The following is a 144,179-nucleotide window of genomic DNA, read 5'->3' on the forward strand; positions in this document are numbered from 1 at the left end:
CGATCAGACCAACGGCGTTTTTATCAAAGTCTTAATGTGAATGGTGACACCAAAAGTGAAAAACCAGAAAAGCAGGCCACAGTTGAATTCTGGAAAGAATTGTGGGAAAATGCAAAGGACTACAACAAGGAAGCAAAGTGGATACATGACTTTGAGAAAAGCATTGGCAACAAACAAATGCAAGTATTAGAAATAACAACTGAGATGATCAAAAATCGAGTTAAAAAGGTAAAGAATTGGACATCACCTGGAAAGGACCAATTACATGGTTTCTGGCTCAAATATCTGACCAGTTTACATGCAATATTAGCCAGGCAACTGAATGAAATTTTACAAAAGGGCCAAATTGATGAATGGTTGACAACTGGAAAAACATACTTGATTCAGAAAGATCCAACTAAAGGAACAACACCTGAAAACTATAGACCAATAACATGCTTACCAACAACCTTCAAATTACTCACAGGCATTATTGCAGATAACATGATGGATTATTTGGAAACAAACAACATCTTGCCAGTAGAGCAAAAAGGCAACAAAAGAAGGAGCAGGGGCACAAAAGATCAGCTTCTAATTGATAAAATGATATTAGAAAATTGTAAGAACAGAAAAACGAACTTGAATATGGTCTGGATTGATTACAAAAAGGCATTTGACTCACTGCCACATAGTTGGATCATAAAATGCTTAGAAACAACTGTCATTAGCAAAAATATTACATCCTTTACTGAAAAGGCAATGAAACAATGGAGAACTGAGTTGGCAGTAGGGAATGAGAGCTACGGAATGGTTAATATCAAGCGAGGAATTTTCCAGGGTGATTCACTTTCACCTCTTCTCTTCATCATCGCAATGATCCCACTATCAGTAATCTTAAAAAAAATGAAATTAGGCTACCAAACAGCCAAAAAAGCTGAAAAAATTTCGCATTTACTATATATGGATGATTTGAAACTCTATGGCAAGTCAGAAATAGAAATCCAATCATTGACAAATACAGTCCGAGTATTCAGCACCGATATTTCAATGCAGTTTGGCATGGAAAAATGTGCCACTGTATCCATAAAAAGGGGCAAAATCACTGCATCTGAGGGAATTGAAATGCCCAATGGCCAACTAATTAAATGCAAAGAAAATGAAGCCTACAAATACTTAGGCATTCTGCAGTTGGATAACATCAAGCATGGAGAAGTAAAAACTATTGTCAGGCGAGAGTACACCAACAGAGTTAGGAAAATTTTGAAATCTAAATTGAATGGTGGAAATACAATCAAGGCCATAAATACCTGGGCAATACCAGTTATAAGATACACAGCTGGCATAGTTAACTGGACACAAGCTGATTTGGACCTTTTGGACCGAAAAACCAGGAAACTAATGACAATGCACTACAGTTTACATCCACGTGGTGATACTGATAGACTATATCTGCCCCGAAAATCAGGTGGCAGAGGATTATTACAAGTGAAGCAAACAGTTGAAGAAGAAAAACATGCACTGGCTGATTATTTAAAAGAAAGTCAAGAACATCTATTAATCGAAGTAAAGAACAAAAATCTACTGAAGGCCCAACAGACAAAACAAGAATACAGAAAAGATGTGATAAAATCAAGAATGGAGAGTTGGCAGAACAAAGCACTGCATGGTCAATTTCTGGAAAAAATAAAAGATAAAGTGGACAGTGAACAAACTTGGTTATGGTTAACAACAGGTACATTAAAGAAAGAAACAGAGTCACTACTCCTGGCTGCGCAAGAACAAGCTATCCGCACAAATGCCATTAAGGCCAAAATCGAAAAATCCTCTGATGATGCCAAATGCAGACTTTGCAAAGAAGCTGATGAAACTGTTGATCACATACTCAGCTGCTGTAAAAAAATCGCGCAGACTGATTATAAATTGCGGCACAATTCAGTAGCACAAATGATCCATTGGAATTTGTGCAAAAATTATTATATTAAAACAGCAACAAACTGGTGGGAACATCAGCCTGAAAAAGTCACCGAAAATCAGATGGTCAAGATCTTGTGGGATTTCCGTATACAAACCGACAAAATACTGGCGCATAATACACCAGACATCACACTGGTTGAGAAAAATAAGGTCACAATCATAGACATCGCAATACCAGGTGATAGCAGGGTCGCCGAGAAGGAACATGAAAAAATCGCAAGATACCAGGACTTAAAAATCGAAATTCAACGACTATGGCACAAACCAGCAGTGGTAATTCCAGTGGTAATTGGCACACTGGGTGCTATTCCAAAAGCACTGGAATTACATTTAAAACAGTTAAAAATTGACAAAATCACCATCAGTCAAATGCAAAAAGCCGCACTGCTTGGATCTGCACGCATATTACGAAAATACGTTACGACGTCCTAGGCCCCTGGGTGGGGCCCGACTAGTAACCAATGCCAAATCCGGCGAAACAACTGGCCGCTGTGATACAATTGTACAACAACAACAATAATAATAATAATAATAATAATAATCTGATGTTACCTTAATAGTTCCTAGGTCCTTGGTTAGGACTCGAGCTGTTGAGCTACCAACCAGCCCCAAAGCCTGTGAATCTCACCAAAGATTAACCACGTAATAGTAGTAGTAGTAGTAGTAGTAATGGCAGATAAGTTCCTATAAACTGAATAGTTGCTGAACTATTTTGGCATCGGACACCTCCAAGGGACTGCTGAGTGTACATTCCATATACATGGCAATAGTTCCAATTCAGTCAATGTAATGAAATTCACAGACACTTTTAAGTCAGAGATGCATAACATTTTGCACTAAGATAGCCATATTTGGCCATTACAAAGGTTGCCAGCTCCAAGCTCACAAAAAGTTAGTAATACCAGGACCATACCAATTTGATTTAGAATAATTGAAAAGTAGATCATGGAAAATAATCTTTTCCCCATTCATTACACTATATGTTATAATTTGGCAGCAACTCCTATGAACTTAGATCCATGGCTAGAGGACCACAGAATAACTAAATGTTCTTCAGATTGTTTTTTTCTGAAGCTGCCTGGATTCTAGAAAGTGACATTTGGTAATAAATGCAGGGAAGACTTCTAGATTGTGTAAAGCAAAATCTTACCTACTGAGGCCTTGAATTTCTGAACAGATAGCCTCTTTGGAGATCCAAAATTTTCTAGACCTTTTGCAAAGGACAAATTGGTGGTTGAAGTACCCTGCTAATTAAATACATACATGTTGAAATTAAACAATTCAGTCTTATTTGATTGCTAGTTTGGGGGTAAACAGTTTTTATATTTCAGGTGGTTATCAAAACAAATCCCAGTCTTGTTCTACTATCCTAATCCATTTATAATAGGAAATCATAATATGTAATTGTACTATATAATTATAATAGGAAATAATAGGAAAATACATTGATATAGAGGGCCTTTTCCTGAGATAGTTTTCAGTTTGATGGGCTTAACTTTCCTTATCTTTTTTTATAAGAAATGTAGTACATGATACAATTACATTAATCTATGTATAAAACAAAACAGATTCCTCTTATTATTATTTTTTGCATTACTAAACAGTCTCCCCTAAATGTTGCCTTTCTGAAATAGTCATTTTATTTTCTCAGTATTATTTATTAATTCTCTGATATTTTCTGTTGTATACAAATTAAAACATGAAACAGATTGTCAAGTCTGAAAATAAAAAAATAGCCCTTGAAATATACAGCGCATTAGTCAAAAGCTCCCTTAAAATAAATAAAGGAGTAACTTGAAATTTTCATTTTAAAAAATTAGAAGATATGCTGCATGCATCACACACTGGCCATGCCCGCGCCCGGTTTAGCAAAGAGGAAAAAAGTCAAGATACATCACATGACGCTGTGACAACACGAGTTTGACACCCCTGTTCTATACTATAGTACCAGAATGCCATAGAGCAGGATTTTTCATGCCAGCTGGAGAATTTGGGGTGTTAAAGTCCACACATCTCAAAGTTGACAAGTTTTAAATAGAGTTTATGAAGATTCTCAATCATCCATGTCATGGTTGTCCCAAAGGTGCTTTTTTTCAAGAGGCAACTGGACTTTCTGGTTTTTCTTTTCTTTTTTTTCTTGAAACAAATAAAACTCAGGGTGGCCTTACTGACTGTCTAAAAGATTGTAAATATCCAGCTATCTGCAAGGAGTATAAATCCTTCCATTCCCCACCATCCAGTCAGAGCTGAAGAAGCTTCTTGGATAAGAAGCGAAACGCCTTCAAAGAAAAACACCATAAAAGTCCAGTTGCCTCTTGGGGGGGGGGGGGAGCACCTTTGCTATAGAGCAATGTGTTTTTAATGCAGACTCACCTTTCCACTTGCTTTTTTATCATACTGCAGGTAACGAGATGGCACAATTCTTCCCCCTGGCAGAGGAAAAATAGAAAAAGAATCCACATTCAAATTTGCATTAAATTTGCATTTGTACCGTTACTATCCATGAGAAAAGAAACTTCTCCAGAGACTTTGGGGCTCTTAATGGAACAATGTTGAGACCAAGCACTCGATTCCACAGAACGACTCCCATGCAAAGCTCCCATATTAAGCTCGGGCAGCTTTGTGCAGCGCATCGGCTGCGGGCTACGGACCCTGAAATCTACCCTCCAATGCCATTACTCACCTCTCTGTTTCGGTCGGGCACCCGTCTCCATCTCAGTCGTTCCAGGCTCCCTAGAAAGACAAATGAACTGGGGTGACAGGGAAATCAAAACGCAAACCATCCGCCGCTGCCATCCATCCTTCGCTCCGCGCTCTCACCTGCCGAGCGGCAGCTTTCCCGCCATTTCCGCCGAACAAACTCACGGCTTTCCCCACCCATCAAAACAAATACCCCTCGGCGCATGCGCCTTGCAGCCCAGTTGGGAAAGGCCCGCCGGAGCCACCCGAAAGGCGGAAGCACGGAACCTAGAACGTCCCACTTTCAGGGAGCGCCTCGGGTTCATTCATTTCTGTCTCGCTTCATTTCGCAGCAGAAAATCCTCACTTCCGGCTTACTCAACTTGTCTGTCGGCGGCCAGGCTTGACGCATGCGCAGAGCACCGCTCTGTTTTTAAAGAACTTTTTCCATTTGCTTTCCAAGGCGAGCAGCCGGAAAATAACCGGTTAAATTATTACTGAACCCATTCCGTGAGTAACTGTTGCCTCCGCCCGCGGGGATCGAACCTACTTCCGCTCTAGTAGCTGTAATAGACTGGCGGCTCCGTACATGTGACTCGCTCTTGCTTCGCGCCGGCCGGTTTCGTTCGCCTCTTTCCTTCGCTCTTGGCTCTGTTGCAAAGAAGCGCAACCCTCCACTAATCGGTGAGCAGCCCCGACAAAGGCTAAGCTTTTGGGGGCAAGGGTTGAATCGAGATCTCCTTGCGCGTCTCTCCCTTTGGTAAGGAGCCGCCTGGTGCCCGGGACGTTTGGCCAAAGTCCGAATTAATTCCAGAAAGGTGGAGAGGGGTTGTCGCTGGCTACTTGTAGGTTCTTCTTCATAGCTGCATGTTTCCTCTCGCTCAGTGGGGAAAAAAATGTCCCTTTGGGCATGTCGCAAAGTATACAATGAGAGTCTTGTTCACAAAACCGGGGTGCCTTCCCATTTATTGTCTATTGCAGCGTCTTTTAGATTTATTTCTCTCAAAGCCCCTTTCCTCTTTTTAAAAATTACAGAGGATCCCCAAAGACCTTTTGTTTCTATTTATTGATATTTGTCATATCAGGGAGAAAGGGGTGGCAAAAAAAATGTAATAAATATATTACAATTTAAAATGGATGCACTGGCTGTCATGACTGCCTCTCTATCATTTGATGGGATTTTAATAATGTAATTTTTCAACCTAGCTGGCAAATAATTTTGATTTTTGAGGACCTTGAAAGGGCCTTGTGGATCCTCAGCAGTCCTAGGTCTACACTTTAAGAAATGTTGGCTTATTACAGTGTTTCTCAACCTTGGCAACTTGAAGATGCCCAGACTTCAACTCCCAGAATTCCCCAGCCAGCATTCGCCGGCTGGGGAATTCTGAGAGTTGAAGTCCGGACATCTTCAAGTTGCCAAGGTTGAGAAACACTGTCCTATTGGAATTTATAATCTGTTGTAATGATTTAAAGGGGCTTCAAAATCTGAAACTGTGTCCAGGAAGGTGTATAGTACATTATAACAAGATTAAATGGCAACAGTGTAGATAAATTTGAAAAGTATTGGAGATTGGAAAGCATGGGATGAATCCTTTCCTTGCTGTACAGCAAGTGGGGATTCTGGAGATGTTGCTCCTCCTAGCAGTCCCCGGAGGGAAAACTCTACCCATTGGTTTTACCTAAATCGTCAACAGATGGTAACAGCATACGGGTAATCCTTGTTTAGCAACCACAATTGGGACTGACAACTTGATTGCTGAGTCAAATGATCTTACTTCAACTTTCCTTTGCTTTACAGACCTGTGAGGTTCATAAATGCGAAGACTGATCACCAAATTACTTTTTCTTCACTGCTGTAACTATGCACGGTCGCTAAATGAGGACTACCTAGTGCAGGGGTGCCAAACGCGATTTCATTGAGGGCCGCATCAGGGTTGTGTTTGACCTGGGGGAGGGGGCCAGGGTGGACGTGGCAAGCTCAACCTCATTCATCAAGGCTCCGTTTTTGGCCATGATGGCCTCCTGCAGCCCTATGCCAGTAAAAAAGGAGCTTGGGGAGGCCTGGGCTGCATTTTCTCTGGCAGCGGGTGTAGGTGGCTGTCAGGTCCGAAAACTGAGTCCAGGCAGGTTGCATGCGGCCTCCCCGAGCTCCATTTTCATTAGCAGAGGGCTGCAGGAGGCCATTGTGGCTGAAAACGGAGCTCCGATGGGCCGTATATGACCGTCCCGACTTCTGTTTTGCTGGCAGAGGCAGTATGGGCAGGTGCTTCACTGTTTCCAGTGTAGGGCCTACGGGCCGGATCTAAGTATTCTGCAGGCTGGATTTGGTCCCGGGGCCTTGAATTTGACATCCCTGACCTAGTTCCTTTGGCAGTAGAAGGAAATCAGTCTTCAGGGAGCCCACCCTTAATCCTTTTACTCAGAACAAATCCTTTGGGGGATTTAATTCAGGAGAAGATACTACTTAAAGTGTGGAGTGAATGGGTAACAGACACAAATGTGCTCGGCCCTCAGAAACATAAACATGCTTTTTCCCCCATTTTGCTACAGTTCCCTTTCATCTCATTCTTGGTATTAGGAGAACAGCCATGCTTGCTCGGGGCAGAACAATTTTCTCTGGACTTTCTGTCTACTGGAAACCTCTCTTCAAAGGCCGCCTCCTACTTGTAACCAACACAGTCAGCTGCGGAGGGCTTCTAGCAGCAGGAGACGCACTTCGCCAATCCTGGGAGATAAAGAAGGATTCTAAACGGAAATGGGATCGTGCCCGGACAGGTCAGTTTAATGTCATATTAACTGCTGGTTTTACCTTTAAAATTCTTCCTGGCTTGACCCTGAGATATCCCTAGGATCACTCAGTTTCAATCTGCTTGAACGAAGAGATCTCCAGCAAAATCTATTACTAGACCCAGTGGCGGATTAAGGCTCACTGGTGCCCTAAGCACTGAAAAATCTTGGCGACCCCCTCCTTTGTCCATACTGTACAAATCTTGATTGGTTTTTTTCTTTCATTCTCAACTTTGTGGTGCCCTCTTGGGCCTGGTGCCCTAAGCATGTGCTTAGTCTGCTTAATGGTTAATAGACCACTGACTAGATCCCATTTCCAGTAAATCAGGAGGATGAAGGCCTCAAATGTTTTTCTGTAGTGCCAGTACCGACATGGAACTTTCTGCCCTCTGACATCCACTGAACGCCTACCTTGCTGGGTTTCAGGACATTTTTATTTATTTATTCACTCATTCAGTTAAGGGTTGTAAAAAGGGAGATTCTATCCAATTTGTTTTGCCACTTGTCTTACATTTATGACTCTGGCTCACATAATTAAAAGCAACACACACACCCCAAAGCAATAAATAGAATACAAATTAAATGAGAACAAATTAAAAAAACTGAATTAAAAAACACAAACCGCAGGAAACTATAAGTCATATGCCAGTTAATGCAAGCATTCCAGCAAGCTTCACACCACAACTAGATCCCCAAGCACAAGGGGCAAAACAGAACTGAATCTCAAGCAGTCCTGTAAGGAACTTATTATCTCCTTAATTTTAGCTGCTAAAATTATAATGGCCCAAATAGATAACATAATAAATGAGTTGTGGATTAATAAGGCCTCTTCAGTGAGGTACATTCGGGGGGGGGGGGAATCACAGAGTTAGAATAATGAAACATAAGAGGCAGTATTCACAATTCAAATTTGGATGGTTTAAAATTTATATAGTTTTATAGTAAATATAAAGATTTTATAGTAAATCACTATAGACTATAACATGGCAATATGTTAGATAATGTATATGGTGAATTTGTAAATTACCTGTCTCTAATGGAAGTCCTTGGCTTATGACCACAATTAAGCCCAACACTTCCATTGCTAAGCAAGACAATTGTTAAGTAACTTGCCGAGGTGGCGCAGTGGTTAGGGTGCATACTGCAGGCCACTTCAGCTGACTGTTATCTGCAGTTCAGCGGTTCTAATCTCACCGGCTCAAGGTTGACTCAGCCTTCCATCCTTCCGAGGTAGGTGAAATGAGGACCCAGACTGTGGGGGCAATATGCTGACTCTGTAAACCGCTTAGAGAGGGCTGAAAGCCCTATGAAGCGGTATATAAGTCTAACTGCTATTGCTATTGCTATTTTACAACTTTTTTGACCATGATTGTTAAGAGAATCCTAGCAGTTGTTACGTAAGTGAATTATGTGTTCATTACGGGAATTTAGCTTCCCGCAATGAGTTTGCTTGTCAGAAGCTGGCTGGGAAGGTCACAAGTGGTAATCACATAACCCTGGGACAATACAACTGTCATAAATATAAATTATTTGCCAAGCACCCAAATTTTGATCTTGACCATGGGGCTACTGCAATGGGGATAAGCGTGAGAACCAATATGCCACTTTTTCAGTGCCCTTGTACCTTCAAATGGTCATTAAATGAATAATTGTAAGTTGAGAATTACTTTTATTTGTAATAGATTTTTTAAATATTTTCTCTTATTGATGCATCACGGATTTTTGTTATTTGATGATGAATCCCTTATGTTTTACTAATGGAGCAAATGTCCTCCTTCAGCACGAATGTTCACCATCGGCTGCACTATGGGCCCAATGATGCACTACTGGTACCTGTGGCTAGACAGGGCCTTCCCTGCTGCTGGCTTCAGTGGCATCAGGACCGTCCTGAAAAAAGTTTTCATTGATCAGATCGTTGCCTCTCCAGTCTTTGGGGTTTGGTATTTCATAGGTAAGACTAAATTCCTGAAGCTGCAAGACAATTTCTATTCTTTTGAGGGCAAAAATGAATGGGAAAATATGTGGGCTTTTGCTACAGATACTGTGTGTGGGTAGAAGAAGCAGAGGGTGTGGCATTTCTGTTGTCCCTTCTGTGCTTGGCTTCCTCTGAAAAATATACAGTTCCTTTAGTTCCCAATAGCCAAAGAACATCCCCCATATTTCCATCTGCCTTGTTATTATCTGCAGGGATTGGATCTTTAGAAGGACAGACTCTGGAGGAAAGCTGGCATGAATTGGAAGAGAACTTTTGGGAATTCTACAAGGTAAACCTAATTTTTGTCCCCTATTTTCTGACCCAGAGTTTGTGGATGGAGTAACTAACTTACATTTATGACTCTGGCTCACATAATTAGTGTTTTTCTGTTTGCAGATGGACTGGTGTGTGTGGCCACCAACACAGCTGATCAACTTTCTGTTCCTGCCCCCCGCGTATCGAGTGATTTACATGAATGTCATCACTCTAGGATGGGACACTTACCTATCATACCTTAAACATCGTGTGAGTAAAACGCAATAAAATAATTGGCGTCAGAAGGACAGGCAGTCCTCAACTTGCAACTAGTGATCATTCGAAGTTATATAAAGTGACTTATGACTGTTTCAGCATCCTCATGGTCATGTGATCCAAATTCAGACCCTTGGCAATTGACTCATATTTATGACAGTTATACTATCCTGGGTTCATGTGATTATTTTGCAACTTTCTGACAAGTGGAGTTGATAATACAATACAATAGCAGAGTTGGAAGGGACCTTGGTGGTCTTCTAGTAGGCAGGAAACCCTATACCGTTTCAGACAAATGGCTATCCAACATCTTCTTAAAGACTTCCAGTGTTGGGGCATTCACAACTTCTGGAGGCAAGCTGTTCGACTGATTAATTGTTCTAACTATCAGCACATTTCTCCTTAGTTCTAAGTTGCTTCTCTCCTTGATTAGTTTCCACCCATTGCTTCTTGTTCTGCCCTCAGGTGCTTTGGAGAATAACTTGACTCCCTCTTCTTTGTGAGATATTGGAAGACGGCTATCATGTCTCCCCTGGTCCTTCTTTTCATTAAACTAGACATACCCAGTTCCTGCAACCATTCTTCATATGTTTTAGTCTCCAGTCCCCTAATCATCTTTGTTGCTCTTCTCTGCACTCTTTCCAGTCTCCACATGGTGGATCCAGATTCACATAACAACCATGTTACTAAATTAGCAACTGCAACGTGGCGAGAAAGATCGTAAAATGGGGCAAAATTCACTTAACAAATGTCCCACTTAGCAACAAAAAGTTTGGGCTCAATTGTGGTCATTAAGTCGAGGACCACCTGTAATTGAGATTAAAACATAGGATGGAATGAATGTAAAGTTGTGTTGAGTAAACCCTTTTCTCTAGCCTTTTTTTTTTTTACCATAGCTGGTAGCAACTCAATCTGAGCATCTTCGTATTCAGAGCCTGTGTTCTACCGTGTTTCCCTGAAAATAATAAGACAGGGTCTTATTTTCTTTTGACCCCCGAAATAAGCGCTTGGCCTTATTTTCGGGGAGGTCTTATTATTTTTGAGCTGCAGGAGGCAGCGAGCATGGTCACCTCATGGATGCTGCTGTGTTGCAATAATTTTCGGGAGGGCTTATTTTCTGGGGAGGGCTTATTTTAGCGCATGCGCTCAAAAGCCCAATTGGGCTTATTATCCGGGGAGGTTTTATTTTCAGGGAAACAGGGTACTATTAACATGCTCAAAAGGAATAGGTATCACTGGCTATGTTAAGGAGGCTTGTTAATTGGGCACAATTGGTCTTCCTCTGATAATCTCTGAAAAGATACCAGTAACATTTTCCTCAGCATCTCTATCCCCATTTTAATGGCTTGTTTTGTTTGGCTTAGAATGTGGTGTTGTTCTGACCTAGACTTCCTGATACAGTAAAATGCACAGGATTAAGTCCCAAAACCCTCCTTTATTTCAAAGGCTGTGAATTATATTCATTCACAGCCCGTAATGAATCCCAAATAGTAGTAAAGAGTTCTATAGCAGGCTTTGGGATAAGGCTGATAAGCACCCATCTTTATCTTCTTTGAAAACACTGCCAAAGACTTAATTGGCAATTAGCTTGGCAAGGCCACACAGAGCAAAGAGTCCAAAGAAGGTAAGCTGACCAGCATGAACCAAGTTGCTTCCTGCAAAGGCTCATGTGTCTTTGTTCCTACTTTATGTCCTATGGGAGGGGCCAATCACCTCCAAACCTTACTCCCGAATTGTCCTTCTGTTTTAAATGTTCTTGCCTTCTGGCAGCTCTGTGCATGCGCGCACTGGGAACAGGGGGAGCCTGTTCCTCTGCCTCGCTGCTGTCCAACTATGGAAGCTCCAGAGGCAGATGGCCCTGACCCCCTCTCTGCCTTCGATGCAGAGCCTGCATCCGAGCCTTCCCCAGACTCCAGGACTGGCCCATGTCCCTCCCCAACCTCCTCGCTCTCCGACTCTGCTGCGAGCTCCACCAGCGGCCACAACAGATGTAAACAACTACAGATAGTCATATCACAATTGGGACCATAATTTCCATTGCTAACTAAGGCAGTTGTTCAGGATGTCACACTCAATTCTGCAATGGTTGTTAAGCAAATCACTGCCATTGTTAAGTAAAATCATGCAGTTATTAAGATAATTTAGCTTCCCCCATTGAGTTTGCTTGCTGGAAACTGGCTGGAAGGGGCATAAATGGCAATTGCATGACTTCAGGACATTGCAACTGTCATAAATATATGCCTAAATTTTGATCATGTGATCAGGAGATGCTACAATGACAATAAGTGTGAGAACCATTTATAAGGCACTTTTTCCCGTGCCGTTGTAACTTCGAATGGTTGGTAATCAAATGGTTGTACATCAAGGATTACCTCTATGCTTGTTTTTAATTAGAAACATGAGTTCTAGCTTCATCTGGTAACAATGTTTTTAATCTAGTAATGATTTATTCAACAAACTAAGATTTAACTACCGTATTTTTCAGACTATAAGACGCACCTTTTTCCCTCAAAAAAGAGGCTGAAAATCTGGATGCGTCTTATACACTGAATACAGCATTTTTGGCCTCCTGAAACCCCACCCCCTTCACCAAAATGGCCGTGCATTGCCTTTAGGAGGCTTTCAGGGAGCTCCTGGGGGCTGGGGAGGGCAGAAATGAAAGAAAAACAGGCCGTTTTTTGCTCAATGTTGCCCCCCCCTCCCTGGAGCACTCTACAAACGCTCCTAATGGCTATTCATGCCTTTTAAAAAAATGGGCCCATTTTTGTGAAAAATGGGGCATTTTGGGGAGGTCTGCAGAGTGTAAAACTTTTTTTTTTTTAATTTGCCTCTTCAAAACCTCTTCAAAAAATACGGTAAGTGGCTTCTGAACCATTCCCTGGTAATGATTCCTGGACTATTCTGAATTACTTGTTCATAGATAGAATTTCAGAACTCAAAAATCGGGGGGGGAGGGGGAACCTCAAGTGGCTTGATAAACTTCAGGCTTACAAAGCTAAATGTATGTTAATTTTTGTTTTGTTTTGTTTAGAATAAAAAGCCAGTGCTCGACCAGGATGAGGACTCTAAACCTTGCACTTCTGAAATCCAGACTACTGGGTGAAAAGTGTGAATAACCAAACTACTTTTTAAAGACTCGAAGCACACCGGCATCTTTTCTTTCTTTTTCTTTTTTCAAAAATGCTATTTGAATTCTTCTGCGTAGGAAATGGTGCCTGAATTCTAATTTTCCTTGTCAAAAATTCTGTAACAAGAACGAGACTGAAAGCTCAGAGCACTTTTCCTTTGACAGGTTGGTGCGAGTTGAAGCAGCAACCTGCATCCAGGAAGCAGAAGTGCTGTCCCATAAAAGTGCCAAATTATAGATTTTTCTAATTTATTTATTTATTAGTTTTCTATTGCCTCAATCTCGTGATTTTGGATGGTGTGCAAGAATCTCAACAGTGATCTTAAAATCAACTGTGTCAGCAGAAACAGAGACAAAGAAAATACGTCCATCTTCCTTCCCCACTAAGCCTTGGAGTAATCAGGAAAGTTTTCCAGAGCTTCTTAAAAGCCAAGAATGAAGCATCAGGTGTATTTCCAGGGAAGGTTTATTCCATAGAGCAGTGTTTCTCAGCCTCAACAGCTTTAAGATGAGTGGAATTTCTACTAGAATTTCCCAGCCAGCAACGAGGTGTGGCCATATTTGAGAACCGTTGATGGTCTTCGGATTAGCAACTCAGTTCACTCTTTGGAGGATGAATGCATCTATTTTGGAAATCCTAACTATTTAGATAATGGGAAAGTCAGACAAGCTAAGAAAGGGAGAAGTAAATAAAAGAAAATTCATGTTGGTATCTGTAATCCCATAGCATCCTTTATAGAACATGCTGCCAGAGGGGATGGATTTGGGCAGCCTTTACATTTGATGAATATATCTTAAAAAAATAACAAGCTGAGCTTCATCCCATGATTGTGTTGGAAGATTAAATATGGGAAACTAGATTGTGTCCTTATTGTTATGCTCACAAGCAGTGCCATAGAGGGCTAGGATTTAAAAAAGGCCTTAAAACCAAAAGTGAGGGACCAAATGACTCTCAAGCATGGGAATTTTTAAATTCCCTATTTTTTCCTTCAGTGGATTAGAGGAATATATCAGGGAAATGTTTGCTCACAATATATCTAGACTTCTATTGAATTTATGCTTCATTCTATGTACTATATTTACTACATAGGTAGATCAAACTGCCAGGGGTGATTGCGTGGAACATTAGGGTTGCAATAAATATGATGATGTCTGTGGAAATTTTCAATCATGCATGTCATGGTCATCTCAAAGGTGCATTTCCCAAAAGGCAACTGGACTTTCTTGGGGTTTTTTTCCCCTTTGAAAACATTTTGCTTCTCACCCAAGAACTGAAGTAGCTTCTTGGAGGAGAAGCAAAAGGTTTTCAAAGAAATAAAACCAAAGAAGTCGAGTAGCCTTTTGGAAAAAAGCACCTTTTGGATAAATATGCTGATATTACCTAGTGCTCTATATCTTGCCACTCAACCTCAGAGAAATAGCATGGACACTTGAAGATTGCAGGGTGCTTGGTGCTCTCTGAGCTTGGTGGTTTTCATCAGTGTCCTGATGATGTTATCTAGTTTGGTAATGAAATGTCTGCAAGAAAACCAAGCTCAAAGAGCAGCAAAGGACTCAGCAGTTCAACCCTGAACTACAAATATTCTCTTCTATGGGTACACTTGAAGATTGCTTAGTCAGTAATTGGGTGGGTGAGGGAGAATATATTGAAATGATATGCAGAGAAGATGGGTGTGCGGTGGGCCAGAAGAAATACTGTTACATTCTTGTGATTTGGACTGGGTTGGATGGTGCTGCACTCCTTCCTAAACCAGCAGGTCCATAGTTTATGTGTGATTCCCCAGGAGATTGTCCAGAGAAATCAATGGTAAAAGGTGCATTTCCACATTCATGCTAAGTGTATCAATTGCAAGTGCTTGTTGGCCAGCTGTATTGGGCAACAGTTATCTACATTTTTGTTGTATTTCATCTGCTGTACACGTACCACAGTCCTTAATGTACAACTATTCATTTAGTTAACAACTATTTGTTGTTTCTGTTCAAAGTAACAACGGCATTGAAAAAAGTGACTTGATGTTTTTCACATTTACAATCACTGCAGCATACCAAATGAGGTTAAAATTTAGATGCTTGGCAACTGACTCATATTTTTGAGGTTTGCAGGGTCCGTGTGTGTGTGTGTGTATGTGTGTGTGTGTGTGTGTATGTGTGTGTGTGTGTCAGGCGATCACCTTTTGTGACCTGACAAACAAAGTCAATGGGGAAGCCAGATACACTTAACAACCATGTTACTAATTTAACAACTGCAGCAATTCATTTAAAAACTGTGGCAATAAAGGTCAGAAAATGGGGCAAAATTCACTTAGCAGTGAAACATTTGGCCTCCGTTGTGGTCGTAAGTCAAGGACTCTCTGTATTTGGAGGCCACTTGAAAAAGTTAATCAGATTTTAAAGATGATTTTGTAAATAGCCACTTGCAAGGTTCTCTATCAATGAACAGAAAGTCTCTAATGTATTTGTGAATAAATGTATTCCAAATCGGAATGTTTGCTGATATTATTGTACCTGTCTCTTCCTCTTAATAAATCTTATTAAAGACTGTCACAATCTTACCTGAAATAATTATTTTTGGTTGAGGCAAGTGCTGAAGAACCTGCCACAAGGGTACTTCTAAGGTAGGGGTGTCGAACTCAAGGACTGTGGGCTGGATGTGGCTCTTGGAGTGCTTATATCTGGCCCATGGGTCTGGCCTGGAAATACCAAAGGACTGGCCTACACTGCCTCTGCCAGCCAAAATGGGCTGTGTGTGGCTCCCTGTGGCCCGTTTTTGGCCTCCACAGCTTCCTGCAGCACTCCGCCAGCCAAAAATGGCCGAAAACAGGGCAGAGTGGGCCCTGCATGACTCCACTGGCCCCGGTTTGGCAGGCAGAGTGTTGCAGGAAGTTTCATCCCATCTCCCCCACTGGCCTGCGGAGTACTACAATGCTGATGCAGCCCTGGAAGAAATCCAGTTTTGACACCTCTGTTCTGTTCTCAATATTTTCACTCTCGAATTTCACCAAAGCAAAGCTGCAATTTGCTTTGACAACCAGCCAAAACTCCATGAAATAATGTGCACAAATCATAAATCCGTACTTCCATCTTACCCATAATTTTGATCTGTCAAAACAGTCCCAGCTCATGAAGGATATATCATTTTAGCAGTAACTGAATATCTAATGCTATCGTAAGCACCAATAATAATTGTGTTTGCTTTCTGTGCTCTTCCCAAATAGCTTCTTGGATACCTTCTGGATGGTGGGAATGGTGTCATCTTCCAGTAACCCCTCCCTCCCTCTCCCTCTCCCTCCCTCTCCCTTTCCCACTCTCTCTCTGTATTTTTGGCGAAGTTGCCATTTTTTCCCCTCCAGTAATGTATTGTTGGTTGTGATTCTTCATCAATAATCTGCCCATTGGGCAACGTTTCTGGGCATGAGAACACACAAAGGTATAGTACATGGCATCTCTAGGTTGTGCCAAGCCCCTCCTCCACAGCCAGCCCTTGACTTACAACCATTGAGCCCAGAATTATGGACATGACCTGTGCTAGTCATTAAGTGAATCAGGACCAGGTCCAATTTTACAACCTTTTTTGCAGCATTGTTAAGTGATTACTGGTCATTAAGTGAGTCTATTGTCTACTATGGTTACTTTTTGCCAGCAACTGGAAGTAAACAAGAAAGACTATAAAGAGCAGTCATGTGAATGCAGCAAGCAGCCATAAATGTGGGCTAGTTGCCCAGCATCCAAAGTGATTAAATGAGTGTGAAGAGGGAGGGAAAGAGAGGCCGCTGTTGGAAGTTCGTATCAGGGTTGGAAGTAGACGGAACTCTCTGCGGTAGGCTTGAATGGTTACTAAACAACCAGGCTGAAGATTACTTTTACAGTACAAGGTAATAATCCAAGAAGGGTTGCAAACTAGGAGTGCAAAATAAATCAGAAATCTGTCCACGAGCAATTGCAGATCCCAAAGAAAAACACAAATTTCCTTCTCCATTTAAAAGAAAAATAAAATGCTGCAGTTCCTCCTACTTCATGCTAAAGGGTCTCTTACTGTAGCTTGTGTGCAAACACCAGGCTTTGAGATTCCTCCTCCCCCACCCCAAAATGGGTTGAAAGCGAATGGTTTACTACAGTGGTGGGATTCAAGTTCTCTGCCCTAATGATTTCTTCCAACAACCAATTTTGCCAAACTGTTCAGAAAGTTAACAAACCGGTTCTCCCGAAGTGGTGGGAACTGGCTGAATCCCACCATTGGTTTACTGACTCCTGAGTGGTCGGAGATACAAAATGTATCTGCCAAAGGTATAAAAAGTATCCACAGCCTCCAACATTGCAAAAGAAGAGATCAGTTTGGCATGAAAATTCAGCTCTCAAAATGAGCCAATGCCACCTGAAGACACAGTTTCAGAAATTTTTGAGCTGGTGCAAAGTCCTTAAGTTGAGTTGTTCCAAGAAGCATCTCTTCTGCTTAGCTCCTTAATGGTTAATTTTTATATTAACATTAATATTTGTATTTATTTGCTGTTCCATCTCTATAGAGATTCTCAGTCACCCAGATCATTGTTGTCCCAAAGGTGCTTTTTCAAAAGGCAGCTGGACTTTTGTCTTGAAAACATTTCGCTTCTTACCTAAGTAGCTTCTTCAGTTCCAGCTGAATGGAAGCTTCTTGGATGAGAAGTGAAACATCTTCAAGTAAAAAACGATAACAACCAAGTAAATCCAATTGCCTTTTGAAAAAGCTCCTTTGGGTTTATTTGCTTTAGTCACCATAAGCATTTCATGTAAATAGGCAGGCAGGATATTAATTAAATTGAAAATATATTTTAAAAGGATATATTAGAAAAAAATAGAGGAATTCCCCCTCTTCCTTAAACCTGCTATCCTATCTAAATAGTTCTCGATTTATGACTAATAACTTTGTGACTGAAGTTTCAAGTTTATTAGAATTTGTATGCCGCCCGCTCCCATAGGGACTCTGGGCGGCTCACAACAGACAAGAAACATTTAATTTTAAAAAATAGAGATAAAAAAAATAAAAATATAGTATTAAAATTCATGTCACTGAAGCTCTGACGGACCCTGAAAAGCTACTTAAGGCCCAGATATTCTGGCATTCTAGCACATATGTGACTGCATTTTGGGTGCTCAGCAACTAGTTTGCATTTACAGCTGTTTCCAGCACCCTGTGGTCATGTGATCATGATTTAACAATTTTTATTGGAAACTGGTATTTACTTTCAGTTTCTGGCAAAAAAAAACCCATCACATAGAGGACAATGGATTCACTTAATGACTACTGCACGTAAGGTTGTAAAATCAGGCATTGTCACAACTTACAACTGTAGTTGTGGGCTGAGTTATGGTTGTAAGTTGAAGACCACATGAAGTATCAGGTATGACTCCGTTTCCTAGAATTCAGATGCAAAGGATTTGGCTTTACAGCTTGAGTCTTTCAATTCTACAAGAAGCTTCCAAAATATTCTTGGCTGATCTAGCCAATAGAACGAATGGGTCTGGAAAATAATTTCTTATTTGATCAAAGCCCCTTGTGCTGATATAGTAAAGGAGATCTGATTAGGGGAAATTTTTCTATGCGACTTTCATTTGTCAGATCAAAACAACATGTGGAATTGAACAGGTTGAGACTGTCTCCATGACACCTCTGAAAGGCAGTTTTGAGTTGTGTAAGCACATGGTTGGATCATTCAGTTAGTTATTAACAGATGCCTCTAGGAAGCTGGTGTTGGTCCCTCTGTCAGCTGCCTCTGACCAAAATTAGTTTACATAGCCATTGTTAGACAACCTAGATGAACAGTGAAGTGGCTGAAAATATTGTTGCATCATCTTGAAGCTGAGAGTTCCATAAACTAATTATACATTTTATAAGGGATTTATAATAAATGCAAGTGATTGTAGTCTGGGCAATTTGTTCATTATTTTACTATTTTCTGCCAAGTCCTGGTGATTCCTGGACTAATCCCCACAGTTTTCATGGCAAGACTTTGGAAGTAGTTTGCCACTGCATCTTCCTAGGACTGAGAGTGGCTGGCCCAAAGTCATCCATACGGCTTTGTGCCTAAGGCAGGACTAGATGGCACTGTCTTCTAGTTCCCAGCTGATGCCTTAACCACTACCCCAAATTATATTGTTTATGCTATTCCCAACTTTAGAAGTCCCTTTTCTGTCCTTCTTATTAGGCACTTTTAAAAATCAATATTCCAATGTTTAAAATGTTAAAGTGTTAAACTTGAAAAGAGAAGATGGATTCAAGTTCTTGTTTATGCTATTCCTAACTTTAGAAGTCCCTTTTTTGTCCTTCTTAGGCACTTTTAAAAATCAATATTCCAGTGTTTAAAATGTTAAAGTGTTAAATTTGGACAGAGAAGACTTGGGTTCAAGTTCTTGTTTATGCTATTCCTAAATTTAGAAGTCCCTTTTCTGCCCTTCTTCTTAGGCACTTTTAAAAATCAATATTCCAGTGTTTAAAATGTTAAATTTGGACAGAGGAGACTTGGATTCAAGTTCTCACTTAGCTACAGTGATGATCAGATGGTCTTGAGCTCCATCCTCAACCCAACATATCTACAGGGTTGTTGAGAATAACCTGGGAGATTTGCCTTACCTGAGATAAATGATAGGATATACAAATAGTCTTTGACTTACAACAGTTCATTTAGTGACCATTCAAAGTTACAAAACAGCACTGAAAAAAGTTACTTATGACCATTTTTCACAGTAACAACCTTGGCAACTTCATGTGACCAAAATTCAGATGCTTGGCCACTGGTTCGTATTTATGACGGTTGCTGTGTCCCAGGGTTATATGATCACCTTGTATGACTTTCCGACAAGCAAAGTCAATGGGGAAGCCAGATTCACTTAACAATTGGGTGACTAGCTTAACAACTGCAGTGATTCACTTAACAACTATGGCAAGAAAAGTCATAAACTGGGGCAAAACTTACTTAATAAATGTCTCCCTTAACAAAAGAAATTTGGGGCTCAATTGTGGTCATAAGTGGAGTTACTACCTGTAACTGCAATGTTGATCTATGTAAAGCTTGCCATCCTAATTAAAACTAACTTCTAGAAATGCTATGGTGGGCAGATTGACATGGCCCAGAAAATACATGGAAATTATTCCAGAGCTCCCAAAACATTGATTCTTCAGCAAAGATAAATTCTGCATCTCTCTAAAATGCAATCATAATTCGTAACTACCAAGTCTTTCTATCTGCCAGAAAGTACAACCAAATAACTCTGCACAAGTATTCTTCCGCACAAGATTATATTTCCTTATCAATGAATCTGGTGGATTGAATATGTATAATGTTAATGAGGTTCCACCACAAAACCGCGGACGACAAAATCGCGGTCGACGAAAGCACGTATGTGACGTCATCACAGCGCGACGAAAAAGATAGAAAAATGTAAAAATAAAGCGAAAACCTTACCCTAACCCCCCCAAACCTAACCCTAAACCTAACCCTAAACCTAACCCTTAACCTAACCCTAAACCTAACCCTAAACCTAACCCTTAACCTAACGAAAAACCTAACGCTAACCCTTAACCTAACGCTAAACGTAACGCTAACGCTCTAAACCTAACCCTAACCCTTAACCTAACCCTAACCCTTAACCTAACCCTAACCCTTAACCTAACGCTTACCTTTATGTGAATCGGCTTGCTGTAATTTAATTTTTATTTCAATTTTTCGATCTTTTTCGTCGCGTTGTGATGACGTCACATACGCGATTTCGTCGACCGCACTTTTGTGGAACGCGGTTTTGACGGGTCACGGTTAATGAATACCTCTTTGAATGGATCTAGACTGGGAAAACAGTTTTTATCTGCACCTCTGATAGTTTCCCCTGATCCTTAATTACCACTTTAGGACAACATATTTATTGTATTTCTTTCACAGGAATTCTGACATCAAACGCTTTTGTGATTAGCCATTTTATTTCTTCACAATATCTCCTTAGTACAGTGATTTTTGTTTGCTCATTTTAGGAAATTATTTATTTTGACACTTCTGACAGGTTTTGTTTTGTTTTTTTAAATACAGTACAGTATATATTTTTTCCATTAAAGTAAACTTCAAAAAGAGAGAGAGAAAGAAAGAGAGAGAGAGAGAGAAAGAAAGAAAGAGAGAGGGGGAGGGAGGGAGGGGGAGAGAGAGAGAGAGAGAGGAAGGGAGGGAGGGAGGGAGGGAGGGAGGGAGGGAGGGAGGGAGGGAGAGAGAGAGAGAGAGAGAGAGAGAGAGAGAGAGAGAGAGAGAGAGAGAGAGAGAGAGAGAGAGAGCGCGCAGATGGTGTCCAAGAATTTGTAAAACAAATGTATAGAACTTCATTGAAAAATAAATTAAGGATAGCAATGGGGAAGGGGAATAGTACTGGTAAGGAGTAAGGTAACAGTGGCTGTTGACAGAATTCAACCCCCACCTGCCCCAGTCCGTTCTAGGGAAAAAGGATGCTGGACTGAGGGGAACGTATGACATAAGGTTCAACTTAACCCCTGCAAACTCAGGTCTGTTTAGGAAAGGAAAGCAGTGGAGAAACCATTCCACAATGACAAAGAACCCTTTGACTTTCTCCTGTGGTTTTTAGATCAGCCAAGATGGGTTTTTCCAGCTGCCTCTCCACCTTTCTCCTCTTAAATAAATACATAGTTCTGTGAAAACCCGTCAGGTAGGGTGACTTATTTTAAAAATAACAAACTAAAAACACCAACACAAATCACGACACGGCAATGAAAGGTCCATACGCACATAAACATCACCAGCTACTTCTATTTACATGGAACTGGAGAGATTGCTCTTTTTTTTTTTCTTTTCGTTTTTGTTTTCTGTACACTGAGGAAGACGGGAAGAGGAGCAAGCAGGTTATCTAGACACTCGGCAAGGTGAAAGTGGGAGAACCGTCTTCTGCAGGGCAACTGAAAGGAAGCAGAACTTCTCCAATCTACTTTCACCTTCAGTCATGCCGGGCAGGTGACAAGCTTCGCTACACGTAGCCGAAAGGCCACCTCTTTGCTATGCTTCACTATTCCAATTTAGCCCTGTCTTTCTCAAGGAGAGAAGCTGGAAAAATCTGGGTGTGCATTAGGCCGCTGCAAGTAGCAGAGCAATCCCACCCTTACAAATTCCTAGCTGGTGGAGCAAAAGGATCTACTCTATCGTTTCTCCAAATATGGTCATCTTCTAAATACAGGAAGGCCTTCTTCCTCTTCTATCTGAATGGGAAACAAGGGATCTACTACCCGTGCAAGCCTCTTCTTGCTAAGTGACCGGATTCAACTAGACCTAGAGTGATCGTAATCCCTCAGAATCCAACGTGACAAGATCTACAGTTTTAAGTTGGAAATTCCTGCCGTTCTGTGAAAGAAGATATTCACCTTAAAACCTATGGTTTTCGTTCATGGTAGAGAGGATAAACAGCATGCAAGGAGCAGGCATGAACTGGAGGGAGCATTGCGGTTAATTAACCTCACTTCGCAGCATTACAAAAACCGAGCCCAATTCAGACCTGGTAATGGGATAGTTCCCAGATAGCTCAGTTTGCCTGAACAATATTATTATTTTCTCTCTACAGCCCATGATCAGTGGTCAGGAGGAAAGAGACAGATGCTTCTGACAGATATATATTTCCTTCCTGTGAAGACACAGCCAGATCCCCTTTGAATCTCGGGATGTTGTCTATTTTTGTCCATACCGAGTGCAGAAAAATGCAGTGCATGGCGCTTACGAAGCAGGGAGAGGGGGGGAAGGATGTTCAAAGGTGTCAATGGAAACATTATAAATATATAAATAAATAAAACCCCGCTAAGAACAGTTAAAAGTTCCGGCGTTGCCCCCGCCCCTTTTTTTCAAGCTCATCAACTTGGATCCCGTGGAGGGGAAGGGGGGCGCGTTACAGGAAGATAGAGCTTCTATCCACCCAACGATTAAAGGGAGTAACTTTTGAAGCATTCAAAGGCCCACACAGAGAGGTGGAGAAGCTCTGGGTTTGAGTCTCGACCACCCACCCGAAAAGGATAAGCAATGGGATAGCTAAATGGTATGTGTGTGTGTGTGTTGGTGGCGGTAGGGAAGACAGAGAGCACAAACTGTCAAGAATCTAGGGGCTCTGGTTACTGCAAGACATGAGGCAGGCAAGGTGGGTGGGACAGGTAAAGTCAGGGCATCCACACCAAAGTCTTTTAACAGGCACAATCCTGGTGGGGGGGAGCTTGTTGATCGGTCAGTTGTGGGCCCGGCTTGGCACCGGTCACAGCTGGATCAGCTGCATCCAGTGACTCGGACATCTTTTCGCAAATGATGTCGACCAAACGTTCAAAGGTTTGCTTCACGTTAATGTTGTCCTTCGCGCTGGCCTCGAAGAACTCAAATCCTGGAGGAAGGGAAAAGACAAAGTACAAAAAAAAAATGCATGTACAAGAACAGGAAAGAGAAACACAGGAGACTCAAAGGGCCTCGAGGAAAATCAAGGACCAATTATTTCCAAGAGGAGTAAACAAAAATAAGAAAGCCATCAGCAAACAGTGGAATGATTTACCAGAGAAGAATGTGTATTTTGTTAAGTTTTGCCAAACCAGCCTTTCCCTTTTTATCAACTTAGTAACTTTGTTGGTGGACTGTACAGGGCTGGGTTTCTCGCCCCGTTCCAACCGGATCGGTTGGAACGAGGCCGGCGGCGTCCTCGTGCACGCACGCGGCGTCCTCGCGCACGCACACGGCACGCGCATGCGTACTAGCATCTGCGCGATGCTCCAGCTGCTCCTGGAGGATCGCGCAGGCGCTGTATGCGTTCTGCGCATGCGTGGAAAGCGCAGAATTCGTAAAAACCGGGTAAGGAGCGGGCGCGGGTGTGCGGGCGCGCGCGGGCGCGGGGGCTTCGCCGTTCCCGGAAGTTACTTACTTCCGGGTTTGGCGACCAACCGGATCGCAGGGACCGGTGCGAACCGGTCGAAACCCACCCCTGACTGTGAATGATGTAGATATAGAATATATCCCGATTTCAGCAAAGCACTGAGAAATTAACTCATAACTTTTTTTTATTAACCAGCTTGTTAAGAGTAAGCTGAATAAACAAATGACTCAAAATCACATTGGACAGTTCTTATAGATTTATTGAACCAGAGAGATTTGTCTAATAAGACAACCAAGCTTCAGTCCTAAGCTTTATACTCATCATCTTTAATTCATGATTAGGATGAAGGGGCAGGATTCAATAATTACCGTATTTTTCGGATTATAAGACGCACTTTTTTCCCTCAAAAAAGAGGCTGAAAATCCGGGTGTGTCTTATACACTGAATACAGCATTTTTTGCCTCCCGAAACCCCGCCCCTTCACCAAAATGGCCATGCATAGCTTTTAGGAGACTTTCAGAGAGCTCCTGGGGGCTGGGGAGGGCAGAAATGAGCAAAAAATGGACCGTGTTTTGCTCAGTTTTGCTCCTCCCTCCACCCAGCCGCACTCTATAAGGTTCCTAAAGGCTATTCATGCCCTTTTTTGATAAAAAAATGGGCATGTTTTAGCAAAAAACGGGCTGGTTTTTGCTTGTTTTTGCCCCCCTCCCCAGGAGCACTCTACAAGCCTCCTAAGGGCTATTCATGGCCCTTTTTTGGTATAAAACGGGCCCATTTTCACAACAAATGGGCCATGTTTGGGAGGTTTGCAGAGTGCAAAAAAATTTTTTTAAAAAAAAAATCTGCCTCTTCAAAAGCTTGGAGCGTCTTATACTCCAGTGCGTCTTATACTTTGAAAAATATGGTATCTAATTTGCAGATGACACAAATGAGTGGGAAATTTAAGTAGCATGATAGCAAGATGGGTGCCATATAAATACTATAAATAAATAAATAAATAAAATTATTTGATCCGTTAGCATCATGGGTTGAAATGGAAAGAATTAAACTTAATAGAGACTAATGCAACATTGTTCACCTGGAAAATAAATAGCAAATAGCGAGATAAACCTGGTTTGGCGGTTGTACCTGTGAAAATATATTGGAATAGAAGTTGATTGCAAACTGAGTAGGAACAAACAGGGCAATTTAGCTGCCAAAACCATAAGTGCTAGTTTAAGCTAAATCTATAATAGTGTAGATGTTCAATCATGAAATTTTACTGTTCCCTCACCTTAAGTATTGTAAAATATGGGCACTATATTTAAGAAGGGTTCAGGGAAACCAAAAGAAGTTCAGGGAAAAGAGTGAATATCAGAGGATTAGAAATTAAGTCCTGTGAAGAGTAACTGAAGGACCATGAAATGTTTATCCTTGAGAATGGACAGGCATAATGGTCTTCTTTAAGTACCCGAAAGGACGTCATTCAGAGAAAGGCCAAGACTAACATGTATTTATGTTACATGAAGGAAGATGCTAGCTGAATGTTTGGAAAAATACCCAACATTAAGAGGAGTACAACAGCAGAGTCATTTATCAGAGACATGGTGAGCATTTCAGTGAATGTGTTGAAATGGTGCCTAGACAGCCATCTGTCACCAATGTTCTACCTTCAATTTTTGCACAGAGGGGGAGTTGGATTTACTGGCCTAAAATATCTCCCTTCTATTATAAATATGATTTTATGAAATCCAAAGTATCAAGGTAGGTTAATCAAGTTCAGCATCTTATATCTAACTAGCTGGATATCCATGCTCCGCTAGGAATCTATGTGATCGGTCTTGATAAATCAGTTTGAAAATTAATAAGTAGTTACGATCAGCCTCTCCTCTCCCCTTCCCTCCCTCGGGCTTGCCCCATAGAATTCTCCCCTATCCTAACCTCTTCTCTCTCTCAGCCTTGCCCCACGGAATACCCCCCATCCTATCCCCTTCTCTCCCTCAGGGTTGCCCCATTGATCCTCTCCAAACTCCCACCCTGCAGGCTGAATTAGTCACACACTGGCCACACCCAAGGGGCAGTTGGAACAGAGATATTTTCAGGTGAGGAGGGGGAGTAGAACTCCTTAGCATCAGAGCATATTAATAATAATATAAGAAATAGTAATGATCTAATGGTCATTTAGAAAAATCCTTTCTATGCGAGCACCTGGAAGCCAAGAGGAATATACGTGCCACATTTCAAGTATGTAGGCTTTTCGATTCTGGAGATTTCATGATCGTGGTGGGAGTGTTTTCACTTTTATATATATGAATAAGGATTCAGCCACAAACAGGTCTTGAAAGCAACAGTGTCAGCTAATAATTTAAAGACAATTTCAAACATTTCAAAATCTCTTTTACAGTATATCCCATTTATTCCCTGTACTTCCTCTGTTAATTTATCTACTCTCCTCTTAAAGACATCTCAGCAACCAACCTTAGAAATGATTGACAGATGTTGTAACAAATGTCTTTTTTTTTAATCCTGAACCTGCATCTAATCCATTTAATAATGGCTTCCTATCTAAGGTTCCAAAAAGATTAGCCACCTACTTTTTTCTATACAATGTGCATATATTATGCAAATGTATCTCTTATATAAATCTGTTTTGCATAATTTATTTAACGCACACTAGCTATATAAAGCTCTAAAACTCATTTTTTCCTTGAGGCCAAAAGACTTGAAATTCCACTTCTGTATGACTTTTCAAACTCATCTTTATAGCTCAAATACATATCATTCCAATTGTTGTTCCCTTACCCAAGTGCTCAGCAAGCTGACGTCCTCGCTCTGATGACACAACCCTCTCATCTTCCATGTCACACTTGTTGCCCACCAACAGCACCTGGGCATTATCCCACGAGTAGGTTTTGATCTGAGTTGACCTGAAGTAAACATTAGAGAGACAAGCTCAGTCATATTTGACCAGTACTTCTTAACATAGAGAGAAAAACAAGAGTGTATTTCAGGTGTACTCATAAACGTCGTAACAAGCATGTTTGTCCCAGGCGGAAAATGTCCATAGTCAGGCAAGTGTTTTTTTTGGGATCCAATAAGATGTCACAAATGAGTGTACAAATTTTTAGAGTTCTGGAGAAGTCTTCATGAGGCACAATAAAAATAAGATACGTAAGAAGCAAAGAAAGTCTAAAAAATAATGACAGATTTTATTTTCCTGGGCTCCAAGATCATCGCAAACTGCAGCCAAGAAATTAAAAGACGCTTGCTCCTGGGGAGGAAAGCTATGGAAAATCTAGACAGCACACTAAAAAGCAGAGACATCACCCTCCCAACAAAAGTGCGCATAGTCAAGGCAATGGTTTTCTCAGTTGCAATGTATGGCTGTGAAGTTTGGACCATAAGAAAGGCTGAGCACCAAAGAATTGGGGCATTTGAACTATGGTGCTGGAAAAGACTCCTGCGAGTCCCTTGGACTGCAAGGCGATCAAATTGGTTAGTTCTAGAGGAGATCAACTGCTCTTTAGAAGGCCAGATCCTGAAGATGAAACTCAAATGCTTTGGCCGCCTAATGAGAAGGGAGGACTCACTGGAGAAGAGCCTAATGCTGGGAAGGACTGAGAGCAAAAGAAGAAGGGGACGACAGAGAATGAAGTGGCTGGATGGAATCACCGAAGCAGTAGGTGTGAGCTTGAATGGACTCCAGAGGATGGTAGAAGACAGGAAGGCCTAGAGGAACGTTGGCCATGAGGTTGCAATGGGTTGGACACGACTTCGCAACTAACAACAAATTTTATGTCATTTCGTTGGACCTAATACAGGTATCTTCTACCTAGGGATTCATCATGAAAATATATTACTGAAACTTCTGTTCAATCAACAGGAATGCAATTAAAAAATACTGCTATTCCTTGTTTAGCAACTGCCTTGGACAGCAATCATTTGCAATAGCAATAGCACTGTTGACTTATATACCGCTTCACAGTGTTTTACAGCACTCTCTGGGTGGTTTACAAATGTCAGCTTATTGCCCCCAACAATCTGGGTCCTAATTTTACCAACCTCGGAAGGATGGAAAGGTGAGTCAACCTTGAGCCTTGTCAGGATTGAACTCCTGGCTGTGGGCTGAGTTAGCCTGCAATGTTGCATTGTAACCACTGCGTCACCTCGGCTCAATTTGGAGGCATGACAGTGGCAAAAAATAACTTTGCAACCAATGTCCATATATAAAACCTTCAAGGATCTCTCAGTCACCTGTTCACCATTACAGCCAGTTAATAAGTATGATCTTTTGCCTGTTTTTCCCCCTCAAAGAAAAGAGAGATTGTGTCAGCAAGGTATCTCTTCCTGAGCTGCTTTCTTCAGAAGCATATTACTCCCCTAGAAAATACTCACCCCAAGTTAACATGCTCAGCTCTCTGACCTTATTTAATTGATTAAAACTCTGGACTGGCTGCCAAATGCTGCCTCTAACTGACAAGGCCCTAATCAATTTCACACTGAATATTTGTTTTTGCCTCTTAAGCATTTGGCTGCATACAGACCCAGCGCACTAGGCAAACAGCCACCGCTGGCGCATTCCTTTCATTGTGTGTGCCTGCTTATTTCCTTATAACCCTTTCCTCCCCAATGAATGTAAATGCAAATATTAATCTTCTTGCTAATTATCCCAGCACTGGGGAATGCATTGGGGAATGATTCTCGGCGAATCAGAAATCTTCGCTACCATTTAGGCTCACCTGGGTGTTTGGGGTCATAGCCTTCTGACACGATAAAAGCAAAGGAAAGTTTAAGGAAACTCATAAGCACAGTTGCAGTTTTACTTAGCAACCACTTCCCTTAATGACTGAAATTACTGGTTCCAATTGCAGTTGCTAAACAAAGACTATCTCTAATGAGCATTTAAGGCATTTTATACTTTTCTATTCTGTCCTACCTAAATTGCATAAGAATAGAGAGCAAATGTAACTACAAGACTTCCTTAGAAAGATGTAAGTAACTCAGAAAGAAAGCCAGTTTGGCCTAGTGGTTACGGCACCAGGCTGGAAAGCAGGAGATCATGAGTTCTGGTCCCGCCTTAGCCATGAAAACCAGTTGGGTGACTGTGGGCCAGTCCCTCTCTTTCAGCCCAACCCACTTTACAGGGTTGTTGTTCTAGGGAAAATAGAAGAAGAAAAGTGTGTTGGATATGTTCACTGCTTTGAGTTATTTGTAAAAATAATAAGGATGGCATGCAAGTAAAAATACACTTTTTGGTGCTTGCATATAAAGCAATAAGTAAACATACTGAAAACGTCAATTTGATCCATGGGTTGCTCAAATATCAGCTGCATTTGTTCAAAAGAATCCTTGGAGAACGTTTGAATATTAAAATTATTATAAGTTTCAGAATTAATTAAAGCTAGTCATAATAACTTTGACTCACCAATCTTGGACAGCATTGAAGGACTCTTCATTGGTGATGTCATACATCAAAATGAAACCCATTGCCCCTCGATAATAGGCAGTGGTGATAGTCCGGTATCGTTCCTGCCCTGCTGTATCCTAAAAAAACCCCACAAAAATGAATTTGAAGTACTTTTTATAGCATGTACAAGTATCCTTTGGAATTACAATACTCTATATCAATGTTTCCCAATCTTGGCAAATTGAAGGTGTGTGGACTTCAGCTCCCAGAAGTCTCAGTTACAGCTATGGAATTCTGGGAGTTAAAATACCTGGAAATTGCCAAAGTTGGGAAACCCTACGCTAAATCTTTTCCCCTAACTGTGATCAGTTATTATATGAGGAATATTTCTTGTGATGGTAATTAAAACTCAAGCATTTTAGGCTTTAATATTGCTGCATTTGTGTTCTCTCTGTTTCTGTCTCTGTCTCTCCCTCCCTCCCTCCCTGATGGACAATCTGTGACTGGGTTGAATTTATTTTAAACTTCACCTTCCAAAGTTACAGGACAGTTTACCGAATGCCACTGATGTCATGCAGAGTGGTAATATCAAAACATCAAAATTTCCAGTCCACATTAGGAGAGTTTGGGGAGATGATATTGCTTCAAGGAGAAGAATGTGTGCCTTTTAGAAGCTGAATATACTTTATTTATTTTCACTAAAAATGGGGATAACTGAATTTCAGAAAATTAATAGTCTGGCTGCCAAATATTGGCCCTGCTTGAGGCTGAAAAAAAGATGCTGGGTGCTTATATGCACCTCATGGATCACCACAGCTTGTCTAGAAATACTTTAGTAAATTAATTATATTATCAAAAAAACCATCACTTTGTTGTACCTTGTAAGAAATTGTACTTTGGCTTCATAATAAACTGATTTTATAATGAGGAAACATTTATCAAATGTCTTCATGGCCAAAGTATACTTTTGTTTTCCAAAAAAGATGTTTTTTTTAAAAAAAATATTTAAATTCATTAGCTATCCAACTCCAGTGGACTCAAAACTTTCAGAGTGTTTTGTAATCCTTGTAAGAGCATTGGAAGGAAACCCAATATTATCTAACATGAACCTTAATGTAATGGTATGTAGGAATGACCTTGAGGGAGGGAGGAAAAGAGATACTGATCAGATAGGAGAGGGGAGGAACCTACAGATACTTAATCTTCAGAGAAAGAAACTTAGGAAGGACTTGTCCTAATTGGTCAGGCTTAAAAAGAGACAGTGATTTGTACTTTCAGCATTGTAAGATTCTATTAATGAAGTCTTACAATAAAGTAGAATTAGCTCCTCTGGTGTCAGGCCCAAACCCAAAAACAAGACAGTAAGAGCCAACCAAGTTCAATCCTTTATTTGTTTACAGCTAATAGACAGAATCTTGCCAAACTAAAGCTATAAATTTCTCAACTATTAAATAGTAATAGCAATAACACTTAGACTTATATACTGCTTCACAGTGCTTTACAGCCCTCTCTCTAAGCAGTTTACAGAGTCAGCATATTGTCCCCAACAATCTGGGTCCACATTTACCAATCTTGGAAGGATGGAAGGCTGAGTCAATCATGAGTAGGTGACAATCGACCTTGGAAGGATGGAAGGCTGAGTCAACCTTGAATTGGTGAGAATTGAATTAGCTTGCAATACTGTATTAACCACTGAGCCACCATGGCTCTTTATCCTGAGAGATTCTATGGTGTGGTTACCCTGAACCAGGGGTGAAATTCAGCAGGTTCTGACTGGTTCTAGAGAACCAGCAAATACCACCTCTGGCTGGTCCCAGAGTGGGATCAGAATGGGATTTTGCAGTATCCTTCCCCTGCCATGCCCACCAAGCCATGCCCACAGAACCGGTAGTAAAAAAAATTAAATTTCACCACGACCCTGAATCTCTTATCTCCCCCACAGCCAGCTCAGGACTGCTCAGTCTCTATGTTTTTCTTTCTGGGAAAGCTCTGAGTGGACTAAGTCCTTTCCTCCTGCAAGTGCACATTCTTTCACATATGATCATGTTCCTTATCTGCTTTACCTTATCTGCTTTACCTGATACTTCCTTGAACAAAAACAGAGCACTACTCCAATTATATTTATATTGTTTAATCCAGCTGGCAGGGTCTTTCACATCTTCAAGCTCTTTCCCAGCCATGCCAGGGACCCTGATCCTTCTGCTGGCAGTATATTTTCTCTCAGAAAGCAATTTATTCTGGTAACCCTTGCAAGCAATCCTGCAAGGCAATTTTTCTCAACTTTAAGACATGTGGACCTAAACTCCCAGATTTCCCCAGCCAGCATAGGGAATTCAGCAGTTAAAGTCAGGGGTGGGATTTAGCCGGTTCGAGCGAAATGGTTGTTATGATTTTGCACAGATTTTGCGCAGTTCGGAAAACTGGTAAAATCGAACACCGGCTGCTTCTTCTCTGTGCTGTGCGCTTTCCAGATGGGACTTAGAGGAAAGTGGCGGCTCACAGCTGCTAAATTGTACAAGAGACACTCTCTCTCCCAGGAAATGTAGGAGCGGATAGAAGCAGCCGCTGCCCCGGATAGCAGAGATGGAGTGGAGCAGGCCCCGAAAGGCTGCTGGGTTAATCCTCGTTGCATGGTGGAAGCTCTGCATGTACGGAAGCCGTGCATATGCACATGCGCGCGCACTCACATTTTCGGTGAACCGGTTGTTAAATGGGTTGAATCCCACCACTGGTTGAAGTCCACATGTCTTAAAGTTGCTACGGGTTGAGAAGCACTGCTACAAGGCAAGACAGCTTCCCCTTGCCTCCTTACCCAGATCTGCAGTTTAATGCGCTTGTCATTGCGATAGATGGTTTTCACTTTGAAGTCGATGCCAACGGTGCTGACAAAAGCCGGAGTGAAGGAGTCATCGGCGTACCGGAAGAGGAAGGAAGTCTTCCCAACACTGCTATTGCCAATGATCAGGATCTTGAACATGTAGTCAAAGTTCTGGTCTGAGGATTCCTTCTGGCCATAGCGAGGGTCTGTTGCAGAAGCCATCTGGGGAAGAATTGGAGGAGGGAGAAGGAAAAGGATGGGGCACAAAAACACCACCCAGTTTGCAACTTCAGAAGAAAACCACACCCTCTGATCCTTTAATGAAAATTAAAAGGCTACCATATTTTTCGGAGTATAAAACGCACTGGAGTATAAGATGCACTGGAGTATAAGATGCACCAAGATTTTGAAAGGCATTTTTTTAAAAAAGCACTTTGCAGACCTCCCAAAAATGGCCCTTTTTTTTAAAAAAAAAAGGGCATGAATAGCCTTTAGGAGGCTTGTAGAGTGCTCCTGGAGGGTGCCACCCCCAAATGAGCAAAAACAGTCTGTTTTTTGTTCACTTTTGCCCTCCCCAGCTCCCAGGAGCCCTCTGGAAGTCTCCTAAAGACTATTCACGGCCAATTTTGCAGGATTTCAGGAGGCAAAAAATGCTGTATTCAGTGTATAAGACCCACCCAGATTTTCAGCCTCTTTTTTGAGGAGAAAAGGTGCGTCTTATATTCTGAAAAACACGGTATTTTCTTCTCAAGTTATTGCTCAAGCTATTTATGGAATCTGTCTGAACTTTAGCCCACCGCAGACTTTTAAAAACATTTAAAAGAAAAATCCCTGCTAATTTTCTTAAAGTACTTTTGATAACTACCCTCGACATTCAACAATGTTATTTATTTATCTTGTTATTTTACATATATAGGCATATTTAACATTGTAACCTAGACTGAGCTAAAAATGAATAACACATAGTCCTTGACTTACAACTAAAATTGGGACCAGAATCCCCATTGGGGTTGTTAAGTGAGTTGTGCCTGATTTTAACACTTTTTTTTTGCCAGTGAATCACTGCAGTTCTTAAGTGAACCACGTGTTCATTAAGTGAATCCAGCTTCCCCTATTGGCCTTGTTGGAAACCAATTAGGAAGGTTGCAATGGATCATGTGACTCTAGGACTCTGCGACCATTCTAAATGCAGGCTGGTTGCCAAGTGATCGAATTTCGATCATGTCACTCTGGAGATGCTGCAACTGTTGTAATTTAAGGACCAGTGCAACTTCAAACGTTTGCTGAATTGAATGGTTGTAAATCAAAGACTACCCATTCAGTATTTTAGTGGTATATGGGACAGGGATCAAAATACAGCAGTTGAGGCATTATGATTCAAGCCAAAGCAGAGAGGTTGGATATTGCAGTGCCACCCCCACCCTCTGGCATATTTTGACACTTTTGATCAATAGCGTAACAGTTCATAATCCTTATGGAAGTTCACAAATAGGATACACTAACAAATCAGGCAGAGAACTATCTTCTCCATTATGAACTATTGATGAAGTGGTTTCATTTTTCATTTACTGAACAGTTTATTGCAATGTGATTTATTAAAGAGTCTTTCTTTTCTTTCTTTTATAATTTTGCATTATAAATTGTTTTGCTTATAACACAACATACAGTACAAACCGCCCTGGTATTTTACGGCTGTTTGAATTAAGAACCAATTTCCAATGAACACATTGGTTCATGACACATTGTAGATGTTTATAAATTCAGAGTTTATATTTTTTTTAAAAGGCTACTCCCACCATTTTTTTTTGGTTCTATCGTGATATCCAACCAAACAGTTACTACATTTAAATCCACCAGAGATCGTAGTAATTTCTTATAAGTATGGTCTAGACCAGAGCTTCTCAACCTTGGCAACATTAAAATGTGTAGACTTCTACTCCCATAATTCCTCAGACAGCATGCTAAAATACACACAGCTTAAAGTCGCAAAGTTTGAGAAACATTGTTCTAGAACAGGGGTGTCAAACTGGTGGCCTGCGGGCCGGATGCATCGCACGCAGGCCACACCCACCACAGCTCCGTGAAGGGAAAAAACGGTGCGAAATGTCATGTGATGATGTGATGCAGCGAGTTGGATACCTGTATTCTAGAACCAGGCCTAGTTGGTTTTGGCAAGCTGTACTGTATAAACACACCTTCTATTTTCTTATCACAGAATATATACAGTATACCAGGAAAGGTAAATATATAATCAAATTTGTATTATAAATCAAGTTTCCTAAATATGGGCTACTTTCTGAACTGTGGATTGCAATTCCTAGAATGCACATCAATAGCCATGCTGCTGGAGATTTCTGGAAGCTGTCTTTCCCCCTGAAAAGATGTCCAGGTAAGCAATGTTTCTAGAAGAAAGCCCAGATTAATCTATCCAACTAAAATTGATCTGAAAATATAACCAATAGTACAGTATGGAGAGAACCTATATAGGCAGCTCCAATCCCCCCCTCTGTGGGAAATTAAATTAAATTTTAATGAGGTACCATCGCAGTTAATTGCAATCAAGGGACAGAAACCAGGATGGAAACATTGAGGTGAACATGGAATTTGCAACATTTTAATACCATATGATAATATAATTTGCAGGGACGCGGTGGCTCAGTGGCTAAGACGCTGAGCTTGTCAACCAGAAAGGTCCGCAGGTCAGCGGTTCGAATCCCTAGTACTGCGTAACGGAGTGAGCTCCCGTTACTTGTCCCAGCTTCTGCCAACCTAGCAGTTCAAAAGCATGTAAAAATGCAAGTAGGAAAATAGGAACCACCTTTGTTGGGAAGGTAACAGCGTTCCGTGCACCTTCGGTGTTTAGTCATGCCGGCCACATGACCACAGAGACGTCTTCAGACACCGCTGGCTCTTCGGCTTTGAAACAGAGATGAGCACCGCCCCCTAGAGTCGGGAATGACTAGCACATATGTGCAAGGGGAACCTTTACCATTAATACAATTTGCATTTGAGATTTTTGATTGCTGTTTTTCTTATTGTGTGCATGCAAGCTACCTTAGGGGCCTGAATCTTACAAGATAGAAATATTTCATATATTGTTTTATGAATTAATCTCTGTGACATATGCAAACATTTGGCTTGAGAACACAGACCGACAAGGCCATTAAGCTAACTAGACATATCATCTCTATGGGATGAATAATTAGTTTGTTCATTTCACTTCGAGATGATTTGCCTAGTCCTTCAGTTTGCACCAGTCTCAAAATCATGCTACACCCAGCCAGAAGACTCTCCAAAATATAGAGAAGACTTGCATCCACCTCTACTTTGGACATCAATTATCTTATCTTTCAAAGAATAATTCTCTTTTAAAAAGGGAAAGCAGTCACAGTTATTCCCCAGTCCATCAAGGACAATCACTTTAGCACTATGGCAGGCAACTTTTCAGCAGTGAAGGTTGCAACTCAGCTCCCTGATTGGAAAGCCAATAATTCCTATTTCAACCCTCCTACTCTGCCCCCAAGTTCCCCAAAGGGGAAAAAAACCACAGTGATGAATTTCAGTGGCCAAATGGCAAATCTCCGGAGGACTGGTTTCAGGCTGCTTTGGGAGGTGCCCAAGGATTAAGACTAGAAGTTTGTGAATGATCTGTCTCTGAGAGTCCTCCTGCTCTTACTCCAATCCTAATTTTCAGGAAAATAATGAAAATCATAGGGGTGGTGCAGTGGCCTTTCTCCTCGCAATCAGGAGGCTGTGAGTTTGATCCTAGGTAGAGGCAGAATATTTCTCTCTCTGGGTACAATGAGAATATAACTGCTGAACAAAACCGCATTGGCGACAGGAAGGGCATTTGGCCAGTAAACACTCAGCTCCATTCAGTTATCCAGACTCCATCCCGCATGGCATTATGGGATTGTTAAATGCAGATGATGAATGAAAATCATGGCGTAGATCATCAGCCAGTTTTGCTGCAGAATTGTATTGATATTGGATCAGCATTTGGTCCATGAGTTATTCAAACTGATACAGCTCATCAACTGGAACTTCATACTTAAATCAGTTAAGATGCATTGCTTTCCTTAACTGGTGCCATCACCGTTGGTGACATAGATTCCCATCTTGGAACAGTGCCTTTTGGGTAAGAGAGTCATTTTACAGCGCTCCTGTCTCTGAGAGGTCAACTAAACCACATAAATGGAAAAATTTCCGCAGAGCATCAAGAACTTCTTTTCCCTTGGTTTCCAAAGGCTTTCAGAACAGATTATTTAAAAGTGCATTGTGTTGGGTTTTATTCATTATTTAAAAGCACGCTGACTGCTATTATTAAACTGAATGCACTTTATTTCTGTGTCATCTGTGCAGCTGAGACCACAGAGTTGGCCATTTTCTTAGCACCGAGCAATCGTTCCAGCCTCGTTCACAGAAAAAGATATAAAATTGAAAAAACACCAACGTAACGTTGCAAGCTTCTTGCCCTTGTTACACTACCCAAAGAGCTAAAAGCTTGTTTTGTGTGGGAATTTCTGATTGGGCATGGTAGCAAACAGAATGCCAGATGCAATGGGAACATTCTGACTCACCTACAGACTTTTCTTACGTCCCTGTTGACAGTGGTAACAATTATTTCAGAGGTCTACACTTCCCCCAGTTCCTTGGGGAGATTTAAAAAAAAAGATCTTTAAACTGCTTGTTCTCATATGCTGCATCCTAGATATGCCCTACCTTCTAATTTCCTCAGAGCAAATATGCCACCCAATACAATATTTTAGCTCAGTGGTTCTCAACCTCTGATCCATGGACCTCCGAGGGGGCCGCAATGTCATCACAGGGGGTCCACAAAGGCTTTAAAAATGTTATGATTTGCATCTTAAGTCTTGGGAGTCCGTGGCCATGGTCCGTGGTCACAAAAGGTATTTAAGGAGGGTTCATGGTGAAGAAAAGGTCAAACCCCACCGTATTAGCTAATTAAACAGCCCATGGTTTACTTGCATTACACAAAGCAAAGGATGGGGTTGGAATAATTCCTAGGGCCTAAGAAGGATTTAGCTGGATTCCTCTCACATCTTCTTAGAGGCCAATCTCAAATACGGGTTTCAGCTACAGCTAAACAGATCTCAGTTTTGTGCAGCAGGGAATTGCTAAGCAATGCTTGGTGGTAGCAGTAGGAAAGCAGTCTCCATTTTGGCTCTGAGTCAGCTGTGTTTTTGCCCACTGAGCTCTTTGTAGCAGATGCTCCCAGGATGAATGCCTCATCCTTGGCTTTGGGTGTTCAGCGATGAAAAAGACAAATCCAAAAGGGTAACAAGAAAACGAGATTAAAGAAGAGCTCAGAACTCAGGGCGTTCTATTGATTAATGCAAAATTGAATTTTAGAGGTACACTTTCTGTCTTGTTTCATCAAAAAAAGGGGGAGGGGAATGTGGGAGGCCCAGTTATAGCAAAGCAGTCCTAAGATTGCTGGCTACTCATTTTGCCCTTTGCTCGGTCCCTAGTGACATATAAAACTGAGTCAAATAACTGGATTGGAAGATTTTTGGAAATTAAAAATGTATTGATTCTTCTGTCACCTTGGCTCACTGTTAAGTTTTAATCTGGCAGTGAATTTTTTTCAATGCGGGGCTCTCTTTCCTTCTATTTGTTACACCCATTGCAATGCAGGAGTGACTCAGGGTATGATTTAAAAAGGTCAGTGTGGCATACATTAAAAAAAAACAGATGGATTGCACCATTATGGCCAGCATTTTGAATGTTTTTAACCATACCCTATGGGCACCTCAGATGACGTCTACAACACACAGGGAATACATGCATAACTTCTCATTAAATGCTTTTTGAAAGCATTTTAAAAGGAAGCCTCAGTTTTGATTTCTGCAGAACGGGAGATAGAGCGCTCCCTAAATTATGCACAGGGAATGTTCTGTTTCTGAAAAGCTGCTTTTTCAAGATGGCTTGAATCCAATCTTATATGGTCTACTTTTTATGAAATTGGAATTCTAGCATTTTACCAAAGGACACCAAATTGGCAAGCATTCTTATGCATTAAAGAAGATTGCAATTCTTTGCTTATCTGGCTGGAAGTAATTCCCAAATAAAATGGTGCTGAGGCTATTCCAAGAAAAGAAGTAACGATTGCACTGTATCTCATTCTGAGTCTGTATTCCGGTTTGGGAATTAAAACACCTAGACAACAGGAAATTTTAGCAAAAGGGGAGGGCAGAACTGATAAAGTCTTGAGTTACATTCTTCCAGAATGATATGAGTGCTATGGTGCCATCAACCTAAAAGTCCATCCAATCCAGTATTGTGTTTCAAAACAGGGGCAGGTATTTTGGGAAGCATGCAATTACAATCAGGATGAAAAGCCATTGTTCTTTCTCTTGAATCATAGGTAAACTACTTTAATACATAGAGATTCTAGCTACCGGTAGCTCTAAGGTAGATCTCAACTTGAGACCTTTTCATTTATCAATGGTTTATTACGATGACCTTGGGAAAAAAATGACTTAACACCTGATCTGTTACAACTGTCACACCACTCCTGTAGTCACAATTTGGGCACTTGGCAACCAACTTGCAATTCACAACCATTGCAGAGTTTTGCAGTCACTTGATCACGATTTGTGACCTTCGCAACTGGCTTCCAACAAGCAAAGTCAGTTGGGGAAGCCGGATTCGGTTATTCGCTTAATAACCGGTGTAAAATAGTTGTAAAAATTGGGTGTGGTCACATGATGACTTGCTTTAAATTATGACTGCAAAGACTTACAATGTGAATTCTGGTTCCAATTAGGGTTGTAAGTTGAGGAGTACATGTACTAAGTCTCAAAGACATCACCTACCAATGCAAAAGAAAGGACCAATAAATCAAACAACCTTTGTAAGAATATTAGCAGATAAAAGGATGACCAATCAGTGGATTGCACTGAGTGGTCATCCTTTTATGTGCTAATATTCTGATATTAGCAGTTACTCAGGGATTCATTCCTTGGCTGCATAACTCATCATTTTTCACCAATACTCAGACAAAGGCATGTAGACATACAGTCACTATTTATTACTGCTGTTTCTAAGATCCAAGTGGGAAGAATTCATTTTAATCAGTCATAAGGAACTCATTGCATTTCCAAATTTAGTGCTACCTCCATCTCATCTCTTTCCTCCCTCTCTCTTAAGAAAATACGACTCTTGACCTCTCTCCCTACAGTATCTCTGAAGAGATGCTGGAAACAAGGTGCAGCCTTGTTTTGCTTTGCATCCAAATCTTTAAAAGTTAACAGAAATAAAGACAAGGGGAAAGCTAACTCTGGCTCGTAAAAGACAAGAAAAGAAAATGTAAGTAAAGAAAGAATACCCATTGGGTTTGGTGACAAAGAGAATGGATGTGAAGAGTTAAAAGCTTTATCACCAAGTAAGGCCTGGAAAAAACTCTGCTCCATCTGATTCAGTGACTTGGTTCGCACAATGTACTAATTCATAATTACATTTGTTTTGATTTTAGCAGGTTCTATGAACATGACCACTCAGGTTTGTAAACCATAGCTTGTGATGAAACTTGGCTAACTCATCCTCATCTTCTTCTTTTAACGACCCCATAATTCCTTGCATCTTGGGAGTCTGGGCAACTGAATGGAGCTCAGTGTTAACTGGCCGGATGCCCTTCCTGTCGCCAATGTGTTGCTTTGTTCAGCAGATATAATCCCATTGTGCCCAGGGAGAGAAATATCTGTCTCTACCCAGGATCGAACTCACAGCCTTCTGATTGTGAGGCGAGAGCTGCACCTCTATCTAGGCCACCGCACCACTGATGAAACTTGGCTAACTGATAAACCAAAAAGCTAATTTAATAAACCAAGACTTTGTCCCAATGTGAGATCTCACCTTGCATTAGGTAACTTCACATGGTCCTGTTTAAATCACTCTTTTTTATTATAAGGATAGGGATTGTATTAGAATAACTATTTTTAGAATAGCTTTTGCTCATCGGTGCTGCACATGCTGAGGTGCAAAAAATAAAATAAAATCCTAATTCATTCTCCAAATGGAAATGGTTAAGATTCTTTTTGGTCTGAAAATCAACAGAACTTGTGTCACCAATTAATAAATACTAAATTACATGGGACATGGTTGGAGTCAATGGAAGAGATTGGGCTATATCATGTTATGCTTTCTACAACTTGGTTGTAGAAAAAGCAACAACCAATTTGGTTCATGCCAAACAAATCATATTATGGCTTAATGTAATGTGTGAATCCAGCCACAATGTTCCATGTTGGAAAACTACCTGTTTATAGGCTGTGATTATACATAATCCTCAACTTACAACCACAATTGGGACTGATAATTCTGTTGCTAAACAAAGCAGTCATTCAGTGAGTTATTTTGCCACCATTGTTAAACAAATCTCCATGGCTGTTAAGTGTTAACAACTGTTAAGCAAATCCGTTTCCCCCATTAACTTAGCTTGTTGGAAGCCAGGTGGGAAGGTCACAAATGCAACCACTTGATGATGCCAGGAAGCTGTAACCATTGTAAATACATGCTGGTTGCCAAGCACTCAATTTTTTTTGTGTAAATGTGTTTTTATTTTCCATTTTCATTTTCGTACAGTCACATATATACTGTGCAGAACCGGGGCCATATAACATTAAACAATAAACACAGCCATTCCTCTTGTCAATAATACCCCCCAAAATAGAAACCCAATGTACCTCTTCGACCCTCCATACACCCTTTCTTTCGCCCCCCTCCAACTTTCCATCTTCCCTCCATCATTCCTCTCTACCCTACTTCCCCTCCCCCTCTACCACTCCTCTCTCCCAATACACTCCCTCCCTTCCTTCTCACCCTCCCTCCAATCCTCTCTCCCACCCTCTCCATCCCTCTTTCTTCTATCCCTCTACTCCTCCCTTCGGACCAAGCACTCAAATTTTGATCACATGATCAGGAGGATGCTACAACAGTGTTAGGATGTAAGTCGCTTTTTTCAGTGCCATTATAACTTTGAGTGGTTTCTAAATCGATGGTTATAAGTTGAGGACTATCTGTATATGCACACACATGCATGGGTTGATCTGTGAGGGGAGAGATGTCAGATGTTGATATGACCATGAAATCGAAATCTTACACTTTTTTTACACGCATCATGACTTGCCCGCATGATTTTCTGTCCCGTTAGCCAAAGATGACTTTGGGTTAACCAAAAATAAATAAATAAAATTCTTTGCTCTTTGACATTATCACATGTGCTCAAGACACCTGAAAAAGTTGAGGAGGATAAAAATGAAATGACTGATTCAATTTTACCTGTCTTGCCACGTACCTGCTCCAGAACTTCCAAGCACTAAGAAAACCAGAATGCCTAAAATGTGAAGATCTTTTGGTGCAGAATCAGACAAACCATTGAAATGCAGATGCTGTCTGTCCATGCTGCATTGTTTTCAACAGTATATGCAACTCCTTTTGCAGAATCCAAGACGAGTGCAAAGGAATACAGCTATCTAATTTCTAGGCTTATGTCCCCAATTCCGGCCACCAAGAGGTTCCTTCAACAATGTGCATTTGCCTCTGGTTGTATTCATCAGTATATTTCACAAGGCCAAGTCGGGATCTATCATATGGATTCTTACAATATGCAAAGCTGGGATAGTGTTAAGTTGGTTAGGTGTTGTTGTTTTTTGGTTATGCAAGGGTTTATATGTTAGCAGGTGGCGGGATCTAGCAAACCTTAGTTGGTTTAGAAAGCTAAGCAAGGTTGGTTCTGGTTAATATTTGAATGGGGAATCATCTTGAACACTAAGGCCTTTGTAGCATTTGAAGACAACTTTACTATTTTGGACCAAGCCATCTTTTTTGTTTTGTTTATGTTAGGGTATCTTGTGGAAACCCAGCAAGTCACTAAATAATGAAAATATGCTGCATGAAGACATAAGACCCTCCTTATGTGGTGTTGAGCAAGCAAGTTGGGTGGGAATCCTGAACACAGCATATTATAGGCCAATGCAGATATGCAACTCTTGGTTCTCCAACATGGAAGAATATCAGCACTTTTTGAATTTGCTTGGGTATCTGCTACAGATCTATCTCAGAAGGTTTTCAGATGTCATTTCTACTTTAAACAAAATGTCAAATTGAGAATGGTTCTAATTCACATGGCAGTTGCAAGGTCTTCGAAAGCTGAATCTGGCTCCAATTGTCAGGCCTACCTAGCGAATAGGTAGGAGCTTTCATAAAGCATAAAAACACAAGAAGAGTCCTAGATCAGGCCAGCAGCTCATCTATGTAATATTCTGTGCCATGAAATGCTCACAGCATAGAAAAGGAAAGTGATAGCATGCCTTACATAAGGATAGCTATCTGTGATTCAGGAAGTAGTAAACAGTCATCAATTCTAGTTGCTAATAATTCCCAAAATGAATTGGCTTACATAATATTAGCTCATCAGTTGGGCTTTCAGAAACTGGGAGAAGATCATGGCATCATGTCTGAAAAACATTTTCTAAATAGGTTTCCTAACATATAGGGATACCTTTCTCTAGCTAACATCCCCTAACTTAATTTCCTTTCTTCCTTAAGATCTAGGCCAGTGGGTCTCAACCTTCCTAATGCCGCAACCATTTAATACAGTTCCTTATGTTGTGGTGACCCCCAACCATAAAATTATTTTATGTTTTCTGTATTTTTTCAAAAATATGTGTTTTCCGATGGTCTTAGGTGACCCCTCTGAAAAGGTCGTTCGACCCCCCAAAGGGGTCCCAACCCACAGATTGAGAACCACTGATCTAGGCCAAGAGCCTTGCTAGATAAGCTCAAGATCTGACAGCAGGACAAGAAGCAATGGATGGAAACTAATCAAGAAGAGAACCAACGTAGACTAAGGCGAAATTTTCTGGCAATGAGAACAATTAACCAGTGGAACGGCTTGCCTCCAGAAGTTGCAGGAACTTCAGCACTGGAGGTTTTTAAGAAGAAACTGGATGACCTTTGTCTGAAATGGAATAGGGTCTCCTACTTGAACCGGGGGTTGGACTAGAAGACCTCCAAGGTCCCTTCCAACTCGGTTATTTTGTTAAGATGGACTCTCCACCTCTTCCATCTCACTTTCATGCATATGCCCCAGAGGGGAAAATGTTATGCAATACATGAAAGTGGTGCCTCCTATAGGTATCCATTATCAGCACCCAATGTTTTGAGGGCGACTGCCCTAAAGCAGGAATATACTTGATTCATGTCGTATAAGATCCTGCTTAATTTGAATCAAATGTTTTCTGCCCAACATCATATCCAATACTGAGTAGCCAATTACCCCCGTGCAAAATGTTTTGCTGGCTGTTTAGTTTAGTTTAGTTTATTTGGATTTATAGGCCGCCCTTTTCCCTGAGGGGACTCAGGGCGGCTTACAATCATTAGGGGGGGGGGGCTCCATGAAAGCTCTATTTCATCGGGGCAATTAACTCTTCTCTCCATTTCATAAGTCCATACCAATTTTAAGGCTGCCTAAGCAAATTATCGTCATCGTAGCTTATGGCAACGTAAAAAGGAAGCAGAGCAGGCCAATGTCAAGCTATTCAATCTTTTCAATATCAATCACTGGTTTGCCAGCACATCCAAGCATGCGATGCTATCCTATCCAGCAGCAGGATCCTTTGGCCCAGCCTTATTTGCCCATGCAATGCCTTGCATATAGTGAGCTCAAGTTGCAAATGCTTTCATGTTGAATCAAACGCTCCCCAGTTATTGAGTATTTAAAGCGGTCTGTCTGGACGGACACACACACACCACACACCACCTTTTTGCTCTTGCAATTGTAACCATGGGCAGTAGAACATTTAGGGAGATTTGTCAAGCTAGGGGGAATAGCTGAGCGCAGCCTAGCCAGGGTAAGCTGCTCTCCTTCTGATGAAAAAAAAAAAAAAAACCATAGTGATGATGCACCCTTCTCCCCACTGTCTTCATCTGAAGAAGCAACCCCTAATGCTGCATTGCATACAAGAGGCTGAGCCTCAGGAAAGCTGATAAATGTGTCCACCACAAGACATTAATCATGTCGAATACTGAATTGTATTTTTTTTTTATGGTGCTGCCGTAGGCTCTTTTTTCAGCTACAATGTAAGTAGATCCTTTGACAAGAGACCCCAGATGGCAACCTTCTTTCCCTTCCACACGTCCTCAATCCAATTTGGAATTAAATTGCTCAATAGACGGGCAACTTTGAAGGCGCATCTTCCAAGGAGAAGTTTGCAAAGTGCTGATCCCCAAAACTAGATTGGGGGGGGGCACCTGGGAGGGGCGAAATGAAGGAAAAGAACCACTCTATAAGTCAAGTAATTATAAAGCGGATCTTGCTGACAGATTTGCATCTGGAAGAGCCTTTGGAAAAGCTGGATGTTGTGTGTATGCGCGGGGAGTTATTTTTGCCTGGAGGGAAAGAGCTGTTATTACGAAATGTCCCCCTTTTTTTTTTCCCCCTCCCAACCTCTCCCAGCCCAATCCATCTCTTGCAAGACAGGCCCACCCGAATGAGGAACAGCACTTGAGCCGGAACTGGCTCCCTTTGCAACCTGCGATGCTGCCTGCCTGCCTCCCTCCTTCCCATCCCCTCCGTTCTCTCTCTCTCTCTCTCTTCCAGAGCCTCCTGTTTACCATCTGCATCACTGAAACCTCTTCCGACGAGGCCCGCGAATGAATGCCCGTCTCCCGTTTCATTCCGTGCCATCTTATTTATTTATTTTAATTTATATTAAAAAAAACACACCACCTTTTCCCTTTGGAAAAAAAAAAAGCAGCGACATTTCCTTCCACCGCCATATATTACCTTCGATTGAACGACGTTTCCCCCCCCCCCCGGCCCCTATATAAACCAGCATCCCTCCCCCATTTATTTTCTGCTCCCTTCCCCCCTCCCCACCTCGCGTACATGTGTCAAATGAAGGTTAACAACCTGCCCACCCACCCCTCTTCCTTCTTCCCCGCCGCCGCGCCACCCTGCTTCCAAGCAACCGAATGGGAGGAAAAAAAAGAGGCAACACAGATGAAGGGATCATCTCTCTAGGTTAGAAAAAGATTTTTAAAAAAAACACACGAGAGGGGGGGGGGGATTGCACAGGCGCGCACTCACCCCGTGAACGCGCTTCTGGTCTCCCAGCTAATGCAGCAGCGGCGGCGGCGGCGGCGGCGGCAGTGGCGCGAGGCAACAGCACCTGCCTGCAGATCCCTGTCCAACGTCACCAGCGCTCCGAAAGGGGCGGGGATATGCAGATGAGGAGGGTAACATGACTTCGCGAAGGGCCGTCCCCCACCCTTCCCCCCCCCCCGTCTGGTTTTCCTTGCGGGCGGGCCCGAGGCGTTGACGTCTCAGGGATTGGCGACACGTCGGTGGTTGATTAGGCGGTAATCTTTTTTTTTTTTTTAACCTCACGGACTTCTGAGTAAGCGTTGCTAAAGCCTTTGAGGTTTCCTTTTCTCTCTCTCGCTCTCTCTCTCACCGAACTATAGATCCCGCCTTTATTTTGCCTCGCTTTCCCTTTAGAAGGAGAAAATAAGTTGACGAATGGGAAATACAGATGTATCAACCAATAGGTATAATAAAAGAAAAATTGTAAATAGGCTAATGCAGGAGTGTCCAAACTTTGGAACTTTTAAGACTTGTGGACTTCAACTCCCAAAGTTCCCCAGCCAGCATGGCTGGCTGGGGAACTCTGGGAGTTGAAGTCCACAAGTCTTAAAGTTCCAAAGTTTGGACACCCCTGGGCTAATGTAAGAAGAAATTTAGTTAAAAGATTTTTTGGTCATACTACTATAATTGCTATTACTATATTATTTTTATTGTTATTAGAATGTGTGTTTACTATCAACTTTTCCTTGGCTTTGCTTTATTTGTAATTGTTGTCCTGACATGGCATTGTCTTTCCAAAATGTTTGCGAATATATATTTTTTTAAAGGCGCTACCTGGTGATCCCGAGGAGAATTTATTTCCTTAGTTTGCCTATGGAGATTTTCAGTCATCCATCCACAAGTCATGGTTGTCCCCAAAGGTGCTTTTCTTCAAGAGGCAACTGGGCTTTCTGGTTTTTTTATTTTGAAGACATTTCGCTTCTCATCTGATGAAAGAAATGTCCTTCTGGGTTCGGCTCCAAGTGGGGAAAAAGACACTGGAGACATGGAGGCTGCTTGGAAAGATGGTTTATTGGTGGACAGGACCACATGGCTTGAGCCCTGAACAGAAAAGGTGATCACATGCTTCAATGTTGGTGGAGAAGAAGAGAAGGGCTGAGGAAGGGGCTTGCTAGGCTTTTTATAAACTGTTCAGTCCCACCTCTCTGTTTCCTGTTCCTGTGTAAGAAATGTATTCCGATTGGTTGTCAGACTCCCATGTGGCCATGCAGCGGCTACTCTCTAGGCTGTGTTTTGAATCCAGATATGGATGAGTTCTCAGATGCCATGTGATCAGTTGAGTAAAGGGCCAATATTATCATGCCTTTACTCCCACCCCCCCTGGGGCTGCAGTGGAGAAGTCTTTATTATGTAAAAGGGCCTTCTTAATGGCCCATTAACAGTGGGGATGGGCAGGAAGCTACAGGCAGCTATTCTGTCTTTTAAAACATGTTTCTTTCTTTTCATATCCAGAGAAATATTCTGCCTTTTCAATATTTCCTAGGATATTTCGTTTTTCTGGGAGAGGGCTGGATGATAACTTCCCACACATCCAAGAAGCCTCTTCAGCTCATACCTGAGCTGTTCAAGTTGCCTCTTGAAAAATCACCTTTCGGATATTTCCTTAGTTCATTTAGTGACAGTTCAAAATTACAGTGGCCCGGAAAAGAGTGACCGGTGACCATTTTTTTCACAGTTTACAATTGTTTTACAGCCTCCCCACGATCGTGTGATTAAAATTCAGATGCTTGGCAATGGTTCATACTTATGACCGTTGCTGTGTTCCTAAGGTCATGCGATCACCTTTTGCAACATTCTGGCAAGGAAAGTCAAAGGGGAAGCCAGATTCACTTAACAACCAGGTTAGTAACATATCAACTGCAGTGATTCAACAACTGTGGCAAGAAAGCCCCCCAAATGGAGCAAAACTAATCAAATGTCTCAATTACCAATGGAAATTTTGGGCTCAATTGTGGTCATAAGTCAAGGACTACCTGTGCTTATTTTATTTACTTATTTATATTTTCCCTTGCATAAAGCAAAAAAAACACAACCCACTTTATTATCTGCGCTCAGTAAAAATACGTTGTGCACGGAGACTTCCTGGGGGCGTGGCCTGTTGCCGAGGAGGGCTCCACCGAGCTCCTCAGAGATCTGGTCTGTATATCTAAATAAGATCATAGATAGCACCCCTTTTTGGCTAAGAAAGGGGCAGGGAGTAGCTCTGTAGGCTAGGGTCTATTCGTAAGCCACAGCCTTTTTCTTTTTTTGGCTGTGGATAGAGATTAGATCCAGCCGGAGCGGAGCTTTTATCTCCAGCCAGTTCTTCTCAGCTGCCTTTTTTTTTGGCAGCCCCAGACAGGCTAGCCCCCCCCCAGGACAAAACAAAGTTTTTTTCAAGCTAGAATTGATACGGGCGGGTCCCACCCCTGTGAGATTTATGTTTTTATTACTATCTTAAATACCAGCACCATTTGTCTTAGAGACTTCTTTGTCTAAATGGATTTCAAAATGGCGATTTCTCTCCGTGGATGATTGATAGTGGATATACGTAGCCGGTTTTACCTTCTTGCAGACCGCTCCTTAACAAAATAAACTCTTCTTCTTTGGAAACAGAGGGGAGCAAAGCGCTGCTTACTTGTTTATTTATTATGGCACCCAGGTCAAAGAAGCGCCTTGCTACAAATGTGTCTAAAGAATTTAAAGAATTTTTACTGGAACCACAGCCTTTGTCTCCTATGCCTTCTACTGGAGAACTTTTAACACAGGAATATTTCTTTAAAATGTTTAATGATTTTAAACAAGAAATTAAGGAATTTGTATTGGAACTATATGATGATTTAAAGTCTAAAGTTAATCAAATGAAGGCGAATACGTTTGCAGCCGTGTCTGCCCTGTCAGATTATTCTGCTGAAATAGAGAACAAATTGGAAAGTTTGGAGAAGGCTAATTTTAATTTGACTACCAATATTCAAATTTTACAACAAAAAATTAGAGACACTGAACAACAGCTTATGATGATAAATTTTAATAGGAAGGCATTTGCAATAAGAGTCAGAGGATTCCGTGAAAAGGAGCAAGAGAATCTGAAACAGACCTTTGCTGAAGCCTTCAGCCATGCGGTGGGAAGCCCGGGACTTAATTTTGATTGGCAGATTCGGAAAATCTATCGCCAGAACTCATTGATAGTGGAACAGCGACAGCTCCCGAGGGACATAATTATACATTTCTCTACAAAAGAATCTAGAAACGCGATTGTGCAAAAGTTTCATAACAACAGTCTCCGAGTTGATGACCAGGACCTGATTGTCTTCAAAGATATACCTTTCCAGATGTTGAAAGCAAGAAGGGACTACACCTTTTTAACTAAAGAGCTTAGGAGTCAACAGATTCGATACAGATGGGAGGCCCCTGCCGGCATCACGGTTACATTTGAGAATCAAAGATTTCGTCTTAACTCTGTTTCGGAGGCTCAAGATTTCTACTGTAGGACTTTGAAGGCGGGACTTCCTGACTCACTTGGAAGAGAGGAGAGACAAGCGGAAGAAGGCAAGCGGCAGGCCATGTGGCTGCAAGATGGAGGGGGTAGCCTTTCCTCCCTCGGAGAAGCAGAAAAACGGAGATCGAGAATTTAGACATTTCAAAATATTCGCCAAAGTTAAGGACTGAATGGGGGTTTGAGACCTCTCTCCGGTAGAAAAAGCGGACTAATTCTTATCAGAAGGGAAAGCTGGGTGAAACTACTTTGAGCTAGATTTTAAATTAACGTTAGCATAAATTTGATAGTGGTAAACATTAGACAAGCAAGGGATGAGGGTAAAATATATGTGGAATGATTTACGTTGTTTAAAGCTTATTAGAACAGAAAGCCGGTTGGGATTATCTTAAGATAGGTGTAAAAAGAATGTGGAATGATTTATGTTGTTTAAACTTTGTTAGAAGGGACTATTTTAAAACAGAAGGTTAACTGACTCTTGCTAAAAGTATTATTTGAATATGTGGAATGATCCATGCTATTTAACTTTTAATAGAAGGGAAAGTTGGTTGAAATTGCTTTGAGTTAGATTTTAAACAAATGTTAGCATAAATTTGATAGTGGTAAATATCAGACAAGTAAGGGATGAGGGTAAAATGCATGTGGAATGAACTACGTTATTTAAATCCTATTAGAAGAGAAAGTCGGTTGGAATTATCTTAAGATAGAAGTTGATTTCTGTGTAAAGTAATATTTGATCTACGCTGCTTAATTTTACTAAGAAGGGGAAGCTTGGCTAGATTATTTTGAATTACTGTTTGAAAAGGAGGTTAAGAAAGATCATTTACGCTGTTTAAATTTTACTAGAAGGGAATGCTTGATTACTCTTCTGCAAAGTAATTTGAATATGTGGCATGAACCACGTTGCTTAAATTTTATCGGAAGGGATCATAAGGTTTAGGAAGAGGAACGGGAGAGTCTACAGAAGGTTGGGGTAAATAGCAAAGAAGTAAGAGACGAGAATAAAATATAGATAGAATGATTTATACTATTTAAGCATAGATAAAGATGGGGGGCTGAGATCAACACAAAGAGTGGTTTCTTTTTCTTTCTTTTTTTCTTTTCTCTTTTCTTTTCTCTCTTCTTTTTTTCTGTTTTTCTTTCTTTTGACATATTACTTTTATTTTTTAATCCATATGTATACAAGATACTTTAGACAGAAGGCAGTGCCAGGTGTGGGCCCTGGGAAGTCGGGAGGATTAGGGATGGGGATTTGTGGGGGTGGGGGGTGGGGGGGGTGTTAACATAGTCTTAATAAGAACAAGAATGTATTTATATACGGTGGTTCTTTTTTTTCTTTTATTTTTTTTTTCCTTGGTTCATTTTACTTTTATCAGATCAAACAACACTCGAATAAAGGCATACACCAAGGAGGGAGGTAGAGGGAAAGAAGAGGGAGGAGTAAGGAAGGAGTAAGGGGAATGTAAGGAGGGTGTGTGGGGAGTAAGGGGAGAAGGAAGGCTTGAGGGGAAAGGGAAGTAGGAGGGGAGGGTTAGAGGGAGAAAGGAAAGTTGGAGGGGGTAGATGGGGTGTATGGAGGATGGAAGGGTTAGGTGGGGTTGCGAATGATGAGTTGTGTTTCCTTTTTTTGTTCGTTTTATCTCCTTTTTTTTTTCTTTTCTTATAGTAAATACCCTGTATATAAGTGATTGCAAATGGAATGTGAAAAATGAATAAAATATATTTTAAAAAAAATACATTGTGCACAATAAGTATATAGCTCCTGGGAATACACAAATAAAACATGAGAAAGTTCCTGATATTATTACCTCACATCTTCATCTCGAAAACATGACCAAGATCCACAAAACACACAAAAATTCTAGTGAGCAGCTGGTTCTATGAAGCAAGACATGAATATTCACAGCCCTATTTGCTGCCATAGCTTGCTTTGTAAGTTTTGAGCATATTAATAATTGTGAATTTTCTGGAACAAAAAAACAGCAACTTGTTATTAATACCTGGAAGTCCTTACAACCATTCACTTAGTGACCATTTGAAGTTACAATGGCACTGAAAAAAAGGGACTTATGACCATTCTTTTATGACTGTTGCAGCATCCTTATGGTTACATGTTCACAATGTGGATGCTTGGTAGCTTGTTCATTCATTCATTCATTCATTCATTCATTCATTCATTTATTATATTTATATGCCGCCCTTTTCCCCCAAAGGGGACTCAGGGCGGCTGACAAATCAAATCTGGGAAGGGGGGGGGTACAGACAAAAATAAAAAACAAACATGACAATACACAATTTAAAACACACAACAGTCATACCATTCGAGACGGGGCAACAGCTCTTTAGCCCCAGGCCTGTCGGAACAGCCAGGTTTTAATGGCTTTGCGGAAGGCCTGGAGGGTGGTGAGGGTTCGAATCTCCACGGGGAGTTCGTTCCAAAGGGTTGGAGCAGCCACAGAGAAGGCTCTCTTCCGGGTAGTCGCCAGTCGACACTGGCCAGTGGATGGAATTCGGAGGAGGCCTAATCTGTGGGATCTAATCGGTCTAGTGGAGGTAATTCATGTTTATGGTGGTTGTTGTAACCTAGGGTCATGTGATCAACCTTTGCGACCATCTGACAAGGAGAACCACATTCACTTAACAACCAAGTTACAAACTTAACAACTGCAGTGGTTCACTTAACGTGGCAAGAAAAGTCTTAAAATGGAGCAAAACCCATTGAACAAATGTCTCACATAGAAATTTTGGGCTCAGTTGTGGTTATAAGTCGAAGACTTCCTGTATTAATTTCATATAATATAATTATTATAGATTATTCAGTAGCTTTGTGTATAAAGTGTTATTACAATTGAGATTTTTAAGGTGAAAGATAAAAGCAAGCTTACATATATCTGCTTATTACTATGTTTGCCAAAGGTTAAAATATTCAGCAACAGAATAACAAAATAACTTTAGTGTGGGTTGTATAGATTTCATAGCTGTAAAACACAAGTTTGCGATTTACCTCAAGTTGACTGTTTGCAGGGAAGGGCTGGGGATCATAAAAATGTAGGAGTTAGCCATTTCTTTCTTTTTTTAATTGCATTTTACCCCTTGGAAAATATGCTATTTAAACTGAAGGGAAAACATTTTAGACTGCTTTCTGATATTAGATTATAGGTTTGCTATATTAGAAGCTGAATATATGTCAGCATTTTTTATTTACTTGACATACACTATGTGGCCTTTAAAACAGGATAAACAGTCCTTTTGAAAATCAGTGCTGATAACACTTCAGTCATAAACAATGATTCTTCACTGGAGATCAGTGATAAAATTATTGATATTTAAAGCTATTACCATACAACAGGGCTGCATTACATTATCCAGATTGCAGTAGCCAGTAGATAGTAAGTAGCAAGGAGTTACATTTTACGTGTCTGTCTGTGTGTGTCCGTCCTTTCAAATCAGTTTTGATTCCTAGTGATTGCCTGGGCACATCTCTGCAATTTTCTTGCCAAATTTCAGAAATGGTTTGCCATTGTCTCCTTCCAAGGTCTGAGATAGGTCATCTTACTTGTTTTGTTCCCAAGGCAGAACTTGGACTCATAGTCCCCTGGCTGGTTTCTAACCTGATGCCTTAATCACTGCATCAATCTACACCAAAAAAAAAATTAGCAATAGGGCAAGAATTATAGCGGCAATAAAAATGTTTGAATTGTTATCATTATTGGAGGTTCAATATGAAATGAGAAGTCAGTTAAGTTTTAGGATTAGGAGAGATTTATCTAATCTGAACTTTTATATAAACTTACACCTGTTGAATATGTATGCAAATTAGATGTGGTGTTTTTTTTTGGGTCTGAATTGGTGATGTAATTCACCACTCAAAAATATGCATAAAATGTATATATTACAAAGTGAAGTGAACAGTAAAACACATGTTAATGAAAAAAGGCATAGACCGATGTATTTTATTTACTAAATTATTTACTAACATGCTCACAGTAACAAATGTGTATAAAATGCATATAGTATGAGAAAAGTATTTGAAAATGCTAGCACATTTTTCTGCTGTTGTGAAAATGGGCCAAGACAATCATGGCCAGGAAAGTGAGAAAAAAACAAACAAATATAAATAGCACTTAGACATATATACCACTCCATAGTGCTTTACAGCATTCCATGGACAGTTTACAATGTCAGCATATTTTCCCCAACAATCTGGATCTCCATTTTTTTGACCTCGGAAGGATGAAGGGCTGAGTAATCTTGAACCCCTTCAGGATCGAACTCCAGATTGTGGGCAGAGTTAACCTGCAATACTGCATTCTAACCACTGCACACCAGGGCTCCTAATAAAACCCAGCCCATCCATGTTGTATGGTATCTGTAGTGCTGCTGCTTCAGTAAAATACTGTAACTGTCAATTTTTCCATTAAGTAATTTACAAAAAAAAATGTTTTGAGCATCTAGATACAGAAGGCTAGGATCAACATTTCCCTTCTATCATGTTTATGTTTTGTTATGAAGAATATCATTAGAAAACTTTGAAGCCTGAGTCTGCCTCATCCATTCACCTGATCCAACAGTTATCTTGCTAGAACTTTCATTCATTACTCTGCAAAATTCCATAAATATGTCCTGAGCTTTAATAGATTTAGCTCATCTGCCTCATAAATCACCACGTATAATAAAACCAAATTATTCCTAACCACAGTGGGATGGTTGGATCATAGTGAGAGATACATGCAGAAAGTGTATAGTATCTCCTAAGATATAGAAAGTCAATTGCATGCCCAAGACTGTGTGTGACCATTAGATGGCAACATAACACCATTTTAAAACTTCTGAATGTTGCTGAAGTGAATTTTTTTGAGACTCTTTGATATCACTTTAAAAAAAAAAGAGTGGGAACACCTCAAACATACTTGTTGTATGGTTCCCAAACTAGTTATGGGGCACACAGATTGCAATGTTAGCAAAATACAGGAAACAAGGAAGAGATCCACCTTGTTACAGTATATGCTGAAAGACCTTCTGCAAGCTCAAATGCATTCCAAAATTAAATAATCACTAAAGTGATTGTAAATCCACTGCCATGATTCTGTTCTTTCACATTTTTTCTTTTTCTTTCGCCTCCATAATATCTGCTTAAAGAAAAAATATGGCAGAAAAGTGTTTTGTAGAGTTTTGAGTGCATCTGTGGGTCTAAATAAAGGCAAGTGTATCATCCCCATCTAACTTCATGGTGTGTTTGTGTTCTGTGGGCTTTGCTAAATCTTATTTACAATATCTTCCAAAATCCGATATCAAAGTTTTGATTCGAGTCTTGCTTGGCCATTTAATTATACGGTATTCCCTTATAATTCCACCATGTAATCTGTGAAAGAAACAAATAGGACCTGAAATGAAATGTAGTTGGTGGATCACTGTCATAATCAGCCCCCAAGAAGGCAAGTGTATTTTGTGAAACTAGGCAGATGTACATGTACGATGTGTGTGTATAAATCAAGAGCACTGAGGGACATACAAGAGACAGGCAAGCACAGATGAGAGATAAGCTTTATGCTTTGGGATTAAATATTTACATTATTTGGGAGTTAGGCTTGTCAGTGATAGATTTGCTAGGAGGAAAAAAGGACCTGGCTTATGGGAAATAAGCAGTCATTATTGTTTTTCCAGAGCTTCACACAATTTTGCATCAGTTACTTTGAAAATTTTACATGCCATAACACTCAATCCTCTACCCTTTGAAAATAATTCCTTATGATGTTATAAAATATTGTTTACAAACAGGAGAGCATTATGTCCTTACAGTTCTAAATGATTCTAATTTTCCTGAATCAGTTGGGTTAAGTTCTTATCATATCTTTTTGCTTTTTTTGCCTAAACTTTGATCAAGCATCACCATATAATCTTTCTCTCTCTCCTCTAATTTCTTTGCTCAGATTTATCTTTCTATCTTGGATTAACTCCGTTCACATCTCATCCACAATTTCCACATTCTAAACTCCTATGGCAGTATCTCTTCTCTCCTGTAGTTATTATTCCTACTAACAAATGCTGTGTTGCTATGATTTCTTTAGAACTGGGATTTTGTTTCAAGCTCTGGAGATTTATAGTACAATTTAAAAAGCCAAACATTTCATTTTAACATGTAAATACAATATAAAGAAAAGGTGTTGCCAGAAAACACTTAATGGGGTAAAGAAAACCAGACAATCAGATAAAAATGTCAATATGTTCTCGGTGGTTACAATACTTATTTCACAAAGAAACAGTAACTCAATTTGTAGGGCCAGGCCCCAGTGGCAGCTCAGCAAACTCAAAGTGCATTGTGAAATACATGTGTATACAAACAAACATTCAACATATATATATATTTATACATTTGCACACACATAATGCAGCATTTTTGAGTGCAAATCACAGTTAAACCAATTGCTATCAATAAAATTTGCCTGAACCAACCATTGGTGAGGTTATTACACATCAAAATATTATTAAGCATAAAGCTACAAAAGTTTTTTTTTAAAAAAAGAACAAAAAAATACTTGCTGAAAATAAATTAAAAGTGGTAGCCTTCCCAGTAGTAATGCAAAACCAGCCTTTCATAAGAGGTACTGTATATGGGGAAAAAAAGATGAGACACAATATCATTTTGGTGCATAGAATCATCCCCATTTGCACCCTCCCTAGATTTCTAATACATAAATATAGTAGATGGAAATACCACCTTAGCTTTATAATCATTTAGCAGTTTAAACTCCTTAAATCATAATCTGGCCTCACCAAAATTTTACAAATGAACCTTTAAATCTCATTTGTCTATTCATAAGTTTTATCTGCTATTTGCATTGGCTAATGATTCCCCTATTTCAACCAACCCTGTCTCTTTTTGAGACTCCATAGAACTGCATTATTTATCCAAAACAGTACAGTAAAAGAACAAAATGCATCTATCTCTTCAAATCAGCAGATTAAGCCTTCTAGGGGAAAAATCAATGGATAGAGTACTATCTAGTGTTTTCTGGAATAGGACAGATCCTTTAATGCATGGATCTCTAACTTGATTTGAGCAAATTCAGTGTTGCAATAATCTTCTTTTGTGAACTGCAAAATACATGGAGTGAAGATCCAGATAACTCAGGAAAAAAACAAAATAATAGATTTCTTTGAATACTGAAAATAGGGAGTAAATGTTTAAATCCATATTTTTTCACAATTTGACATAAATTGCTTCTCCCCTAATGGCAGAAAACCAGCTTATTAAAACAAAACAATTCTATGCATTTAGAAAAGAAAGTTAACATGCCTTTTAAAAATAAAAGGGCTTTTCCTTCAGCAAAATGTTAATGATCAACAGATCCAAAATAAATAGTGTACATATCACACAAAACTTTTATGAGTAGTCTAATATGAACACATCACTTGGGATAGCTTCTCCCATTCCTTTTAGGAGAAAGGGGCAAAGAAGCTACACACACTCCGTAGCCCCAACAAATTGGGACATTTCACAGGAAAAAGTCAAAGTGATTAAAATGTCAGAAGAAACAATTTATCAAGTTCAAGTCTGCCCCCCCCCCCATTAATTTGAAAATTAGCAAAACTTCCAATTACCCTTGTATAGCAAGCAGTTCTGCCACTTACTATAGTCGATTTATATTAGAAATTGCTGGGAAGATTAATTAATTTTTTTTTAAAATACTGACTACCTATTTCTGTATCACAATACTTTCCTCCTTTAAAAAAAAAGAAAATATGAATTATTTACTCTTTACAGCTGCTATGGATAAATACATGTCACAAAAGAAACATAATTTAAAACAATAGGATTTCCCCACCTTACTGGAAAAATAAAACAAAATCTGTAGTCCCTTTTCTATAGGGCTTCTGAATATTGCAGAAATTGGCTTATCACTTTCTATAAATATTTTCATGTGGGAGAAAAGGTATCTAAGAGATTAACATAAAGGAGGCGATTTTCAATGCAGCTACCAGACTGAGGCAACATGCAGTGTGAAAGAAGGCCTTCTTGTTTGAGTGTCAGGAATTTGATGCCAAATGCATCCAGCAGGATGAATTTTGTATCTCTTGATAGCATCCCATCACACTTCCCAGGATGCTGGTTTTATTACACTTGAGAAAAGCAAATATAATATTTATCTGCACAATTCCCCTTTTTCTGCAGTAGCATGTCATTTTAAGATTCCCTTTTTTGCTGGGTCAAATCATTGGTCCATCAAGCCCACTATATTATCCTGATTTTCAGCAGGTTCATACAGAACCTTTCCTCAAATTAAATTTGCATGATTGGAAAGTGTAGGACTACAAAAAGTCCGACCATTTGTCCAACCAAGTACTGTCTGCTCTAATTTGAAAATGTTTTCCAGGATCACAGTCCAAATCCCTCCCCCCCAAAGCCTAGAACCTCTTAAAAAAGAAGACTAAAGATGTCAGAGACTGAACCTGTGTTTATCTTCAGGCAAAACATTACACTGAACTAAAAGCTGTATTTCCACCTGGGCTTTCTTAAAACAAGATGCAGACTGTTTCCAAGTCGAAACCAAAATAAGAAATTAGTGATAGTGACAAGTCCAGCAGGAAGAATTTTTCCATTTGCCAGGTACAACTCAGATGCTGAGTAGCAACACTGGAAGGAAGACATGACACGTATAGTCTGATCTCTGATATTTCGCCACCTGGGCAAATAATGTGGTTCAAGCTACAGATTTCTTTGAGGAAGAAAATGTTAATAGTAACACTCCCTTACAATGGGGAGTGAAATCATAGGTTGCTGGCAGCAAGATTTGGGGTGATCCCCTTCTGGCCCTGCCAGAATGTAATCATCATCTGGCCTTCCCTTCACTACGTCCCAAGAGGCAAAAAGGTGATATTTCCTTCCATGTCAAGACATGATTGTGCATCAGTCAGGCTCTCTCTTCTTGCTAACTCAGCTGGGTCTGCTATGGAACCACTGTCCGTCTGTAAAAGTGTTCTTTGGTTGTCAAAGTTCAGTGCACCCTTTTGTTTGATTAGGACGTTTCTGTGGGGGCTGCCCAATTTGTCTGTTGGAGAAGGCAATGGCTCGTTTGCAGATTCTGAATCATCGGTTGTCCCCAAGGTTTTGGATTCACTATTATCCTCTTCCAAAGGGCTCTCAATCTCTGGTTCAATATCTGATTCTTCTCCATCTTCTTCTTCTAAAGTAAGCTGAAAATTGAATTTGTCTCCTCCACTTTTCTCTAAATCTGATGCATCTGGGGGAGGTGAAGGACTGTGAGGAATCATGCTCTGATACCATTCTCGGTTGTCTTCTAAAGTATCCAGAATGTCCTGAGCATCAGGATGAACTAAATCAGCCCAGGTTTCCCAAAGCGGATGAGCAATATAATCAATGAATCCCACCTGGCAGAAGAAAAATAACACAGAATGTTAAATATGCTAATTTTGTTGCCCTATTATTTATAAGTCTGTATCGAATTCCTCCTCCAGTTCCAATTCTACAGTTGCAAAAACCAGAGGTATACAAGCAAAAGTTTCCTAGCTCAAAATGCTCTGACTGTGAATGTTTGCTTTTCGCCTTCTCACTTCCATTCAAGAGATTTTTAAAATTATTGATGTCTATGTTGATATACATAGCTTTTTCATGCATTTGTGTTTAGCTTTGTATTTTATATCACTTTAGCATGAAAATTCAAAAAACCCACCCACAGTTAAACAGCTGTCATCCCCATGCCATCTATAACCTGAACTTTACTAGCAGTGTCACCTGAGACTTTTCTATGGAGGCATTGTGTTTATCACACATTGGGCTAATCTCCATGCCCTTCTCCCGCTCACGATCTCCTTGGTGGAAGAATTCTATCATGATTCGGTCCGTCCACTGGCGATAGACCTCTAGTGGTTTTGTGGGGTTGCTGAGATCTGCACAGTGTACAATATTCTGCAAAACCTGTGGAGAAGATAAAACAATTACATAACATTTACAGTAGAACTACATCACAAATCAACATAGCAAAGAGGAAATATCATTGGAAGTCTTATCTTCACAATTAATACGTTACAGAACTTCAATTTTATTAATAATATTTCATAATTAAGTGTATGTATGTGCTTCATTCATTTCTCTGACTCTTGTCTATTATTTTTCTTAGCAACAAACTCAGATATTAAAAATATATTTTAAGTTAAAAATAAAGGGGAATCAGAATATTTTGAAATCTGGAACAGATTTTATGATTGGTATAAGACAAGGTGACAAGACTGGGACAAACTGTATATATTGTGATTGGACAGAAGGATAGACAATGTATTAAGTAGGCTAATAGTTAATGGTTGAGACTAGCTATATATAATGTGAATGTATGGTCACTTCGACTTCGCAGTACTGCATTGTTTTAAATGTAAAAATAATAAAAATATATTCAAAAATATATTTTAAGTTGATTCACATCTTTTATACACTCGCTTAAAGTGCTCTTTGAACTTAATAACATTAAGTTCTGAACAAGAGGACCTCGACAGAACTATCATTTGACTTTCATGGTTTTAATAACTAGCCACAAAATCTCGAGCTCAGGTCTAACTCTATTTAAGTATGAATTGAGCTTGGGATTCACATCTCTGAAATGTGCTCTTCTCCATTTTATCCCTGCTCCTTAGTGCCTTACCTGAATGCGATCGGAGTAGTTATCCAAAAGCAGGACTCCCAAGCTTGTCACTTTCTTGGTCTCTACCATTGTCTTCAGATCAGCCAGAAGATTCATATGTTTTGACATATCTGTTGCCAGCACCTGTTTATAACCCCCCACCAAAAATACAAAAATTATTTTTCTGTCTTCCTCTCCCCATTTTCAAGAATACAGAAAGAAGACACAAGAGTCACTTGAGAAAAAAAAGTACCAGTTTGGAAACAAGAAAAAATTAACACAGCCTTCCATCCTTCCGAGGTGGGTAAAATGAGGACCCAGATTGTTGGGGGCAATATGCTGACTCTCTGTAAACCGCTTAGAGAGGCCTGAAAGGCCTATGAAGCGGTATATAAGTCTACTGCTATTATATTTTCGGGAGTGGGGGAGAGTTTTCTTATGTCTGCAGGCATTTATTCATGCATTCAAACACCCCAATCCTAGTAAAGCAATGTTACACAGAGTAAGAAAAGTAATAAAAAATAGGAGGAAGTCCAAGAATTTAAAGAATTCTTAAAGAGGCGTAAAAAAGCCTTGCTAAAGCTTACATCATTATTATACCTTTTCCATTCTTACATGTCTTTTTCACTTCCCTCATATCCATTTTATTTTTAAACTTTTCATTGCTCTTTTTCATGTTCTCATCAATTGCATCCAACCATGATTTTCTCAGTGTCACCCTTCCTTTCAATCCATTCACCCTTTCTTCATGTATTCATTTGGTGATTTGATCCTCATCTGTGACCAAACCACTTTGAAATATTTGTTTCATTATGGCCAATCATTTCTGTATTTAATCCACATTCAGTTAGCCTATATAAATCCTTACTTACTCTTGTTTTATAGCACACATTTTAATCCATACTCATTCCCACTGCATTCAATTTACTATTCTTCTGACAAGCGCAACTTAAAATCATTTCCTCTATATTCTCTGTCAAAGACAACTAATATTCTTTAATCCATATTCAGATTTTCAGAATTATATTCCTTGTTACATCATACAGTCTAACATACACTGCAAATCATTCAGATTATTAACCAACAACATAGCATCACCCTCATATAGAAATACTTGTATAATCATACTGTCAGGCCTGCAGTCATATTCCTTTTAGGATCTTTGGCCTGCCACACTCTCTATTCTTTTACTATTCCAGTTCATTAGGGGATAATTGGGAGGGGAAATAGTAAGGAATAGAATTTTAGAATGTGTTGTCAAAATAAAACATTCCTTTCTAGAAGCTCAAGGTCATTCTTTGTCTCCGCACCTCTGCACCTGACCCGAACTAGATGGGTGGAAATGCCAGCATGGCAGTGGAAGATTAGATCATGGGATGGACTTGTGGGTGTGGGGAAAGAGGATGAACTTTCAACTGGGTGTGAAACCCAGGAAGCTTTCAGATTTGGGTTTTCCACAGATGTACCAACATGTCTCTCTTAATAAATTGGAACTTTGAGGAAAGCTCTGCCTTGAACTCTGATCTAATTTTGGATGATATTTGGAACGCTGACACATACTCACAAACAACATTGCTCTAACATCACCCATTAACAATCTTTAAGCAGTTGTTAATAAATACATTACACAGTCAAAGGAAAAGCATACTTTATATCCTAATATAACTCTATTCAGTGTTGTGTCATTTGCTAAGCATTCTATATGTTTTCATAAATGCTGTACTGTAAACATACAGATACTCCTTGGGCTAACAACCACTCGCTCAGTGAATGTTTGAAGTTGTTATGGTACTGAAAAATGGTACTTATAACCAGTCCTTGAAATTCCAACTGTTGCAGCAACCCTGTGGTCACATGATTGTGGTTTGGGTGCTTGACAATTGCCTTGCAGCATCCTGTGGTCATGCAATCACCACTTGAGACTTTCCCACAAGTAAAGTCAATGGGGAAGACAGCAAGAAATCCCAAGTCACTCTGGGAAGTTGCTTCTGCCATTTTTTCTCATGAGGAGCCTGCTACAGAGATTTCAGGGAACTCATACTCTGTATCACTTGCCTGCCACCCAGACTCCATAGCGCATGCCCGCCCATCCAGCTGTGTTCACACCGCAGCATCCCCCTGCCTGGCCACACTCATGTGGCACCACAGCACTCCATCTGTCACCTGGCCACACTCCATGGCACTCATCCAGCCTCACTTGCGACTTGCTGGCTACCTCATTGATTTTGCTTATTAGAAGCCCTCACATAATGACCCACAATCCTCGCTTAACAACAGCAATGGAGGCTGTTGGAATTTCCTTTGCTGAGTGAGTCATGTGTCATCATGCTTTATGACGGCATTACTTAGCAAAGGGAAATTCCCAATTACTGTCATTAAACAAGGACTATTCGTGTGCTGCTGTTGTTGTATTCAGCAACTTTCATGCTCTTATTCACGCAAAATATTATCTAATTCAGACCTATTCTCCTAACCAAATAAGCTTTGTTTCCCAATGACCTGCAGAAGAGCCGAAATCTGATTGCCTTCCCTTCTTGACACAGTATACTTCTCAAGTTTTTCTCACCCTACCTCATACCCTTTTAAATCAGAATTCTGCCAAAAATCTTTTGAGGCAACTTAAAAAACTTAACTCCGCGCAATTTTGGCATTTATTTTTGCTACTTTCCCCGTCTATAGGGAAACAATAATGGTATTTTTCCAAATTTCAAATACCGTATATACTCGAGTATAGGCCGACCCGAATATAAGCCGAGGCACCTAATTTTACCACAAAAAAACTGGAAAAGTTATTGACTCGAGTATAAGCCTAGGGTGGGAAATGCAGCAGCTACCGGTAAATTTCAAAAATAAAAATAGATACCAATAATGTTTTTGAATATTTATTTCAAAGAAAAACAGTAAACTAGTGGTGTATTCAATGAAATACTTCACTCACCTCATGATGCTGATGTCCCGCTGTGATGATGATGTCCCGTGCAGCCGCGGGAGCGATGTCCCGCCTCCTATGACACACGGCACAGTGATTCCTATCATTGGATCACTGTACCAGAGGAGGTGGGACATCGCTATGTGGCTGCTTGCCATAATAAGGAGGAGGTGAGACATCGTTGCAGAGCGGCAGGAGGGGGAGGAAGGGGAATCGTAAGACAGCCCTGCATTACATTAGAACGTGAGGAGGGGGGATGGTGCGGTGCGCGCTGCGCGGCAAACTGACACAGAGGGAGGGGAAACTCACAGGGGCACTGGGCCATTCACGAGTGTCACCCAGCGGGCATGGCCCCGCCCCTTTTTCTCCTCCATTTTGGGCAAATTTTTCACTGACTCGAGTATAAGCCGAGGCGGCTTTTTTCAGCCCAAAAAGTGGGCTGAAAAACTAGGCTTATACTTGAGTATATACAGTACATTTCAAATACATTTCAAATGCAGATATAGTCTTTGCACATGTCAAAAAGTTGCTTAGGCATTCTTTAAACAAACCAGGTTTACCTTTTAACATCTTCACTTGTACCCTCTACACCTGCAATCTCACTATTTCTCCATATTCTCACTCCATATAAAACTTCCATTTCATCAATTTCCCCATAGACCTTAAAAGTTATTGCATTTGTTATATTGCAATTTCAATTTCACTTCAGGTTCTTTCCCAATAATTTCATTACTTTTATGGTTAATTCCTTTTACTCTGCTGAAAGTTCCTTGTTTAGCTTGCTTCTACTTCTAAAACCATTTTTATTATCACTAATATCACTTTTTCTCTGCCGCTTTTAATCTTAACCATTCTTTGTTCTCTGACTGTATTATATAAACCATCTTTTTCCTGTCAGAACATATTATATATTTTTTCCTTGTACTTATTTTTTGCAGCAGTCATCCTCTGGTATGTATTTTTTCTCACTCACTGCCTCTTTCACTCAATCATTTCACTAAATTCCTTTTTTTTTTTACTTCCAATTAGTTTAACTGCACACACTTCTGTGGAACTCTGTAATATAATTCTTTTCACTCTATTCCAAGCATTTCTCACTGTTTCTTACATACACTTGCCATTCTTTTTGTGTAATCTATCTTTTAATGTTATTTTATGCAGCCTCTGACATTTCCTTTAGTTATTCTTTCACTCCAATTTCACTATTCCAAGATCCACTTTTAACCTTTCTACAAAAATGATCTGCATCACATTCAGAATCTTTCATCATCTTCACTAATTCTCTTGATTTTGCTTTGTAAACTCTCAAATCAATCACATTTTTAGATTTAGATTGAATCCTTAGCCATATAGATCTATGGATAGACTTATGCTTAAACCACACATTCAAACAACCAAGTCTTTTTCTAAGTAGCTAATCTCCAAATAATTACTGTTATTATTAATTCTTGAACTTCTGAAAGGCTTTATCACTTCTTTCTGTACCCTGGCATCTTGTTCCCATCCACCCACTCATGTTAGATGTTAGAATAATTTACATCTGGATTACATACTTTCTTAGTACTGCACATTTTCCCCCAACGCTAATCCCTGGGTTTGATGTTATTACTATTTGGAAGAGTGTAACATGAACTGTCACCAACACATGGATACTTATTTTCATATGCATCCACCACCACTAGATGACACCAATTCATACTGACATACTACATTTTAATCTTTTCATTCATAATCAAATATGCACATTCATTTTCCTTCATGTATTCCTCAGCTCTGCACCAGATCCTACTTCCTTCATTCAGATCTTTTAAACCTTTCTTCTTTTTCCATCATTCTGCCATCATTTTTTCTATCATTCAGTTATCACTGCTGAATATCTAATTCTCACAGTGCTGTTTAATGTCTATGTATATTTACTCATGTAGTATGGCTGTAGTATTATTATTTATCCTTATTATCTTATTATTTTCTTTACTTCCCTCTTGTTGGTATGATGATGATGATGGTCATTATTCTGTTACTTTGTCTGTATCCTGGGAACTTCTGGACAAGAGGCAAATTCCTTGTGTGTCTAATCACACTTGGCCAAATAAAGTAATCAATTCAATTTAATTTTCATAGGACTCATCCAACAGCCTTCTAATGGTGGCTTGAAGATGCCCAGTTAGCCATTTTTAAGGAGATCTCCCACATTATCTTCAGTTTATCTCAGCCCACAGCTGAACCCACTTCACTTTGTAGTTAGTTGATTCAGTGTTACAGGGATGCTTACCATCTTCTCTCAACCTAAGCCCTGCTGCATACAATTTCTAGCATTTCGCCAGTGACCATGGCACCCTCAGAATCTGATTGCTCTTGGCTTGCTACCCCCCCACCCTCAGTTTGTGAGCACTGGCAATCTGGCATTTATCAAAGCACACATCAGGTCTTTTGGAGGTTCCTTATTGTATCACTAGACCTTTCTTTAAACAAAGAAAACTCTTTAAATATGGGGAATAGAGGAAGAGTTGGTAGCAGTAGGTTTATTGCAAAGATCAACAAAGGTGGCCAGGAGTATTTATTTTATTTTCAATGTTAGCTCAGGTGAAGTACTAAATAATTGATTCATAGCTACTGTCACTTAAACACTAATGGAGGTAGGTGGCATCAAAATTGAAAACAGGTGGGCCTTGTTTAATGAACATTCGTACAGTGTTTGTTTGAAGTTACAATGGTTACAAAGGTGTTAAACAAATGGTACCTACAACAGATCCTCAAAGTTATGATGGTCACAGTGTCCCATCAGTCATATGATTGCATTTCAGATAATTGGCCCACACTTCTGATTGTCACTGTGTCCCATGGTCACATGGTTGCAGTTTGTAACCCGCCCTGCCAGTTTCCAAACAAGCAAAATCAACATGGAAGCTGGCAGGAAGTTGCAAGTTGCAGTCACATGAGGTCCTTGCTTAATGACCCTCACAGTCCTAATTCAACAATGACAACTGGGACAGCAATGCAGTCATGTGTTTTTATCAATTTATAACCATGTTACTTAACAACAGACTTTCTGTTCCCAATTGTTAAGGAGGACTACCTGTACATAAAACTCATCCCAATATTCTGGAGAAAAATGGGCCATTATTCTTCCCACTTAGCAGGTAGGAATGGAAACTGTGCAACCATTTGATCTCTTTAATTTGTCCCATTTTAAAATTATCAGAACAGACTGCTTGTTCCTAGAGTAAATAGAGATTAACTTTTGTGACAAAGCAATTTATGCCACCATACATTTGTGCCAACTCACAATGGAATGCATGTTAAAGCAGCTGTTTGGGTGGATTTTTAGTTTTAGATGCACACAACATATTTTTTCATTTCACTTCATTTCCCTCATATTCTTTAGAAAAGCCAAGATGGTGACTATGCTGCAAATGACAAATGTAGAAATGGAATGGGGTTTCAATCGCATGTTCATGGACATCATCTGGAGCGTTTGATAGACATCTTTGTTTAACAGTTTTAGTTGTATTTGGGTTTCATTCACCAGTCCCTATTAATGATAAATTGCTTTTTTTCTAATTAGAGCCCAAAGAATAAAAATGATCATTAGATTTTCATCTTCTTGCCTAAATCCTGATGAGGGTTAGAATGTCCTCTAAGTACAAAATTGCAACTCTGAATAAGTTCACCCCCACAAATGATGAAGCCACAATGTACTCTGAATTTCCATTATATTTGACCGAAGCCAAGCAACTATTTTTCAGGGGATTGGAAATGGCACAACAGAAACTTCCTAAGAGAAGAATGTAAACTTAGGAAAAATGTAAACTTCCCAAGAGATAAAGGAACTTTTCTTTCAAACAGGTCTGCCAAGCTTTTAAAATAGTAAAATCTCATCCTAATTCCTTAACTACCGGTATGTGATTAATTTATTCTTAAACAACAACCTCCTTGAAACAGCTTTCAACATCAAAATAATCAGTCTCATGCATTTCAATAAACACCTGTCATCTCACTTGAAATATTGTGATTCATTCAAAATTATAACCATGACCAACAAAGCTTCTCACCATGTCAATGGCCATCTTCCGGAGCATTTGTCTTTGCTTCTTAGAAAGATTCTGGAAAATATCACAGTTTTCCTCTTGTAAGAGTTTGAATCCTACTGCCAAATGATGATTTTCCAACACCGATGCATCATTATACATTAGTGCCAGTTCTGAATCTACAAATAAAAATAAATAGGAAAGGAAAGAGACAATAGGAGGAGCATCATTAGTTTAAAAGGCAGCCTTGCAGGCAGTGTTTAGGATTGTGACAATTGTTCAGTTTGGTAAGAAATAGGACAGTAAAGTAAAGAAGCTAAAAAGTTTACCTACGGGTTTGAAATAACCTACCAAAGCCTATGAACTCTTACTAAAAAATTTCTTATTATTTGAGCAAGAATGAACTTGTTCAGTTCATTCTTTTGTTTTACATTTTGTATTCTAAACTTCAACTTAAATGTTAAGTGTCAATTAAGCCCATAGGCAGCTGATGTTAGATCATTGAGGCTTATGGTATGATTGCTGATTACTAGGTATTTTCCAAATGATGCTGAATTACACAGGCCTTTGGTCTGATTTAAAAATAAACTTAGATGATATCTTACATACTAATCTCTGGTACAATCCTGAATTAGCACTCCCAGTAATTTATGAATAACATGACTATTTTTATTACGGTCTCTGACAGAATTGTAAACTTTAACACATTACAAATAAAAACAAAAACAAAACAAGAGGCATTTTATAATTGTGGTGGGTTTCTCAGTGAATAATCAAGTCTGACTAATTTTACCAGGGATTATAACAAAACGTACTACATTCAAGGAGATTGAATCATACAGATCTGATAACAAATGTACATAAATCAGAATTTCTCGGGTGTTTTACCAGGTAAGGAGAGATAAAGTAGGTTCCTGAGTCCTTAGACAGAGTAATTGCAGCTGGACATGAGCTGTAGTTTCAACAACTCCTTGGGGGGAGGGCACATTTTCAGCTCATAGGGATTTTTTTTTGTATTGGCCCTCTAAACTGCAATGGGGAGAAAACATTGGAACAGGCTAAAGTTAGCACTCCTTGGGATTTGGAAACTGTTATTATGTGGGTCAGTATCTTGCTGATTTGTAAAAAGAGGCTTGACTATTCAGAAAAAAATGTTCTTAGGTAGAACAGAGGCTCCTGTTGGAGCTTCCAGGTACTACACTACACACTCATAACCCATCATCAGGAAGACTTCCCTGGGACAGCTGAGATATTGAAGTGTTTGTGAGATTGTCCTGAACCATATTGATTTGTAATTGTCCCCAAGTAAAGAAAGTACTCAAATCTGTGGCAAAGAACAGTAACTTCAACCAATATGCTACGATGCAGATCCAATTAACCGTTTCAACTTCCTTGCCTCCTTCCTTAATACCACATTTGGAATGCAAGGGTTTCCTAGAATATAGACCTTAGGGATTTGTCGTTTCAAGACGAGTAAAGGAAGTGTAAGATACTAGTTGGGCACCGAGAAGTAGTGGTACATGAGCCTTCAGTGCTGCTGAAGTGCTGCTTACACCCCTCTGGTGAAGTGAAAAAGACTTAATTGCGGCCATTGTTTTTTTTAGTATTTTCTATGATATAATTTTCACGTGCAAAGTATTTGTTATAGCTATGGAAAACCATGCCAAAGCACTTAAAAAATTTCATTATTCAATACTCTGGTCATTTATCCTCTGGGCACACAGTTTAGGTTTCTTAGTTTCACTATGGTTAATCTCAAGTGCTTCCTCAGAGCAGTAATTGGAGTTCATTTAAATCCAAATAATATTTGTGATAGAAATACAATGTCACCTGCATACAACGAAGTTGCAATATATCTGTTTGCTAGTTTAGGGGTGTGGTATTCTGGTTATTTCAGCCATGGGTGGATTTATGTACAAATTAAACAGCAGGGAAATAAAATACATCCTGGCTCACTCCTGCATAAGTTGGAATCTCTTCAGTGTATAGAATTCATACTACAATTCTTATAAATGCTATGGAGAAGCAACAGTTATCATCTTTTGATGGTAGTACAGGTAGTCCTTGAATTACAACAGTTTGTTTTATGACCATTCAAAATTACAATGGCACTGGAAAAAGTGACTTATGACCATTTTTCACACTTATGACTGTGCAGCACCCCATGGTCACGTGATCAAAATTCAGATGCTTGGCAATGGACTCATATTTGTGATGGCTGCAGTGCCCTGGGGTCATGTGATCACCTTTTGTGACCTCCCAACAAGCAAAGTCAATGGGCAGTTTCACCTAACAAACATGTTATTAAACTTAATAACTGGTTGGTTTAACAACTGTGGCAAGAAAGAAAAATGGGGCAAAACGTGATTAACAACCCTTAGCTATAGAAATTTTGGGCTCAATTGTGGTTGTAAGTAGAGGACTACCTGTATTCATAAGCGTAATTCATATCCTTTCTGGGAACTATATTGAATGTGGACTTAAAATCAGTAAGCCGATTTTAGATGTATATTATCCAGCCTGGTGTTGAAGTATCAGACAACTAATTTGTTGTATAATGGTCACACCTAGAACTTATTTATTTATTTAAAAGGCTATAATAGGCCTATAATTAACAGGCAGGTCTTAGATACCTTTTAAAAAAATGGGCACTCTGATGGCTAGCCCCCGATCCTCTGATATTTGCACAGAGTAATCAGTATAAGCAAGCAGGGAAGCAAGAATTGAGGCCCACCATTCCAAGTTACTGTGGAATAGGAATAGGAATAGGAATAAGTTTATTTATAGGCCGCCCTTTTCCCTGAGGGGACTCAGGGCGGCTAACAACTTATAGGGAGGGGATACAAACAGTAACATATAACATAACACATAATTAAAAAATAAACAACATTCATTCAGCATTCGGGTGGGGGCGAATCAAATCTTTACCCCCAGGCCTGACGGGATAGCCAGCTCTTGAGGGCTGCGCGGAAGGTCTGAAGGGTGGTGAGGGTACGAATCTCCACGGGGAGATCGTTCCAGAGGGTCGGAGCTGCTACTGAAAAGGCTCTCCTCCGCGTAGTGGCCAGCCGGCACTGGCTGGCAGATGGCACTCTGTAATATTTCAGGAGCCTTACCAGGCGTCAGATGATTTATAATTCATCTTTATTTCAGCACTGAAACGGGGGCTCAGCAGGTTAGCCTTATGAGTTAAATTGGATTTAGGAGACACTTTTTGTGACTATAGTGCTCTAAAATAGTCCTCCCACATAGATGCAGGTACGAGTTGGGGAAGGAGAAGGAACCTGTCAATGGGGTGCCAGCTATCGGGCACCAGAGTAGAATGGTATTTCTGGCTTGAGGTGTATGTTATCAATTGCTGCTAAGATGCGCAGGGGATTTTCTTTTCTTGTTGTGCAATAGCCATTTGTATTGTTTCTTCAGGAGTATAAAGTTCTAGATGGAGTTTTCAGCCAGCTTCTCTTTACATAATGTGAATTTTATAATCAGTACTTACTGTACTTTTGGCCTCAAAACATTCCGTGTCAAATTACTCTACCTTTTTATTTTGTTTGTCTTGCCTCCCACTTTCCTCAAACCTAATACTGATCCCTGAGTTTCCATTCCTTGTAGTAAGTTTTAGCCCTGGTTAAACCATAGAACAGCTTGAGGGAAACAGTTCCTATGTCCACATTAATAGGTACTGAAACAACTTTTCAAGCATGTGAAAAGTCAGTTCTTTACTGATTCAGTAGAATTAACCACTTGTTCAGCATTTCCCCCCCAAGAATTAACCAGTTTAAGATGGCCACTCCAAAATTTATCTGTGATACTCTACTCTTACTATAGATAAATGCTGCTTCAAGAAGAGATCTACAGTCTGGGTATCTCTTTGAAATTTTGTCCCAAACCATTGGTGGCTTATGAGGATACCCTCCCATCAGAAGTAAGGAGGTAGTAGCAGGGGGGAAAGAGGTCTTCTGGAAATGGATAAAAATGGATAAACTTATGGATAAATCTCAATTTCCAGAAGAATGGAAATCAAGTGATTTGCTTTCTCACTATGATGAGTTCTAAATATTGAGCCTGAGCTCTCAATATTTGATGAGGCGATTCAGTTTGGAATATTCTAGAGCAGTTGTTCTCAACCTTTTCTTTACCATGGGCCCTTTTTAAGTACATTTTGTGGCCATGGGCCATGGACCATCAAGACTTAACTCAAGATTGAAATCATAACATTTCTTCAAGCCTTCGCAGATCTCCTGTAACATCGCATCTCCCAGGTGTCTGGGGATCACACAGGTTGAGAAGCACTGTTCTAGAGTATTTTTTGCCATGGGAATATCAACCTCTCAGTCTTCCAACATTTCAACATTAATAGGACAGAAATGTAGAATTGAAATGAAGATTGACCTTGAAACCCTTAAAATATTTCAGCTGACTGAAGGATCTAGAGTCCTCCAGCCCTGCCTTGCCATATAGCAGGGAGCAATTTTTTGGTGCTAAATGATTCCTGATGGAGGTGGAAGCTCAGCAGGGCTTCCTAAAATTATCCAATGTTACATTGGGTGCAGGCAGCAAATTAACCAGCTCTGTGGGGCCATCTTTCATGTTGGCATACATGCTTCCCGATGTAACAGGAGGAAAGCAGACATGTAAGATGAAACCCTAAGCCGTGTGGATAAGACCTAAGATAGATTAGACTGCAGACAGTATTAATATCCCGAAGAATAAATGAAATTTGGTATTAAAGGTGATTCACTCACTGGTATTTATCAGGAACTGGTTAGAAACGCCAGGATGGTCAACATCATGGATAGCAGCTGCAAAAATGGCAGCCAAAATCTCCAGGTCAGTGAAAACAGCCTGGGAGAACGAAAGGAGAAGAAACAGCATTGGAAAAGACGAAAGGAATCAATAAATACATGAATGGAACAGTATATCTGAGATTTCACACTGTATCAGTGTATATAGGAAGTTACTTCAAACAGGGGGTTGAATTTGAAGACCCCTCCAAGGTTGCTTTTAATTCTGTGATGCTACAATTCCATTATTCTATAAACTACACGTGTCTTCTCTTACAGCTTAACAGAACAATGGAGAAATTGGCCGGCCATGCCATAATTTTTTTTTTCCCTTGGAAGAATTAGCTTTTTTCTCTGAGTATCACAGAATTCAAAGATCCTCCTAGTAGGGGTTTAATTGAACAGCTTGTTCTTGTCCTATAGAAAGTCTCCCAAATGAGTAGAGTTATTGTAAGAGTTGTTTGCAGGATGGTCCAGTTCCCACCCCAGGTTTAGGTAGGCAGTCTTGTGGGTGGAGGTGTCTCCTTTGTGACTTGTTTTCAGGATCTCGGGAGCACACACTACATTGAAACTGGAGTCAGAAGGGAGGAGCTCAGAGGCGTGGCTTCAGCTTCAACCCAGTCTCGAGGCCAATTGGCTGTGATAATACCATCTCTGGACCATCCTGCAAACAACTCTTAAAATAACAGTTCAGGTAAGACCAATTGTCATTCCCAGCCTATTTCAAAGCTTCCCCCCTCCCCCAAAAAAGCCTTCTGTAGACTCACCTCCAGAGCTGGCATTGAAAGCAATACGTGTGTGGATTGGGCAACATCAGCTGCATGAATGTTGTTGTGGTAGGCAACATCAGCATGGTAATGATCTTCCAGGGTCATCATGAATGTGATGAAGGTATCCGCAGGAATTTGAAAAGATTTCAGCAAGTCCCTTTCCTACAAGGTGGACAATACAGAAGGAAGCTGCTATGATCTTCCTAGTCAAATCAGCAGGGAAAGAGGGAAAAGAAGAGCCGGAGGAAGAACTCATGAAACCAAAACCGGCCTTTCTCCTGAGATTTCAGAACTAGCCAAGGACAGAATAAATCACTTACTCTAGCCAAAGTTCCTTTAAAAAAAACACCCTACAATTTCCAAGTCAATCCGTATGATGCAAAGTAGGCATGACAATGAAATGCGTTAAGGCTTCAAAGCAATGTGGAAGTGACCATTAGTACCTAAAAGATAATTTACCTAATGTACCTGCATTACATTATTGATCAATCAATATACATATAGGCTAACCTACTTCTTTGGAGTCTTCTTCCAGGCCAATGACCCTGTTTAATGGTAAAACTGCAGTATCTCTCCTCTGCCATTTAGCTTTTGACATTTCAATAACAATTTTGTGAACCTGATACTTTTTGTGAAAAAGAGTCAGCTCACCTGGAAGATGCTGTACATGATGACTGTTAGTGGGCGGTGGCCAGAATACTCTGCAATCTTGAATACATCAAGGCCCCATTTGTTCACATCTTCTAGCTCCTAAAGGGGGTGGAAAAAAAGGGGGGGGTTGCTACAATGTTGGACTCTGCCAAGTAACAAAAGTAGAAGCAAGCTGCCTCCCTGACTTTCCAAATAAGAAGACTTACCTGAACAGCATATAAAATAACTGAACAGCATATAAAAAATTACTAAAGCTTTCAGTAGGAAGACAATTAAAATAAGCCTGAGAAAGTACATCAAAAACCTCAAACTGACTTTCAGGAACTGTGATACATTGCAAGATTAAGTGTACTGATTCACAATATATTGTGCTCAGTTGAAAGGAGGTAGCCTTTAGCAAAGTGGTATTGCAAAAACTGAAATGAGAATATATGGCTCCCAAATTTTTATATATTCACACATACATACTGTATAGGTCTGTGTGTTTGTATGTGTAAAGCCATGTTCTTGTCTTGTTTCTTATCTTCCAAATTCCTTGCATTTTCTTTAGTTCCTTTGCTTCCAAACCATTCAGTTTGTCTTCTGTAAATATGCTTCCATTTTCCACTGCCCTCCCCTTATTTTTCCTTTCATTCTCTATTTTTCCATTTCACCACTCACTCAGATATAGTTCTTTCACCTCTTCTCAGTTTTTATTTGAGTTCCAACATTGCCCTCTGGATTTCTCCCTCCCTCCCTCTCTCCCTCCCTCTATTTCCCTAAAGAATCCTGTCTTCCTTTCCTCCTCTTGGTTGCTCCTGCCAGATGCCCTTCTTCTTTCGCCCACCAATCAAAAGAACAATCAAATTATCATCAAGATGTTTTACAGCAGGTTTAAAAACACTACAATAAGAATGAAAGAGTAAGCAATTAAAATAACACGAAATTGGCAAATTTCCATGCACGTAACAAGCAGCACAATTATTTTCACCCCCCCCAAAAAGAGTTTTTGCTTACGGCTCAACAGGAAGCAACTAAAGGGAGTTCCACAACTGTGGAGCCACAATTAATGCTACCTGTTCCATATCCCCTCCCTCTCCCCACAGCCTTCAAACTAATCTGCAAACCTGGGAAAAAAATAGAGCTCTCCATTCAAAGTAGTCTTCAGTTAACGCTCTTACTGTAATTAAGCTATGCAATTTGGAGATTAGAAACTTGTTTTTAAATGCTTCGGTGGAAGGACTTCTTTATGTTGAATATCAATCCTGCATTTAGACAAAATTCAGAATACGTATATACAACTACAATACGTAGTGAACCATGCCAGTTTTTCTGTTCCAGTCTTTTCTGGTGCCTGGCATTCCTCACCTTAGCCAATGGCCCTTCCTGATCCGTTTTTACTCCAAAACGAGGGATGACAGCACAACTGAAGCTGGAGCCATGCATCAGTTTTTTCACACCACTGATCTGTGACATTGGCTGCTTCTTTTTCTCCTTGTCTTTTTCTTTGGGAACAGAGGTTGGGATTTCCACCTCATGCTGCTTGTCTGGAGGAGACAGAAAATACAATAGCAATGGAACAAGTCCCGTTACACGAAGATCCCCCAAATTCTTCAGAAGCTTGTGGGAATTCCTATTGAGATCACGAATGACAATAGGGAAGCTCCCCTAAAGAAACAGATTCCCTGCAATGAAAGGAACAGAATATAGGCTGACAGCTTAGATGATTTGATGGTTCACGATACAATCCAGGACCTTTATGAACTTCCTTTCTCTGTGATGGAAAAAAAAAACTGTGTCGTGACAGTATCTTGAAAGTCTCCAAAGAATCAACATAAACCAAACCAGATCTCTGCTCCTATTAATCTGAGGAGCAGAACCCTATTGTCCTATTATGTGATATGGCACCTTCCATCTCCACGAAGCTTTACAAAATCTAAATTCAAGACAAAAAGTAAGAGGAGGAGATAGAGAAACTGTATCTTGTGAATCCTTTTAAAAGCACATACTCTTTTGGAGTTGGGGACTCAGCCTTCTCATTTCAAAGTTGCTATGAGCTAGCAAATTCCCTATCCAGCATTAACAACTGTCCTTCTTGAAACAACATTTCTGAAACCAAAGAGTTAAGCATGCTGAAAAAAGTGGAGTATGAAAAGCCCCCACCCCTGCACGAGTCTCCTGCTGTTCAAAGGGAGACCCTCCCCCAATATTGAGGCACAGAAGGATTGACGTCAGCAGAAACTAATAATATTACAGACACCATGGCAACCAGAGACAATGCGTGGTGGAATGTCGGTCCTTTCCTCAAAGTGATGTTTCTAAGACCAGCCAGGGTCTCCCCACCTCACCTGTCTTCTCTCTTTCTCACACACACACACATTCACATACACGTATATACTCAAATTTGTACAACACATGAGAAAAAAAAGTCACATACATGGAGAGAACAAACGGGGAGAACTTTCTGTTAAACTATTTTGCAAAAAGCAAGGCTATAACCTATGTGACTTTTCTATAATGTTTTAATTTTTAAAAATTGCTAAGCGAAATCAGTTTATAAGCACCAATAGTGATAGAATCAATGCATATACTTTATATGTATGAATATATATGAATAAGAACAGTAGGATTAGGATTTCCTTCCAAGATAACAGCTTAGAATGCTTTTGGATTGGTCCATTTTTTTCTTTATAAATTATAAACGTTCGTACACATTTTCAGACAAATTTCTTTATTGTAAGACTGTCATTATCTGGACTACATGCATCTGGATGATTGTTAAAAGGCAGCATTTAGAAATTAGACAACTCTAACTTGCTGCAGCCACCTAGTGGTTGTCCAGATGTTTTCAACTTCGAGATGTTGAATTCTATTCTAATTATTCTTTTTTTAGAAGTGTTGTATTTTAGACATATCTTTTCAATGACCTTCAAATCCAGCAGAAGTTTCAGTTATTCAGGGTCATCTATTATGGATTTTTTTAATTTATAAAATAATTAAATAAAAATGAATTCTATTGCATGAGGGTGACATCTACTCACTAACAGAAGAACTTTAAAAGACATCTTCTCTTGCAAAGCTAAGAAGAATGTACCAATTTTGCCTGCATCTTTGCCTCCTTGAAAAACAAGAAGGCAGATTGAAGTAGAATTTAGGCATTTATTTTACAGCTGAATAAAGACCAATGTTTCCCTTCTTTTGCCAGTTTCAGTTTGCATATCAAAGTCAGAATACATATATTGTTGCCTAACTGTTCTTGTGCATTATCAGTGCACTTGATGTATATGTGGCTATTTTATATATTTCTACATAGCTTCGCCTACAATTGTTTCTCCAGGTGGCTTACAACAAAATTATTATCATGGAATAATAAGGGCAACACCTAAATCACTATGAAAATAGATTGTGCAAAGGATTAAAAAGTGTGCAAGAGAAGCATTTCTCTCTGAAGTATTAAAACAGCCACTTCGCTCACAAAACTCATGCAGTTTTTTCTGTCCCAGTTGTCTATGCCCGTATGTGCAGGCATAGATAATACATGTGGGGGGAAAAACTGTCAGAGAAATAAAATAACTGGACACAAATGCATATACAGAAAGGGCCAGAGAAAGATTTCAACGTAGTCATGCCAGCCTTGTCAAGGATATGGTTGCCTTCATATTTTCAACAGAGATACTTGGAGAAATGGCTCTTTTGAATGCTATGCCCAGCCTTGATAGTAAAAATGAATAGGGGAGGAAAAAAGAGAACAAATCAAATAAGAAATCATTCAATGACCCTTCATATTCAGAAGACCAAGGTGAATAGACAGGTCTTCATCAGGATTCTAAAAGATATCATTGGAGGCATGTGAATTTCAAGGATTGTATTGTGCCACAATACAGATGCTGCCCCCAGAGTGAAAGCCTACTTGCCTATTTGCATGTGGGTGCAAGATATCTATTTCTTCAATAAAGCATATATAGAAGTACTGATGACCTAATAGACTAAGACCATTTTAACCAAGTTTTTAAATTGTCTATATTATTATTCTCTGGATATATCCATCTTTTGGCCAATTTGTCTGGCTGAAAACTGAGGATAGCATTTCATGAATCAGATAAAATTTGAAGAATTAAAGTCAGATACATATTATTATATCTGGCTAATCTCTATATGTTTGCATTACACTATTCACATTTGGTAAGTGGTATACTACACAAGAATTGATGTACATTTGCTGCCCAGCGTAACCTAATTTTTTAGACTCACCGATGAGCCATGAAAAGGATCTTGTGATTGCAGTGATTATCTCAAATAAGACTCAACATACCGTCCCTATTCAAAAGGTTAATTCCATTTTGGGAATCTTTAGTAAAAGAACTGAAATTAAATTGGCTTTGCTGTTAGTTGATAAATCATCACAGCTGCTATTTAGACATTTATTTTGAGGATGTGTAATTCTTTTAATGTTTTTAAATTGCTTTATAATGTTAGAATTGTAAGCTGCCCAGTCACTTGATTGAGTAGGATGGCTATAGAAATTGAATGAATGAATGAATGATGCTATTAGCTTCATAATTCTAGTATACAATTGCTAAACTTAATTTTTTTTATAGTACTGGAAAAGATGCAGAAAGAATAGCCAAAACAACGCAGGGCTAAAGCTAATTTGCTAGCAAGAAAATATGTAAAAAATGTAAAAAGCGGGAATTTAGATAAAAAAGATATACATTAGAGGAGATACTCTAGATATGGATTAGAATAGTTAAAATGCAGCAATGGTAGATAAAGGATCTCTCGGGAAGAGAAATTTAACGATAATTAAGGGAATCACTTTTCAGCAAACAAAAAGTTTAACTCCGGTGTTCACCGTCCCAAGTCACAGTGATGCTTGCCGACTTGAATAGTTTAAAAAGGAGATTAGACAAGAACATGGTTGGCTGTTATTGTGGTGTATGTATGTCGCCATCAGTATCAGATGGAAGTACACTTCTGACTATTCATCACGGCGAAATACAGAATAGAGTTGGAAGGGTCTAATCCAACTTCCTGCTCCGTACAGGATCCACTAGTACATCTCTGCAGTTTTACTATCCAGCTTCTGCTTGAAGATTTCTAGAGAAAAAGAACTGATCATTTCGTGTGGCAGACAGTTCCACTGGTTATCAACTTGTACGGCCAGAAACTCAGCTTGTACATGAAGAAGATGGCATTTATGTCTTTATTATAGATTTTCCAGGGATGTTCGGTTTGTCAATGTAGGAACAGAATATTGGGCTAGACAGCTTGGTAAGCCTGCTATAGCATAGCTCTCCAAGATTTCTCTTTATGGTGTTTTAAAAGAGATTAGTGGTAACCTCACAAGAAGGATGCTAGTTGTTCAAGAAACCTGGAATCCGAAAATACTGCAAAAGAATTCAGTTTTTTTCACTTGTATTTCTAAGGTTCTTTAAGGCCTATTGCTTATGTGCCAGGATCAGAAAGAGCAGTACGCATTTTAGGCTACTGTAGAATAACATTTCTTTAGCAGTTTACGTCTGCCTCCCCTTAGAGAAGTGACTGGCCCACTCTTCCATATCAATTTAACAATTTTCTCAAGAATTGCATTTGGAAGACCATAAAGCTGATGACTCACCCAAGAATGTGTTGGAGATGTACTCGGATACCTGGTTTCCAGAACGGCTTGTTTCCGAGAGGTGTGTCAGTTCCCGATTGAGCATTCTTCTAAACTAGAGACAAAGAGGAGAGGAAATCAGCAACCTGTAAGGAGCCATCACAGCATTAGCATCAGGAGCCTCTGAATCCCATGTGCCTGGCCTTACAGATGCCACTGAGCAGGCAGCCATTGTTAAAGAAAGAGATCAGTGGCAAGGAAAGATATTTCCAATGAGGTACTTCAACAGCAGAAAAATATCTCTACTTCTTAATTTCTGAATTTTCTCAGCTGGCTTCTGGTTATATTCAGAATCTGAGAAAGGATTGCCAAATTGCAAGCAAAGATGTCCATCCACTTGGATTTCTAAACATTAAAATAATAGGTATCGAGTTAGCATAGAACCTGAGACAGGGAAAATGAGTCAAAAGAAAGCAAATGTTGAAATGTGCAGAGGAAAAGATGAACCACATCAAAGTCTTTTGAAGAGCCACAAACGTATTATCTACCTTCTCGTTATTTTGTAAGCTTTAAAATTATGCACATTACTGGTCGCATATATGGCCAAGGAGAAGATGAAACATCAAAGAAAATTTAAAAAAAACAATGACTTGGGGGATTCTGATTGCACAAATCTTAGCTAAATCTTCAGTTTTACATTTTTAAAAGTGAAAATTTTGAAGATTTTCAAACATCAAAGGTGAACTCAGGAATCTTGCTTCAAAACTAGTGTAAAAATTGTTTTTATTTCTGGAAAAGAGGAGAATACCCAAGAAACTCCATAAAGAATTGGGTGATAAATACAAAGATACATTCGTGTTGTATATTTTACTGCTTTTCTCAAACATGACCTAATTCCAAGTCAGATGTGCTAGATCTCATCCATACCGAAACAAGCCTCCCATCCTATTATAGGATTCACCTTAATGAAAAAGAATTATACTTATGGGAGACAATGTGGAGTTACATTCTACAATGTGGATTAAGGCACCTGGTCCTTTGCTAGAATTGTTTAAAAATTCAGCTGGTGGGAAGAAGAGTTCTGTGTAACTCAAAACACACACGATTGCCTCGGTTGCATTATTTTGTCCGCTTTGTTTCTTTTATAAATGTCTCTTCATCAAGTGACATATTATGTTGGGAGGGAGGGACAGGCACCCCCCCCCGCCACCCCTAAGTACTGTTTCATCTGGCTGACAGCATTATTCAGCCAGTTTCGCAGAGTTCCTTCGAGAGTATTTTCAACAAGGTTAAAAAAATAAAAGCATTACTGACGTATCAAAAGCAGAAACCTCCCGTCAGCTCCTGAGATAAGGAGAGGATACCTGAACAATTAGAGAGAGAAAAAGGCATCCCCACTGCTGCAGAACAGCATGCATTTAGGGGTGTGCATTCGTATGTGTGTGTGTTTCATGTTTTGTGTCTGTGACTAAATCTTTGCAGCGGCAAAACCCCTTTCCTGCACCCTTTGCTGGAGAGATTTGCTGAGAGTTGCATTGTGTCAGGGAGTCCCCGCTTACCTTGATGCTGCTGTCCCAGAATGCGAACAACGAAGTGCTGGCGTCAGGCATCGCAACGCCAAAAGTGCCAGCTTGTGTGCGAGCCCACCCTTCTCTCTGAGGCGCCCTAGTCAGACCACGGATGCTCATACCAAGGGGCCTGAACTACCGTCCCGAGCTCTGCAAACAAGGAGCCTAGGACTTGTCTGCAACGCTGAGAGTCAGGACAGAAACTGAGGAGGGGGACAAAGTCCCCCCCCTGCATCACAGCCGAAGAAAGGTTCTTCCATGGATGTACCAAGGCTGCTCCAGCATCAGGTACCTCTCCTTTCTGCTGCCATCCAATCAGAAGCCAGAGGCACAGAGGCTGGAGCCAGCTCAGCTCTCCCATTGGCTGGCAGAGCCTCTGAGGAAGGCGATTTGCTTTAACCCCGATGGTGCCCAGGCACAACAGAGCATGGAAGAAGTTGTTTCCAAAAACTCTGTTTAGCAACAGCCAAGGCTTTCAGAGAGACCGGGGAAGGGGAATACTGGGAAATAATCCCCTCCCCCCCATTTCACCTTCTTCAAGAAAACCATTGAGAGAGTCTTCTTCCAAAGGCTGGAGAGGACGTTTTTCCTTTTGTAAAAAGGACTCACAGAGATATGAGGGAAGGCTGATCTTTCTCAGGGTCTGGGAGTTGAAGTCCACAAGTCTTAAAGTTCCCAAGTATGGACACCCCTGGCTTAAGCTAAAACTGAATTTGGGTAGCTTGGCATTGGTTGGTGGACTATGCTCCAGGTTATCGTATTAAGCCATCAGATAGTCGTTGCATGTTATAGAAACCTTGCAAATGGGTGTTATTACACCATTCTCATGGTTTGGAGTGTCCCCCCACATAGACGCTCACTTTTCACTGGCTTGTAGCACAGTGTATCTCCCCCGCACATCCATTATTATTTTCCACTCTGTTGAAATCAATGGACCAGAAACTTGGGAGTATATTAAAAAATTGAAAGAACTTATTTTATTGCCTTGAATGACAGGCAATAAAAGTTGCCAGTCATTTTAGCATTTTGAATACTGAGCCATACTGTTGTTCCACCCCCTCCTAACTAATTGTCTTCTCTGATATTTTTTTTCTGCTTAAATACATAAAAGTTATTAAAAGAAGTCGCTTCCGATCTCTTCTGACCCACATCGTGGTTTGTTTATTTGTACGACTGGTCAACAGAGGCTGCCCTCCAGGAAATTCACAAATGCTTCTCTTCAGAGAGAAGAATAATGTGAATGTGGGGAAAGGCACTGGTTGATGGCCAGTGACCCAGAGCAGCCCTCCCCTGACTCTAGTTCAGTGTTTCTCAACCTTGGCAACTTGAAGATGTCCGGACTTCAACTCCCAGAATTCCCCAGCCAGCATTCGCTACTGGGGAATGTACAACACTACTCTAGTTGCAAGAGCAAAGGGATATAGCTTGAGAAGAGTTGCACTGGACAAACAGGAGTTGAAGACTTCTGGAATAACAAAAGCTTGTTTTGCAAAAGTGGGCTGTGGAGTGTTCTAAGCAGCAGCCCCATTTCTCAACTTTCAGCTGTTCCCCAAATTTTAATCTGCTCCAAGCAAAAAGCCTGTGTCACTTTCCTTGGCTTCCTCTTTTCTCACAAAACCTTATGCCTTTAAAAGAAAAGAAAAGAAACAGCTCCGTGGCCATAACATAACAACCAGTTCTCTGCCAAAAGGGGAACAGATACCCAAGGTTGACAGAGGTCAAGAAAGAGAGAGAAGAGGGGAACTTCCTGTCTATGGAGTTGAATCCCAACCGGGGTTGAATGTCTTACCTTGTTGGAAGCCATCTCACTGACTGAATGACGTGTTTGCAAAGTCTCCAGCTGATCCAGGCACCAGTCCAACTCTTCCAAGGTCTCGATAGCCAACTTTTGGTAGGCATCCTCTATGAAATGCAAAGAGCATCACTGAAAACGCCATCTAGAAGGCATGTCTGTGCCACCTTAAGGAGTGGCACTGTTAAGTCTACACACACACACACACACACACACACACACACACACACACACAAATTAGGTTCAAAAGTGCCAATAACCTGGGTCGCCCTAGGTGGAAACCACAGTGGTACATTCTAAAAATGGTTCTAGTTTGAAAAAAAAAATGGTCCAGCTTTTATTTTTTGCAGTTCATAAGTGGCATCTCTCAGAACTATCAAGGTGTGGGCTAAGAATCATGGAGGCATCGGTAAGATTAAATAAAATGGGATAATATTTTGAGAGCTATTGAAGATCCCAGTTGTAATATTGGGAATCAGCAGGGAAGCAAATCCACAGTAAACAGAACAGGATCATTTGATTCAGAATATTATATTAGCCTCTTCAGGGAACAAGATGCTGATACACATGGGATTGCCAGAAAAAAAAGTATTAATGATTTATAACAGAGTTGCTGCAACATAAATAAATGCTCTTATTTTGGAGGATTTTCCTTAAGGGTTGCAATCCTAATATTTGAATTTGCTTTTGGGATTTTTCTTTTGTTAACATTAGCTCTTTTATTCTGTAATTTTATTCTATAATAACTTGAAGCAGCAGTTTGGACATCTAATGCCTGCTGGAAAAGTAGTTTGCATATCTTTTAGATGGCTGGAGCAATGTTTCTAACCTCAGCAACTTTGGCTGGGGAATTGTGGGAGATGAAGTCCATACGTCTTAAAGTTGCTGAGGTTGAGAAACACAGGGCTAGAGGAATAAGGTAGGTCTTTGCTCTCAAGGAGTTTATAATCTACATTTCAATCTTTCCTGGGCTCATGCCTGATAGAAGGCTAAATTTAGTTTGTTTTTGCTTTAGCGTACAAGCTCATTCATAGTGGCTTAGCATTATGTGTGAACCAAGGAGCTATACTTATTCAGTATATCATGATCAACCAAACACTGAGTTTTAGGACAAAATCCTGGCTTTAGGCTGCCCTGACATTGCTTACCTTGTCCAAAGAGGTAGGATAAGGAAGCAAAGACGAGAAAGGGATAAAGAAGTAAGAGGGTTTTCCTCCTTGCCATTCTGGGACTTTTGAATGCCATAGCCTAGGAATCCTGCTAAAGCGTACTTGGCCATAGCATTGGTATATACGTTGCCTCCCCCTCACATTAACCTATCTCACTGGGAGCCATCACCCCCCCCACACACACACACATTTACTGCAGCATGTGCCTCTATGGCATCCCCTGCCTTCTGTCAGACAAGCCCACGGAGGTTGATAATATGCTTCTGGAAGCCATTGGCCCGATGTCAGGGGTCGACCAAAGGTTTAGCAGAATGCAGGAGAGAGAGAGGTGGTTCAGGTTGCCCCAAGGCAAGAAAGGAAGGGCTGCCCATCAGAAGGGCCTGTCTCTTGTGGGGCCGCAGAGACCAGCTGAAAGAGAGCGTTTTGAATAATGGAACAACTGACGTCAATTGGAGACGTTCCACCCGCCGCAGAGGTGGCATGAAACAGAGCCAGAGAAGGAGGGGCAAGGAGAGGGCAGCCCAGAGCAAACACAGACTGCAGTGGCTGAGGGGTGTGTGGTGGGTATGGGTGGGAGGGCAAGTAACCTATTGGGGGGGGGGGGAGGCAGGCCCTGGGAGGCTCCCATTGGAATCACCTGCAGCCGCCCTCAATACTACTCTCAACATGCATCTGTACAATGCATGAAAAGGAACTGGTATCACCAACCCCCCCCCCCTTTTCTCTTTACGCAGAAGAAACCTTTTTTTCTCCTTTCCGTGGCTTCAATACAGATGCCTGCTGACACTGCACACACACACACACGAGCTTACGAGCTAGGAGTAGCCCCCCCCTCCCCGAATGTTTAGTTCGAACTTCTGTGGCACAAATTCACTTGGAAAAGAGCAAATCACTCTTTCCCAAGATTCAGACATGGGAAAGGGTAAAGCACAGGGTGGGGGTGGGTGGGGTCAGGGAGCAAGTAAAGTGAGGTGTGAGAGAAGTAAAATCTTGTAGGAACACAGAGACAGGGTTGTTTTTTCCTCGCACCTCACACACACACACACACACACACACACACAAAAACCCGGAGTCTGCAACACCTCCAATCTAACCACTTTTTAAAAAGCTTTTTTGATTGCAGAGCTGAGCTTGCGGAGCTCTTTGCCCATCGAATGTAGCGATGGCCGACAGGAGATTTTGACATATTCAGAAGGGAAAATCTACTAACAGCTGTTAAGCCATGGACGAACACTGAGACTTCCATAATCCGAGGCAGTCTAGCTCTGAATGTCAGTTACCGGGAACAACCACAGAAGGGCATCTGCTTATGAATCTCTCTTGCAGACTTTGCGGAAGCATCTGATTGGCCTCTCTTGAAAGCCAGATGCTGAATGAGGCAGACCTTGGATCCAAATCAGCTGATTTCCTTTTACAAGCTTATGAGCTTTCCAGTTTGTAATATGGGCCACCACACAAGGTGAGGCCATTTTACTTCAATGAGAGTTTTAAAAAAAAGAGAGAGAGAGAAAAACATCCGAAAGACAGCTGAGGTTTACCTGATAGATTGACCTTAGAGGTAGAGAGGGGATTGACGGGACCAGATGTTCGCCTGCAAAATACAGCATAAAGTTAAGCTTCTCCGTTCATAAAGCTCCTCTCGTCTGGGACTTAATTTTAGACGAGAGGGCAGACCTGGCATGTATTACTGAAACCTGGCTGGGCCCAGAGGGAGGAGTCCCCCTTGTAGAGCTATGCCCAGAAGGATTTCAGGTGCTGCATCAGCCGAGAGCCCAGGGAAGGGGTGGGGGTGTGGCCGCTGTTATCCGGGAGTCGTTAGTTCCTCGTAGGGTCCCTGCCCCGGAGATTGTCGGGTGTGAGTCTTTGCTGTTAAAGTTGGACCTCAAGGGTCAAGTGGGTCTGCTGCTAACGTACCTGCCTCCCAACAGCGTTGCAGCAGCCCTCCCCTCGCTCCTCGAGTCGGTAGCCGAGCTGGCAATTGAGTTCCCTAGGTTGATGGTCCTGGGGGACTTTAATTTGCCGTCGCTCGGTGAAAACTCTGATGGGGCGCAGGAGTTCATGGCTTCCATGACAGCCATGGGCTTGACCCAAGTAATTCGAGGCCCAACCCATTCAGCGGGACACATGCTTGACCTTGTATTTCTCTCGGAGCAGTGGATTTGTGAACTTGGTCTGAGGGGGAGTGACATCATACCCCTGTCGTGGTCAGACCACTGCCTACTGAGGCTCGACTTCCGGAGGCCAAACCCCCACTGTAGGGAGGAGGAACCGACCAGGTGGTTCCGCCCCAGGCGCCTTATGGAGCCGTCAAGGTTCCAGACAGAGCTTGGGGTTATTCCTGACACTCTCGCCCACAGTCCGGTGGAGACTCTGGCTGCTGCGTGGCACTCGGCAGCGTCGGAGGCCCTCGACCGGATTGCGCCACTGCGGCTCCTCCGAGGCAGCGGATCCCGGAGACCCCCTTGGTTCACCGAGGAACTCCGGGAGATGAAGCGCCGGAGGAGATGCCTAGAGCACCGTTGGAGGTCCGATAAGTCCGAATCGAACCGAGCAATGGTAACCACCTGCACCAGGGAATACACCAGGGCACTCAGGGCAGCAAAAAGATCCCACATAGCCACCCTGGTTGCATCCGCTGAGTCCCGTCCAGCCGCCCTGTTTAGGATAACCCGCTCCCTACTGAACAAAAGGGAGGCGGGGGAACCCTTGCAGGGCAGAGCTGAAGAGTATGCCCAATTCTTAGCGGACAAAATTGCTCGGTTTCGGTCGGACTTGGACTCCACCCCCGCAGTTCCAGCCGAGGCACAGGGGGACCAAGTAGAACAGCTCTGGGTTGAGTTTCAGGACGTTACCCCCGGGGATGTGGACAAGGCCATGAGAGCTGTAAGTTCCTCCACCTGTGTTCTGGATCCGTGTCCCTCATGGCTGGTCACGAACTGCAGTGAGGTGACACGAGGCTGGATCCAGGCGGTTGTAACCGCCTCCCTTCGGGAGGGGAACTTCCCCGCCGCACTGAAAGCGGCGGTGGTGAGACCCCTCCTGAAGAAATCATCCTTGGATCCAGCTGTTCTTAATAGCTATCGCCCAGTCTCCAACCTTCCCTTCTTGGGGAAGGTTGTTGAGAAGGTGGTGGCCTTCCAGCTCCAATGGTCCTTGGAGGAAGCAAACTACCTAGACCCCTTCCAGTCAGGCTTCAGACCCGGTTACAGCACAGAAACCGCTTTGGTCGCATTGATTGATGATCTCTGGAGAGCCAGAGATGAAGGACATCCCTCCATCCTGGTCCTCCTTGACCTCTCAGCGGCTTTCGATACCATCGACCATGGTATCCTTCTGCGACGACTGCGGGAGGTGGGAGTGGGAGGCACCGTGTTACGGTGGTTCTCCTCCTACCTCTCGGACAGGTCGCAGTCGGTGTTAGTGGGGGGGCAGAGATCGTCCCCTAGGCCCCTAAATTATGGGGTGCCTCAGGGTTCGGTCTTATCCCCCCTACTATTCAACATCTACATGAAACCGCTGGGAGAGATCATCCGCAGGCACGGGATTAGATACCATCAATATGCGGACGATACTCAATTGTATCTGTCCGCCCCGTGCCAACTCAATGAAGCGGTAGATGTGATGGGCCGGGGCCTTGAGGCCGTTATGGACTGGATGAGGGTTAACAAGCTTGTGCTCAACCCAGAAAAGACCGAGTGGCTGTTGTGTTTTCCTCCCAAAGATTTGACTAATATTCCACCACTCAGGCTGGGGGGTCAAATTTTACACCCCTCAGAGAGGGTTCGCAACTTGGGAGTCCTCCTGGATCCACAGCTGTCATTTGACCACCACCTAACGGCTGTGACCAGGGGGGCATTCGCCCAGGTTCGCCTGGTGCGCCAGTTGCGACCCTACCTGAATCGGGAGGCTCTCACAACAGTCACTCGGGCCCTTGTGATCTCTAGGCTGGAATACTGCAATGTGCTCTACATGGGGCTGCCCTTGAAGAGCATCCGGCGACTTCAGCTAGTGCAGAACGCAGCCGCGCGAGTGATTGCGGGTGCACCTCGATTCACCCGCATAACACCTATCCTCCGCGAGCTGCGCTGGCTGCCTGTCGATCTCCGGATGCGCTTCAAGGTGCTATTAATCACCCATAGAGCCCTACATGGCAGTGGATCTGGATACTTGAGAGACCGCCTTCTGCCAATTACATCCCTGCGACCAATAAGATCCCATAGACTAGGCCTCCTCCGTATCCCATCGGCCAGCCAGTGTCGGCTGGCAACCACAAGGAGGAGGGCCTTCTCAGCAGTAGCCCCGACCCTTTGGAACGAGCTCCCCGTAGAGATTCGTACCCTCTCCACCGTCCAGGCCTTCCGCATAGCCTTGAAGAACTGGCTCGCCCGTCAGGCCTGGGGATAAGGATAGTTGCCCCTCCCGAATGATGAATGTATGTTGCCTACCATTTTATTATATGTTTCTATCTTGATGTCTGTATTCCCCTTTCCCGGTTTTATGTGAGCCGCCCTGAGTCCCCTCAGGGAAAAGGGCGGCCTACAAATTCTAATAAAACTCTAAATAAAAAAACTCTAATTCTCCGAAGCCCTGCGGTTCTCTGTAGCTGGTGATATGGAGAAGGGAAAAATCTCCAAAGAAGCTATTTACTCAAGAGCGCATCCCCCCACCCCCCAACATAGGATTGCAGCATATAAATTATAATTGAACCATAAACTCTAATTTAAAGAAGGCTGCATTCCCAAGCAAATTTACTTGAAAATTAACTCTGCCAATATGCCAAGAGGTTGTACTTCAAAGAAGTACAATTTTAAATGGGAGCCGTAATGTGAAATGTCTTCCCTTATTTCTCTTTCTTTCGGAAATCTGGGACAAAGGTAGTTTGCACACAGTGAGTTTTTCCTTCCCTCTGGTCAAAACAGGCAATATGGCAGACATGGCATCCATCCTTTTGCCCATTCAATCTCATGGTGGTTGTGAGTGACCCATTCACTTCTTTGACCCCTTCTTGTAGGCATTTTGGCCTTATTGCATTGTGACCTTGCATCTGCCATCTTGCCCGTTTCTACCTCCACTGGGAACACAGCTTGCTCTCACCCTAGAAATGTTCTTCCCACCTTTGTCTCTGTTCCTTGTTGTGTTCCCTCTGTTTAGAGCTGCACCTGTGACCCTGAGGATGTGGCTTCATAGCTGTATTAAATCAGCATTCCTCCTGGTTTTGAATCAGAGGAAAAGTAGGCCAACAGGTAAGCTTCACTGTGCCTCAGAAACCCGGCTGGGGAAGGATACTCAGGTACAGATTTAATTCCCAGGCTCCCTTTGCTCTCCCGCCACGTGTCTCCTATCAATCGGGGGAAACAATCACGAATTGCTCGCCATTAGATGTGCCTTATGGTGCAAAGTTGAGGAACTCCAGTTTGTGCCTGGAATGGAGGTTTTAGTCACTTTTCAAGTGGCCTAAGCGAAGATCGATTGTTGGTCTTTGGAGATCAGCAATTCCATTGACAGAGTGGTGCAGGAGGTGGGTTGCTCCCGGTTTGGCCCTGATTGGGTGAACCGGTAGTGGTGGCAGCGGGAGGCTCCACCCACCTGTCTGGATGCTTTGGCACATGCGCAGAAGCATCGCGGGTGCGTAAGTAGGCACACAAGCACGAGCGAAATGGTAGCGCTGGGATTTGCAACCCATCCCTGGATTGGTGGTCAGAGAAAGGAGCAGGAAAGGGCTCAATTCTTTTCCTATTATGTGCTCCTCTGACTGGATATTTTTTTCCTTTGCTTGTTCTCTTGACATGGGAATATCAGTTTCTGGAGACGGATATATTCATGTCAAAAGTCTTGTTTTTTTTCTGGTGTGGGGGTGGGAAGGAAAACAACCCAGCCAATCAGTTGGGAAGAGCTCACAGCTACACCAGGGGAGCTCTCTTCTGCATCACCCTGCTCCCCTCCAACATCCCAGCAACTGTTGGTGGTGCTGCTTTTTAAAAAAAAAACATGGGAAGAGTCTTCTGGAAAACCATATTCCTGTGGGAAACAAGGGAACTTGCTCTTTCATTTTTTTCACAGTCCAGGAATCTATTAAAGATGGAGCTTGCAACTGGCGACCCCTACAGGACACACAAAATTAGTCAAAATTGGGGTACCTCTCCCCAAAAAGATAACACTAAGAGAAGAATGACCGTGCAAATCCTGTACTTGTTAGGACTAGGAAAAAGCGAATACATTTAATCCTGTATATCAGTGGTTCCCAAACTTGGCAACTTTAAGACTTGTGGACTTCAACTCCCAGAATTCTCCAGCCAGCTCTGCTCTGCTGACTGGAGAATTCTGGGAGTTGAAGTCCACAAGACTTAAAGTTGCCAAGTTTGGGAACCACTGCGGTATATGATCAATGAGATGTCTCTTCCCTTGTTTATACAGACGGCTCTTTTGTACATACAAATCTATTAGTTGTTGGCAAGTCTGCCAAAACGCAGAATTACCAGTCATCCAGACAACTGACAGACCCGTATTCATAAAACAAAATGGTTTAGGGTTATGTGGGCAGCAATAGCACTTGGACTTATATACTGCTTCACGGCCCTCTCTAAGTGGTTTACAGAGTCAGCCTATTGTCCCCACAACCTGGGTCCTCATTTTACCCACCTTGGAAGGATGGAAGGCTGAGTCAACCTTGAGCCGGTGAGGCTCAAACTGCCTAACTGCTGGCAGCCAGCAGCCACCAGTAGTAGCCTGAAGCACTGCCTTCTAACCACTGCCACCATGGCTCAATGCTTCCATGGGTAGATGCCTCCATGGAAGCCAAGTGCCCAAATCTCTTGCAATTGACGCCAAAATGGCCCCAGAGAGCAGGGTCTAGTGACACAATGGATTTGTCTCTGTGTGGCTGCAACAGTCTTAAGCAGACAATAGAAGTTCAGCAGAACCAAGTTCTGGACCACACAATCACCAAAAACATTCTCAAGACAGCCAAATGTGTGCACCATCATATCATATCAGGAGAATGGAGAGGACCTCACTGTAACAGCTTCCATTTCTGCAGCAGACGGGGTGTTATGAGAACATGGTCCTTGCAAACACTACTTGAGGTATCTTTGTACACAATAGGGAGGACAAAAGGACAATACCCCAGAGACAGTGCCTTCTGTCTGCACTTTTGCTTTACCAAACCATCCTGCAGAAAGAACTACAGGGTCTTAAGAAAGGGTTTCTGCAGGTTGATTGAATGCCAAAGTGGGGCACAGTTTTGCCAACCACCCCTTTAATTGCCCAGTCCCCACGCGATTCCTTCCTTCCTGCCCCACCTGAACCTGTCACTCACTTGTTGCAGACATGATCCCGGAGGTGGGTCAAGACAGCAAAGTTGCTGCGAACTGTCCGCAGGCTGGCCAAGACCTGTGAGTGGGGGAAGAAGAGCATCGCTATGAATCAACCATGTTTTTTTTTGTGTGTGTGTGTGTATGTATTGTGTCACAACCCCTGGTATGCATACTGCTTCCCTTTTCTGTCTTTCTGTTCAGCCTAGGAGCCATCCAGGCGGAAAGCCATTTTTTTTATGTTGCCTTTGTTACATTTGTGTTGCATTTGTGCTGATAAATAAATAAATAAATAAATCTATACTAGTCTCCCTTTATTTATTTATCAGCACAAATGCAAAACACACACACACATACACACACACACATACATACATACACACACACACACATACACACAAATACAAATATGAATAGTCTTTAAGAAGATGCTGGATAGCCATCTGTCTGGAACGGTATAGGGTTTCCTGCCTAGGCAGGGGGTTGGACTAGAAGACCTCAAAGGTCCCTTCCAACTCTGCTATTGTATTGTATTGTATTAAATATATATTTGAATCAACCCATGTATTGGATTTGCCTCCTACAGTGAGCCATAAATGAAATAAAAGCTTAACTAGGCCATACAATGAGCCATGGTTAAAATTAACCAAGTTTAGCATATTTTATGGTCTTAACTGACCAGGTTATACAATCCAAGCCTGAAAGGATGTTATCAGTTAGGAGGGCCTCTAACCCTTCATACAACTTTTCCCTGAAACCCCCCTTCCTCCTTTAGAGCAGGGGTCTCCAACCTTGGCAACTTGAAGCCTGGCAGACTTCAACTCCCAGAATTCACCAGCCAGCTGGCAGTTGAAGTCCTCGAGGCTTCAAGTTGCCCAGATTGGAGACCCCTGCTTTAAAGAATACTTGAGGTTTGCAGGCGTGGGTTTGCAGTCTTTAGACAGTCTCTTTTCCTCCCTGACTCTCATCTCCGCCTCTCAGTAGTCTTCTTGCAGCTACCAGAAATGGAAGTTTTCTTTTGTTGCCTGATTAAGGAGAGAGTGAGGCTGTTTTTAACCTTCCTTCCCAGTTGGTACCAAAACTCTGGATCCCAGGAGGGAAAAATTGCTTGCTCACTCCAGGTGGTGAATTCACTCTTCCATGTACTTCCCTTCTTTTAAGAGACAAAATGTTTTCCTCCTGCAGAGCACTGTTACAGAACAGTGAGATATCCCAAAGGAGGGATATGGGAATGCCAAACCACATACAGGTAATCTTTGAATTACAAATTGGGGCCAGAATTTCCACTGCTAAGCAAACAATCTGTTAAGCGAGTTGTGCTTTTTTTTTTTTGGCCAGTTATTAAATCACTGCAGTTTTTAAGTTAATCAAACGTCATTAAGTGAATCCAGCTTCCCCCGTTAACTTTGCTTGTTGGAAGCCAGTTGGGATGATCACAAATGGCAAACACATGACCTCTGGAGACTGCAACCATTGTAAATACATGCCAGTTGACAAATGCCTGACTTTTGATCACACGATTGTGGGGAATGCAGTGACGGTCGTAGGTTTAAGGGCTGGTCATAAGTCACTTTTTTTCCAATAGCAGTTATGCTGCTGTAACTTTGAACAGTCGTTAAAGAAAAGGTTGTAAGCCGAGGACTATCTGAATGTGAGGTATGTATACTAAGGCCAACAAGAAGATTGATAAAAATGATATACCGTATTTTTTGGAGTATAAGACGCACCAAGGTTTTGAAGAGGCAATTTTTTTAAAAAAAAATTCACTCTGCAAACCTCCCAAAAACTGCCCGTTTTTCGCAAAAATGAGCCCGTTTTTTTAATAAAAAAAAACAGGGGATGAATAGCCCTTAGGAGGCTTGAGAGTGTTCTTGGGGAGGTGAGCACAAAACGGCCCATTTTTCGCAAAAATGGGCCCATTTTTTGTCAAAAAAGGGCATTAGGAAGCTTATAGAGTGCTCCTGGGAGCTGGGGGGGGGGGAAGGAATTGAGCAAAACCAGACTTTTTTTTGCTTTCTGCCCTCCTCAGCCCCCAGGACCTCTCTGAAAGCCTCTCACAAGCTATGAACGGCCATTTTGGTGAAGGGGATGGAGTTTCAGGAGGCAAAAAATGCTGTATTCAGTGTATAAGATGCACCCAGATTTTCAGCCTCTTTTTTGAGGGAAAAAGTTGTGTCTTATACTCCGAAAGATACGGTACATGGAATGCAGAGTGGAAGCCTGAGAAGTAGGGGTGAAATCCTCCCGGTTCAGCCCGGTTCGACCGAACCGTTAGGGACGATTGTCGTTGGTTCTGTGAACCGGTAATAAAAAAAAAAAGCTTCTGAGGATCACGCGGCTCAGCTGTGTGAGCTGCGCGATCATCAGAAGCTTCTCCCTTCCCCGCTTTTTAAAGCATTTTTTTCCTAGTTCTCCTGAACTAGCAGGAAAAAAAATGCTTTAAAAAGTGAAAAAAAGTTGACCATGCCCACCAAGTCACATGACACCCCCACCAGACCACGCCCACAGAACCGGTGGGGGGGGGAATTTAGATTTCACCACTGCTGAAAAGCTATGTATAGCATGTTGGAAGCAGGGAAATTCATTATTTTTGCACATATAAACTTGGGAGTAAGGATGATAAAAAAACAGATAAAAACAATTATGCAACATTAATTCCCCAAATATCTAGGTATGATATGTGACTATGACTAATAAGTTAAATGACTTTTAGAAAGAGTTCAAAAAAATAATCAAAAGTGAGGAAGGGTCCATGAGGGAACAACCCCTCCCCGCCCCCAATGCTTTCCAGAGAAATGAGGCTACAATTCAGAACCCTAGTGACTTGTGGCCCCGCGGCCTTAACATATCAGGTTGGAGGAAGCCGCATAGGGAACATGATCTCATTATGCTTCTGAACATGTTCTTAACTGGGCACAGGGACACAGCATGCCAAGATTGACAAGGGTAGGCCATTTTCAGCCCTAAAGAGACTACCTACCTGTGCAAAAGGAGTAACAATCATGTCTTCTCCATGCCTGCAAGGAGAGAAGAGAAGTAATGTTAATGGCTACAAAGTCGAAAGAGTGGGTTTAATTTCTGAACCCAGCACGAAGTGCCAGACCGAGAGCCCTATCCAGGTAACATCCCTGTCCTCAGCTAACCCAGAGTAGCTGATGGCCTTGGAACTTTCTTTCCACACTATGGCAGACCTTTCAACATATCCCCGGTGAAATCGGAAACCTGGATCAGAACCCGCCCTGTACCCATTTCATAAGACCCTGTCCCTGTGCCTTGCATGAAATTCACTGAACTTGACATGGTTGTTCTCAAATGTAAAAGAATGAGAAGCTGAAGAGGATTATTCTAGTTGCAAATGCCAGAATAGAATTCTTCTGCAATTGAGAACGCAGAAGAGGTAAGGAGAGGAGAGTGGAAGGGAGAAAAAGAGAAGGAGAGAGGGTAGGAAGGGGAAGAGGAAGAGTAGGAGCAGGGGAGAGGTAAGGGAAGAAGGAAGGGGAAGGAGAGGAGGAAGGAACAAAGTAGAGAAGGGAGGGAGGGAGAAAAGAAATGGAAAATAAGGTGGTGTTACAATGGGCGGAAGGAATGGTAAATAAAGCAACCCAAATTGTATATTATAACCTATTAAATGGAATAACAAATGTATAAGAATGACAAGTGTAAAGAAGAATAACAATTATGTGAATTGTTATTTAACAATTATGTTGTTAAATATTACTTACATACATACATACATATATATATATGTGATTAGATTAATTATAATATAATGTAATGTAATGTAATCTATAATATAATATAATATAATATAATATAATATAATATAATTATATTATAGATTACATTACATTACATTATATTATTATATAATATTATATATTATATATTATATATTTATTATATATTATATATTATATATTATATATTATATATTATATATTATATATTATATATTATATATTATATATTATATATTATATATTATATATTATATATTATATATTATATATTATATATTATATATTATATATTATATATTATATATTATATATTATATATTATATATTATATATTATATATTATATATTATATATTATATATTATATATTATATTATTATATATTATATATTATATTATTATATAATATTAACAATTATGTGAATTTACAGTGGTATGTTAAGAGAATAAAAAATAAGAAACTTTTATATATAAAAAAAGAAGAATTCTGCGATCTTTCTTTAGCAATAGCAATAGCAGTTAGACTTATATACCGCTTCATAGGGCTTTCAGCCCTCTCTAAGCGGTTTACAGAGTCAGCATATCGCCCCCACAGTCTGGGGTCCTCATTTCACCCACCTCGGAAGGATGGAAGGCTGAGTCAACCTTGAGCCGGTGAGATTTGAACCGCTGAACTGCAGATAACAGTCAGCTGAAGTGGCCTGCAGTACTGTACCCTAACCATTGCGCCACCTTGGCTCCCAGCTAAACTGGTCACTAGACTGCAAACATCCCAAGAGGCAGGGTGGTCCCTGGGAGACCAGTGTGGCTCTGGTTTTACAGCCAGAAGAGGAACATTGAGAAATTCCACGTAACAAAGGATGTCAAAAATGGAAAAGAAAGAAATGGGCATTTGGGTGATTGGATGAGCCTCGCTTTCTGCTAGCAAAAGACAGAAAAATGTACAGGGGTTACCAGTGTCCTCTGTGCTTACATGTCACTGCTGACGGAGGAATTGCGGGACATGGCTTTCGGGGAGAAGTCATAGTCACTGTCCGATCGGTAGAGGAAGGACTCCCGACGTTGGCTGTGGGGCGTTGTGCCTTGTAAAACAAGTCCCAGGCCCAGATTGGCCTGGGAACCAAGGGGACTTCGTCCTGGAGAAAAGCCATTCTCGACATCAAAGCTGTAGAAAGACAAAAAGAGAACGCCAAAAGGTAAAAAACAATTGCTCCAGTTGCTTTGCTCAGTCTTTTCCTGTTGAAAGGAACATTTTATTTTTAAAGAAGATGGCAATTGTGGCTCATAATATAGACCACTGATGGCAAACCTTTTTTTGCCTCCGGTGCCAAAAGCATGCATGTGCACGCTATCGCATGCACTCACGTGCCCACCCCCATAATTGAATGCCCCACAGCGCCATGCCTCCTGCGCATGCACGCATGACACACACAGCCTGTTGCCACGTACATGCGCACACGGCTTTCTTGGAGCCTGGGGAGGGCGAAAACACCCCCCCCACCGCCCGGAGGTCCTCTGGAGCCTGGAAACAGCCCATTTTCCGACTTCCAGTGGGCCCAGTAGGTCCGTTGTTCACCCTCCCCAGGCTTTCTAGGAGCCTGGGGTGGGCGAAAAACGGCCCAACATGCAAACCAGAAGTTTGAAAACGGACTTCCGGGTTGCCCATTGGGCCGTCAGGGAAGCCTCCGGAGGGCAAAAATCAAGGCCGAAAATCAGCTGGCCAGTGTGCTGGAGCTGATAAGGCAACGCCTCACGTGCCCTCAGAAATGGCTCTGCGTGCCACTTATGGCATGCGTGCCATAGGTTCACCATCACGGATATAGACTAAGCCTCCAATTAAATTACAGGTAGCCCTCAATTTAACAACTGCTCGCTTAATAACTATTCAAAGTTACAACAGACCTCCTTTGATTTGAAGTTCCAAAGGCCAACACCCCCCCCCCCAAGGTCATCTGATCACAGATTGGGCATTTATGCCCAAATAGCCTGCATTTATGGCTGTTTGCAGCATCCCATAATAATGTGACCCCAATTTTTTTGTCAGAAACTCCAGTTTCCATCAAAAACTATGGATTGCAGATCCTGGATTCTCTTAACAGACACAGACTTTCCTTAGTAACTGTGGTGTTCACTTTACATCTACTGCATTCGCTTAATGACTGCCTCAAAAAAGATTTTAAAATCAGGGGCGGTCATGTATGGGAATCTAATTAACGACTAGCATTTATGACCATAACTTGGGCCTCAATTACTGTTGTAAATTAAGGACTATCTATAAAATTTTACAGGACTAATCTGAAAAAGGAGTACTAGCTGCCCAATAGTGACTGACTACTAGTCACTCAATAGTGAGGGTGGTGGCTGCATATAAATTTAATAAATAAATAAAGCTTCCATAACTGCAAACATGCATACATATGAATGTACCTCACTGCTGAACAGTAAGAAAGTTTAAAAATTGGGTACATTTTAATTCCTGGAAGGAGAATAGAGGCTGATGAGCTTTACCTATAGTCATTGACAGGAGGACCATGGGATGATGGTTCTTAGTGTACCACTTTAGCAAATATTTGGTACCTATAAGATTTGGAGAGGAACATTTGTTGCCTTAAAATTTTCATGGAGAAAACCAAGTCTACTATAGCAGTGTTTCTCAACCTTGGCGACTTTAAGTCCTGTGGACTTCAACTCCCAGAATTCCCCAGCCAGCTGTGCTTAAAGTCGCCAAGGTTGAGAAACACTGTACTATAGAGCGGTTTCAATTCGTTCATTCAGTTTGTATAACCACCACTTGATGTTTGACTCTATGCAACAGAAAGCAAGAGAGAAACAATAAAACACAAACAAAACTGAAATACATACAGTAATTCCTGAGGAAGCCCCCAAATCCACAGCAATAAACCACTAAACCCTATTATAGGTAGTCCTTGATTTATGACCTTAGCAACCATTTGAAGTTCTGATGGACCTCCTGGGAGGTACTTACAATCCAGTTCTGTCCCCTGTCGTCGCCCCCCCCCGATCACATGACTGTACATCAGGCACTTGGCAACATTTTTGAAGATTTGTTGTGTCCCATTGTCATAGGACCATCCTTTATGATGTTTTTGCTGAAAACCGGCAGTTACTTCCAATTTTCAGCAAAAAAAAAAAAATCCCCATAGCAAACCATTAAGTGGTTCACTTAATGACCACTGCATTCAGTTTATAATTGTTGCATTTACTTTAGGACTACCAATTTCTATGGAGCTTCTCAGTCATCCAGGTCATGGTTTGATATAGATGGCCTCTTTCACCCCTCTTTCAAACCAGCTTCTTCTCTGTCCAAAATATCAACCAACAAATGCTCTTACACATTGGCAGAAAAAAATCAGAACACAAAATACAAGCTGGGTAGATATGACCTTGTAAATGACCCCCCACACAGTCAAGGATCTTGGAGTACTCATCTCAAATGACCCAAGTGCCAGAGCTCACTGCAACAGCATTGCCAAAAAGGCATTAAGAGTTGTTAACTTAATATTGTGTAGCTTCTTCTCCGGTAATATTGAACTGCAATATAGGGCATACAAAACTTTGAATACAGCTCATCTGTCTGGAACCCGCACTGCATATCAGACATAAATACAATTGAACTAGTCCAGAGATATTTCACAAGAAGAGTCCTCCACTCCTCTGCTCGCAAGAGAATACCTTATGCCACCAGACTTGAAATTTTGGGATTAGACAACTTAGAACTTTGCCGTCTTCGATCCGACCTAAGCGTAGTACATAAAATTATCTGCTATAGTGTCCTACCTGTCAATGAATACTTCAGCTTCAACCACAACAACACACAAGCTCACAATAGATACAAATTTATGGTAAACTGCTCCAAACTTGATTGCAGAAAATACAACTTCAGTAACAGAGTTGTCAATGCCTGGAATGCTTTACCTGACACTGTGGTTTCTTCCCCAAACCCCCAAAACTTTAACCTTATATTGTCTACTGTTGACCTCATCCCATTCCTAAGAGGTCTTTAAGGAGCATGCATAAGTGCACTAGCGTGCCTACCGTCCCTGTCCTAATATTCCCTTGTATTGGTATTCATTTCATGTATTCATAATCATGTCTATACTTACATCTGTTATACTTGACAAAATAAATAAATAAATAAATAAATAAATAAATAAATAAATAAATATAAAAATAAATAAAAAATGGACTTTGTTGTCTTCAACAGAGTGGCCTGTGTCTTTTAAATGCAGATGGACTGCTGAATCTAGTCCCAATGTGTTTATGACTACCACACTCACTTAATGACCACTGCAAAAAGGTTGTAAAATCTGGTCTGGTCACATGAAGACCCATTTTCCAATCATCATGATTTATGATTGTCATAGGCAGGCTCCATTATGGGCAAGGACTCAAGGACTATCTGTACTTAGTTTTATTCGGGTGAAGTACCACACAAAGTATTATTTTAGAGGCCAGCAGGATTACAGCACTCACGAACCTGTGGCCAAAGGCAACCCAAGTACTAAATCAACTGCTGCTTTGCCAAGTTTTAAAAATTCTTTGCTCTTCCACTCCACCAACTTAACCTACCGATCAGATTCACATTTACTGCTAACCCATAATGCGTCTTGCTTGCTTTCAATAGCAATAGCAATAGCTCTTAGACTTATATACCACTTTATAGTACTTTACAGCTCTCTCTAAGCATTTTACAGAGTCAGCAATCTCATTTTACTGACCTTGGAAGGATGGAAGGCTGAATCAACCTTGAGCCTGGTAAGATTTGAACTGCCAAATTGCAGGCAGCAGAAGTAGCCTGCAGTACTGCACTCTAACCACTGTGTCACTGTGGCTCATATGTATCTGATTGTGTGGACTAAACCAGGAGCCGGCAACCTTAAACACTCAAAGAGCTACAAAGGTAAGGTGACCAGACGTCCCGCTTTTGGCGGGACACCCCCGCTTTTTGATGCATTTTCCCGCGTCCCGCCCGCTTTTTAAAAAGGCACGCTTTTTTTGGCGCTCGCAGCTCCCGCCCATCAGCTGCTGGGCTGGCTCATCGTTCTGTTCTATGCTACCACCTACAAATTTAAGCCAGCCCAGCCTGCCGCTCACTGATTTGATTGGCTGGACTTCAGCCAATCAGTGAGCTGGCCAACCAGCTCACTGATTGGCTGGACTCCTTAGCTGAGGACGCATGCGCGAGTCTCCATTTTATTTCGTCTTTGTTTTGGGCAGCTGCGCTTACTCACTGGTGGTGAGTAAATCATGTTTTGTATTGTCTAATTTGGTACCGTGGGAATCGGGAGGCGCTGGGGGGAGGAGACAGCCCCCTTCTCCCCCTTTGGCTTTGCGGAGTTCACAGCCAGCCCCTGTGGTTCCATCCAGAGCTTTGCCGCCCGTGCCAGCGGCAAAAGCTCTGGAACCACGTGGAAGTTCTCGGGCGGCTGCTCCCTCGCTCTCCTTTGCCGCCCGTTCCAGCGCAGCACAGCCTGTGCTTCCTTCGGACCTTCCCGCAAATGCGCCGCGCTCTCCAGAAGGGCTAGGACGGGTCCGGCGGCTAAGCAACGCGCGGCCTTCGCCGGGACTGACAGCCGTGGCGAAAGTAGCCCCCGCCGGCCGCCCTCGCTTTTGTCTGCTGGGTAGTGAAGGCGGCGGAGGAGGAGGAAGCAGCCCGGCGTCGCTGCTCGCCGCGCGCTCCCTCGCTCGCGGCCAGGCTTTGGTGCTGCCTTTCCCGCTCTGTGCATGCTGCCCAGACCTCTCCTCCTTCCGTGGAGTCCATTCGTGAATCAATGGGATTCGCCGCGGAAGGAAGAGAGGTCGTGGCAGCGGCAGACGCCAGCAGAGAACGTCCCCTCGCTTCTGGGGCTTCCTTCTGGGGCTTCCGCTGCTGTCCCGACCTCTCTTCCTTCCGTGGAGTCCATTCGTGAATCAATGGGATTCGCCGCGGAAGGAGGTGAGGTCGTGGCAGCGGCAGACGCCAGCAGAGAACGTCCCCTCGCTTCTGGGGCTCCCCGCTGCTGTCCCGACCTCTCCTCCTTCTGTGGAGTCCGTTCGTGAATCAATGGGATTCGCCGCGGAAGGAAGAGAGGTCGTGGCAGCGGCAGACGCCAGCAGAGAACGTCCTCTGGCTTCTGGGGCTACCCGCTGCTGTCCCGACCTCTCCTCCTTCCGTGGAGTGCGTTCGTGAATCAATGGGATTCGCCGCGGAAGAGAGGTCGTGGCAGCGGCAGACGCCAGCAGAGAACATCCCCTCGCTTCTGGGGCTCCCCGCTGCTGTCCCGACCTCTCCTCCTTCTGTGGAGTCCGTTCGTGAATCAATGGGATTCGCCGTGGAAGGAAGAGAGGTCGTGGCAGCGGCAGACGCCAGCAGAGAACGTCCCCTCGCTTCTGGGGCTCCCCGCTGCTGTCCCGACCTCTCCTCCTTCTGTGGAGTCCGTTCGTGAATCAATGGGATTCACCGCGGAAGGAAGAGAGGTCGTGGCAGTGGCAGACGCCAGCAGAGAACGTCCTCTGGCTTCTGGGGCTCCCCGCTGCTGTCCCGACCTCTCCTCCTTCCGTGGAGTCCGTTCGTGAATCAATGGGATTCGCCGCGGAAGGAAGAGAGGTCATGGCAGCGGCAGACGCCAGCAGAGAACGTCCCCTCGCTTCTGGAGCTCCCCGCTGCTGTCCCGACCTCTCCTCCTTCTGTGGGCTCCGTTCGTGAATCAATGGGATTCGCCGCGGAAGGAAGAGAGGTCGTGGCAGCGGCAGACGCCAGCAGAGAACGTCCTCTGGCTTCTGGGGCTCCCCGCTGCTGTCCCGACCTCTCCTCCTTCCGTGGAGTCTGTTCGTGAATCAATGGGATTCGCCGCGGAAGAGAGGTCGTGGCAGCGGCAGACGCCAGCAGAGAACGTCCCCTCGCTTCTGGGGCTCCCCGCTGCTGTCCCGACCTCTCCTCCTTCTGTGGAGTCCGTTCGTGAATCAATGGGATTCGCCGCAGAAGGAAGAGAGGTCGTGGCAGCGGCAGACGCTGTACAAACTAATCCAACCTAAATGTAGAGGAGGAGAAGAAGGGGGGATTTAAAAAGAGCAGAGGAAAAAGAAAAGGAAGCATGAAGAAAACATAAAGAAAGGGATGGGAGGGAGGGAAGGAAGGCAGTTTATGTTGAAACAGAAAATATTATATAAGGAAGAAAATGGAAATAACTTAGGAATGAAGGAAGGAAGGAAGGAAGGAAGGAAGGAATTGCACTTAATATTGAAGGAAAAGAGAATGAAGGAAAAAGTATTGGAAGGATTGAAAGAAGGAAGGAGGAACAAAGAATTACACTTAATATTGAAATGGAAAAGAAAATATAATGAATGAAAGAAGAAGTATAGGAAGGAAGGGAAGGAAGGAAGGAAGGAAGGAAGGAAGAAACAAAGACTGTTGAAACAGAAAAGATAATATAAGGAAGAAAATGGAAAGACGTATAGGAAGGAAGGAAGGAAAAAAGGAAGACAATGTTGAAATGGAAAAGAATATAAGGAAGAAAATGGAAAAAATTATAGGAAGAAAGGAAGAAATGTACTTAATATTGAAACAGACAAGGGAATGAAGGAAAAAAAATATTGGAAGGATTGAAAGAACAAGGTTTTCCTTGTATGGGATTGATAGTGTCATTCTTAAATTTATTCCCCAAAATTTTTCCCATTTGTCTAGTTCAATGTTATAGCCAAAGTTCTGTGCCCATTTTATCATTGGTTCTTTTACAGTTTCCAATTTCCTCTTCCATTTGATACTTCAAGAGGAATTTGTATATTTTCCCTATCATCTTTCTGTCCAGACTTTGAATAATTTTATTCAATTTGTGTGGTTCTGTTTCAATACCATATATTTTAGTGTCTTTATTGTATTTAGTTTTAATTTGGAGGTAGGTTAGCCAGTCACCTTTCATATTCTGATCTGCCAATTCTTCAATTGTTTTTAAATTTCCCTGTCTGTCAATTAGATCTCTGTATCTTAGAATTTTGTTCCAATCTGTAAAATTTGGGTGTGTCGTTCTTTCTGTTGGTGATAGCCAATTTGGGGTTTTCACATAGTGGATTTTTTTGATTTTGAGCCATTGTTGCAGTAAAGTTCTAATTAAATGATTTTGAAAGTATTTGTGCATTTTATGTTTGTCATTCATTCCATAAGAAATTATGCCAGCCTGCCTGCAGGTCATGGCCTTCTAAGATCAGAATTCTTTTATTCTTTAACTCAATCCAATCCTTCATCATTGTCATTGTTACTGCAGTTGCGTATATATAGGCTCCCTGTGTGCTTCCATCCATCCCTACGAAGATCTGCTGACTCTGCCTGCCTGCTGGTAAGTGAGCTGGGTTTTTTCTTTTATTTTTTTAATGTATTTTAAAATAATATTTTATTTATTGTGCATATGATTTTTAAAAATAGTGTTATTCTGTGTTGATTCTTTTTTTAAATTGTCTTAAACTATTAAAAAAAAGATTCTATCCAAAATAAATTGAAACAAGCCATTTTTAAAATTTCTATGCACAATACTTTGAAATGGACTCAGGAGTCATGATTGACACTGAGTGAATTTGCACTTTTAATAATCAGGAAGATACAATGGCATTGAAAAAAGTGACTGATGATCATTTTTCACACTTAGCGACCGTTGCGACCATTTTTCACACTTAGCGACCGTTGCAGCATCCTCATGGTCACGTGATCAAAATTTTGTTTGGCAACAGATTCGTATTTATGCTGGTTTCAGTGTCCTGGGGTGACCTTTTGACAAAAAATATTTTTTTTAATCAAGCCCCCCCCCCCCCCTGGTCAAGGGCGTCCCTCTTTTCCAATCTGAAAATCTGGTCACCTTATACAAAGGTCCTAACTGGAAGCCCTCTGTTCAATTCTGGAGCCGACTGGATGTCCTGTTTCCCCACCATAGAGTCTCCTCCTAGCATGGCATCCTTTTTTCTCTGCCAACCGGAAGTCCTGTTCTCCCACCATAGAGTCTCCTCCTAGCGCTGCATCCCTTTTCCTCTACCTGTCCTAACTGAAAACCCTATCATTTGTGTAGCTGACTGGCGACAGGGAGCCGCAGCAGAGGGATGAAAGAGCCACATGCGGCTCCAGAGCTGCAGGTTGCTAAACTGTTGTGGCTTGTAAACTATAGATGATAGTTGAACTTTTTCAGTGAACCTACCTATTTGGCATAGTCAACAAATCATAAACACACCTGTTGCAATACCCCCTGGCTTTCATAAGAACAATAACCTGTTAACTAGAAGGAAATAGTCATTCCCCTGTCAAACAGGGTCTTCCAGAATGAGACAAGGCTGGAGGTTAGATATGCAAGGAGATTTCCCTTCCTGCCATAGAGAAAAACTGTCACCTTTTGTAACAATAGAAGAAGCTCGATAAGTAGGCTAGGAAAAGAAGAAAAGTAGCATCTTCCTGAGCAACTGTTAAAAGGAAGACCCACAAAAATCTAGAAAAGGTCCAGGCAGTGGGCTCTAGCCTCAAGCATTCTTAGATGATCCTAAGAAATAGATCAGTGTTTTTCAACCTTTTTTGTGCAAAGGCACACTTTTTTCATGAAAAAAATCACGAGGCACACCACCATTAGAAAATGTTAAATTTTTTTAACTCTGTGCCTATATTGACTATAGGCAGGTGTTTTTCCCACGGCACACCTTACACTATGTCACGGCACACTAGTGTGCCACGGTACAGTGGTTGAAAAACACTGAAATAGATAACAAGTCTAGTTGAAATTGCACATTAAGTTTAATTTTTGTTATCGTGTTTAACAGTATTAAGGTCTAATGTTTTGTCTCTTGTATTGTTCTTTGTGTAAAACCAGTAATTTGGGTGTTTTATGCAATTTGCAATTTCTTTACAGTGGAGCTACCTCTAAATTAGGAGCAGATCAATGTTATGTTCTGCCTAAAGCCTTATATTTTCCTTCTTAGTTTTCTTTTAGAGGGCTTATTCTTTACAGTTGCTGAGGTGTGAACAGCTCTATATTTTTATCTCTTTTGTTACCGAATATTTTTGCATACATCTAAAGCTAAAAGGGGATTTTTACATTTGCTTTTCTTTTTAATAAAATTTTATTTTATTTCTCTCTCGTGAGATTGGTCTGCCTTCTGAAGGAGAGACAGGAAAAAAAGATTAATTCTTCTAGCCACAACACTAGAAGACCAGAATGTGGTGCTATTGACTTTATTTTATTTACCGTAGTTTTCCTTGTTATTTGCCAATAAAGCAACAAAGCCATCTTTCTCTCGCACACTCCAACATTAGGGGGAGCTGCACTGGAAGATACTAAAGGCAATGATAGCGCCGTCACCAAAGCAAGAGGCAGAAATAGCGTGTATAGATGCAGAAGGCTTCTGGGATAGTAGTTTTGAGACCACTAATTCACCCTTTGTTACTTTGCCATAACATGGTGGTATGAGATGCATGGAGAGATGTACTTTAATTTTTGTAATATGTGTTTTCTTTTATGTTGTACGCCACCCTGAATCCTTGGGAGAAGGGCGGCATATTAATCCAATAAACCTAACCTAACCTAAACCTACTAAAAATTAAACTTTTACTCATAAACAACTTTCCCCCCTTCTTTTCCCCTCCTCACTTCTTTCTCTACACTTTTTAAATTGGGAAATGTTCGGATTTGCAGGCACATACAGTTATTTGTTAGTTTTAGTTTCTGAGTTTGATAGATAAGCTAAGTTCATGTTAAGGGGCACAGCTTTCCTCTATGCTAATGTTAAATTGGAAGACCTCTTGGTCGATCAATGTATCAGATTCTGAGATTGTTGAAGCAGAGACCAGTCTTTCCATGAGGAATCATTGAATCATCTGAAATGAAGAAGATTGCAAACCAGCTACCTGGAGAGATTTAAAAAGAATGGAGCTGGAATTCCAGAGGGAATAGGATTCTAAAAATTGGGGCTGATGAGAGACCACAAGGAGCGTGCCCATTACTTAAAGTTGGAGGAGTTGAAGAAGGATGAAGGAAGATCTATTATGGAAATGAGGAATTATAGTAAGAACTATGAAGCAATGGAACAATTTGCCTCTGGGTAGTATTGTGGGTACCGAACCGCTGGAGGTTTCCAATAAAAGATTGGGCAACCATTTGTCTGAGATGGTTTGAGGACTCCACCTTGGGCACAAGGTTGGACTAAATCAACCCAATGCTGACAGCATTGCCAAATGAAAGATACAGAGGTCCAGAATACAGGCAGGGTGAGATTCCTGACCACTTTCTGGACATCTCTGAAAACAGTTGCCAGAAATAAAAGATGGATGAAAAGTCATTTTATGCATCTCCCCCTTACATTTGGTCTAGTCATGGTTAAAACACCAGGCTAGAAAGCAGAAGTTTGCAAGTTCTATTCCTGCCTTAGCCGCAAAACCCAGTGAGATGACTTTGGACCACTCATTCTCTCAGTCCAAACCACCTGGCAGGATTATTGAAATGAGAAAAATAGGAGGAAGAAGGAGTATTAGGTATATATATATCGTCACTTATAAAGCCTTTCAGGGTATTGGACCTGGGTACTTGAGAGACCGCCTGCTGCCAATTACCTCCAATAGACCGATCAGATCCCACAGATTAGGCCTCCTCCGAATTCCACCCGCTGGCCAATGCCGACTGGCGACTACCCGGAGGAGAGCCTTCTCTGTGGCTGCTCCGACCCTCTGGAATGAACTCCCCGTGGAGATTCGAACCCTCACCACCCTCCAGGCATTCCGCAAAGCCCTTAAAACCTGGCTGTTCCGACAGGCCTGGGGCTAAAGAGTTTTTGCCCCCCTTCTCGAATGGTATGGTTGTTGTGTGTTTTTAAATTTTGTATTGTTATGTCTTGTCTTTTTATCCCCCTGTCTGTACCTCCTTCCCTGATTGAATTGTGAGCCGCCCTGAGTCCCCTTCGGGGAAAAGGGCGGCATATAAATGTAATAAATAAATAAATAAATAAATAAATCAATATATGCTGCCTCGAGTTGTTTATAAAAATAATAAAGGTGGAATAAAAGAATAAAATGAAAATATCACAGAAAGTGCCAACACTTGGTTGATCTTGGCCAATCATCAAAAAACAAAGTAAGATGGACAGGTGGTATTTTGGAGGAAGACCAGCAGGAAATCCCACGGTATAAGCTAGACTGGAACTTTAGAAAAAAAATCTCCGAAAAAGGCAGTGGTCTGATTGTCAAGATACTCCAGGGAAACTTTACCTTCTAGTTCCCTCCCCCCCCCAAGTAATTATCAGAATTGAGGTGGTCCTCTTACATTCCCTACTAAGAACTAAGCAAGTGGTTAAAAACAAAACTACGGTGCAAATGATGGCACATTCAACACAAGCATGCTGAAAAGCATAGACAACCTTAAAGGATTAGCCTGAAGGTTACCTCTTTTGTATGAGTGGATGGGGAGAGATAGGAGCTTTGTTTGCTTGATGAATTCGACTCTTTTTGTAAGGTTGGGATGCATTTTGTTTTATTAAGAAAATCTGTAGGGCCACCCAACTCATTCATGGTGACTCCTATAAACTTGGGAGTTCTCTTGCTTTTCTTTCTTGCTATTCTCCTCCTCCACTCAACTCCTCCTCCTTAAGCTCTCTCTTCTAGGAGAGAAAGGGAGGTATGTGGGATTATGCTTAGATACGTTTGTGAGCAAGAGCAGCTTGTTTGTGAAAAACAAGAAGCAATGGATGGAAACTAACCAAGGAGAGAATCAACCTAGAACGAAGAAGAAATTTCCCGAGAGTTCAACAACTAGAACAACAATTAATCAGTGGAAAGGCTTGCCATCTGTAGGAAGTTATCACCCAGCCCTCTCCCAGAAAAATGAAATATCCTAGGAAATATTGAAAAGGCAGAATATTTCTCTGGATGTGAAAAGAAACAAACATGTTTTAAAAGACAGAATAGCTTCCTGTAGCTTCCTGCGCATCCCTACTTTGTCAATGGGCCATTAAGAAGGCCAAGCTAGTCCCTTTACATAATAAAGATTTCTCCACTTCAACTCCAGGGGGATGGGATTAAGGAACTTTACCCAACTCACCACATGGCATCTGAGAACTCAACCAAACCTGGATTCAAAACACAGCCTAGAGAGTTGCCCCTGCATGGCCCCATGGGAGTCTGACAACCAATCAGAATACATTTCTTACACAGGAACAGGAAACAGAGAGGTGGGACTGAACAGGTTATAAAAAGCCTAGCAAGCCCCTCCCTCAACCCTTCTCTTCTTCTCCACCAGCATTGAAGCATGTGATCACCTTTTCTGTTCAGGGCTCAAGCCATGTGGCCCTGTCCAACAATAAACCATCCTTCCAAGCAGCCTCCATGTCTCCAGTGTCTTTTTCCCCACTTGGAGCCGAACCCAGAAGGACATTTCTTTCATTACACCAGAATGTCTTTGGAGATTCTCAGTCATCCAGGTCATGATTATCCCAAAGGTGCATTTTCAAGAGGCAACTAGACTTTCTGGTTTTTCTTTGAAAACGTTTCGCTTCTCATCCAAGAAGCTTCTTCAGCTTTTTGGATGAGAAACAAAATGTCTTCAACAAAAAAAGAGAAAAACCAGTTGCCTCTTGAAAAAGCGCCTTTGGGACTTGGCACCAGAAGTTCTGGGTGCTCCAACACCGGAGGCTTTAAAGAAGAGATTGGACAACCATTTATCTGATATATTATAGGGTTTCCTGATTGAGCAAGAGGTTGGCCTAGAAGACCTCAAAGGTCCATTCAAATGCTGTTATTCTGAAAGGTTTGCTATATTGTAGTGGTTTGACAGATTGTAGTGGAGTGTAGTCTGGAGTCTCAGGAAGGAGGGGCTGCTTCCCAGAAGGCAAAGGGGCAGCGGAGCTTTCATGTCTGGTTGGCCAGAAGAGGGATGACCCTTCCTAGCAGTTCACAGGGTATATCTATTGTTATGCAGATCATAGTTTTAGTCTGACAAGATTCTGTCTGTAGGTGAACAGCAATAAATGACTGTATTTTTCGGACTATAAGACGCACTGGTGTATAAGACGCACTGAGATTTCAAAGAGGAAAGTAAGAAAAACAGTTTTGTCCTCCCCGGCCCCCAGAAGGACTCTGCAGGTGCCAGCAGGGCTGGGGGAAGGCAAAAATGCCCCCATTTTTCACCACAACAGGGGCATTTTCCCCTTCCTCCAGCCCTTCTGAAGCCTGCAGAGTGCTTCTGGGGGGGTGGAAGAAGGCAAAAACACCCCCATTTTGGTGGGAAATGGCCCATTTTTTGCCCATTTCACAAAAAGTGGATGCGGGGGTGGGGCTTTGGGAGGCCAAAAATGGCTGTATTCGGTGTATAAGACGCACCGACATTTCCATGCTCTTTTAGAGAGCCGAGGTGGCGCAGTGGTTAGGGTGCAGTACTGCAGGCCACTGACTGTTATCTGCAGTTCAGCAGTTCTAATCTCACCGGCTCAAGGTTGACTCAGCCTTCCATCCTTCCGAGGTGGGTGAAATGAGGACCCAGACTGTGGGGGCAATATGCTGACTCTGTAAACCGCTTAGAGAGGGCTGAAAGCCCTATGAAGCGGTATATAAGTCTAACTGCTATTGCTATTGCTATTTTAGGGGGAGGGAAAGGTGTGTCTTCTTATACTCCAAAAAATACGGTACTCAGAAGTAACTCCACATGTTGTTCTTTGTCTGTTCTGTCTGACAAGATGGTGATCATCACTGTTATAAATGGGGCACCTTATTTTATAGGCAATTTTAATAATCAGTGGTTAGCAAATAAATGTCTTTGTCTTGGCCCTTCTTTGCAATATTGTTTCTGGCAGTATTGTACATTCATATGTAGGAGGAAATCTCCAAGATTGGTTTCAACTGGAGTTGAACCAAATGGTCCTGAGGATTGGACTAAATATTTTTTGGGGTCCCTTCCAGCTCCATGAATCTGATTCTTTGAGTTGACAATGGCGCAAGCTGGCAGGAGCACAAGCAAAGAGAACAAATCCAGACAGATCCACTACTAAAACATGGTGGAGATGTCATCTGGATCCAAGGTTGAGAAATGAGCAGGAAGAGCTCTTTGCATGACATAAGCTTGGGTGAATGAAATTCAAGATTCAAACCAGAGGGCCCGGTGACTTTGTTCTGCAGTAGTTGATCTTCATTATTTGCATTCCTTGTATGTGAAATTAGAATAACCTATCAATCCCAGCCTTGGCCTAGATTCTTTGGAACTAGTTTCCAAGTGCAGATTAGAGTTTGTAAACAAAGACTTGTTTACAAGGGGTTGCCACACATAAGATGAGGGCATCCTATTCCCTAAAAGCACTGGAAGGCAAAACAAGAAGAAGTGGTTGGAAACTAATCAATGCTACAGGGCAGGAGTGGCAAAGTCAATTTCATTGAGGGCTGCATCAGGGTTTTGTTTGATCTTGGGGAGGCCAGGGTAAGTATGGCCATCTCCTGTTGGGGGCGCCTGTGGTAGCCTGAGCACTTTGCCAGTAAAAATGGGTTCCCAAGCTCCATTTTTGTCTGCGATGGCCTCCTGCTACCCTCTGTCAGCTAAAATAGGACAGCCCATGAGGGCCGTCCATTTTTGCTGGCAGAGGCACCACAGGCTGGTCCTTCATTGTTTCCAGGGTGGCCATGCGGGCCAGATCTAAGGTACCTCATGGACTGGATCTGGCCCCCAAGCCTTTAGTTTGACACCCCTGCTATAGGGTGTCTTGCATGAGCAGGGGGTTGGACTAGAAGACCTCCAAGGTCCCTTCCAGCTGTTATTCTGTTATTTATTACCAGGTCTTGGTTGAAGCTGTGACATTATCACATAATTGACTTTGGGTGTTTAATGAAAAGAAGGACTACGGGTGACATGGTAGCATTGTACCAATATTTACAATACAATACAATAGCAGAGTTGGAAGGGACCTTGGAGGTCTTCTAGTCCAACCCCCTGCCTAGGCAGGAAACCTTATACCATTTCAGACAAATGGCTATCCAACATCGTCTTAAAGACTTCCAGTGTTGGGGCATTCACAACTTCTGGAGGCAAGTTGTTCCACTGATTAATTGTTCTGTCAGGAAATTTCTCCTTAGTTCTAAGTTGCTTCTCTCCTTGATTAGTTTCCACCCATTGCTTCTTGTTCTACCCTCAGGTGCCTTGGAGAATAGTTTGACTCCCTCTTCTTTGTGGCAACCCCTGCGATATTGGATCACTGCTATCATGTCTCCCCTAGTCCTTCTTTTCATTAAACTAGACATATCCAGTTCCTGCAATCATGTGGCAATGAATTCTCTACGTCATTTGGTGAAGGCTTTCACAAAACAATTCACAGCGCTAGCATTGCTGAGAAGGAAATGCTTCTTTCCCCCTACTTTTTATGTAACAGGCACATATTTCTCCCCTAATCTTTACACATATTTTAGCTTCCCCTCCAATCCTGCCCTTCCCCCCACAACAGTTTTAAGTCTTTGATTCTGTCCAATGTAACTGTCCCGACTGGCCAGGATTACTTATGCATTTTGGCTCTTGTCCTGTTTCCATGATGCCGTGAGAAAAAAGTGTGTGCCCCACCAGGGAGTAGGAAAAAGCAGGCAGTGGGGAGCGGCAGAATGCCAAGAACCACAGGTGTTATAGACATCATGAATCTGAGGAAACTTCTCACTGAGGACATTTGGAGGTCATCCCATCCAGCCCTGGAATGAATTCGTTCGCTTGAAACTCAGGCCGCCTAATGGCCCAAAGGATGGGACAGAGCTTAGCATTGCAATGCGGCCCACGGACTGAGCTGCAAATCAAGATGTTTACACCTCACCTCTTGTCTGCAGTTCACTCCTGCCGTGAACTCAAGTCAGGTGAGCACAAGTCGGGCCAGGAGCTAATTCCTCAGCCTCACCTTTGCAATAAAAAAAAAAACCCAGCCTGTTTGCTTTATAGGGTTCTTGGAAGGATCACGAGGAGCGTACGTACAATGAGTTCCAGAAGACTCCAGAAAGTGCTTTGTGTATGCGGAATAACCTTAGACCAGGGGTGTCAAACTCGATTTCACTGAGGGCTGCATCAGGGTTGTGTTTGACCTCAGGGGGCCAGGGTGGGCGTGGCTGGGGCAGACGTGGCCAGATTGATATCATTCGTGTTGGGGGCCCCTGGGGTGGCCCGAGTGCTTCTGCTAGCCAAAATGGGCTCTCAAGCGCCATTTTCAGCTGCGATGGCCTCCTGCAACCCTCTGCTGTATGGGGGCCTCCCGAGCTCCATTTTCACCGGCGGAGGGTTGCAGGAGGCTGTCACAGCTAAAAACGGAGCCCGGGAGCCCATTTTGGCTGGCAGAGGCACCGCAGGCCAGTCCGCTGTTTCCAGGGTGGCCCTGTGGGCCAGTTTTAAGTACCTACAAGCCGGATTCAGCCCGTGAGCCTTGAGTTTGACACCCTGTCTTAGACCATTAAGGGAAGGTCATTAAGATGCCAAAAGGTTAAAGCAATAGCAATAGCAGTTAGACTTATATACCGCTTCATAGGGCTTTCAGCCCTCTCTAAGCGGTTTACAGAGTCAGCATATTGCCCCCAACAACAATCTGGGTCCTCATTTTACCCACCTCGGAAGGATGGAAGGCTGGGTCAACCCTGAGCCGGTGAGATTTAAACAGCCGAACTCCAGAACTGCAGTCAGCTGAAGTAGCCTGCAGTGCTGCATTTAACCACTGCGCCACCTCAGCTCCCTAGGTCCTTCCTCAGCCATCTTCATAACATTCCTCAGGACCAATCCCTGACAGGACAGCATGAGAACCTAACAATAAGTAGCATTTATTTTTAAAAAAACCATAAAAGCTGTGCTGGATTAGAATTAATATAATTTACCCATCTTTTTTTCCCTAGTTGGACCTATTCAAGCAAGACTAAGGTAAACAACCCTCTTGCTTGTTGTCCAGAAGCTGATACACAGAGGAAGGCTGCTTCTGAATAGGGAAGTTGCTAATCATTGCCGATCACTTTGAAGGCACTACTTTCAATTATCAGTTGATCTGAATCTTTTCTAGAAACACAAGAATTTTCTGGATCAGGCTGAGGACTGTTTCATCCAGTGCTCTATTTATCCTAAAGATCAACCAAACAACTTCAGGAAGTGAAGTTGGTTATGAAGGGAACAACTTCTCCAGGTAGTATCCCTCAACAACTGGTATTCAAAGACACACTGCTCTCAATACTGTATAGAGCAGTGTTTCTCAAACTTTGCTACTTTAAGATGTATGGACTTCAACTCCCAGAATTCCCCAGCCAGAATTCTGGGAGTTGACATCTATGCCTATGAAAGTTGCAAAGGTTAAGAAACACTATATATTATATTTCTATATTGGCATCATGGGCACTGGCACACAGACATACACACATAGTTTTTCCTTGTGTAAAACAGGGGGGGAAACCCTTGCTTGCTGACATCTTTGGCAACAAGAAATCAAATTACTTCTCATTTTTGTCATTTCAAAAAAGTTCTGTTGATTACAAATTTAGTTCAGGAACTTGGTATTCCTCTTTAACAGTCCTCCAAATGGATTGGACTGCATTTCCTAACTTCTCTAGCTATTAGCAGCATCTTTCTCCAAAGTTGCACCTTTCAAAAATATTGGATTACAACAACTGCCATCATCCATCCAACATCACAACTAAGGATCTTAAGTACTTCAGTCAGTCCCATATATTTGCATGGTTTATGGCTAAGGAAAACTACCTTCTAACATAATTCAAGCCCAAGATTAAAAAGAGAATGAAAAATTCAGAAACAAGCAGAACTTAACAAAGTCACCCCTTTCTTACTCATCTTATCTTTTCACTTCCCCTCTTTTTTACTGGATTCTGCAGCTGCTCTGTATCCATCCTTAAAGCAACAAAGAGAATTGGCTATCCTCTCCCAATGCTCCTTCACTTTTTAACATCTTCTATCCGCTATTTTCTGAAGACTCTGTGCAACACAAGTGGCTAAATGTAGTAGAATTGCAGAAAACATACTGTATTTTTCGGAGTATGACACACCTTTTTCCCTCAAAAAAGAGACTAAAAATCTGGGTGCGTCTTAAACACTGAATACAGCATTTTTTTGCCTCCTGACACCCTGCCCCCTTTGCAAAAATGGCAGTGCATAGCCTTTAGGAGGCTTATGGAGTGCTCCTGGGGGCTGGGGAGGGCAAAAATGAGTGAAAACAGGTTGATTTTTGCCCCCCGCAGCCCCCAGGAGCACTCCATAAGCCTCCTAAAGGCTATGCGTGCCCTTTTTTTTTTTTGGGCAAAAAATGGGCCCATTTTTGCAAAAAAAAACACGCGTTTTGCACATTTTTGCCTCCCCAGCCCCCCCATTCCTACAAGCCTCCTAAAGGCTATGCATGCCCTTTTTTTTGACAAAAAGGAACCCATTTTTGCAAAAAATGGGCCATTTTGGGGAGGTCTGCAGAGTGCAAAAACTTTTTTTTTAATTTGCCTCTTCAAAATCTTGGTGCGTCTTATACTGTGAAAAATAAGGTAATTGCCAGCCTCTCTCCCCCTGAGGCTACTCACTTCTCCTCTCCAGAAAGATTAGCCCACCGAAACCTCCTCATTAAATGAGAATTGAATAGTTTATTCATTTTTTTTCCCATTTGGGTTCAGAAGAAGAGCTAAAAGCAACTGACCACACTGAAGTCTACTATTTAGATCGCCCCAAACACTCTGGCCAGTACATTAAAGGGAAGGTGCTATGTCCATCTCCCAGATGGTTACTCGCCTAGATCCTCCATCTTTCTCACTGCTAGCAAGGTGGATCTGAAGTTAACAGTTCAGCAAACTCTGAAGAGTTTCTCTCTTTGCCAAATACTTCCTAGACTATTTTCTGTTGTGGCCCGCCAGTGGCCAGCAGAGCTGGCAGCAGATTCGGACAGTGAGAAGGTTGGGGAGGAACATGGGCCAGTCCTGGAGTCTGGGGAAGGGCTCTGTGTCGGAGGCAGAGAAGGGGTCAGGGCCGTATGCCAGTTATTAGCTGCCTTTGGAGTCAGACATCAGTGAGGCAGATGAACAGCTGGAGCCTGTTCCCAGTATGCACATGTGCAGAGTTGTCAGACGAAGGGAACAGCTAAAGAACAGAGGTCAACTTGGGAGTAAGGCCATAGGTGGAAGATGACTGGCCTTCCCAAAGGAAATAGGAGCGAAAGGGAGTGGAGTTTGCAGGAGACAATTAGTTTGCTTAATTGGCTCGTGACTCTCCAAGACTCCTTGCCAGGTTTTGCAGATATCAGCCTGGCAGCTCCAAGCCAGATAAGGCCTGTGACTGTAAATCCTCCCTTGAAAGACTTTGCTGGATGTGAATGAGCAGAATTCACAGTAAATTAATAAAAGGGTTTTTTTGTCGGGACAAGGAGTCTGCTTCATGCTTTCGGTCAGAACATTTTCATTCAGTTATTTTCATTCGGTTACAGCTTTTGAGAGATCAGTGCTTTGGGAACCCAGATGCAGTTTGCTTAAAAGCCAGAACTGGACTATGGAGGGGAGGAGGATGGGTGGGGTGAAAGACCCTTAAAAGGAGAAGATATCATTTGAACTAATCTTACCAGGGACATTCTCAATGTGGAAGGGCCTCTGGAGGATGTGACCACATCCTCTTCGCAAGCCACAGATGTGCCTAAACCCCAAGGGATTCTGTATAGTGTATATCCAGGTCCCCATATCAACCCCCCATAACCACTGACAGCCTCCCATTCCTATGCAATGCATTTGAGTATGGAACAATGCATATCCTTTCAACAGCTTTGCTCCAGCTCACGTCAGCGCTGAAGCCCAGCAGGGTGAGATAATCAGTCAATTGTTTCTGGAGTACAAGCCTCAAACCAGATCCTGAAGTGCCTTTGGGCAGGACGGGGTTGGGGTCTGGGGAAACACTCTGGAAATGCCAGGATATGCTTCAGTCTGTCACCCCCACCCCCCCAAATAGGGGGGAGGAGTAGAGGTCCTTCTTTCTATCTACTCTGGCAGAAGCTAGTTTCCAAAAGACGGTGAGGTTATTATTGTTTTTTTTGAATGAATGTAATGCAAAAAAAAAAAAAAGAGGAAAAAGAAATAAAAATAACCACTCCATTTAAAACTGGTTCTTGTTTTGTTTCTGGTTCATTTCTCCCAGTGGCACAACATGGACAAAGCCTTCATTGTGGATCAAAATCTTCTGGATGAACAATTCATCCTGGTGACTAACCAAGCGATGGGAGCTTCCTGCCTCGCTCTCGCCACCCTGAAATGTCAGACCCGGTTCCTGAATGAATGAGTCCAGATGACGGCTACGTTGGGCCTGGAGTGCCTCGAACAGAAAAGCCTGTGCTCCTCCCTGCCCCTCCTTTGCTCTCCCAACAGCATAGGGGGAATCAGTTGGCCTTGAGGAAAAGGCACTCTGCTCATGTTCAGATTTTTGCAGAACTCTGCAGTCTTGTTGGAGACTCAGCTCAATGGAAAAAGAATAGAAAAGAGAGCGGGGGGGGGGAATCCAACAAAGATTTTCTGGATCTCAGAAACGTGGCATCACTTGGTGCAGTGGTGGGTTCCGGATCCTGTCGCAATCAGGGACGTGCAGTCAGGGGAGGCAGGGGAGGCACAGCCTCACCACTGTCATCATGAAAAGGGAAAAAAATGTAAAAGGAAAAAGGCAAGAGCTGAGGTCAGGCTGAGCTAGTTGCTGCCAGAGTCACAGTGGATGACTCTGCTTAGTGCTTAACTGTTTAAAAAAGCCTCTAAAAAGCGCCCTCTACAGGAGGAGGCAGGAGAACGCCGTGCCTCATCTAGTCTGACTTTATGATCACTCGAGCAGAGCTAAGCAAGGGTTAAAAGCCTAAAAATTCCTGACGTAGATGAGGCACGTCGTTCTCCTGCCTCCTGTAGAGGGCGTTTTTTAGAGGCTTTTTTAAACAGTTAAGCAGAGTCATCCACATGGTGACTCTGGCAGCAACTAGCTCAGCCTGACCTCAGCTCTTGCCTTTTTCCTTTTACATTTTTTTCTTTTCATGATGACAGGCAAGAGCAGAGTTAAAATCCTCTCTGAAACAGGTGGAAAAGGTATGTGTGGGTCGAAGGGAGGGGGAGGAATTCAAACTTCATCCTACTGGTGCAACTTTGTATGTGTGTGTGTGTGTGTGTGTGTGTATGTGTTTGAGAGAGGGGGGAGGGAGCATATTGAGACAGTTCTTTAGTCTATGCACTATATAACACTCTAATACTATGCCTTTGGGTCTTCTGAAATTTTAATTATCCAATCATAAGCAAAAACAATCTTTTCAGAAGAATGAATTTCCACTTCTACTTACACCTGCCAGCCAAAATGCTGCTAGTGGTATTGCTAACATGGGCTGAGGAGGAAAACCTAAATTTTCTGAATCCTGGTGCAACTTTATGTGTGTGTCTGTGTGTCTGTGTGTCTGTGTGTGTGTGTGTGTGTTTGAGAGAGGGGGGAGGGAGTGAGAGAGGGAGGAAGGAGGGGAAGGGAGAAGAAAAAGAAAAAGAAAGAAGGAAACCTATTTAGCAAAGGAGAAAAACAAATGCTGTCGCTTTAAATCGGAACTGAGCATGCCTGGCTGTGGAATTCTGTGGAAGTCCACAAGTCTAAAAAAATTGCTGCCTCACCAGCCATAAAACTCACTACACATCACTGGTTGCAATCGGTGTGCTGCGACGGGGCCGGGCGTCCACCATGGGCACGCATGCTGCGCACATATGCGCACCACCACCCTGCGACGCTCCAGCTGCTCGGCAGAGGTCACACAGGCACCATGCACTGGGTGTGTGTGCACAAATGGGCCAGTTAGCTTAAATACAGGTAACGAACGAGGGCGGGCGGGATGGGCCCTCCAAAGCACCGTTCTGGTGCAGTGGCCGCTGCTCCCAGCAGCCACTGGTACGCTTGTACTGGGGCGTACTGGCCGGAACCCACCACTGGCTTGGTGGTGTGCTTTTCACTTGGCTGCTGTTAATCAGAGTAGAGTGATAGAGTCAAATCTAGTCCAGGATCTTGTGGATAACCCTGGCGGTATCCTGTCTCCTACTATACACAGCCAGAAGCCTCCTGGGAAGCTCACAAACAGGGGGGCAGAGATTGCAGGTAGTCCTCAACTTATGACCACAGTTGAGCCCAATGTTTAAGTTGCTAAGCGAGATAGCTGTTAAGGTAAATTCTACAACTTTTCTTGCCACCCTTGTTAAGTGAATCAGATCAGTGTTAAGTTTGTTAGGTGAATTAGGTTTTCCCATTGACTTTACTTATCAGAAGATCAAAAAAGGTGATCGCAGAATCCCGGGACATTGCAACCGTCATAAATATGAGCCAGCTGCTAAGCATCCAAATTTTGATCATGTGGCCAAGAGGATGGTGCAATGGTCATAAGTGTGAAAAACGGCCATAAATCACTTTTTCAGTGTTCTAGCTTTGAATGATCAGCAAAAGATTGTAAGCTGAGCATTACCTGTAATCAATTATTATTTCCTAATAATTATTGTTGCACATAACGTGAGAAATACCTTATGCTGTTTAAGACAGAGCAACAATTTCTCCTCCTCCATTTTCAAAGCACCTAAAACTTAAGGCCATTTGAACACCCGAGACTGAAAAATCCCACAAATATGCTTCTTTCTATTGTGAAAAAAAATCAAAATCAAAATAAATAGCCCTTTGCTACCTGATAAATAAAGTCTGCTGAATGAAGGCAGGCAGAGGTAGACTTTTTCAGTACAGGGAGGTTTCATTTTGCTAACACAAGAGTTTTGGAAGGTCCATTTACTAACTCCACAATTGGTCTAAGTCATTACAATCTTAGAATAACAGAGTTGGAAGGGACCTTGTAGGTCATCTAGTCCAACCCCCTGCTTAAGCTGGAGACCCTATATCCGGGATGGCGAACCTATAGCACATGTGCCACAGGTGGCACGTGGAGCCATTCGTCACGGCACGCAAGGCGTTGCCCTGTCAGCTGGCCAGCGTGCATGAGCGCGCTGGCCAGCTGTGTTCAGCCTTTTTTAAAGCCATTTTTTGCCCTCCCCAGGCTCCAGAGGCTTTATAGGAGCCTGGGGAGGGCAAAAAGAGCCTCCCCACCCTCCTGGAGGACCTCCGGAGGCTTCAGGAGCTCATGAATGGACTTCTGGTTTGCTCGTAGGGTCGATTTAAGCCCTGCGGAGGCTTCAGGGACCTTCAGGAGGCTTTCCTGAAGCCTCCAGAGGACTAAATACGACCCTATGAGCCAACCAGAAGTGATGTACATTCGTTTTTAGTCCTCTGGAGGCTTCAGGGAAGCCTCCTGAGGTCCATGAAGCCTCCGTAGGGCTTAAACCGACCCTACGAGCAAACCAGAAGTGACTTCAGGGAAGCCTGAAGCCTCCAGAGGGCCTCCGGTGGTGGGAGGGGGAAGCATGCAAAAATGGGGGGGGGAGCGCCGCACATGTGCACTGGGGGTTGCGCGTTGCATTATGGGTGCAGCACGCTTGCGCATGACCCCCCCTGTGCTCCCCCTTTATGGCACAAAAGCCAAAAAAGATTCACCATTGCTGCCCTATATCATTTCTGGCAAGTGGTTGTCCAGTCTCTTCTCGAAAGCCTCCAGTGATGAAGCTCCCACAACTTCCGAAGGCAACCTCTGTTCCATTGGTTGATTGTTCTCACTATCAGAAAATTTCTCCTTATTTCTAGGTTGAATCTCCTTGTTTCCCTCCATTATTCCTTGTCTGGCCTTCAGGTGGTTTGGAAAATAGGTTGACCCCCTGCTCTCTGTGGCAGCCCCTCAAATATTGGAAGACTGCACTCATGTCTCCCCTCTTCATTAGACTAGCCATGCCCAGTTCCTTTAACTGTTCTTCACATGCTTTAGCCTCCGGGCCCCCAATGATTTCTGCTGCTCTTCTCTGCACTCTTTCTGGAGCCTCAACATCTTTTTTATAGTGTGGTGACCAAAACTGGATGCAGTATTCCAAGTATGGTCTTACTAAGGCTTTATAGAGTAGTATTAGGACCTCACTTGATCTTGATTCAGTTCCTCTGTTAATGCAATTGCATTGGTTTTTTTGGCTGCTGCCACACACTGTTAGCTCATATTTAGCTGGTTGTCCACTAAGACTCCAATATCCCTCTCCCGGTTCCTGTAGCACTAACTTTAAGCAGTTTAGATTATTCCTAATCTTAAACATAGGCTATCTGTAATTTCTTAGTCCCGTATTTGTTTTGTATATAGTCAATCCATTTTTTCCAGTCTCATTTATATCTCTCATTTGAATGGTCTTTAAGATATGCCGATATTTTAGCCATCTCGGCTAGGTTTGTAACTTTCAAAGTCCATTCTTGAGTTGTAGGCAAGTCTTCCTTCCTCCAGTATTGCGCCACCAACAGTCTTGCTGCCGTTATTAAGTGCAGAACCAAATTAGTCTCTACCGCTGTAAATTCAGTACATATACCTTTACTTTTGTCTACATTGGATTTCATTTTGTTAGATAGGACTAAAAACGGTCCTACGAGCAAACCGGAAGTCACTTCCAGTTTGCTCCTAGGGTTGTTTTTAGTCCTGCGGAGGCTTCAGGGAAGCCTCCTGAAGGTCCATGAAGCCTCCGCAGGGCTTAAACCATATCTGCGAGATCCATCTGACTCTTAAGCCTATCATCTAGGGCAGGGGTGTCAAACTCGTGACCCATGGGATGGATGCGTCACACGCTGGCCATGCCCACCCCCAGTTTAGCGAAGGAGGGGGGGAAGTCGTGATAGGTCACATTACTACAATATGGCGTGCAAGTTTGACACTCCTGATCTAGGGTGTTGGCTGTTCCAGCCAGCTTAGTGTCGTTTGCAAATTGGATGAGTTCCATTTCTATTCCCTCATCCAATATTTGCAATATTTGCAAATTTCACTTGCAAACAGCGGGGCAGCCCATGAATGGCAGGAAATCATAAGCAGGGATGGAAAGAATCAGCCCTGCCCAGTGCTTATTATCCCTGGAGGTAGACTTCCTCCAGTCATGCGGTTTCCATTCAAACGGATGGACCCTAACCCACTTTCCTGAAAAATTGGTAGGAAAACTCCAGGGTTTTTCAGCAGCTCAGGCATGGACCTGAAGCCAAAATCAAGCTCAAACAAACCAAACATTACTTCCCAAGCTAAGAAAGACACGAATTGAGCAAAGGCGAGACGGCTGTTTCTGAAGTCGCTGGTGGAGGAGACATTTCGGTAAGAATGAGCAAGGTCTACCTTGTTATCTGTCTGACACACACACACACCATTTTTTTCTTGGTTGCCTGTGACTATGCATGTTAGGGGAATCCAGCTGCTGTTCCCTGGGGTGTAAACCAGATTATCAAGCTAAGCTGCAAGGCCTATATACACCCCACACCAGAGACGGCTAACGTTTTCTGGATCGAGTGCCCAAAGCGTGCTTGCCTGAGCTCCCCAAATGCAATGCACGCGCCCCCCTGTACATGCGGGGGGGCCGTGCATGCATGCACACACAAGCCCCTTGGACATTGAAAGTCACAAACTTAGCCGAGATGGCTAAAATATCTTTAAAAGAAGGATAAAGTTTACTCCTCAGCTATTCTTGCTAGGTCTATGTACTGACTTTACAGTGGTAGAGACTAACTTGATTCTGCATCTAATAACAGCAGCAAGACTGTTGGTGGCGCAATACTGGAAGAAGGAAGATTTGCCTACAACTTAAGAATGGACATTGAAAGTTACAAACTTAGCCGAGATGGCTAAAATATCGGCATATCTTAAAGATCACTCAAATGAGAGATATAAATGAGACTGGAAAAAATGGATTGACTATAAACAAAATAAATACGGGACCAAGAAATTCCAGTTAGCCTATGCTTAAGATCAGAAATGGATTAAATTGTTTAAAGTTAGTTCAGCAAGAAGAAGCTAAGCTCAATGCAGAATGTCATTAATTTCTTTATTTCTTTTTCTTTTTTTCCCCAATAGATTTTAGACTGTGTTTGTTAAAAATCCATACCGTGTACGGGTTCTGGGAAGCCGGGAGGGGGGAAGGAGGGAGGGGGGTAGGGGGGGTGGAGGGAGGGAGGGGCACAAAGGCAAAAAAAAATTGTACTTCAATGTTTTAATGATTGACGAATGATGAAATATTTGTGTTTTAAAAGAAATAAAACCTTTGATAGAGAGAGGTGGGAGGGAGCATATTGAGACAGTTCTTTAGTTTATGCACTATGTAACACTCTAATACTATGCCTTTGGGTCTTCTGAAATTTTAACTATCCAATCATAAGCAAAAACAATGTTTTCAGTAGAAAAAAAAATATTATTGTCCTTTATATATCATATAAGTAGTACTCTATTTCATAATAGAAAAAATAAAAAAGACAAAAAATAAAAAGTTATTACACACACAAGCCCCCCCCCACATGCATGCACGATCCCTGCACATGCACGCACGCCCCCTCCCGCATGCATGCACGGACCACCTGCACACCCCGTGCCCCCATGCGGCAGAGACCCGAAGAGCAACTGGGCAACGGGAGGCACGCACGCATGGGCGGCAGACCTGAATTGGGGCGACAGCTCGCTTGCCATCAGAGAGGGCACTGTGTGCCTCCCACCTCTGGCACACCTGCCATACGTTCGTCATCACAGCCCTGCATCCTTAGCCAGTTTTTTTTTTGTCTAAGTTCACGCAACCCCTAAAATAACCAAGTCAGCTGCTAGACTTGTACAAGCCTGCAAACCTTCAAAAGTAAACAAGGCAGAGTCATCGTATGTAAGTTACCTATATTGAGTAACCTACATGCAGGGCCAGTTCTTAACGGAACTGATTAAGGCTCCTCTGTGAGCAAAGCCCTTGCAGTCCCATTTCTTTAGGCGCTGCCTGGAGTTCAGCAAGCTCGGATGAGCCCAACGATATCTCTGGCTTTGACAAATCCAGCCTAGTCTATCAGGACAGTGTTCGCATGTCCTTTCCTTCCGCTTCTCTCACTGCCGTTTCCGCTTAAAGAATCACGTTCAACTCAAGAGAAGTAACAGCTCCACTAAAGCCTTCATTGATCCCGTTTCCCACCTTAAGCGCTGCAAGAAGAGACTGAAGAACTAGGAAGAACGTTTTGCCTCGATAACGACACGCTGAAAATACCTGCAGAAAAAGGCCAAGAAATCTCTTCTCTTCCCCCCACAAAGAACGATGTGGAATGCAGGGAGTTCTCATCTTAAGGCCTGGAATTTTGGTTGCTAAGTAAGTCAGTTGTTAAGTGAGTTGCACCCAATTCTATGATATTTTTTTTTGCTGTAGTTGTTAAGCTGCAGTTGTTAAGTGAATCACGTTCATCTCACTGTTAAGCAAATCTGGCTCCCTCTGCCCCATGGACTCTGCTTGTCGGAGGTGGCTGGGAAGGTTACAAATAGCAACCCCATGACGCTGGGATGCTGCAACCGTCACAAATACAAGACATTTGCCAAGTGGCCGGACTTTGATCGTGTGGCCACGGGGATGCTGCAAGGGTCGTAAATGTGAGTCGTAAGTCACTTTTTTCAGCCCCATTGTAATTTCAAATGGCCACTAAATGAACAGCAATAAGAGAAGGACCAGAGGTGGGATTCAGATTGTTCGGACCGGTTCATGCAAACTGGTAGTTCTGGCGATCAGTTAGCTCCGCCCATCCTCCTCCGCGCTAGTCTGCACGTGCTCAGCGAACTGGTTGTTACACTGCTTGAATCCCACCACTGATGAGGACTACTGGCAGTAGCTCCTGAATGTTAAGAAAAGCATTCCTAACACGGATGGGAAACAGCTGAAGTGTGGAAGCAACAGCCTGCCACCCCCTCCCTCCCCCCAAATTCACTAAAGCTCTTCAGGTTGGGTAGACCAGTGGTGAAATGCAATTTTTTTTTACTACTGGTTCTGCGGGCGTGGCTTGGTAGACATGGCAAGGGAAGGATACTGCAAAATCCCCATTCCCTCCCCGCTCCTGGGGGAAGGATATTGCAAAATCTCCATCCCCACCCTACTCTGGGGCCAGCCAGAGGTGGTATTTACCGGTTTTCCAAACTACTCAAAATTTCTGCTACCGGTCTCCAGGATCTGTCAGAACCTGCTGAATTTCACCCCTAGGGTAGACCCCTTGAATGGGGATACTATATAATAATACAATAATACAATAGCAGAGTTGGAAGGGACCTTGGAGGTCTTCTAGTCCAACCCCCTGCCTAGGCAGGAAACCCTATACCGTTTCAGACAAATGGCTATCCAACATCTTCTTAAAGACTTCCAGTGTTGGGGCATTCACAACTTCTGGAGCCAAGTTGTTCCACTGATTAATTGTTCTAACTGTCAGGAAATTTCTCCTCAGTTCTAAGTTGCTTCTCTCCTTGATTAGTTTCCACCCATTGCTTCTTGTTCTACCCTCAGGTACTTTAGTCTGGATCTTCTCACCATACAGGGGATTGAACCTTTGGGTCTCAATGGCACCTTCCAATACACTGGTTCTAAAATTGTGTTCCAGGAATGGGCAAAACATCACGTGATGCTATGGGAAAGCCAAAAACCGAGGACCAAGATAAAGCAGCAGATGCTCGGAGGTATGTATGTGAATGGAGGACACCCCGCCCCCTCTCCCACACCTCCCTCGTGAGCGTAAGAGAGCAGCTCCATTTAATCTCCATCCCACTCACTCACCAGGGGAGGGAAAGCAAATTTGGCAAATCCTCCCTCCCGACTTTTGTTTTGAATTCCACCCCACTTTGTTTGCTTTAATTGTTCCTGACCCCATTGGGGAAGATACTTTCGGAATCTGGAACTCTCCTATAAATAGCTGTTGATGCGGCTGGAAGGGACTTGGGAGAGAACAAGATGTGAGTGTGTGGTTTGTGCGAGATGGCGGAACCTCACAATGGACTGAGGTTATCTTTCTCCCCTTTGGGAGACAATCTCCCTCCCCCATACCATGGTCAAAGTTAAAACGGAGTGCAGAAGAGGGAACACCCCCCCCCCCACACACAAATCTATGTTGCCAAGAATCATAAACATTCTCGAAAGTACTGTAATGCATCTGAAACATCCCTTTTTACCCAATTAGAGACAGATTTATTTCCTTACTTAAATGCTGATTTATTGTTTTGCTTGGAGGGCAACCTTCCTGCCCCCCTTTCAAGTTCTGGAAAGCCTTAAAAGACAAAATGCCTGCAGGAAGCTTCAGAAGACAAAGACAGCTGCTCTTTCCCACTGCATGTTTCCAGATAGAGTGACTTTGCAGTGGGAGGTTCCATTTAATACTAAAAAAAAACATAGAAGACGATCTGATCGAAGATACCTTATTCATCCTACAACTGATTTGCTCCTATGGAAAGGCAGAGGCATCTAACAAACTTTAGGTTTGTTAGAACAATTTACTTTACCATTTACTTGTCCAGAAAATGGAATTTTAAACGGAAGAACACTTTCCTCTTTTCAAGACAACAGGATAGCTGTTCTCATCCAACGGAGAGCCAACCTGCAACTTTTCCCCCTGGCCGACAGGATATTTGAGATTACTTTAAAAGAGAGAGAAACATATCCATGAAGAACAGGTTTAACTGCTAAGGGGAAGTTCTTTGCGGAGAATCTGTGAGTCCTGGAACACAAAGGGGAGGATTTGCTACCAGAAAGATTTAACTATCTACTGCTAAAAAAAGAAAAAAAATATTGAGTTAGGTGTTAGTTTGTCCTTCTTCAAGCTCATCCTTATGGAACCTCTGAACTAGGAGCGCATAGGACCCAGAGAAATCCTCCCCCCACCCACAAATCCTCTTACCAGAGCGGATGGGCCACAGTAAACCTCCTCTGGAGACGAAGGTTGGGGATCACGCTCATTTTCTCGGAGTGGACAACAGGTGAGCTGCTGGTCTTGGAGGATGGGGAAACTCCCGGGGAGTTGTGTAGCTTGGAGCAGGAGGAGAGCATTCCCACTTACATCACGGCTGCTGTTCCACAGAGGCAGAGAACTCAAGCAGTTGCCCCCACCACAGCCACCACTGCCACCGCCCCCAAGGCTCCGCACGAAGCCAAGGATGGTAGCTGATGGCCGAAAGGCTAAATTAGACTCTGGAGCTGGAGATGCCCAACGCGGTGCGAAAACAGGGGCCCAAAAGGACACCGTCACTGTCACAGAAGGAAGCCCAGCTGGGACCCATCCTCTTTGCAAGAAGCAAGCTCTTCTCTCTCTGGTTCCTCCACCTCTGCTGTCCTGGTTTGTTTGCTCTCCGTGTCCAGAGATGTGACAGCCTCCACAACGTTAGACGTCCCGGCCCCGAAGGAGCTCACCATCCTCTGATTTGGTGGCCCCTTGAAGGGACCCCAGCCATTATTCAAGGCCAAAGCAAGATGCACACAGGCACTATCCCATCCGCTCTGCTCTGGGGAACTTTCTGCTGTCGCTTCACCCCCAGCCGGGAAGCTAAACAAATGGCTTGGCGTGGATCCAGCTGACAGCAGGGCCAAGTTTCTCTCGTCACTGTCTCCAGCAAGGGTAAGCCAGGGACAAGGAGCAAGAGGCTTGTCCCATAACTCACCTGCAGCTCCTTCTAGCTCCCTCCCTTAAACGCTTAGGCCATCCTCAGGTAGACAGTTTGGGTCTGCTCGGGTCAGCCCCACCAAGACAGCGGAGCCCTTCCCAGAAGTTCAAATGCAAAAAGACTTTTGCCTTTACAGAGCTGCCTCCCAGAGCAGCACAAGCTGTTGGAAAAGGCCACACTAAACCCTCGGGAAAGCCACAATTCCTGCAGGGCACAGAAGGCCGGGAAAACCTAAACCAGTTGTGTTCAAACCTGCCCAGCAGTCCTCGCAGTGATGCGGTGAGTCCAATTACACTGATAGTTGATCACCTCTGCTAGCCCGCCCTCCGGCCTCCGGTGAGTCCGATTTCACTGACAGCTGATCACCTCTGCCAACTCGCCCTCCCGGGGGCCTCGGTCTCCCAAACCCGTCTGGCAAATGTAAACATTTGCTCTGACCTTTTGCTGCTGCTCCGGGCTGCTTGCAAATAGCCGTCTAATGCAAGAACGGCGGCGGTGGCGATGCGAAAAGCAAAAAAAAAAACGAGCTAACAGTGATGAAGATGGGACAGCCAATTGCCCCTGGGGAATCTCTTGTCATTTGCTAACTTTGGCACAGTTTGTGTGGCAGGAAGGTGCGTGGGTGGGGAGGGCGCGCACGTAACTTGATCTAGGCTATTAGCATATGGCGCTTCCCATCTTTTCCAGAACGAAGTCTTCTGACAGGCAAACAGCTTGCTGGACTCACTCTTGGTCAGAGAGCAGCAATCCTTTCTTTCAGTGCAGAGGCTGACGCTGGGATGGACTGCCTGCGAAACATGTGATGCGCCACCGAACTAAAAGTAGACAAGAACAGCTGCGGATTCGTTTCCAGTTGGAGGGATGGGTGGCCTCCTGGGACAACACCCCTGGGGCCAGGTGGTATCATCATCTAAATCAGTGGTAGTCAACCTGGTCCCTGCCGCCCAATACTGGGCATTCCAGCTTTCGTGGTGGGCAGTAGGGGTTTGCTGTAACTCTGCTTTATAAATTTTATAAAGTAAATTTACTTCCTTACTTTATAAGTCACCATTACTGTGGAACCGGTGGGCAGTTAGAAAATTTTACTACTAACAGAGATATAAAGTGGGCGGTAGGTATAAAAAGGTTGACTACCCCTGCCAATTACCTCCACTAGACCGATTAGATCCCACAGATTAGGCCTCCTCTGAATTCCATCCGCCGGCCAGTGTCGACTGGCGACTACCCGGAGGAGGGCCTTCTCTGTGGCTGCTCCGACCCTCTGGAACGAACTCCCCGTGGAGATTCGCACCCTCACCACCCTCCAGGCCTTCCGCATAGCCCTTAAAACCTGGCTGTTCCGACAGGCCTGGGGCTAAAGAATTGTTGCCCCCGTCTCGAATGGTATGACTGTTGTGTGTTTTAAATTATGTATTGTTTTGTGTCGTTTTAATTTTTTGTTTGTATCCCCCTTCCCTGGTTTGAGTTGTGAGCCGCCCTGAGTCCCCTTCGGGGGAAAAGGGCAGCATATAAATAAAATAAACATTCAAACAAACATTCAAACATCTAGATGGAATCCTTCCCTAGCAGCATTTTTCCACAAAGAGCAAGAATGGAAGAATGAGAGCCACTTTGGAGTAGTGGTTAAAGGCACCAGGCTATAAACACCAGGAGGCTGTGAGTTTTCGTCCTGCCTTAGGGAGAAATTCAGCTGGGCGACCTTGGACCACTCAGCCTCTCTAAGTCCTAGGAAGAAGGGCTGAAAATGACACTTCTTGGTTCTGAAAGCCATTTCAGGGGGGGGGGGGGGGATGACAAAAAATCTGCAGGAATTTGAAGGCACCTGTGCCACCAAAAGCAGACCAGTTTCCTTCTTCAAACCCACCTCATTTCTATGTGCGGAGAGAAAACCATGACCTGGTGGATCTACCCCACCGGGGCTAGATTGTTCTGGTTACAAATTAAAAGAGAGAGAGGAGTCTGCTTGGGAAGGAGAAACAGGCTATGATGGGTGAAGCAAGTAGGTCTTCTCCATGGTCACCCTGTTAAATCTCTCAGCAGGTGGGGCTTGGGGGAACTTCATTCAGGCCTCAGTGGGTCATGTGGGGAGATTGCACAGGGAAGTGGTCACCAGCCAGTGGTCCGCGAGAATATTTTGGTGGTCTGCAGAAAAATTATTTGAATTTTTTTATATTGCACTAGATACTATTTATCTTTTTTTTTTAAATCATATTAGTGGTCCACAGGATTTAAAATTATGAATTTAGTGCCCCTGAAGTCTGAAGGTTGGTGACTCCTGGCCCAGGGCATATCTGACCAATGGGCTCTTAAAAGCTGAATGAGAATATTGAGCTATTTTATAAAGCCTTAGATGGTGTCCTTCGGGTGTTCAAATCCAGTTCTACCCAGGAATTCTCCAAGAAAAGAATTTTTGGCTGGAATCCTGTATACTGACACATGTCACTGAGTGTGAAGTTGGAAGCCCTTTTGACGAGGCCTTTTGGCTGGGCGCTTTGCAAAGGACTTCCAGGAATGCAAAGCAACAAAGGTGGAAGGGATTTGGTAGAATCTGAATTCAAAGGGGGCTGAAACCCAGAATCCCATAAACACCATTCCTTCTTGACTGGCTGATCGTGTATTGTCCTTCATCAGAGGTCGCCAGCAGAGATCCAGGCTCAGGAGGGTGGGAGAAAAACAAATGGGCTTCCTTGAGAGTAAATTCCCACTTGCTCCTGGATTCTTGCTAGGTGATTCTTGGCTTCCCTTGCACCCTTGGCGGAGTTGCTGGACCACTACCTTTACCTGATACTTAGGGAGCTCTGAAAATTGGGGGGCAACCAAATACCGATAGGCAATGGGCAGAAAAGGAATGTCAGATTTCCTCCAAAGGACTGTTAGATGTGTGTATCCCACCTCCTGCCAAGTGACTATATAAGGTTATAAAGCAGAAGGAAAAACAAAAGCCTGAGATTTGGGAGGAAGACTGGAAACTTTTTTCTGGTCTTGATGCTTGATTAGTGTTTTCATTTTTAAAAAAAAAAATAAGGAACCTAAGCTGAAAACATTTCACGTTTAACAAAGAAACTTTGCAGAACATTTGCTTTTCCTGTGAAAACCTCCCTTACTTCCTGAAGCAAAGACGATCTGCATTTTCTCCTGTACCTAAAAAGATGACAGTTTAAAGGTATCCAGTAGATGGGAGAATCTTTTGTAGATTAAGTGGATGGCTCTAATTCACAAACACTGCTGCTTTTGAAATTTGCAGGCTTAGGTTTTTTTTTTTGTTTTTTTTTTTGCCAGCTTGAGGGGTGCTAGTCCTCAGGAATTTGTATTCTTAAGTTTTCATTAAAAATATCAGAGGCTGTAGCCTCTATTGGGAGATTTGCCTTGTAAGTGTATATAAAGATGGGTGAGGAAAAACAGAGATGCTAAATGAGGCTGACATTAATAGAAATATAGGCCAAATTATTTCTCTAACTCCCTAAACTTATCATACAGACTTTGACAGACAGCTGCCCTTCTTACAGAACCTTTTTGTAGCCACCCCTCCCCAACCATCATTTAGCTGGAGATGCCAAAAATAGATCTTCATTAAGGCGGAATTAGGAGAGTTGCATTTAATCAAGAAATTTCACACCTGGAAAGCAAACCACGTTGTGAATGTGTTTGGTTTGTAGGAGAAATCTGGACGTTATTTGTTGCAACACACCACTATCTCCACTAGGTGGAGGCAGTTTACCATACCAAAATTCTAAACAAGGAGATTTTTTTTTTTAAATTGCAATGCCAACTTGATTTTCCCCTGCTGTTGAGCTGTGGTGTTCTCTTCCCTTCTCTTAGTTAGCAAAATACTTGATTGGCAGGAGGTTGGCTATCCCCATTTGCTGATGCTGTTCTTGCATCCTTCTCTTCCCTGGTTTCTGTCCAAGTCATTGTCTGACAAAGCCTAACCACCCTTACAGATCTCGAGGCTGAGCTTGGAGGGTGGCAGAATCAGGAGAAAAACACTGCTTTAACCCAAGTACGGCTAACATAATCATGATTTAAGCCTGCCTCACAGACTGGAATACAGCTATTCTGTCTGGAACTGGCACTGCATATCGGACAGTAATACAATTGAGAGAGTCCAGAGATATTTCACAAGATGAGGCCTCCACTCCTCTACTTGCAACAGAATCCCTTATGCCACTAGACTTGAAATTTGGGGCTTAGACAACTTAGAACTACGCCACCTTTGGTCTGACCTGAGCATAGTACATAAAATTATCTGCTACAATGCCCTACCTGTCAATGACTACTTCAGCTTCAACCACAACAATACACAAGCACATAATAGATACAAACTCAAGGTAAACCGCTCCAAACTCGATTGCAGAAAATACGACTTCAGCAACAGAGAGGTCAATGCCTGGAATGCATTACCTGACTGTGTGGTTTCTTCCCCAAACCCCCAAAACTTTAACCTTAGACTGGCTACTGCTGACCTCACCCCATTCCTAAGAGGTCTGTAAGGGGCACGCATAAATGCACCAAGGTGCCTACCGTCCCTGTCCTAACAACCCCATTTATTCGTATCCATTTCCTGTATTCATAATCTTGTATGTACTTATATCTATTATCTTATACACACTTGACAAACAAATCAATAAAATAAAATAAATAAAACATGAAAGGGAAACAGCAGAAAAACGGAATGGCCAGAACATCTTTTCACCATAGTCAAGTGCAAGTTGGAACATGGCTCCATTTTTTCTGAAATCTCAATGTTGGGTGGTTTTTCAATTAAAACAGTATTTACATCATTAGGAATCAAAGAATATTCGACACACCGCAACTATATTAACATTGGATTCCTTTTTCATTTAGGGTGATAGCATTCATCCACAGCGTTAAGAAATTACTATCTGTTAGGAATATAATTCTAACGGTTGGGTTGGCAATGCATAAATCATATAACAATGTTTGTACCCGTTTCTTTAAAGCATACTGTAAAATGTGATTGGGTGCTGTTTTCCTCAATCGGCCATAAGAGGGAGCCAGAGCGACTGTTAGCTCTCTCTCTTTGTTAGATGCTGGGCTGATCTGATCTGAGTGCCTGAGCTATTGTAAGTTTTGCAACTGTTAGCAAACTTTGTGTACCCAACTGATTATATGATACTAGACTATGTTATTTGGCTTATCCCTTAACTGAAAGACTTTGATGACTGACTGTCTTATCCGTGTATGACTTGGACTGTTTGATGGACTCTGATACCTCTATTTCCATGGAAGTAAAAGCCTATTTAAACTGTAGTGTCTCTGTATGCTGGTTTGTGTGTTCTCCAACACAACTCTCACAACGCTTCGCTGAACGTACTCGCTCTCCCAACGGGGAGCTTACCTAACACCATCCCATTTTCTTATGTTCGTATTTTAAACTTACTTCAGAAATTTGGAAAAAAAGTTAAACTGCTTGGCTTTCTGATTTTCTCATTCCCGAGGATAAATTTGTTCAATCTAAACTGAGATGATAAAACATTTGCTGGAGAGAGTTAAGAGATTGAATTCTGGATGGAAATCCCCTTGCAGCTGAGCTTATAAATGAATGGTTTAAATTCCAATTTCAAGTGAGTCAAATACAATATTTTTTTCAGAAACTGTTGAGACTTCATTAGTTAAGACCATTAACAGCATATGAAGAAGGGTGGAAAAATGATCCAATAACAAGACAGGGTTCTCTCTGGCAAGTGGGTGGTGTTCTGTTCCAAGCCTCTAATATATACTGACGCAGACTTGGCTGTCTACCACAACTAAGGAGGGAGATAAGCAACCCCTTGGCTAGTAGCCCAGAAAATTATCTCTATGAAAACAAGGCTTGAACTCACGAAATTCTCCCAATCTTTCTCTATCCCCGGATTAGTAAACTATTGTTTCCTGCAAAAATTCCCCCCCATTGCCCCACCTATAAGCTCTCCTGGAGGGGCCAATCAGTAGCCACCTGTTCCTATTTCCTTCTGTGAGCCTTTTTCCAAAGCTGCTCCCTCCTCCTCTCAGCCCTACGCATACGTACGTCAGGGACAGCCTCCCTCTGTTCTTCCTCACTACTCCTTGACTCAGACGCCATCTGTGGCCAACAGGCCTCTCTAGTCTCTGCTCCGACTTTGAACACCCCCAGAGTCTTCCTCAGCCTCCAGGACAGTCCCATAGTGTTCATCGCTGTCAGATTCCATCAACAGCTCAGTCGGCCACTGTTGGGCCACAACAAGTTGACTTATCCCCAAAGCTGAGAACAATGAATTGGTCAGAAGGTGCAGAACAAAATAATAGAATCAGAAGGGGCCTTGGAGGTCTTCTAGTCCAACCCTCTGCTCAAGCATTTCAGACATGATTGGTCAATTTCTTCTTAAAAACTTCCAATGTTGGAGCACCCACAACTTCTGAAGGAAGTTGTTCCCCTGATTAATTGTTCTGTCACGAAGTTTCTCCTAAGTTGGTTCTCTCCTTGATTAGTTTCCATTCATTACTTCTTGTTCTGCCTTCAGGTCCTTGGGAGAATAAATTGACCCTCTCTTTTTTGTGGCAGCCCCTTAGATATTGGAACACCATAAATCATTATAACAACAGGCCTGAAGATTAAGACTGGCCCATGTTTGAGAGGGTTGTTCGCCTTTAACCTGTTCTCTAGTACTTAAATGGATCTATTGTTCCTTTTCGTCTCTCTGTCCAGTTCGTCTTCCTTTCGCTGTACTTAAAACTGTCTTCAATCACTGAATAAAAGGAATTTCCTATAAAATGTTTCATTTATTAAATTAATTTTCCATATGCATAAACTGATCATTTTTGTCTTGCAAGGAAAAATAAAACATCCGCGCTTCCAGCAGAAACAGCAAAAAAAGGAGGGAAAAAACAGAACAGAAATGGTGTGATGAGAACATTCATTGAACCGGGAAGGAAATAAAAAAGACAAGTTGTATTTTTTCTGACTAATAAATGTTATTAAAAGGACAGCTTCCCCAAATCTCCTGTTGTTGCTGTTGCTGTTGTTATTGTTGTTGAACAACTATAGACTTGGAGTTGGAGAATGACTGGACTGAGTCTGAAGAATTGGTAGCAACTCCAACCTTCTTTGGAATGATTATGAGTTGATTGGTCTCCAAAGGAGTGGATTGGACAATGTTCTTGATGGGAAGAGTTTTTGCGTGTCCCTCTAGGTCCGTGATGGCAAACCTATGGCATATGTGCCACAGGTGGCATGCAGAGCTCTCTCTCTGGGCACGCGAGCTGTTGCCCCAGCTCTGCTCCACCAGGCATGCCCGCGAGTCTCCCACTGGTCAGCTGATTTTTGGTCTCTGCTGTGAATGCGCATGGGGCAGGGCGCATGTGGGAGATGTGCACACATGCACAGGGGGAGGGAGTTGCACATGCATGCATGGGGGAGTGGGGGGGGATGTTGCTCCCCACATAACTATTTTTGCTCCCTGAAGGCTGTAGGGAGGCTTACTGGGGTGCAGAGAGACACACACGCATATGCGCAGGAGGGCATAAGGGGGCATGCGTGCCTGCACAGGACATTATGAGTAGGGGGGGGGCACATGCATACTGTCCCTCATACACACATACACTTTTGGGACACAACGACAAGAAGGTTAGGTCCTCCTCTAGGTCCTGTTCCTAGGACTTGGGTTGTTCTATTTTTGGGGAGATCCCTCACTTCCCACTCAGGATTCAGTTAAATCCCTCTGGATCAGATTGGTAAGGTATCTTCTGAACTCCTGTTTCTCAGTTCTCATAAGGCCCAGAGCCCTTAATCTCTGAAATGTAACCCATTATCAAAGAATCCAAACCATTCTCAGTAGTGCCCTCTGCATAGCCAGTTCACACCATTTTCTCTTCCCCTTTTCAGCCTTCAACAAGAACGAATGAAGAGTTCCCCCTTTCCCTGGGTCCTTCACCTCCTGTCCAGAAGCTCCTAGTCCCTTGCAGTGTCTTCAAGACTGGGTCATTTGTCTCCATAGGGATCCGGAGTAGGAAGGGCTATTTGTCAGTGGGCTTAAAGAGTCTTGGGAATCTTCCTGTCAAGATGTCTTGATAGACTGACCAACAGAAAGACTGCTGGTTCAGTCCCTCTCAACAGAGAGTTCCAGCCACCATCATACCTCCTCTTTGGGGCCAAAAAAGCAATTCCACCTTTGCAGAACTCGTGGACTCCTCTTTACTCCTTGAGTCTTAATGGCAGCATTTTTCATTCAGGGGTCCAGAAACTTCATCACTGACAAAACGCTGGTGTATTTTGAAATCCACAAAAGCAAAAATCCCCCTTGACACCCGAGCCTTTGTGTCACGTAATGAAGCTCTATCATGAAGATGCCCTGAAGATCTATCTGTCCCCTCTGCCTCTTGTCTTTCGGGAAGCTTCTTAGGTTCCACAAATACTTCTTTCATCTGATGCAAAAATTCTTCACTTTCCCGGAAAAACTGCGGGGTTTCCCCCAGCCCCTTCTCCTTCTCTTCTAGGAGGACAGTTGTTGAGGTTCGTCCATCGTGTTCGAAGAGGACCTTGACATCTAATAGGTTGTGGGCTGTCCATGATGTGTCCGCAGGTGGCTGGTAAGGCCTATATGGGCACAAAATGTTCTGCCACATGCCAGGCAGACATGTGTGGGCATCATTGTTGCAGCATTTGCAGCTCTGGCTTTGCGGAGGGCTCGCTTCTCTTGTGCTGTGGTTATTCAACCTGTCCTCAGATGCCCGGAAGCCTTGGTGGATGAGCGTGTGCTGTGTCGATCGATCTTGTACCAGGGATTCCCAGGAGGTGGTGTCGATAGCCAGGGACTTGAAGGAGGCTTTCGACATGTCTTTCTATCGCTTCCTTTGCCCCCCCTGTAAGATCCCTTTCCTTGAGACGGGCTATTTTGGGATGCAGTGGCCTGGCACCCTTGCAACCTGGTCTGCCCAGCGTGTCTGGGCTTTCATCAGCAGGGTGTGGACTGATGGCAGGCCTGCTCTGGAGAGGACTTCTGTGTCTGGCACTTTGTCCTGCCTCCGGATCCTCAGAATTCTACGGAGGCAGGTCGTGTAGAAGTGGTTCCATTGCCTAGCATGCCTCCTGTATACAGTCCAGAGGTGGGTTGCTCCCGGTTTGGCCCAGTTCGACCAAACTAGTAGTGGAATTCAGGCCTGGATCACATAACTGGCAATGATTCAGGCCTGCCATGTCCCTGAACTGGTTCCCTCGCTGCTGCTGGGCCGCCACCATTTTGGTTTTTAGGGACTGCACATGTGCAGTTCACTGTAAATTGTTCTGCGCATGCGTGAAGAACAATTTACACTGAACAGTGCATGCACGCACAGCACACGTCGGGCATTGCGAACCATTAGTAAAAGTAGCAGCAACCACCCCCACCCCCCCCCGATACAGTCCAAGTCTCACTGGCATACATCAGGGGAGTTAGCACTATTGCTCGGTAGACTTCGAGCTTTGTAGCAAGGCTTATTCCATGGCGGAAAAATTATAGGAGGACAGTAAGCCTCGACTTACATCATTTCCTTTGTTGCATTGAATCCTATGCATGCCTAGGGGGCATGCAATGTTCCCCACTCTCCTATCCCCACTCTGGAGGCTACGGAGATGGGACCTGGAAAAGGGGCTGGCAAGCAAATGAGGAAATGTTTGCATATCAGACAGCATTTGCACGATAATCTCCCTGGGTGTGCATCATCATTTTGGCACCCTTCTGCTTTGCTCTGGACCTTTGCTGAATAACAAGTTAAGCAAAACAGGCTGGCACAAACCTTTATAGTTAGACTCCTAAGTAGGCTCAGTGAGCCCAGCCTCCAGGTAATGGAAGGAAATTGGCCTCTTTGTTATCTCTTCAAAGAAGGGGCAGAATTCACTAAGGCTGCGCAATTGAGCTGGTTCCCAGGAGGGCAGGATGCTTCGAAGACTATTTGGAGACTTTTATTGATCAGTCAAAGCCTTGGACATTGGATTTAATAAAGCAAAAGAGTCATTTTAATTCTACCATCCTTTTTATGTCTCCTCAGAAGTCCCTCTGGCTGTGCTCAATCAAACCCTGCCATAGTTTGCTTAAACTTAGTTTCTTGAGTACTCCACAAGGTGTTCGATTCACACATAGTAAACTGCAAAACATGAATGATAGACTACAATATACAGAATTCTCGAGGTTCTCTAAATTTGGTTATTTGCATTAGTCCAGGGGAGAGTGGGGTTTGCTGTCTGTTTATAGAGTATATACTAGCTTGCCCTGCCTGTTTTGGTGGGAGGGGTAGACTTTCTTCCTTTGTGGTTCCTTGATCAGAATATTGTCTTCTGCCTGATTGTTTGTGTGGTGTTAATCCTGCTTATCTGAATGCTTGACTGCAAAATGGGATATGTTCTAGCATTTTTGTTTCCATTCTACATTTTTATTGTCTCCTTTGAATGTATAAATGTGATTTATCTCTATATGTCTATTGATGACCTATTTGTCTGAATGCCAACCTTCTAGGAGCTCCCTGGAATTTTATTTTAAGATTTGGCTTGGTCTAATAATTTCCCAGTTGAAACTGTGGTTGAATCTGTCCACGTCTTGTGAGATTAAGTTTTCATCAAGTCTTGTGCCTGCTACTTGGTTTTCATGGATGCACTCAAACTGATGATGTTACCTAGTTGGGTAATGAAACATTTAAAAGCAAAAAACCAAGCTCAGAGAGCACCAAGAACTCCACAGTTGACTCTTGAGCTGCAGATGTTCTTTCTCTTGAAACTACAATATTTACACATTGTTCTTAGCTATAAGCAAGGAGATCGTGCTATGCCCTGAACTGTTGTGCCAGCCTAGTTCCCGAATGTAAGTTTACTTAGGCAAACTGCTACCAAGAGCAGCTTTAACCTGTTAGCTACACTATGGATCACAGGGGAGGCAATGAGCTTGTTAAGTGAGATTGAGCCATGAGTTTTTAGGAGTGAGTCATGCAGAAGAAAAGGCTCCCTTTTGGTGTCATTTTAATTTTGCGTGATCTGGATGCAAAAGCCCTAATTATTTATAGGATATATATCCCTGAATACTGGTCACTGCATCAATTCTGCTTTGCCAATACTTTTGTAAATCAAATTACCCCAAGGAAGAAAACTGCTCACAGCTATAAGCTACCAACTCTGGCATAATTGAATTAGCTGCCTGCCTGCCTGCCTGTCTGCCTGCCTTATTTATTCTGGATTTAAAAAGAAGTGGTCCCACTGCTACCAGTAGATACCTGGCTTAGTCCCCAAGGAATCTTGGTTATTCACGTGGCTTCTTTCTGTAAAGCAAAGGAAGCTGGGAGGATAAATAATATAGGCTGGTAGCATCTGACTGACCTTCTGCAGGCTCAGAACATACAAGAACATTCTCAGAACATACAAGTGGTATAGGGTTTCCTGCCTGAGCAGGGGGTTGGACTAGAAGACCTCCAAGGTCCCTTCCAACTCTTCTCTTCTCCTCTCCTCCCTCTCCTCCCTTCCTATTCCTATTCCTATTCCTATTCTCTTCTCTTCTCTTCCTATTCCCCTTCCCCTTCCCCTTCCCATTCCCATTCCTAGTCTAGTCTATTTCTCTTCTCTTCTCTCTCTTCTCTTCCATTCCTATTCCTATTCCTAGTCTAGTCTATTCCTCTTCTCTTCTCTTCTCTTCTCTGAGATGTGGGTTTGCATATACAGTCAGAGAAAAACAAACAGTGTCAGATCTGTTTGTCACCAAAACAAGAGTAAAGAAAAGTTGTCCCAGCTATTGCAAGTCTCAAGTAGGAGACAGGCACAAACATTTGAATACCGATTTTAGTAAAATATGTCTTATATTTGATGTGCAGCAGTCACATGGCTCATTCATTTACATATATATCAGAAGTTCCTGGAGTTTTGTGAGCCTATTCATATGTTCTAGGCTGGCCAGCCACAGAGAGGTGTAGTGTTGAATTAGGTCAGTCATGGTTAGTACAAGAATAGAAACAGTATCTAAGTTTTATGAGACACACAAAATTGGCTTTGTGAGTCAATTTTTCCTGCATATCACTAGTAACTCATTACAGGTAGTCCTTGACATACAACAGTTCATTTAGTGACCATTCAAAGTTACAACATCACTGAAAAAAGTGACTTAGGACCATTTTTTACGCTTACAACAATTGCAGCATCCCCATGGCCACGTGATTAAAATTCAGATGCTTGGCAACTGGTTCATATCTATGACGGTTGCAGTGTTCCGGGATCATGTGATCAGCTTTTGCGACTTTCTGACAAGCAAAGTCAATGGGGAAGCCAGATCCACTTAACAATCATGTTACTAACTGAACAAATGCAATGGTTCACTTAACAACTGTGGCAGGAAAAGTTGTAAAATGGGGCAAACTCACTGAACAAATCTTTCACTTAGCAGCATAAATTTTGGACTCCATTCTGGTCGTACCTTGAGGACTACCTGTATATAAACACTCAAATTGCTAGGTTATGAATTTTAATTTTATCTTTTTAAAAATAAATTAGAGCAAGGGGCTGCAAGATTACAGCCTACATAGTACATTCCGCCATGCCAAGGTTTGCAAAGTCTTAGACAACAAGGAGAAAGGAATAAGATTGTCTAAAGAATTATGATTTCCCAACTTTATCAGCCTTTCTCATACTCCCAAAATTCCAGTTTTTTTTAAAAAAATGAGCAAACATACAGGCAAAAAAAACCCCAACCCCCCCCTAACCCTCTGCCATTCCAATATTTACAAACATTACCCAGCTTCATACTTCGTGCTACGTTTGTTTGATAATAGTTAACTCAATAAACCACAATTAATTGTCTTTGCACTTAGCCCAAAACAAAGAAACTAGCGAGAAACTCAGTTTGCATAACATTCTAACTGTAACCTTGAGTTAACAAAGCACCAGTGCTGTGTCTTATGCAAACACTACGGCTGTTCAATTTTTGAAAATGGTTTAGAAAAAGACTTGCCAACTACAACATCTCTCTACTATTCATTCAACCATCCTTTACCAGCCTCCAATGCCAGCTTGGAAAAAAAAGGATAGTGGCTTTAAAAAGTCGACTTCTTAAATAATTCTTGTTTTCTCACTTTCCGCAAACCCTATGTCCCCTCTCTTTTTTCCTCAGCTGCTGAGTAACCCAAGTGGGGTTGATGGCAAGGTGGTGGATTCTTATTAATTCAAGAGAGTCCAATAATAATAATGAAACCTGAGCCGATTTAAGGGCTACAGGATTACTCGGGTCCTTGTAAAGGGCTCTTCTACAGACTTGCCAACCACTCATCTTGATTATTATTTTTATCCGTACAAGAACAAAACATCATCTTCAGAGGTGATAAGTGCTAAGTTGATTAAATAGCCAGAGGGGTTTAGAAATATTAGATTTTTTTCCCTCAACTCTCCAGTTGAAAAGAGGGAAGGCACACAGCAAGGGCCCTATTTCTACGGTCCCTGCAGGGCCCAGAACTCTGTCTATTGAAAAGCTACCCTGTTCAGCATCAACTCCGGAGCGTGGAGCTCACCATGGGGGATAATTTTACTCTGCAGAGACTTGTCTCTGGGCTCAAAGCTATAGAATTCTGCACCAAGAAATGGTGGTTCTGTTCTTTTTTGTATCACGACTGCTTGGTGAATTTTTTTTAAAAAATTATTTATCTGCTCATGCTGGGGACTGCAAGAAGTTACACAAGGGAGCTAAGAAGATTAAAACAAGAACCTGTCTGTGTCACTATTGGGAGCTTGAAGCTTCTCTTCAAACAATTGGAAAGGCTAGACTTCGAAACACAACGATGTGGCAACCAATCTTTCCTGGGGCAGCTGACATTGAAATCAAGCGAGGAAAAGCCATTGCTTGAGTCCACAATTAAAAACAACAGTCTAAAAACCAATACTCAGCTTTACTAATAGGAAATCGGTACATTAGAGAAGTCATTTGGTTTGTGTTTCACTAATGACCTAGCCAAACGGCCAAGCAAAACAGAAAAAGCAAAATCAATATGAGACAAAAATCGTTTCGTCCCCCAAACTGAAGCCTGATACTGTACAACCTAAAACAGGCTTATTAGTCTGACCCAGACAATAATATAGGGCTTCATAGCCATGTCCTTGATCATTCTCACAGTGCTATTATTCCAAAAAAATTGCAGATGAATAACAGAATTGTAGTACAATGAGGTTATCTGGCGCCTTCTTCCTGTTTCCTACCAGCTTTGTAAAAAAAAAAAAAGATTGTAAGCTTTGGTTCCTTTTTAGGGCAGCAAATAAACCCTCTGGGAATGAGCTTCTGGATTCATATCTCAGTGACTCATATTAATGAACAAAGAGGAACAACTTCAACAAGTGCAGTGAAGCCAGTTCATCCCCAATCAAGATCACGTGAAGTGTTAATACCACTTTATAATGCCTTGGTAAGGCCACACTTGGAATACTGCATTCAGGTTTGGTAGCCACGATGTAGAAAAGATGCGGAGACTCTAGAAAGAGTTCAGAGAAGAGCAACAAAGATTATTAGGGGACTGGCGGCTAAAACATATGAAGAACGGTTGCAGGAACTGGGTATGTCTAGTTTAATGAAAAGAAGGACTAGGGGAGACATGATAGCAGTGTTCCAATATCTCAGGGGTTGCCACAAAGAAGAGGGAGTCAAACTATTCTCCAAGGCACCTGAGGGTAGAACAAGAAGCAATGGGTGGAAACTAATCGAGGAGGGAAGCAACTTAGAACCGAGGGGAAATTTCCTGACAGTTAGAACAATTAATCGGTGGAACAGCTTGCCTCCAGAAATTGTGAATGCCCCAACACTGGAAGTCTTTAAGAAGATGTTGGATAGCCATTTGTCTGAAACGGTATAGGGTTTCCTGCCTAGGCAGAGGGTTGGACTAGAAGACCTCCAAGGTCCCTTCCAACTCTGCTATTGCATTGTAATCCCCAAAGAAATCCCCTTGTTATCTCAAATAACCAAAGTTTGATAACATTTTCTTAGACAGATGTAATTCCACAGGTGGACTCATATTCTTAGTTTGCACTCTCCTTCTAATAGGAAGGCAACCTTACTCTCAAACAGAGCCATGTAAACTCAGTTTGAAGGAATCGTAGGGATTAGGCAAGAAGTCACACTGGAAGATAGGTCTGTAGTGGGATGGGACCGTTAGTCTCCTACCCTTGGCCACGCCTCCTTCTCCACCGGCGTTTCTCCTTGGGCGATTCTCCTCTGACTTTTCTCCTTGGCTGACATGCCCGCACCCATTTGCCCTTGGCAATGGGTCATAGCCCCTTCGTCCCACCCGCTTCAGCGCTGCCCATTTGCCGAAGGAGGACTCGTCCTGTTTTTTTTTTGCCACCCGGGACAATTAGCTGCCAACCAATCGCCTAGCTATCAATCGCAGTGTTGGCGTGGAGAAGGTGCTGGTGGAGAAGGAGGGGCGGCCAAGGGTAGGAGACGAAAGGTCCTAGACCTGTCTGTAGACTCCCATGGACACTGTGGCCTCTTAAGGATATTGGTTGCAGCTAGTGCAGAGGTGGGTTCCTACCAGTTCGCACCTATTCTGTAGAACCAGTTCATCAAATCTACCAAACCGGTTAGAAGAGGTTCCACTAGTGGACCCGGAAAGCAGGCCACACCTACAGAAGAGGTTCCAAAAAATTTTGAAACCCACCACTGACACACACACACACACAGAGAGAGAGAGAGAGAGAGAGAGAGAGAGAGAGAGAGAGAGAGAGAGAGAGAGAGAAATAAATAAAAAAGAAAAAGAAAAAAGTGAGAGAGAGATAAAAGAAAAAAAGAAAAAAGGGACAGAGAGACAAAAGGAAGGAGGGAGAGGGAGAGAGAGAGAGAGAGAGAGAGAGAGAAAACACATGGCCGGCAAGCCACTCCCACCAGGTCACATGGCCGGCAAGCCACTCCCACAGAGTAGGTTCCAAAAATTTTTGAAACCCACCACTGAGCTAGTGAGTCAAGAAAGCAAGTAGGATGCCGTTTTTAGTAAGGTTTCTTTAATGCTAATCTCGGGGTAAATACAACAGGACATTTGTAAAACGCAAAAGCAATTCTCCACCTTGCTTTATTAGTGAGTTTGTTAAGCAGGAGTCTCTTGAAATGTTTTGAATGGCTTCTTCTGCTAGCTGGCTTCTGTTGCCATTTATGAGATAAGCTAACAGTGGATTCCCCTCCTATCTCTTGGTTGTTTATGTTTAACATTCCTTCCATTGCTCTCTCTGTTTACAGAATGCTAATTGGGTAGATGAGAGTTGGCCTTGGGGCAGAGTAGTCCAGAAAACTATTGCAGAGAAGTTCTGATGTCTCCCTGGGTGGCGGGTTTTCTCAGCAGGCCTATTTAGATGGTTGGGATGGAAGAGAACTATGTCTTGATCAGCAGTGGACAATCAAGTGTAATCCCTTAAGAAAGTCATGGAGGAATTCTTGTGCAGAAGAGGTGCCTGAATTAGGACAGGATGGTGGAAGATGTGTGTTCCTCAACATAATACGCATGTGCCATTCGCTCTCCCAGGCTACCCAGTTCTCTATTATTATTATTACCTCTACTTTCAAAACACAGACGATCCACATTAGGAAGCAGCAAAGAAAGCCATCCTTTTCTGAGACAATGACCTGGTTCATGCATCTCACCAATTCATAACTTGTTTGGTATGTTTTTCTAAATCTGACCATTGTGGTTGGAAACCAGGGGTGGGCTGCTGGGGGTTCGCAGGGGTTCAGGAGAACCTCTAGCTAAGATTCTGTGCAGTTTGAAGAACTCCCAAATCCCACTCCTGGCTGGCCCCGCCCACCCCTCCCCTCCCTCCCAAGAGTCCCCACGCGGCCCGTTTTGGATGCAGGTAAATGCAGGGTGCACGCAGGGGAGGGTGAAAAATGTGCCTACCACAGGTTCGGGAACAGGTCCATTTCTGGCCTCCAGAGGGCCTCTGGAGCCCGTTTTCGCCCTTCCGGAGGCTCTCCAAAAACCTCTGGACTCCGGATAGGGCACAAACACCCCTCCCCCCATGGTGCAGAAGGCCAACTAGGCCACGCCCATCATGGCTATGCACACCCAGCAATTGGGCAGAGAACCCCTTGCTAAAATTTATGAAGCCCACCCCTGTTGGAAACCATAGTTTATAGTTAAATGTTAGGCAGAAACAACTTATGTGCTTTAGCAGAATGTGCTTAAACAATTCATGGATTTGCACAATTGCAAGCTTGATAATGGATACTTCCAGATGCTTCTTTCATTAACTAATCAGTGGTATAGCTTATATCACAGCTTTCCACAATACCTCTCTATTTCTTCATCTTTTAAAAACACGATTTAAACAGGAGAAAAAAATCGAATTGGAACAGCTGCAGAATGCCCTCTGATAAACAGCACTAAAAAGACATCCCCCAGAGGTCTCATAAGTGTCATCCTCTGAACTTTATCTATTGGATTCACATAAAGTGTTGGTAACAGAAGAAGCTTATTGAACAAGATTGAATTCCGATAATGATTTGGCTTATTCTGCTATAACAGAATATGCACTTTAATGCTTCAGGGGTAAATGTATGCCCCCCCCAAAAAAAAAGTTTTGGTGCATCTAATTCCCAGATTCCTTCCAAAATTTGCTATATTGGGATGCAACATTTAATACAATACTTGGCAATTAATTATGAAATACTTGGCAATTAATCACATTATCTGCTTTTATTTTCAGTTTCAGTTTAGTCAATCAAATTCAGCTTTTGATGTAGCCCCGCTTGATTCTTTACCCTAACCCTTCTTTTTGGGATTCTGGACCCACGCCTGGCATTCAAAACTCAAGTGGAACCCCTAGCCTAAAATAATTGTTGTGACTTCATTTTTCCCCCTGACCTCATGTCTATAGAGTTTTTTTCAATAGTCCTATGGAAGTGGTAGCCAGTGTTGTTTTACAAGATATTTTCACCTTCTCTTTCTAGCCTGCAGTTCTTATACTCCTTGGTGGTCTTCCATCCAAATAAAAGATTCCCATGCATATCTGGCAAAATATTTTAACAAAATATTTTCATTTGCCTAGTATTATTGGAAAACTAATCTCTGCTAATGGAAAAAATTGTGCTTCTCTATACAAAGATGGGAAGGAAACTAAATTCTCATTTTCTATAATAGCCGTAGCAAAAGCACTTACACTTATATGCCGCTTCACAGTGCTTTCACAGCCCTCTCTAAGTGGTTTACAGAGTCAGCCTATTGCCCCCAACCATCTGTGTCCTCATTTTACCCACCTCGGAAGGATGGAAGGCTGAGTCAACCTTGAGCCTGGTGAGATTTGAACTGCCAAATGGTAGGCAGTCGGTAGTCAGCAGAAGTAGCCTGCAGTACTGCATTCTAACCACTGTGCCACCAAGGCTGAATCTAAAATCTTGATTGTAAACACATTTAGGTACAATTAGAGTTCAATTTTTTTTTTATTGAGCTCCAAGGACTAAGGCAACCTGATGACCATAGGAAAGCTGCCATTAATACCACTGGCAGTTGGCAGGATAGTTTTATACCAGAAGTGCAATTGGATGTTTCACTGCAATACTTAAGTTCTAGTTTAGATCAGACCAAGGAGACATTGAAACGTAAGTTTAAAGTTGTAGGATGCTTTTATCTTCCAAAGAAAATGAAAGTAAGCTTCAAGTGGGTTACTTAAAGTGACTTATAAATCCTAAATATCAGAGTCTCGATCGCTTCAATGCTCTCCTGTTGCCAGTTCTAGACACAGGATTCTATAATGCCCCGGTTGTTCAGAGCAACACCCTTGTGAACCTGGGGAGATTATTACAACTGAATATGAGATCTTGAAGTGCAGATTCTGGGCTATTATCATCCAATTTCCAATCTTCCTTTGCGGGGAAAGTTGTAGGGAAGGTAGTTGGATGGCAGCTATCAGGGATCTTGGAGGAAACAGATTAGCTGGGCCTATTTCAGTTGGCTTTCAGATGAGGGTATAACACAGACACAAAATTTGTCACACTTGTCGATGACCTTGGTAGACCAGGATGGAAGTGATG

General features: G+C 42.3%; 4 protein-coding genes and 1 long non-coding RNA gene across 9 annotated transcripts in view; 2 read left to right on the top strand and 3 right to left on the bottom strand.

Moving 5' to 3' along the window:
* Positions 1-4,870, bottom strand: part of HAUS8 (HAUS augmin like complex subunit 8) — a 25,118-nt gene extending 20,248 nt beyond the window's left edge. Inside the window, exons 1-4 of one of the 2 annotated variants that reach the window (XM_032238597.1) lie at positions 4,774-4,870; positions 4,637-4,686; positions 4,327-4,382; positions 3,104-3,197 (exon numbers count right to left, since the gene is read on the bottom strand). In XM_032238597.1, coding sequence (XP_032094488.1) covers positions 3,104-3,197; positions 4,327-4,382; positions 4,637-4,686; positions 4,774-4,799 — 226 coding nt within the window. In that variant the 5' untranslated portion in view covers positions 4,800-4,870. Of the gene's footprint in view, positions 1-3,103; positions 3,201-4,326; positions 4,383-4,636; positions 4,687-4,773 lie in introns of both variants that reach the window. The other variant, XM_032238590.1, reaches the window with a different exon arrangement.
* A 207-nt stretch (positions 4,871-5,077) lies between these two features.
* MPV17L2 (MPV17 mitochondrial inner membrane protein like 2) lies at positions 5,078-14,322 on the top strand. Of its 3 annotated transcripts, none has more exons than XM_032238623.1 (6): positions 5,078-5,392; positions 7,211-7,407; positions 9,200-9,370; positions 9,607-9,683; positions 9,791-9,919; positions 12,957-14,322. In XM_032238623.1, exons 2-6 carry the CDS (start codon positions 7,221-7,223, stop codon positions 13,026-13,028), a joined length of 636 nt encoding a protein of 211 aa, XP_032094514.1. In that variant the 5' UTR covers positions 5,078-5,392; positions 7,211-7,220; the 3' UTR covers positions 13,029-14,322. The 3 variants fall into 3 exon arrangements, with proteins under 3 accessions (XP_032094514.1, XP_032094507.1, XP_032094499.1); XM_032238616.1 differs by having other exon boundaries at positions 5,080-5,316; positions 7,183-7,407; XM_032238608.1 differs by having other exon boundaries at positions 5,081-5,316.
* An 8,131-nt stretch (positions 14,323-22,453) lies between these two features.
* Positions 22,454-45,334, bottom strand: RAB3A (RAB3A, member RAS oncogene family). The gene is made up of 5 exons (XM_032238641.1): positions 45,225-45,334; positions 32,105-32,332; positions 29,311-29,429; positions 26,688-26,812; positions 22,454-23,426 (listed from the first exon to the last, which is right to left on the bottom strand). Exons 2-5 carry the CDS (start codon positions 32,330-32,332, stop codon positions 23,236-23,238), a joined length of 663 nt encoding a protein of 220 aa, XP_032094532.1. The 5' UTR covers positions 45,225-45,334; the 3' UTR covers positions 22,454-23,235.
* A 91-nt stretch (positions 45,335-45,425) lies between these two features.
* On the top strand, positions 45,426-65,918 carry LOC116523723. 2 transcript variants are annotated; one of them, XR_004257101.1, is made up of 4 exons: positions 45,426-45,496; positions 59,600-59,690; positions 65,387-65,459; positions 65,705-65,918. It is a non-coding gene; the product is annotated as an uncharacterized LOC116523723 (long non-coding RNA). The 2 variants fall into 2 exon arrangements; XR_004257102.1 differs by lacking the exon at positions 45,426-45,496 and adding an exon at positions 47,085-47,122.
* PDE4C (phosphodiesterase 4C) lies at positions 57,462-101,955 on the bottom strand. The gene is given in 15 exon segments (XM_032238863.1): positions 57,462-58,146; positions 58,511-58,693; positions 59,412-59,534; positions 66,372-66,526; positions 71,093-71,192; positions 71,899-72,063; positions 72,553-72,651; positions 73,900-74,078; positions 78,149-78,242; positions 81,485-81,619; positions 84,351-84,378; positions 89,972-90,045; positions 92,947-92,983; positions 94,679-94,870; positions 101,921-101,955. Coding segments are annotated over 15 exon segments (2,139 nt in total). The 3' UTR covers positions 57,462-57,606.
* Between the last annotated feature and the right edge of the window lie 42,224 nt (positions 101,956-144,179).

Source organism: Thamnophis elegans, chromosome 1, assembly GCF_009769535.1.
Source record: "Thamnophis elegans isolate rThaEle1 chromosome 1, rThaEle1.pri, whole genome shotgun sequence".
Classification (NCBI taxonomy): Eukaryota; Metazoa; Chordata; class Lepidosauria; order Squamata; family Colubridae; genus Thamnophis; species Thamnophis elegans.

What these genes read in the sequence shown, in the direction of transcription:
- MPV17L2 (XM_032238623.1), top strand. Translation starts at nt 7,221, where the DNA reads ATGCTTGCTCGGGGCAGAACAATTTTCTCTGGACTTTCTGTCTACTGG. An exon ending in ATGGGATCGTGCCCGGACAG is followed by an intron (nt 7,408 to 9,199) that starts GTCAGTTTAATG and finishes GTCCTCCTTCAG; the next exon opens with CACGAATGTTCACCATCGGC. An exon ending in TGGGGTTTGGTATTTCATAG is followed by an intron (nt 9,371 to 9,606) that starts GTAAGACTAAAT and finishes TATTATCTGCAG; the next exon opens with GGATTGGATCTTTAGAAGGA.
- RAB3A (XM_032238641.1), bottom strand. Translation starts at nt 32,332, where the DNA reads ATGGCTTCTGCAACAGACCCTCGCTATGGCCAGAAGGAATCCTCAGAC. An exon ending in GCATTAAACTGCAGATCTGG is followed by an intron (nt 29,430 to 32,104) that starts GTAAGGAGGCAA and finishes GGGTTTTTTTAG; the next exon opens with GATACAGCAGGGCAGGAACG. An exon ending in TTCAATGCTGTCCAAGATTG is followed by an intron (nt 26,813 to 29,310) that starts GTGAGTCAAAGT and finishes TGTTTACTTCAG; the next exon opens with GTCAACTCAGATCAAAACCT.